Source organism: Galeopterus variegatus, unplaced genomic scaffold, assembly GCF_000696425.1.
Source record: "Galeopterus variegatus unplaced genomic scaffold, G_variegatus-3.0.2 Scaffold80, whole genome shotgun sequence".
NCBI classification, from domain to species: domain Eukaryota; kingdom Metazoa; phylum Chordata; class Mammalia; order Dermoptera; family Cynocephalidae; genus Galeopterus; species Galeopterus variegatus.
Window position 1 is genome coordinate 65,127 of NW_007726191.1, and position 111,413 is coordinate 176,539.

Here is a 111,413-nt window from a genome sequence, read left to right on the forward strand (position 1 = left end):
GGAGGGGGGGGGGGGGGGGGGGGGGGGGGCAGGCAGAGGGAAGCTGGGTTCTGCTGTGAAACCTAGGGCAAGTCTTCTGCCCTCTCTGAGCCTCGGTTTCCCCATCTCTAATATGGACAGTTGGACCGGATGGTCGTTCCTGCCCCTCACCTATCCTGGGAGCCAGTGCCAACCCTAAGGGTAAGAGGGAAGAGACATGACAGGAGTGATGTATGTGTGGGATGTTGGGAAGCCACCGTGGAGGCGGCCTTGCCCATCTGGTCAGCAGAGGGGGAGGCCGTCTGTCTCTCCAAGATGCTCCTGCAAAACCCCCCTGCTGATCACATGATCCCCAGAGCTGCAGAGACCTGGGCAAGAGACACACAGATGGGCCCCTTCCCCATGGCCCAGTAGTCAGAGCTAGGGGGTGGAGGGGACCCTGGAGACAGTACAGCCCTGAGGCCTTAGTGCTTTTATTGTGGGCTGGCCGGTACAGGGATCAAACCCTGGACCTTGATGTTATCAGCACCACGCTCCAACCAACAGAGCAACTGGCTAGCCCTTCCTTAGTGCTTTACATGGCACTCACGCATTCCCAGCACTTTACAGAGTACATGTCCCATTCCTGCCTCTTGTCTGTCACACATTTGCAGAACTCCTGCTCTCTGGCAGGCCGTGTGCTCTGGGCGGGGATTTCGGAGAACAACTAGGTTCCCCTCAGTAGACAATAGCTCCTGTCTACTGAGCCCCTGCCTTGTGTCCCACACCATGTTGAGGACTTCCCCACCCTAGAGATGAGGAAACTGAGACCCAAGAGATTCAATGCCTCGCTCAAGGTCACACATTCAGGAAGCACAGCATCTGTTAGACTCCAGAGCCTGGGCTCCTAGTCTTGAGAGCCAGGCCCTGCACCCATGCAGGTGTGTGGGCCTCCATCTCCCTCATCTGTGGGATGGGGACACTGACAGCTGCTGCCCTGCCTCCCAGAGAGGGTGGCTGTGGGGCTCCAGTGAGTTCATGGGTGTAAAAGCCCTTTTGTGAACACGTGGCAGGGAGGTGCTGACAGTCAGTTGGGCTACGGGGTCTGTGTGTGCCTGCCCCTGACCCCTTGGAGGTGTGACCTCTACCCAGGAGGCCTGGGCCCTCTCACTGCCCTCTGCATCCTGGTGCCCTTGGCCGTGTTCCCTGCAGGAGGATGTGCAGGGAGTCCAGATGCAGGCCCCAGGCAGAGGAGGAGGGCTTGGCCCGATGTGGAGGAGCGGGCAGGAAAGCATCATTGATCCACTGGAAGCTAGTGAGGAGGCCAGGGCTGAATATAGGCGGGGAAGCCAAGGCTCAGTGGGGTCCCCAGCCAGCCCTGCTTCAAGGGCTCCTGACCTTTCCACCTCGGGCTGGGTCCCCAGACCAGTGAGCATGGTAACAACCACTCTGTCTCCTGGGGCTTCCCGGGAGCCAACCCCCCACGGAGAGGAAGTGGAAATGCTTCAGAGGACGCAGAGGCTGCTCCAGGCCAGCCTGGGCTCCCAGGCACTCAGGAAGATCCTGCTGTCAGCTCTGCCTCAGAGGTGGCCCAGCAGCTGCCCAGGACCCTGCTAGCACTTGTCTGGGTCTGTGCTATTTCTTCACCACCTTTTAAAGAAGGGTAAACTGAGGCTGGATCATTCAGTCATTTAGCATACAGGCATGGAGGATCCACAGTGTCTGAGCACTGGGGATTCAGTGGTGGAAAAGACAAAGGCTCTGCGTTTCAGAGGCAGAAACTCAGAGAAACAACTGGAGAATGTGGTTAATGTCAGGGAAGGGAGCAGGGCTGCTTTCCACAAGGAGGTCAGAGGCCTCTAGGAAGGGGTGGCATCTGAGATGGGAACCGAAGGATGAGATGCCCTGTGACTAGCTAGGGAAGGAGAATTCCAGGCCAAAGAAACAGCACATGCAAAGGCCCTGGGGCAGGAAAGAATTTGGTGCACCTGAAGAACAGAAAGGAGCCATGCTGGCTGGTGTTTGGCCAGCAAGGGGGAGAGGGAATCAGAGGCAGGCAGGGGCTAGATCTATAAGGCCCTTAGACCATGGGCAGGAGTTTGGGTTCATTTTCATTATCGTTGGAAGCTTCTAAGTAGTGCAATGACTTGAGCTGATTCCGGCAAGTGCATAACTTGGGGAGGGGGCAAGAGAGAAGGCAGGAGACTGTGAGGAGCCTGCTTCAGTGGGCCAAGGTGGGGGAGCTGGACGAGGGCCTTAGCTGTGGTGAGGAGGGGAATGGTGGGGCTCAGGACATGTCTTGGAGGAGGTTGCACTGGTGGATGGATGTGGAGGGTTAGGAAAAGAAGTCAAGGATGACTTCAGGGCTTTTGATGCAAGCTCCTGGGTGCATGTTGGTGCCATTAACAGGGTCGGGAAGAGTACAGGGGGAGCAGATTTGGGGCACCCAGGGGAAGATCAGGATTTGGTTTTGAACACATTGAGCCCGAGGAGCCCATTAGACTTCCAAGTGGGATGTCAGGCGGCAGTTTGGTGATGCAAGTTGGGAGCTCAGGGGGAAGGTGGGCTGGAAAATGCATTCCAAAGTGGTCAGTGTAGAGATGAGATTTCAATCCATGAGAGTAGACAAGATCACATTGCAGTAAGTGTAGATGGACCCAGGACACTCCAGCATTTCATGAACACACGCCTGGCACTCTAGACCAAGGAGCCCTCCCCAATGTCCCTCTGGCTCCCTTTTGTCTGTCCCCCTTCCCAAAAACCCATTCCAGGGCCAGGAGTGGGGGACAGGCTTCCAGACTGCAGCTGCCCTGGCCTCACTCACTCTGGTGTCCAGGCAGGCTGACAAATGGGCAGTGCCCATCCTTTCCACCCTCTGGCCACTGGGGAGGCCAAGGTCGGTGGGAATGTGGCAGAGCAGCTGAGAGCTCGGCCTCCGGGGAGTCAGATCTGCTGGGTCTGAGCCAGAGCTGCTGGGTTCGAAGCTCGGCTTACAAGCTGAGCAGCCTTGGGCATGTTTCTTCAACCCTGACCAGCTGCTATTTCCTCGTCTGTAAAATGGGGGTAATAAGAGCACCTGCCTCATGAGATTGTGGCGAAGACGATGCCCGTGAAGCGTTCAGAGTAGGGCCTGGCACAGAGGACATGCCAGCTCTATTCCTGCTGGGGCATAGGGAGGCAAGCCCTTTGGGATGGTGCAGGTGGGGTTTGGGCCAGAGTGGGGGTGGGGGGGTCTTCTCCATCCAGGATGGGGTAGGAGGTCTGGGGAGTGAGCCTCAGCCCAGAGTCCAAGGGGTAGCCTGGGAGGCAGCGTTTTGGGTTTTCTCGGTGACTCTACCTACCCCCCACAGGCTCCCTGCCTCCCGCCAGCCCCCTTGCCCTTCCTCCACATTCTCATCTCAGCTGGGGCTTCCTACGGGTCTCTGGCCTCTGCTAGGCCCAGCTCCTCCACGGCAGACAGCTCATTCCCCACTATTAAGCTCTGCCTCGTCCTCTGAATGCTTTGGGATACATCATAGTGGTCCCATTTTTCAGATTTGGAGACTGAGGTCAAGAGGGAGGTAACAGAGACATCCTAGGCAGAGGGTCACTGACCTGGAGGGGGCAGAGGGAACTGGCATTTCCTTGGCACTTGCAGTGTGCCACGCTTTGGGGGTACAGCTGTTGAACAAGTCAGACCATTCCTGCTTCGAGAGGCTCACAGCTGACTGAGGCACACAGACATTAAATACACAAAGAGCTCATTTGTTGTGTGTTTTGAAGAAGGGTATGAGGAGCCTGATATCAAGAGGAGAGGAGTCGTCTGGGGGTCAGAGAAAGCCTCCTGAGGAGGTGGCCTTTAAGGCAGGACTGAGCAGGATCAGGACTTGGTCAGGCAAAGAGGGACCCACTCCAGGTGCAAGGCTCGGCCTGAGCAAAGGCCTAGGTGGGAAGGAACCCAGTGGGCTTGAGAACCCGGATGAAGGATGAAGTGAGGCTGGGTGAGGAGCAGAGGCTAGAGGTGAGACTGGGAAGGTCGGGAGGTTGGGCTTGATGGCTCATCAGGGATCTGTCAACAGTACCACCCCTCGCCCCCAGCAGCTGGCAGCCACTCTCTGACCATGCCTCTCTGTGCTCCACACCTGCCACATGCTAAGCACAGGCTGCCTGTGGACACACGTGGAGCACACACCTGGAGGCTGGACTTACCAAAATGTGCCGATCCCCACCACGTCCTCCCCAAACCCCCACCCCTCCTGGTGGCCCAGAGGAACTGGGAATGAAAGGTGACCCTGGCAGACAGCATCTGATCCTGGCGCCAGGAGAATCGAGTTTCCCAGGCCTTAGACAGGGTCAGGGGGTCGGAACCCTTGGGGGAGGGGACACAGGCGAGTGGGCAGGGAGGGCCGGGCAGGGTGAGAGTGGAGGAAGTCAGTCATGGGCACAGCATTGGCAGGCACGGGCAAGAGCAGAAGTGAGGCTCACGTGCCGTATGTCTAAGCCTTCCTGTTATCCATCAAGCTGAGGACTCACTCAATGCAGTGTGTCTGTCCTCCCACCTGACAAACACACTTTCACGATGACCTGGTAGGCTGGGTTTGAATTAGAATTTCAGACTCCTAGAAGTTCTGTGATGGGATGTGGAGGCGTGGGGACAAGTGGCCCCTCTCCCCAGGCTGCCCCATCTCTTCCCACACCATCTCTCCTGGGCTCACATGTGGACACCCCGGCCCTCATATCCCAGTCCCATGTATGGCCCCCAAAATGACCCCCTTGGGCCTGGGGCTTCCCACGGTAGTACAGTCAGCCCTCAGGAGGGCAGATCCTGGAGGTGGGCTTGGGACTGCTTGAGAGAGAATTCCGGGGCACCCGAGTGTAGACTAAGAGGGGTGCACACTCCAGACGGGCACCTTCCCTTGGCCGCTGGGGACTCCTGGCCCCATGGGAGGGTGATGCCAGAGGAGGTCCAGAGAGGGACCCCTAAAATGTGGGGCTCAGGGTCAGCGCCCCAATTCCCCAGGTCTAAGGGCAGCACTGATTCTTGCCTTCTTGAAACAAACAACCAGTTAGTAGGAGCAGCAGAGACTATCATCCCGGGTTTCCAGATGGTGAAATGACACAGAGAGGGTGAGAGATCTGCCTGAAGTCACACAGCAATTGAATCAGAACCAGAACAAGACTCGGCACAGATCCCCTGCCTCCAGGCCAGACCTTTCCATGAGTCCGTCCCCCTTGTCACCCCCCACCCATGTGCACACACACCCACACACCTCAGTTTCTCCTCCTTCCTCCCCGGGTGTCCCTCTGTCACCACTCTTACCCCCTCCCTGGACTGAAATCTGGCTAAGAAACAAGAATCGTTTGGAGAAGTCAGCTCTAGCAACTTGGAATTACTATAGGCAACAAGAAAAAAAGGAATATTGGGCTTGGAAGGTGTTCAAGACAGTCTCATTAATGGCATCTCGCCACTGCTCTGGCCAGATGCCCCGGGATCCACCTCCACCTCATCCGACTCAGCCCCCAAGCCCTGGGTTCTGCCCCCAGTCCACCCACCTCTCTCCACCTCGGCCACCATCACCTGTGCCTTGGCGGCTGGGGCAGCCTCGTCTCTTGACTCCCTAATGTGTGCTCCAGCCAACAGCATGGGACTCTCTATAGCCTCCCAATCTAACCTCCTCTGCGTGAAGCTTTCCTTGGCACCCCCATCCCCCAAACTGAACCCCAGCTCCTGAGTTGGGCCCCTGAGGCCTGCTTCCCCTTCAGCCACTTCCTCTTGGTCCACCTGAATATCTTGTGGATCATGGCAAAAGGGCTGTGGCCTCTGTCACTCTCCCAGGGTGCTGCTGCACATGCCGTTCTCTCTGCCTGGAAGGCTCTTCACCCCGCCCTTGTCTGCCTCCTTCCCTGGCTCATTCCCCCAAGTCTCACACCAGCCAACACCTCCTCCAGGAGGCCTTCCCTGACCACCCTCATCCCCCCGTGACCTGACCCTTTGTGTGTGGGTTAGGGCTCTGTTTTCTCCCAGGATGAGGAACTGTAGAGGAAGAAAAAGGCATATTGCCTTGGGCTGAGAGCTCCTGGCAGACAGCTGCTCTGACCATGGTTACTATTAACCTCTATCTGTTTATTTCCACGTTATTCTTTTATCACTCTGACTCAAATGCATCTGGTCACAGCACAGGGAAAGGAGGACACCAGCCAGGATGGGGAGAAAACTCTCAGATAGTGAATGCACGCTCACCTCAGACCTGAGTCCCCAATTCGAGGGAACACATTGCTCTGGCACACTCTGCACCCAGCACGTGGCGAGTGCTCAGGGACGGGGTGCCACCCGTGGGCACCCTCTGTTAGATCTTTCCACAGCCAGGATCTCAGGGTATCCCTTCAACAATCCTAGGAGGGAGCTGCTGGATTGATTGTGTCCCATTTCATTAATGGGGAAACTGAGGCTCGGAGCAGGCAAATCATTTCATGGTGGAGCTGGGGTTCCTTCTCATCAAGCTGCCGGTGATAAGAAGTGCGGATCCAGATGTAGCTCCCTATTGAATGACTTGGGAAATGTCGGTGATGTGCTGTTAGGCGAGTAGAGAAGCTACCAGAGTGCGAACAGGAGCCCAGTGCCTGTGTGGGCACCTGAGAGTCAGGCAACTTCATCTTTCTGAGCCTTAGTTTCTTCTCTTGTAAGGTGGGGAAACTGATCACACTGACCTCATGCAAGGATCAATCCAGAGTATGTGTATTTCTTAAACAGCTTTATTGAAGTATAATTTATGTGCCATAAAATTCACCCACTTTAAGTGTACAATGCAATGATTTTTATTATATTTACAGAGTTGTGCAACTATCATCACAATCTAATTTTTGAACATTTCCATCACCCTAAAAAGAAATCTCATGATGATGCAGAATCCCTGGCCCATAGTCAGCAATTCATCAGTGTTGGCCATGATTAGTATTATTAATAGAACGTTTACAATGGTTATCCTCAAGTGTTGGGATGATGGTCGGTTTTTATTTTTTAAATATTTTATGTATTTTCTGCACTTTTTTCAAGTGGAGAACATGAACATAGGATTTTTAAAATTAGAGCCAAAAGAGAAATTTATTTACATTTTGAAAATACAAAGTCATCAACACTAGAAAGGAAGGATGGAAGGAAGGAAGGAAGGAAGGAAGAAAGTAGGTTCTCTTTTTTTTTTTTCTTAAGATGACCAGTAAGGGGATCTTAACCCTTGACTCGGTGTTGTTAGCACCACGCTCTCCCAAGTGAGCTAACTGGCCATCCCTATATAGGGATCTGAACCCGTGGCCTTGGTGTTGTCAGCCCCACACTCCCCCGAGTGAGCCACCGGCTGGCCCGAAAGTAGGTTCTCTTTTTTTTTTTTCTTAAGATGACCCGTAAGGGGATCTTAACCCTTGACTCGGTGTTGTTAGCACCACGCTCTCCCAAGTGAGCTAACTGGCCATCCCTATATAGGGATCTGAACCCGTGGCCTTGGTGTTGTCAGCACCACACTCCCCCGAGTGAGCCACCGGCTGGCCCGAAAGTAGGTTCTCTTTAATAGGGAAAATGGTTGTTGTGGAGAGAGCACCGGGCTGGGAGTCCAGAGACCTGAGTACCAGTGCTACTCTGTCACCAACTTGGACCACGACCTTGGGCAAGACTCTTTCTCTTTTTGTGCCTCAGTTTCCACACCTGTACAGTGAGGCTGGTGGTGGGAAGACTGGAAGAGTTCATCTTCCGGTCATTCTTTCAGTCCACAGGAGTGTCCTGACTGCCTGTGACATACCAAGCTCCATGCTGGGTGCTGGGATAAGGTGGTAAACAGGTCTGGCACAGTCCCTACTCTTAGGACCATCAGAACATCAAGGACAGCCAAGACCAGAACTGCCCTGAAATGTTCAAACCTCAGCTTGAAATTCATGAGCTGTGATGTGGACCTGCCTAGGGCCTCCTGAGGTGGTGGGAACAGAGAGGGACTTGTTGCCTGGGCAGCCTCACCTCCTCCCAACTGTATTTCTTGGCCCCACCACTCCCTTGCCCCCGCCACAGCTCCCTGCTTCAGAGGGCACCTCAGAGCCTGCCCCGCCCCCTTGCCTTCCACTTCCAGGGGCAAGATTTGGCTGGAAATATTCTGGCCCACCCCTCACTCTTCCAGCCAGCTCCCACCTTCCAATTCCCTGCTGCATTGTCCAGTGACATGGTTGTGGGAGCCCAGCCTGTGTTCTCAGCATGTTCAATAAGTTATCATTATTTATGATCATAATAGCTACCATTTGTTCAGGCTTTAACTCAGAGAAGCCTCCCAGCAACCCATTTTTCTGATATGGAAACCGAGGCTCAGAGAGGTATGGTCATTTGTCTGCAGCCACACAGCTCCTAAGTGGCAGCTCTGACATTCAACACTGGGCCTGGGTGACATCAGAGCCCAAGAAACAGGAGGCCACCACTGAGTACACACCAAATCCCACTTCCTGGCTTCATTTGCATTCAGCGGGGCTTGGGAACCAGGTCTCTGAGCTCTGGCCCCAAATCTCAGGTCCTAGATAGAGTAAGGGTGGGGGTCACTTCAGCCCTTTGACACAGTTTCTCCAGAGCACTCTGGGGATGTCATTGCCAATTCAGACAGGAAGCGTGTGGCGTTTGGAGGTCCCAAGAGGTGTTTATTTTGTCTTCCCCGTGCTTCAGGCTTGAAGGTACCTCTGCAGATGGCCAGGCAAGGCCTCCCTGGGAAACCACCATCTGCTCAAAACGAGTGGGAGAACTGGCATGCCACCATCCGCCCCCAACATGGGCGCATGCATGGCCACTGAAGTGGGTGGGCCCGGCACACTTTCCTCTGGGCACCTGTTCTGTCCTCCCTCGGCCTAACTGGGAGCTGGGTGGGAGATGCAGGGGCGGCACTGGGTGGACGCTGGATTCAGCCCAAATCTTCACTGGGGAGGGCACCCAGGGGCCCTTTAACAGAGCACTAAGGTGGGATGGCGTGTCCAGGTGAGAGGAAAGGACTGTGGAGCTGCTGAGCTGTGCTCTTTCCCTCGAGCATTGTCTGAGCACCTACTATGTGCCAGGCCATGCTGGGTGTGGGAACCCAGCAGTGAGCAAGCAGCTAAGTGTCTGGACATGGGGACCTGCTAATCCAGGTCCAGTCTCCACTGTCTGTCCAGGTTTGGGGCTGGAAAGCAGGTCGTTTGTGTCCTGGTTCCATCTTGGCCACCTCTCCTACTGCTGTGTGGCCTCACAGCTCCCTGAGTTCTCTGGGCCTTGGTCCCACCCTCTGGACAATGACAGGGAATGAGATGGTTGCTGAAAGCTTCTCCTCCTCGATTTCCATCTAACATTTCATGGGCCAGAGAGTGAAGCAACTTGTCTAAGGGCACCAGGCTGGGGAAGGGCTGATGCAGGATTCAAACCCAGGGCCTCTGTTGGCACTGGTTCCTAACTTCTAAGCCAGTGATCCTTTTTCGTTTGTTTGTTTGTTTAAAAGATGACCAGTAAGGGGATCTTAACCCTTGACTTGGTGTTGTCAGCACCACACTCTCTCAAGTGAGCCATGGGTCGGCCCCTAAGCCAGTGATCCTTTTTCGTTTGTTTGTTTGTTTAAAAGATGACCAGTAAGGGGATCTTAACCCTTGACTTGGTGTTGTCAGCACCACACTCTCTCAAGTGAGCCATGGGTCGGCCCCTAAGCCAGTGATCCTTAAACTTGAAAGGGAACATGAAAATTACATAGAGATTAAGTAGGAAATCCAGATTCTGCCTTTTTCCTCCCTTGAGATTCTAACCCAGTATGTCCGAGGAATGTGCATTTTAAAAAGCTGCCCAGGGCCGGCCTGTGGCTCACTCGGGAGAGTGTGGTGCTGATAACACCAAGGCCCCGGGTTCGGATCCCATATAGGGATGGCCGGTTCGCTCACTGGCTGAGCGTTGTGCTGACAACACCAAGCCAAGGGTTAAGATCCCCTTACCGGTCATCTTTTTTTAAAAAAAAAGCTGCCCAGAATTCTGATGCAGGCTGTGCAAGGGCCTCACTTTGAGAGCTCGGCCAAGGCACAGATGGGGCACCTCCCCACCTGGGCACCCCAGGCAGGAGATCTTGGTCTGAGGAGGGAATCTACCCCCAGACATGGCCCTACCCTCTAAGCTCTAGTCCTTTTTTTTTTTTTTTTTTTTTAAAGATGACCGGTAAGGGGATCTTAACCCTTGACTTGGTGTTGTCAGCACCACGCTCACCCAGTGAGCGAACCGGCCATCCCTATATGGGATCCGAACCCATGGCCTTGGTGTTATCAGCAACGCACTCTACCGAGTGAGCCACGGGCCGGCCCCAAAGCTCTAGTCTTTTAAGCAGTCCTGGGGAGGCAGTGACTTGGAGCAGGCTAGCCCGGGCCCCCGACCACCTACCCTTCATAGCTGCGCCCTGGGCTCCCTGCATCCTCAATGTGGAGCCTTACAGGCCTCACCCCTCAGGCCCACCAGAGCTGGGTGGGCCCATCTGCTCAGGAGGAGACCTCTCAGGGAAGAACTCCAGGGAAAGTCCAGGTCTCTGCCTGGGGGGCTTTCTGTGAAGAGTCTCATCCTTCCCAGCCCCTCCTGCAGTTTCCATGGCAACTGTTGCCATGGTATTGCTGGGTGAGGAGTTGATGGGGAAGAGGGTGGACCTCAGGCCCACATCCACCCCAGCCTCTGTGAGAACAGATGTTCTATCTCCACAGCCCTGGGAGACCTCCAAAACTGGGGGATCACCCCCCAAAGGAATCATTGAGTAAAGGATGGGAGAGAGAGAGTCAGCAAACCCCCCCGCCCCCAGTGAACCCCACCCCCTGCTGCCTGGCACGCCTCTGTCCTAGCACACGCCACGTCGCATTGCATTATCTGTTTACTTGTCTGTCTCTCCCACCACAGTGTGAGCTCCTCGGGGTGGGAACTGTCTGACTCATTATCCTTCGTCCCCAGGGCCCAGCACAGGGCCTGGCACAGGCAGAACTGAATTGCATTACATAAAAAGCCAAGTCTGGCTCTGGGGGTTTAGTGGCAGCACCATTGGATGGGGAAGTTCCCAAGCTGGGGGTCTAACAGACACTGAGGTTTGAATCCCAGCTCTGCTGTGTGACCTTGGGTGAGATAATTCACCTCTCTGAACCTCAGTTGCTTCATCTGTACAATGATAGTTTCCATATTAGATCATTGTTTGGAGGACTTGGGGATTCAATCAGAATTTACTGGGCATTGGGCTGGCCTGTGGCTCACTCGGGAGAGTGCGGTGCTGATAACACCAAGGCCACAGGTTCGGATCCTATATAGGGATGGCCGGTTTGCTCAATGGCTGAGCGTGGTGCTGACAACCCCAAGCCAAGGGTTGAGATCCCCTCCCCGGTCATCTTCTAAAAAAAAAAAGAATTTACTGGGCATTGGGCTGGCCTGTGGCTCACTCGGGAGAGTGCGGTGCTGATAACACCAAGGCCACAGGTTCGGATCCTATATAGGGATGGCCGGTTTGCTCAATGGCTGAGCGTGGTGCTGACAACACCAAGCCAAGGGTTGAGATCCCCTCACCGGTCATCTTCTAAAAAAAAAAAAAAGAATTTACTGGGCACCTCTTGTGTGCCAAACCCTGTGCTAGGTGCTGGGATACAGTGGTGGACAGAAAGATGCTGGCCCTGACCTCCTGAAGTTCATGGTCTGGCAAGAATGAAAAGCACTTGCCTGGCACCTGGAAATGGTTAATAAATGCAGGATTTACCATTCTTCTCCTTCCCCATTACAGTGGCTGACTCCTCCCCAACAGCCTCTGCTCTCCCCAGAGGTGGGGCAGGGTGAGGGCCCCAAGAGAAGACCTTGAACCTGAGAGCCCTGGGACTAGTCTGTTGTCCCCAGGACCCTGGGGTGCAGGAAGCCTTTTGAGTGCGACTCAGGCTCTGGGCTGGGGGCAGGAGACTTGGGTTTTGCCTCTGGCTCTGAACCCCATACGAGCCTGAGTGTGTCTTTTCCCCTCCCCGGGCCTCCATGTGCCTCTCCATGAATGAGGTGGCTGGCCAGATCTCTATGGTCTCTTGGGCTCTGGCCTACTCCACCCTTTCCTGGGTCCTAGGTCCTGGGGATCCCATGACTGCCAAGTCTGGCAGCCTGATCCCTGGAGAGGCCCCCACCCTCATGCTTGTGCCAGCCTGGGGGTGGGACCAGAGACGGATGGGGAGATGAGAAGAGCTGACAGGACAGAGAGAACTGGCACCCTCAAGAGTCAGCCAAAAGGACAGCTGAGGTTGACATCAGCACAAGCAGATGTCTGAGGTATTGACTGTTAGGTCTGGGGACAGGAGATGACTTTGTAACCCCTCTGACTAGTCCTTCAAAGGGAGCTGGGTTCACACGGGTCTGAAGGGCAGGGAGTTTTCACTGCAGAGAAACTCAGAACAGATCTGAATCTATGGTCTGCTCTGCTAGATACTGGCTGTGCAACCTGAACATCTCCAAGCCTCGGTTTCCTCATCTGTAAAATGGGGATAATAATAGCACCTACCTTATGGGGCTACTCTATGGAGTCCATGAGACTCCCGCAAAGCACCTGGCATATGGTAGGCACTTAAGAAGCATGAATTCTTTTCCTTGCCTCCGCCCCTCCACCCCCCTGCCTTGTCCTCACCCCAGCCAGATGGGGCCTCAGGAAGGGGAAATGAGATGCTGCCCTTCCCCACAGCGGAAAGGAGGGGAGGAGGTACAGCTCCGTTTCCTGGGATCCACTCTGTGGCTACTGGACACAGGCATGTGGGGCATGCCTCAGTTTCTCTTGGGCTGAACAGCAGTGGCTGGGTTGGGGCAGGGACTTCCTGTTGGCTCAAAACCAACACAAGACATATAAGAGAGATCTCGGGTGTTGTTGGTCTAGTTTCTTGGCAGCTCAGATGCATGAATTGTGACCCAGGGGATTTGGGAGAGGGCCTTTTCCACCTTTCTGAGCTGCCATCTCCCCCTATTCACCTGAAGCCTTTGGACTAAGGTGCAGTGAGGCCAGCACTTTGGGGAGAAGTCTGGATCTCCCAGTGATAGGACAGGTACTCCTGGGAGCCCCTTAGATCTTGACCCTTCTCTGACTCCCACTCATTGCAGGGACTTCCTGCCACGAGGATCTGGCATTGTCACCCGGCGTCCCCTGGTTCTGCAGCTAGTCAATGCCACCACAGGTATGTGTCCTCCTCCACCAGCAGCAAGGCTTGGTCTCTCCAGCCCCTCACCCCATCCCCAAGGGGAGGTCCAGCCTAGTCGCTGACCTGGCTCACTGTGTGACTTTGGGCAGGACTTCCCCTCTTTGGGCCTCGATTCCCCATCTGCACAGTGGGGATAAAAATGCATAACGGAGACGTGAGTTGTTCTGTTTGGTGTGTGTGTGGCGGGGGGAAGCCTATTACCTGTGGGAGCTGGGACCCAGGTGGGGTTCCCGACTGTGACGCCTACGCTTCTGGGGCAGAATATGCTGAGTTCCTGCACTGCAAGGGGAAGAAATTCACCGACTTCGAGGAGGTGCGCCTGGAGATCGAGGCCGAGACCGACCGGGTCACCGGCACCAACAAGGGCATCTCGCCGGTGCCCATCAACCTCCGAGTCTACTCCCCGCACGGTGAGGAGACCCGGCCCCGCCCCACCCTCTTGGCTCCCTCGCGTAGCCACGCCCCCCGGGATTACCTCTCTGGGCCCCGCCCCTTTGGTGGAGCCTCCTTGCACAGGCCGCTCCTCCTGCAGACTCCGCCCCCACAGCGCCATCGTGCCAGGACTCCGCCCACCTCTGGCCACGCCTCCAGTGGGCGGGAGCTTTAGCGCTGCTGTCCCCAGCCCCGACCGCCACGACCGCGCTCCGAGCTCATCCTCTCTAAGCCCGGCCCCGTTCCTTACCTCCGCCCGCCCGCGGCCACGCCCCTAGCCTTGAGCCCGCCCTCTCGCCGCCCTGTCCAGTGCTGAACCTGACCCTGGTGGACTTGCCCGGAATGACCAAGGTTCCCGTGGGGGACCAACCTCCCGACATCGAGTTCCAGATCCGGGACATGCTCATGCAGTTCGTCACCAAGGAGAACTGCCTCATTCTGGCCGTGTCCCCTGCCAACTCCGACCTGGCCAACTCCGATGCCCTCAAGGTCGCCAAGGAGGTGGACCCCCAGGGTAAGTTCCTACCCAGCAGCGGATGCGCAGGGCCCCAGGTTCTTAGTGTGAAGGGTGCCCCTGGAGGGTCTAAGCAGAATAGAGGCGGGATCAGATTTATGCCTTTAATAATTATTTTGGACACTCGATGCGGGATGGAAGAGGGGGGAAGAGGGCATGCAGGGAGTGAGTGAGGCAGGGAGCAGGCAGGAGGCTGAGGGGAGCGGGGGGGGGGGGGGGGGGGGGGGGGGGGGGGGGGGGGGGGGGGGGGGGGGGGGGGGGGGGGGGGGGGGGGGGGGGGGGGGGGGGGGGGGGGGGGGGGGGGGGGGGGGGGGGGGGGGGGGGGGGGGGGGGGGGGGGGGGGGGGGGGGGGGGGGGCGTGGGAGTGCATGTGTGTGCAACTGGCGGATGCAGATGTATACAGCCCTCCTGCTGCCCCCCAGGTCAGCGCACCATCGGGGTCATCACCAAGCTGGACCTGATGGACGAGGGCACAGATGCCCGAGATGTGCTGGAAAACAAGCTGCTCCCCCTGCGCAGAGGTAAGCAGGCCACTCTCCTGACCTACTCCCCTCCCCTTCCCCTCACTTCCCATCCCTGCAAGGCTGATTGCCCGTGACCTTGACCCCACCCACAGGCTACATTGGGGTGGTGAACCGGAGCCAGAAGGACATTGATGGCAAGAAGGACATCACAGCTGCTTTGGCCGCTGAACGGAAGTTCTTTCTCTCCCATCCATCCTACCGCCACTTGGCTGACCGCATGGGCACACCCTACCTGCAGAAGGTCCTCAACCAGGTGGGGACCAGGCCAGGATGGGGCCTGGGGAAACCAGCATTAGAACAGAATAATTTAAGTGTGTTTTGAGGAGACCAGCAGAGGTTAGCATCCCCATCATGCAGATGAACAAACTGAGACCCAGAAAAGAAAAGCAACTTGCCCACAGTCTCACAGCCATTTAGCAGCTGAGCTTTCCTGACCTTTCCCTCTCTGGACCTGCAAGGGAGCCCTGGAACTCCCTAAGACATAGAGAAGACTCAGACTTTGTGTGGAGGGTGGCACTGACAACGGCCTGGGTTCGGGGGCCAGGATTGGAGTGTACTTGGCTGAAGACCTTAGTTCCCTCTGAAATGGGGAAAGGCTGATCTGGAGATGGTGATGGGTGATCCCAGGGGCTTCCCTACGATGTTTTTCCATCTGCAACGGGGCTTCCAGAACTGAGGCGTGCTTACGCGCGTGTGCGTGTGTGTGTGGGTGTGTGGGTGTTGATGAGAAAGGGGTAGTGGGGAGTGCCACAGACCTGGGTTCCAGTGCCAGCTTTGTCACTCCCCCACTAAGACATTCTCTCCAGCTCTCTGAGTCTCTATTTCTGTATCTGTAAAATGGGGCAATGGTTATCAGATCCTATTTAATAGGGTTGTTGCAAAAGTTCAGAGAGATACTGTGTGTGTTTGTGGGATGGGGGGAATCTAGCGAGAGTGAGTGCCAGAAGTTGGGAATTACCTTAAGATAGGCCTTAAATCCAGGAGGTGCAGGGGGCAGCCCTCCTGCCACTCCTGCCCCAGACACATTTGGGTTGGCCATGGTGTCTAAAAATATTAAATTAGTCCAAAATCAGGTAATTGCAAATTCAAATCCAGATTTCTGGCTTATATTGAAAATTGAATTATGCACTTGTTCATTCAATTAATACACACCTCTGTGAGCACCTACTAAGGGCCAGACCCTTCCCTCAGGCAGCTTTCATTCTGGTGACCAGGGCAGCAGTGGGCAGGACCGAGGCTGCCCGCTATAGCTCTGCCTCCACCTCACCACGTCCACACAGCCCCCTGGCATCCTGGGCCCTGTGAGCACTAACCTTTTCCTTGCCCCCACCCCCACCCCCAGCAACTGACCAACCACATCCGGGACACGCTGCCGGGGCTGCGGAACAAGCTGCAGAGCCAGCTGCTGTCCATTGAGAAGGAGGTGGAGGAGTACAAGAACTTCCGTCCTGATGACCCAGCACGCAAGACCAAGGCCCTGCTGCAGTGAGGCCCCCCCACTCCTGACCCCCCATCACTGAGCTGCCCCACCCCTCCCCTACCTCTCAGCACCATCCTCAGCACGGACTCCCCCAGGGCTCACTTCACTGGGCTGCTGCTGCCCCCTCAAGCCACTCCACTGTCCCCCCAGGATGGTCCAGCAGTTCGCCGTGGACTTTGAGAAGCGCATTGAGGGCTCAGGAGACCAGATCGACACCTATGAACTGTCAGGGGGAGCCCGCATTAATCGCATCTTCCATGAACGCTTCCCCTTTGAGCTGGTCAAGGTATGACAGGCAGCGCAGGGGCAGGAGGGCTCAGGACTTCCCCACCCCCACCCAGGACTCTCTCTGACATGTACCTTTGCTGAGTCCATCAGAGGCCTGGTGCCCAGCCCTGAGTGGGGGGTGGGCTCTGTCTTGACCTCCCACCTGATGGGGACAGGCCCTGACAATCCTTCTCTGCTCTCCTACACAGATGGAGTTTGATGAGAAGGAGCTCCGAAGGGAGATCAGCTATGCCATCAAGAATATCCACGGCATTAGGCATGTATTGGGACTGGGAAGGGGGGCTGAACCCCAGAAAGCAGGAGGGTCTAGCACAGAGGCACAGAGAGTGATGAAGTGGGCCTCCGTCGGGAAGTTTCTGAGAGCCTGGTCCCCACTCCCCTTAACCCCAACTCTGGCTACATCTGGGGGAGGTGGATGGGAGGCCTGGGTCACCCCCTTCCTTGCAGCCTGCTGGCCTCCTTTGCTGTCCTGGGGAGCAGGGCTTGGAGGTTGGGCCAGCAGGGCAGAGCCCAGAGTACAGGTGGCTGGGGAAGCACCCTCTAGGGCCGGGTTCCCTGCTCATCCCCAGGGTGAGACAGCTCCCCCCAAGTCCCATCCAGGTGGCTGAGCATAGGTGTCCAAACCACTGGGTAGGGCCCGGGGTGGAGTGGCTAGGTATGGGTCTGTGTTCCTTTATGCTGGGCTGGGGCTTCTCAACCCTCCAGACCCTTCCATATTCCCATTAGCCCAAAGTCAGTCCCACTCCACCCCACCTGCCTTCTTCTAGGCAACCCCAAGGACCAAGGAGCAGGAAGGAGGATTGGGAAGTAGTCTCTGTTCCCTAAAAGCTTAGACCCCCTTCCAGGATCCAGATCTACACTGTGTTGATTCATCAAATCCATCCTACAGAACATTTTAAAGCACCTACCATGTGCTGGGCAGTGAACAAGACTGAAATGTCCCTGCTTACATGCAGGTTCAATTCCTTACATGCAGGTTTGGCGGTGAATTTATATACTGATAACTATATTGGCGGAGATACAGAAAAAAATCCCTCCCCTGGTTTTAAAATAAAATGCTTTATTCCTGGAAAGGCTCTTGAGGAGAACCCAGTTTGGCACGCTTTAAAGAATTTGTGGCCATAGAACCTTCTGTACGAACAGACTCTTAAGAGAAAGGAGGACACTTACAACAGATATAAGCAGACTTTATTTTGCCCCAAAAAGCATCAATTGAAAGCCCCTCATTAGAATCCCTCCTGCCCATTTTATAGATGAGGACACTGAGGCCCAGAGAGAGGCAGTGGAAGGACCCCATGGACAGAGCTCAGTGGTTCAGGGAGGGGCCCTGGCCTGACACTCCTGGCAGGCACTGGCCTGTGACACTGTGCCCTTTTCCCACTCTGGGCATTCAGAACAGGGCTGTTTACCCCAGACATGGCCTTTGAGACCATTGTGAAAAAGCAGGTGAAGAAGATCCGAGAACCGTGTCTCAAGTGTGTGGACATGGTTATCTCGGAGCTAATCAGCACCGTTAGACAGTGCACCAAGAAGGTAACCTGGCAGCCTGGGCCAGCCCCCCGCCTCTGCCCCACGCTGCACTGCTGCCAGGCGCTCCTGCCCCACGTCCCCCACTGCCTCCTCGGTAGCATGTACAGACCTCAGCGGGGTGGGGGAGGCAGGCCACTACAGACCACGAGAGGGGGACTCTCTGAGGGGGCCTCACCCACCCCCTGGCCTCCAGGCCCTAGACTAAGCAATTGGATGGACATTGGCGAGGCAGGTATGATGGCTGGCTGTTTACTCAGAGAGCCTACCAGGAGCTCTTCCAGCTCAGAGAGAATAAGGCTTGGGGTTACCATGAGCCCTATCCCTGCCCTCAGAGGTGGGTCATCTTTGGGGGCTCCAGGGAGGGGTCTTGGGGAAACCTTAGCCCTGGAGACAGGTGAGGTATGGAGTTTTCTTGGGTGCTGCTCTCTACCAGAGGGGTGCAGAGAACCCAGGACTAGCAGGTACCCTGACTCCCACTATCCTTCATCCTCCCCATTCTCACCCCACCCTCACCCAGTAGCCTTGCTCAGGGCCTTCCCCTTCCCTTCCATCCACATCTAGCCTTCCAGGGACAGAGCCCTCCCCCATGTGCTCCATCACCTGAGCCTCACAGAACCATACAAGGAGGGCAGGGCAGGGAGGATGGTGCACATTTCACAGCAGGAAAAACTAAGGCTCAGGTGATCAAGTGACTTGCCCAAGGTCATATTAGCTAGGTGGTGACAAAGCTGTTACTCAAAGCTGGGGCTTTGGACTCCAAGTCCAGTGCTCCTTGATTCTACCTGCCCCCCCCCAGCATTCCTTCCTTTCCTCTCCCCACTACTGCCCTGGCCCCTCTATCACCACCTCCATTCTTTCTGTCTTTCCTCTTCTCTCTCTTTCTGTCTTTTGGAGCCAAGTTTCCCTAGACCCCTAGACCCCTTTGGAGGAAAGGCAAGGGATGCCCCTTGAGGAGAAAGGGGGGCAGGAGTAGAACATGGATCTGGAGAGTGGGGGTCAGGCTGCTATGCTGCAACTCCAGGAGGCATTATCTGCACCATGGTTTATGAGAATGGAGCCCCCTGGATTTGTGCAGTGCACAGCCTGAGCAACTGTATGCAGCAACCCAAGTGGAGGTAGGGAATGGTGCTGGGCTTTAGAGTCAGGATGAAGCAAAAACGGGGGGCATTGGGGAACCTAGAATTGAGCAGGATGGGTAGGTGGGGTCCCAGTCTTGTCCTGGCCTGGGTCAGCTCTTTAGGAGGATCCAAGGTGTGGACAAAGATGGCAAAGGGAAAGAGAGAAATGGCAGGCTTAGTGTTGCTGAGGAATGAAGGAGGGAGAGCAGCCCTGGGGAGAGGACCTGAGTTCAGTAGGGGTCTGTTCAGAGCGGGGCCTTGGTCCCTCAGACTGCCAGCTATACCCACAGAGCTCTGGAGAATGCTTGGCAGCAGCTGGGAGGTGCCAACCCTGGGTGGAGGTAGGGAGGGCCCGGTCCACACTCACATTGTCTTCTGTTCTCTCTCTCTCTCTCTCTGTGTCGATGTCTCTCTCTTCCCCCATGCCTGTGCCATCCTCCCCCACCCTTGGCCCCTGGCCCTGCTTGGCTGTCACTCTCCTCCCTGTCCGTGGCTGCTCTTCCTCCTGTCCCCTCCTCTTCCCCGGGTGCAGGACGGGCCTCTTCACACCTGACCTCGCTTTTGAAGCCACAGTGAAAAAGCAGGTGCAGAAGCTCAAAGAGCCCAGTATCAAATGTGTGGATATGGTAGTCAGTGAGCTCACGGCCACCATCAGAAAGTGTAGCGAAAAGGTATGATGGCCGCCTGGGTGGGGCTGGGCCTGGCCATCCTTTCCTGGTGGCCGTGGCCTCCTGTGGGCAGAACCATCTCCTGAGCAGGCCTAGCAGCCTCTCAGCTACCCACATGAACCCAGATGCACATGCCGGCCTGATGATTCCTGGCTTTAGTATTTCCTGCCAGCTTCTAACCCTGGGTCTACTTGTACTCACGATCCTTCCAGATCCCCATCTCTGCTAGAGGACTTTGCTCCAACCCAAGCATTCTCAGTAGCCCCTTTCCATCAATAATAATGTCTGTGATGAGGAGATGGCAGCTGTTTATTGAGCACCTACTGTTAAGCACTGATCTTACCATCTGATGTAATCCTCTCAACAACCCTGAGAAGCGGGTAGCATTATTATCCCCATTTTACAGATGACAAAACAGAGTCTCAGAAAGGAAAAGCAGAGTGGGATTCAGATTTAGGAAGATCAAGGGAAGGGATCTGAGGTCAGGGTCTCTTGGGGTGGGAAATCTATCCTAACTTAAAACCAATTTGCCTAAAAGCATATTGGATTACTCACTTTACAGTAATCCATATGTATTTGACAGGGTCTGCCTCTTTTAAGTTGTCTGTAACCTTTTAGATGCCTTTTTCCTATTTGTCTACTTTGGGGCATTTTGAGGATTTTTAGTCAGGTCGTCTAAAGCAGTTCTTCCCAAGGGAGTGCAAGAGAATTGAATGCCTGCAGGAGCTTTTCCAAAATTCACATGCCACCCACCTATCCCGAGCAGCCTGAATCAGAGTCGCTGAGGGTGAGCCCAGTCTCATCTATATCTGAAAAAGTTCCATATGCCAGGGGGTGGGGAGCATATCTGCCTTATCTTCAACTTTCAAATAAGTATCGTCTCCATTCTTTTCTACTGAACAGTGTGTTGTGGAATCCTTGCATGTTGCAAGAGAAAGATTGGTCTCACGCCTTTTAATTGCTTACTTGTATTCCACTGTTAGCAGTGTGGCATGATTTATATATTCAATATCCCAATATCCTATTGATGAACATTTAGGTTGTTTCAACTTTTTTCTTTTCCCTTTTTTTTCCTTTTTTTTCTTTTGCTTTTACTTCAGCGAACACCCTTATAGATGTATTTGTAGTACTTATCCTCTTGTTTCTTTAGAGCAAATTTCTAGATATAGAACTTCCTGGTCAGTAGATAGCATTCACAGTGTTAGTAACTTCTGTAAAATTACCCTCCAGAAAGTTTTCACCAATTTATATTCCTCCAGATCTTTTTTTCTATATGTTGTTTTGTTTATTTTGTTAGGTAATCACACTGTGAATATATTAGCATCATGCTTTTTCTCTTAATAACTTACATTTTTTGGAGTATTATTACACAGTTTATATATAAACATTTTTAATGGTTGCGTAAGATTTTATTGAATAGACTTATCATGGTTTATTTAACCACTCTCCTATTGGTGAACGCTTAGATAGTCTCCAGTTATTTAACATTATAAATAACCTGGCAATGAACATCTTTGTGGATAGAGAGTTTTATTTTTCTTTCTCTCAGATTATTTCCTTAGATTCCTAAAAGATTGGTTACTAGATATAAACATTTTAAAACCATGGGACACTTTGCTGAATTTTATTCCAAAAGGAAAGCAGTAATGTAAATGGTAAAATTTTGGGAACAGCCTAAAAGTTCATCGGGAGGGGATTGATAGTATGTAAAGCATCACACAGGCAATAGAATACTATAGCTGATAAAGGGACAAGATTATTTGTTTACATTCACATGTCCCTCCACAATGTACTGTGGGGGTGGGGGGAAGCAGATTTCAGAAAAGACCATATGGTATTTTTGAGAAAAAATAATATATATGAATGATAACATTCCAAAGGCATATTCACCAAATTGCTAACCATTATTTTGAAAGAGGGCAAGGAACGTAGGAATCTTTCCATTTCTCCTTCTTGAATTTTAGTCATATTCAAGTCTTTTAAAGTAAGTCTGTGTGATTTTTGTGAGCAGAAAAATTGGGCAACAAAAACTTTAAAAAGAAAAGCTTTGATCTAAAAGGAGGAAAATAATATTTTTGATGTATTTAATAAACAGTAATTATTTTTTCTTTATATGGCAAAACTCACCCACCTTTGCCTTTATTTTTTCCTCCCCAAGTTTTCTAAGCTTAGCAAGCTACTCCTGCCAGAGGTTTGATAAGAGTTCAACTCTAGTTACTCCTCGCCCTGCTGGGATTAGACTTTTTATTTTATTTTATTTTTTTAGGCAGCTGGCCAGTACAGGGATCGAACCCTGGACCTTGGTGTTATCAGCACCACGCTCTAAGCAACTGAGCTAACCGGCCAGCCCCTGAGATTAGACTTGTCACCTCTGAATGAAATTAGCGGTTAATGTTGGGCATGGGGTATGCTATTCAATCCTCTCAACAACCCTGAAAGGGAAGGCGCCATTACTACCCCATTTTACATGTGAAGAAACTGAGGCTCAGAGAGGTCCAGTTGCTTTTCTAAGGAGTGTTGGCAGGCAGGGGCTGGCTTTGAACCCAGGGCTGTGTGGGTCCAGGGGCTGTGTCCCTGACCACCAAACCAGAGGGCTCCAGTCTGACTGCCCCACTCAGCCAAGGACTGAGCAAGAAAAGTTCCATTTTAGAAATTGGCTAAAAGTCCTGGAAATGCTCAGAGACAGCCAGAATGGAAAAAGATGCTCAAAGGGAACAGAACTCAGAGGGGCTGGGGCTGCCCTGTCATGTGTGAAGAGTGGAAAACTTGAGAAACGTAACCGCCAGGCGGTTAGTGAGAGAGTTGGTCATGCTCTTTGGCAAACTGCTCCCTCTTCCTCCCTCCTTGCCTCCCCCCACACCCCCACCTGGGGGGGAGCACTTGGGACCACCTCGGAGGAGGCGTCATGGGGTGACTCAGTCCTGAATCTCTGCTCAGATTTGGAGACTATGAGGAGTGGGAGTCCATCCTGGAGCCTCGTGGCGCAGTGAGGTCCACTGGGCCCCTTCAGTCAGCAGTTTTAAGCCCCTGGTCTCAGGCCTCCCCTCCCCCATGTCCCACATCAGTGTGGTCACATCAGCCACACCCTTAGCCCAGCCACAGGATGGGTGGGATGTGGGCATTTCTCACGTCTGCCTGTCTTGGGCTGGCATCCAGGGCACCACTTTCCTCCCCCTCTTCCTGCCTCTCCTGATGTCCCCTCCCTATCTCTATGGCCTCCGTCTTGCCCTCAGAGTCACCACCTGTGACCCAGGCGCACCATACCCCGCTCTCTTCTCACACTGGGGAATCCACCTGATGAGCCTGACCCAGGTGTGGGAAGAGGAACAAGGAGCAGTCCTGGCTTTGCCTCCATTACCCCACCTGGGCCCCACATGGACCCCCAATGGGGAGGGCAGCCCAGCAAGACTGGACGTCCCTGCGGGTGGGCTCAGAAGCTCAGCGAGTTTCTCTCCCTGAGAAAAAGCTGTTCATGAACCAGAGGGCCGAGGATCCTGTGTCCACACACTCTGGCAGGGAGGGCAAAGACATCCATCCTTCATTCATTCCCTCCTTCCTTCAACGTGCCCTCTGAGCACTGGCAGGGAACCCAGCCCTGCTCCACCCCTACCTTTGGGGCAATTACTACCCAGTTGGTTGGGGGAGGTGGAGGGGGAGCCACAGGAAGGCCCCAGCTCAACTCTTTGGCAATGGGGGCAGGCTTTCTGGAGGAGGTGATGGCCAACAGAGCCTTGAAGTAGAGTGAGTCACCTGGGCTTTGTCCAGACCCCGCTTAGATGAAGGCAGATTCACAGGCCACAAGCAAAGAGGGAAGGGTTTGGAGCAACTTCTCATTCAGCCTCAGTTAATAAAAATTGAGAGGAAATAGGTGCTGCTGAGCTCCTATCCCAAGGGAGTGGGGTAGAGACCGCTTGGTTGGCCTGCTCGGAGCCGGGCATGGGGGCTGGGGCTGATGGTGCCAGGCAGGGGCATGCAAGGGGAAGCGGGACTGGGTGGAGTCCACCGAGAGGGTCCAGGGTCCAGCCAGGCCCCCCGCGGGGTACTGCTCATGCTGCTGCACCCCCGCCTGTGCCTGCTGCCCTGCGCCCCCGCATGCCTGTGCCTGTGGCTCCTGCTTGTGATCTGGTGTGACTGCTGGTCCCCCCGAAGCCCTCCGCCTCCTGCTCTGACCAGGAGCATTGCCTGTCCTCTGCCTGACTCAGGAGGCCAACTGGCACCTTGGGCCCCGCCCTCCCCTGATTCCTCCCGGGTAGGAATATGGAGGCCGTTCCCTGCCTGATTCTCTACCTGGCTGTCCCTCCCAGCTTTGGGGAAGGCCAGGGGTAGCTCTGAGGGTCAATTAAAGCCTTGGGAGCTCACAGTCCCCCAACAAAGGCCTCCATATTACAGCTCTGTTTCCAAGACAGCTGCTGTCAAGACAGCGGCAGGGACAGGCTGATCCCCAGGGTGTTTCTCCCCATGGGAACTGCCCCTTCCCACTGAGTTGCCCAGTTAGGCCAGTGGAGAGGGCCTGAAACCAGGAAGACCCTTGAATTGCCATTTGGAACCCACACCTGGGGGAAAGGGGTGGCCGTGGCTCGGTGCCATCAGCTTCCTGAGACCCCAGGTCTCTTCCCCACGTGGTTAGCATTCCGTGTGTGCTGCCCACCCCGCTCCCCTGGATCCCTGGACTCGGGTGGGGTTTGGGTGCTCCCTGCCCATGCCCCCAGTGTACGTGGCTCTCTCCCCTCCCGCCCTTCCCCAGCTCCAGCAGTACCCAAGACTACGGGAGGAGATGGAGCGCATCGTGACCACGCACATCCGGGAGCGCGAGGGTCGCACTAAGGAGCAGGTGGGCCTCCCGGCACTGCCCCCTCTTCCCGGTCTGCCGTGCTTGTCCTTGGGGTCTCTTCTGTCTCAGTCTCGGTCTCCCTGTTCTCATACTGACTGTCTGCATCTCTCTCTCGTTTTCATTAGGTTGGAACACACATAACGTGAAATGTACCATTTTAGCCAGTTTTGCATGCACAGTTAATGGCTCTAAGCACATTCACACTGTTGTGCAGCCATCACCACCATCCACCCCAGAACTGCCTTTATCTAGCAAAACTGAAATTCTGTCCTCATGAAACACTAGCTTAAACATTCCCTCCTCCCCAGCCCCTGGGAACCACCTTTTTTCTCTAGGAACGTGACTTCTCTGGTCCCTCCTAGAAATGGAATTATGCAGCATTTGACCTTTTGTGTCTGGCTTATTTCACTTAGCATATTGTTTTCAAGGTTCATCCATGTTGGATGTAGTGTGTGTCAGAATCTCCTTCCTTTTTAATGCTTGAGTAACATTCCACTGTATGGATATACATGGATTTTGTCTATCCATGTGGGTTGTGTCTACCTTTTTGCCACTGTGAATAACGCTGCTGTGAAGCATGTACAAATATCTGCTCCAGCCCCCACTTTCAGTTGTTCTGGGTATGCACTGAATTGTTAGGTATGTACGTGGGTACACGGGGTATGTACATGGAATTGTTAGGTATGTACGTGGAATTGTTAGGCCACATGGTAATTCTCTGTTCAATTTCTTGGGGACCACTGCACTGTTTTCCACAGTGGCTGTACCATTTTACATTCCCATCGTCTGCTTCCTTCTCAGTCTAGCTCTCTCAGCTTTCTGCAGTCTATCCTTCTGGTCATCTCTTTGAGCCTCTCTCTGTCTGTCTGTTTGCTATTTCTCTTACACCCCTCATGGCCGCCCCCCTCCTTTTATGTCAACACGCACCAAGTATTCCTTCCTTCATCATTCAGTCTCAAACATCGTCAGTGAATGCTGTGTCTGAGCTGTGAGAAGCTCAGAGGCGGGTCCTCTTTCCCGGCCCAGCTCTGCCATCCCTCTGCCTCCACCTGCCCGTGGCTCCCACTTCCCAGCTCCTATCCGCACACATCCCTTCTCCACATGGTGCTGTCTCAATCCGCTCACATTTTTGTTGTTGATGCCATGTTCTAAAATCCTTATTGGTCTATTTTTAATTGCAAAAGTGATAGGTACTCAATAAAACATTCAATCAGTGTAGAAGTGACTAAATTACAAGTAAGTGTCCCCCTCCATTCACTCTTCCCCACCTCCAGTCGCTCCTGCAAAATAACTGTTATTAACAGTTTTGTGTGACCCCTTCCAGGCATGTCCTAGCCATGTGCACTCACACACACACACACACACACACACATGCACACACACACACACTCTCCAGATTCCATCTTTATCGTAAAAAACCATAATCCTTTATCATAAAAAACCATAAACCAAAATCTTTGCCTTTCTCCTCTAAAGATAATTGCAGTAGCTAACATCTGTTGAGTACCTATTACATGTCAGACATGTGACCTGCCTCCTCTCATTGTGTCTTCACCAGTCCTGTGAGTTGTGGAACTTGAGGCTCAGCGAGGACAGATCACAGACCTGAGGCACACAGGAAGCAGCAGGGCTTGGCTCTGGACCCAGCAATCTGCATCCAGAAAGTCACTCCTATCACGATCCAATCACAAATCCCTTCACAATTAATAATTTGCAACGGGGTGCCTTCCATGACAGAACCTAGAAACTGTCCTTATTCTTTTGAACAGCTTCGGAGTACTTTATTGGTTGGAGGGACAATAATCTATTTCACCTTCTGATGGCCATTGGCTAGTCCCCAATTTTTCTCTGTTACAAACTACTCTACAGTGAAAACTCTGGTACATGAGGCCGGCCCGTGGCTCACTTGGGAGAGCGTGGTGCTGACAACACCAAGTCAAGGGTTAAGATCCCCTTACCAGTCATCTTTTTAAATTAAAAAAAAAAAAAGAATATATGCACACATTAATGTTGTTATTTTGCCAAATTGCCATCCGAGAAGGTGATAATAATTTACACTTCCACCGACAGTATGAGAGATCCATCTCCACTTATTTGTGCCCACATTGGTCATTATCAATATTTATTATCAATTTGATAGGTTTTAAAATGGTCTCATTGTTTTAACTTACATTTCTTTATAAGTGAGGGTGATCGTTTTTTACATATCCCTATTGACTGTATGCATTTCCTCTATGAATTACCCATTCATGTTCTTTGACTATTTTGAGTTGTGTTTCTTTTGTCTTTTACTTAGTGATTGTAGCGACTCTTTATTTATTATGGATACTAACCTCCTGTATGTGCTTCAAGTATTTTTTCTCCCAGCTTGTGATGCATTTTAAAACGCTGTCGTGTCTTTTCCATTTGCCCACTGACTTACGTATCCTTGAAGGTCATGCTTCTTATCGATATTGAGCTGGCTTACATGAATACCAACCATGAGGACTTCATAGGCTTTGCCAAGTGAGTGCTCCCTGGCCAGAGAAGGTGACACCTCTCATGTGCGTGGGTCTGTGTGTGTGGAGCCCAGGCCTGCTAGGTTAACCCTCTGGGTCCCGTGCCCACTGGGCAGTGGGCAGTGGAGCTGGGCCTCTTGAGAGGAGCTGTTCTGAGACTCCTCCCGTCTCTCATATTAGTGCTCAGCAGAGGAGTAACCAGATGAACAAGAAGAAGGCTTCAGGAAACCAGGTGAGCGGGCCCCAGGGCCCCAGCCCAAGGGATGGAGGGTGCCGGATGGACGCCATACTCTGAGATCCCCCTCCTCCAAGGGAAGGGTCCCACGGGGGCCAGGGAGCCTGTCAGCTGCCAGCCACAAGCCTCCCACTCTGCCTCAGTAACCCTCTCTCCTCTCTCCCCGATGCTTCTCGTGATTGCTATGGTTACCTCTTTGCAGGATGAGATTCTGGTGAGTACCAGGACTGGGGCTCTTGGATTGTGTAGTGAGGGGGAGGAGGGTGCCTATCGGCAGTGGGGATCTGCAGGGGGGCAAGAGGGCGCCCTTTGGCTTGAGCCGCTCACCCACACCAGCACGTGGGTGTCCCTCACCCACTCTCAGGCCACAGACAAGGCCTAGCCACATGCACAGTCCCAACCACAGTCCATTATTTTATTTTTTTTTTAAAGATGACCGGTCATGGGCCAGCCCAGTGGCGCACTGGAGAGTGCGCCACTTGGGAGGTCAGCGGTGCTCCCGCCAAGGGTTCGGATCCCACGTGGAGAACGGTTTCCGCTCACTGGCTGAGCGCGGTGCGGGCGCAACACCGAGGGTTGCGATCCCGTTGCCGGTCAGTAAAAAAGACAAAAAAAAGGAAAAAAAAAAAGACTATTGGGGCCGGCCTGTGGCTCACTCAGGAGAGTGCGGTGCTGATAACACCAAGGCCACGGGTTCGGATCCCATATAGGGATGGCCGGTTTGCTCACTGGGCGAGCGTGGTGCTGACAACACCAAGTCAAGGGTTAAGATCCCCTTACTGGTAAAATAAAGATGACCGGTAAGGGGATCTTAACCCTTGACTTGGTGTTGTCAGCACCACGCTCACCCAGTGAGCAAACCGGCCATCCCTATATGGGATCCGAACCCGTGGCCTTGGTGTTATCAGCACCGCACTCTCCTGAGTGAGCCACAGGCCGGCCCCAATAGTCTTTTTTTTTTTCCTTTTTTTTGTCTTTTTTACTGACCGGCAACGGGATCGCAACCCTCGGTGTTGCGCCCGCACCGCGCTCAGCCAGTGAGCAGGAACCGGTCTCCACATGGCACGGTCCATTATTATGTACGCTTCAAGCACCTACTTCAGGCAGAGCTAGCATGTGGGGTTGGGTGGGCAAAGTGCCTGGTAGGGGCCTGGCACTAAGAAGGTGCTCCTTAAACATCTGGTGGATGAATGGATGGATAGGTGGATGCTTATGAGAGAGACATGCTTGTAAGAAGTGGACAGCCATCTGCAGCAGAGAGTTGAGTAAAGAGATGAATGAAAAGTCAAGAGACAAGTCCCTCCTCACCCGGTGTCCTGCTCTCTGTCCTCCAGACATCTGCAGAAACATCACTCATCAGGAGCCCTTCCTCAGCCCCAGTTGTACACTTGAGCCCAGGGTCCTTGGGTTTTATTTCTGTAGGTTCCAGAGGCCGTAGTTTCTTTGTAAGAATCTAGGTGTTTGTGTGCTTATTGGCTTAATGTCTATTTCCCTCCCAGGCCCTATAAGGGAAGCCTGAGTCTGTCTTGTTTGTTGTTAAATCCTCAGCCCCAAGCTCAGTGCCTGTCATGCAGAAGGTGCTCAACAGAAGGAAGGAATGGAGGAATGTAATATCTCAGGCCAGTTCAGTTCAGCCAACACTCGCTGGTGCCTATACTGTGCTGGCACTGGGCAGGAGTCAGACCCTGCCCCTGCTCCATGGAGACCTGGGCCTGCAGGCAGGGCCCAGCTAAGGCCTGAGAGCCCCAGGGTGGGATTTGGGGGAGCAGGAGGTCCCTGGTGCAGATGCTCCAGAGGGAGGCTCTGGATGAGCAGGGATGAATCAGGGCTGGGAATGGCTGAGGGGAGGATGAAGGCTGCAAGTCAGGTCAGGGAACAGGGCTAGATCTCCTGGTCAGATCCTGGGACAGAGAGAGGACGCGTCCAAAGATGGTGACAAGACACTGAGGGGATCCTTGCCTGACCAGGACAGGATGGGGGAAGGATCTAGGGATTTTTGATTCTGTGTCCCTGTTAACTGGCGAAGGCAGCTGTAGTGTCCCCTCAGCTCAGCTGCTGATTAGCTGTGTGCCTTGGGTTCTCAGCAGGGTGCTCAGGGAAACCAGAAATGGGGAAGCGGGGCTTTGAGGGCCTCAGAAGCAAGCCTGGACCCAGAGGGCTTTGCAGCCAGCCCCTGCTTCCTTGGTCTTTTCTGGATGCTCAGAGAAGAAGCTGGGGATGGGAGCTGGGGGAGGGAGCAGACACAGTTCCCTTGTCCTCTCAGTCTGACCCACCACCGGGGCTGGGCAGTGACTCTGCCCTTGGAGTAGGATCCACAGGCCCTGGTCTGTGGTGATGGCTCAGGACAGTTCTGGAGACAGCTGCTTCCTGCTGTGAAAAGGGTCCTTTGCATATTACTCTGAGCTCTCCCCTGGAGGAAGGGCCTGGGTAATTCATGTCTCTGCCTCAGGGGGCCTGGGGCCAAAGACTCTTAGAATCATATTCATATAGTATTCATTTTCTCTTGCCACAAGTATTTATTGACTGCTCACTGTCTGCCAAGCACTCTGCAGGGTGAGGGGATGTATTAGTGAACAAAAGAGTTTACGGTTTAGCAGGGGAGAATGTATAATCACACACACACACACACACATACATACACAGAGAGAAATTGATTAAGAATCTGTCATTGTTACAGAAGAAGACTTAAGAGAATGATCAAAGATTATTATGGGGATCTTGATTTCTATTGGGGGCCAGGGAGGGCCTGCCTGAGAATGTGAATTCTGAGCTGATACCCAAGGGTGACTAGTATTTTCCAGGCAGAAAGGGAGGAAAAGCGCTTTCTAGGCAGAAGCAATGGCAGCAGGCACAAAGTCCCTGAGGTCAGAAACAAGTCTCAGAATAGATCAGACCTTAAACTGAAAAGACACCCCGACGTGTCTTGCCCAATCAGCCACATAAACTCTGCTTGCACACTTTTGGCAATGAGAAGCTCGCTCCCTACCAGGCTGCCAGTCCCTTACTCAGACAGCCCTGCCTGTCAAAGGACTCTTTAACCTGAGCTGACCTCTGCCTTCCTCTGTTTTCTACTCTTTCCACTTGTGGTTCAAACCAGGGCAGGTCTAGCCCCCACCATCCCCAACCTGCCAGGCCTCTGAGAGTTGGGGGAGGGGTGGGCTTTTGAATGCCTCTCTTTGCCCACCCCATCCTCCATAGGTACGCCTGGCCCCCACCCACTGACCCTGCCCCCTCACCCTCCAGGTCATCCGGAAGGGCTGGCTGACCATCAATAATATTGGCATCATGAAGGGGGGTTCCAAGGAGTACTGGTTTGTGCTGACTGCTGAGAACCTGTCCTGGTACAAGGATGACGAGGTGAGTAAAGGGACACTGGTTGTCAAGGGGCCGGTCTGGTGGCCAGAGTCAAGCTCAGACCCTTAGAGTGGCTTGGACCACAGAACAGGGGTTTTAGAAGTCCCATCAAAGATTCATGGATGGAGGTGGGTGGGATACAAGGATCAGAGGTAGGCAATCCTGAGTGCCCAGGGGGAGGTGCCCTCCCACCCAGGTTGGAAGGAGAAGGTGGCAGAACTGAGGGGCTTGGGGCTGAGTGCCCTGGAGAGGGTGGGCAGGGGTGCTAGTGCCCCTCCCTGACCCTGCCGGCCTGCAGCCTTCCTGTTTTCCTGCTCCAGGGCGTGCCGCCGCCTCCATGGCCCCACAGGCCCATGACACACACGAGTCCAGCTGCCAGACACCCGGTTAACCCCTGCACCCCAGTCCCCTAAACCCCTGCAGTCCAAGGGAGATACCTAGGGTGCCTCCAGGCCACAGAGCAAGGACTGATGGTGCCCTGCACAGCCACCACACAAAACCCTTCCCCGGCCACCAGGGTATGCGGAAGCCCGCTGCCACCTCCCTCCCCTGATGCTGGTCTCCTTTAAGAATGAGTCTGTTTGGCTTCCACATCTGGATTCCAGAGGTGACCAGAGAGAATGGGGAGGGTTGGGGGGGGCTTGTGGTAATGAACTCCAGCTGGCCAAAGAGTGGGGGAAGGGACTCTCTCCTTCTTGAGGGGGCTGTTGGAGGATAGGGGGCTCTCAAGGGGCAACGAGCTGAGCGTAGGGGCCAGTGACTATAGTCTCCAAGCCCCCTCCTTGGTCCCTGTCTCCTCCAACTCTGTCCTGGGCAGGGACCCCACCTCCTACCTTGGGCGGGGCCCTCTGTCGTCATTGGCAGGGGCGCCAAGCCATCTGGACCTCATTACCCAACGCTGGCTTCTCCCGAGCACGGGGGCCCCCTGGAAAGGATGGAGTGTGAGGTGGCATGGGGCAAAGGTGTGGGGGTTGCTTCCTGTGCTGTCACCCTGGCAGGCTCCCTAGATGCCCCCATGGGTCTGGTGGTCTTCTGTTGGGTTCATCACAGGACCAGGGGGCTGTGACCTAGGGCTGAGGGCCCAAAACTGACCATGCTGGGGGTGGGGGGCAGGACGAGTGTCCCCTTACTTGGGTGTGTGGGCCTTTAGTGAGCTTTGTGTGTACATTTGAGTTTAGTTGTGTGTGGAAACCAGCTCTGAGTCGTGTACGTGGTGGGGCGCATGCAGTGAGGGCTAGGAGGTGGGGGTACCTGTGTGCGTGTGAGTGTGGCTTGTGAGTGTTGTGTGTGGGTGTTTTGTAGGAGAGTGTGTTTGGAATGTAAGCATCTAGGTGTGCTTGGAATTTGAGGGTCTGCGTGTGTGTTTGGGGGCAGCATGTATGTGCTCGAGGTGTGATTCTCAGCGTGTGTGCCTACACTGGGGGTGTAAATGTAGGTGTGGGGGGAGCGGGCTGGAGGATGGAGGGCGAAGGTGGGATATTTGAGAATATGTGTATCTGTTAAGGATGTGAGGATGGGGGAGGGGAGTGCTCCATTGTGAGGGTGTATGTGTGTGCGTGCACACGTGTGCACTTGTAATGTGCATGTCTGTTTGGGGACATGGATATGAGATTTAAAATTTGGTATGTGTCGGAGTTGTGAGGGTGTGGGTGTCGGAGGTGCATGTGTGTTGGGTGAGTGGATTTTTGCACTAGGACTGCTGGGGACATGCAAGTGGTCTGGCTGGGGGGAGGGTGGTTTGTCCACCTCCTCCACCCAGCCGCCAGCCCTCTGGTCTTTGGGGTGAGGGAGGCCCTCTGCACAGACAGGCAGCTGCCCACAACCCCAGACCCCGATGATCCCCCCATCTTCTCAGTCTTCCTCTGCCGCCCTCCCCCCATCCCCACTGCTGTTGCCACCAGTCCCCCATCCCTCTGCGGCCTCCTCCCAGCCCACCCTGTGCCCCCCAAACCCCCTGCCCCAGCTCCAGGCTCCAGTTCTGGGTTGGCAGGTGGGGATCGGTCCAGCTCTCCAGCGGCGGTGCCGATGGTCTAACCCAGCCCAGCCTAACCAATGTGCAGACTACTGTACAATTTGGGAGTCCTGAACAGATAGTCTAAACACTGGGTAGACGGAGTGGAGGTGTCCTCTGGTCCATCCAGGCAGCAGTGTCCATCCGGTGGGAGTTTCGGCCCCATCCCCTTGAGATCCGAGGTCCCCCCAGCCCCAGTGTCCCCCCAGCCCCAGCCCAGCCAGCCCGTGGTCCCCTCTCTGCTCCCGACTCCCCTTCTGCCTTCTTTGACGTGGCAGGGGTGAGCAGGAGCCCGGGCTGGGAAGGAGGGGCCTGAGTAGGGGGCCGGCCAGCAGGAAGGGAGGGGTGGGGGGAGGAGGCTGCTCCTACCTAGTGTCCAACCCCGAAGCACAGGGCGGGTGGTGGCGGGGCCTCCCTCGAACGGTTCCAGATGTTCCCTGGCCGTGTGTGCAACTTCCTCCTCTCCTCCCCCTGCCGCCCTCTGAGGCTCCCGGCCACCCGCCTGGCATAAAGAAGGCTTTATGCAGCTGCATGGGCCAGGCGGGTGTGGGTGGGGGCAAGGAGAGTGGGCAGAGTGACTGCAGGATGGGGAAGCAAGGTCCCCCTAAACCTAGTCCCCTACGTAAGATCCTAGGCCAGGCACATGCCCAAGCTCTCTGAGTCCCTGAAACCCACACAGACCCCCTCATAGGTCCTGTGGTGTTGGGTGGCCAAGTGGGTCAACACAGCAGAAACGCCTCCCCTCCTCCCAGAGCCCCTGCCTGGGGTACCTCCTCCCCACATCCCTGGACCTCTCCCCTCAAACACAGCAGCCTACAGACACATCAGCCCACACCAAGCATACACATATGTGTACATGAGCCTACACCCCACATCCCTGTCCACAGATGTGTAGAACTTCTCCCAGACAACTATAGATAAACCAGACCTATACAGCCCATTGCACAGACTGTATGCAGGGAAATATATATACCCACAGTACAAGTCCTCCAGGCACGTTCATGCAAACACGCATGCATTCACAATTGCCACACACATCCACGAAGTGTGCACACATCTGCATTGACATACAAACATGCTCACACTAACACACAGTGGTGTTGGGCACCTCCCCAGACACAGGTGCACATACACACGTCTGTGCAATATAGTCACATGAGCACACACACGATGATAGGAGATATACTTGGGTTTGCATGTGTTTGCACAAAGACACAACCACACACATGTTGCACACACAGACACACCATCTCCAGGCTTGTGCTGTGTGCCTGATTGCTAACACATGGGCGGATGGGGGGAGTGGGCTGAACCAGCCCTTTGAAGCTGCTGGGCTGGTGGCCCCCCTTCCCTATCTCTGTAGTCAGGAAATGAAGTCAGAGGCGGCCAGGCCGGGGGCGAGAGGCTTGAGTGTGCGGTCCCTGCCTAGGCCCAACCTGGCTTGCATCCAGGACTTGCTTGGGGCAGGACTGTGGGACCCACACTCAGCCTCACCACCTCTTGCCAGCACTTTGGGCTCTGGCATATATGCAGAGGCAGTGGGACCAGCTTGAATGCCACTGGGGGCTGGCAGTGCCCAGCAGGCCCAGGACTCCATGGCCAGGCTTTTATTGGAGAGCACCTGTGCAGTGGGATGGGGCTGGTACCCAGAAGCCTGGGCCACTCTGGGACTCCACAGCCCCTGGCGCCCACCAGCACGGAGCATTCTTAGGGAGTGAGGCGTGGCAGAGAACAGTGCCAACCTCACCCATCACTCCTACCTCTACCCACAGGAGAAAGAGAAGAAATACATGCTGTCCGTGGACAACCTCAAGCTGCGGGACGTGGAGAAGGGCTTCATGTCAAGCAAGCACATCTTTGCCCTCTTTAACACTGAGCAGAGGTGCCTGCTGCCCTTGACCCCGCCAGCCTCAAATCACCCAGTAGAAAGTGGGTACACAGATCTAGAGAGGAGAGGGACCTGCCCCGAGTCCCGAGCCAGCCATTCATTTGACAAATATTTATTGAGTTCCTACTCTGTGCTAGACATTGTATCAAGATCTCCTTCCTTCCTTCCCTCCCCCCTACCCTTCCTCCTTCCTTTCCTTCTTCCCTCCCTCTCTCCCTCCCTCCCACAGTCACTTGTTTAGTGCCTGCTCTGCATGAGACACTCTGCCAGGCAGTGGGGACAAAGAAGAGCCCTAGTGAGTCCTGATCTCCTTCTGGTGTTGCTCAGGTTCCCATGGAGCCAGTGGCAGAACCAGGCTTCTCACTTCCCAGTTCAAGGCTGACCCTAGGAGGCTCCCTTCTACTAAGAGATGAGGGTTCAATACAGCTGTCATCGAGGGAGTCCCTGGAGCGCTGGGAGGGGAGCTCATGGGGATCTGAGACCCAAGCCAGGGGGCTGCACTGTCTTGTGGATGTCCCTTTTATTGAGGGCTCAGTCACTTTCTGAGCATTTTACTGCTCATTTCACCAAATCATCACAATAACCCTAGGCGGCAGGAATTATTCTTGACCCATCTTCTAGATTAGGAAACTGGGCCTTAAAGAGAGGAAGGGACTTGCCAGGTTCACACAGCTGGGAAATGAGAAAGCCAGGACTGGACCCCAAATGTGATGCCCCGAAGCCCATCCATGATGCCCTTAGCCCCTAAGGAGGGTGGGGCTTTGCCTCCTCTACCCTCACCGCCTGCCCCGTGTTGCAGGAACGTCTACAAGGATTATCGGCAGCTGGAACTGGCCTGTGAGACACAGGAGGAGGTGGACAGCTGGAAGGCCTCCTTCCTGAGGGCTGGCGTGTACCCCGAGCGCGTTGGGGTGAGTGGCAGGGCAAGGAGGGGAGGGGCGAGCTGCTTATACTAGCTGGCCCTGCAGCACCACCCTCAGTGATGCCAAGTCCTGACGTATTTCTGAGCCCTTATTTGGCTCAGAAATAATAGGAGTTCTCCCCACTACCTGCCCTGAGGTGGGATCAGAGTTAAGCCTTCTGGTCCTCCCATCCTTCTCCAACAGCAGTTTCGTGTGTCCCCTTCTCTGCCACGGATGGCATTTCCTGCACCCCCTTGACATGATGGTGGTTTCTTGTGACCGCCTTCTCTTTTCTCCCCTTTCACTGTGGCAATGTTTAGAGTTGCCTTAGAACTGAGGTGCAGCACCTGGATTCACTCAGTCCCTCCCTTTTTCCTCTCTGTGTGTGTCTGCTTCGGCTGTGCTCCCTGGTGGTGGCGACGGTGGTAATGCTGGTGTGGTGGCCTCTGTGGCTCTGGTGTGGGCCTCCCAGGACAAGGAGAAAGTGAGTGTGCCCCTCCCTTGCTTCCCAGGTGTTTCCAGCCCGGCACCAGCTCTGGCCAGGTCTTCAGGCAGGAAGCTTGGAGATGTTCTGTTCTAATTTCTGGATTGGGAAACTGAGGCAAATACTAAGCACTAGAGTTATAGCCTAGACAAGGCTGAATGAGGGAAGTCTAGGGTCCTCAGAAGAACAAGGGTGGGCAGAGTGCTGCATTCCTCTAGAGCATGTAGGGAACTGGTGTCTGTGTGCTCAGGCCAGTTGCTTCTCTCTGTGCCTCAGTTTCCAGGCACCCTTGGAGGGGCTGAGATCCTGGTGTGCCTGGAGCCTGGCTACGCAGGCCTGGCCACCCTGATGCCCTTCTATTCCTGACGGCAGGCCAGCGAGACCGAAGAGAATGGCTCAGACAACTTCATGCACTCCATGGACCCACAGCTGGAACGGCAGGTGGAGACCATCCGGAACCTGGTGGATTCGTATATGGCCATTGTCAACAAGACTGTGAGGGACCTCATGCCTAAGACCATCATGCACCTCATGATCAACAACGTGCGTGCACCGCTGCATGGGGGACAGGGTGCTCCTGTGGGACTAGGGAGGCAGGCAGCCGGGTGGGCCTGGGGGAGACGTGGCCAGCCCTATGGAACCAGGTCTAGGGAGGGAGGCATGGTCCAGACCAGAGCTGTCCAATAGAATAGAACATTTTCTGGTAACCATGTTAAGAGAAGGAAAAAGAAACAAAATTTAAACACCAAGGTCAAGAGTTCGGATCCGCATACCGGCCAGCTGCCAAAAAAAACTCAACTTATTTTAATAGTATATATTTTAAAACCGATATATCCAAAATGTTATCTTTTTGACATTTAATCAATCTAAAAAATATTAAGATATTTTACATACTTTTTTTCATACTGTTTTCCAAATCCAACTCAGACATTAAATTTTCACTGGAAATACTTAACCTGTTTTAGATTTTGTGAAATTTACAGTTGAAAATGTAGATTCTCATACTCAAGTTGTTCTAAACATGCCTAAATGTTTTCCAGGAGTGGCCAGGAATCTTCATCTTTTGAGAACCCCAAAACCATGCTTTGAAATATTTACCTCACAGCACCGCCAGAACTTGTGACTTAGTGAAAAAGCATGGCCACCCAGAAAGTAGACTGGGTTTGAATCTCGGCTTTGGTACCAATTCCCTGTGTGACTTTGAGCAAATGAACTACCCTCTCTGAGCCTGTTGCCTTATATATAAAATATGGATAATAATAGACTTGAGGATTAAATGCATGTATAGTGTGTGACAACATAGTGCCTGGCACATAGTAGGTGCTCATTTGAATAACAAATAAATGAGACTTGGGCCTAGGTTTTAAAAAAACCTCATCATCTCTGCATGAATCTCCCAGAGCTTGGGCAGGGTAATACCTGGGGACGTTAAGGAGAACGTTAACCCAGCCCTACAGACAGAGACACATTTCACCCATTACAGGCACACATTTACAGCTGTTACTCTCCTTTCTTAAGGGCTTAGAACATTTTAAACTGTCATCTTTCTTATTTCGGTCCATTAGAGCACGCAAGTCCTTGAAAAGGGTAGTTACCCATTTTACCAATATGAGGAAACCAAGTCTCAAAAAAACAATAGGCAGGTGTCCTGGTGACATGATGTCCTGGTGTCTGAGTCTCTTCCCAGATCTGTGACCTTGGACAGATGACTTTTCCTCTCTGGACCCAAATGTCCCCATGTGAGAAAAGGGTGCGAGTGTGAGGGACCTCCGAGTTCGGGCGATGGCGGAGCCACGTCTGAAACAAAGAACTCCAGACTCCCAGTCCAGCGCACACCCCCAGCAGGGCCAGGCGGGGTGGGCAGGGTGGCACAGGCGTCAGGTCCCAGCCCCTCCCCTCTTCGCCTGTCCGCAGACCAAGGAATTCATCTTCTCGGAGCTGCTGGCCAACCTGTACTCGTGCGGGGACCAGAACACACTGATGGAGGAATCGGCCGAGCAGGCGCAGCGGCGCGACGAGATGCTACGCATGTACCACGCGCTGAAGGAAGCGCTCAGCATCATTGGCGACATCAACACGACCACCGTCAGCACGCCCATGCCCCCGCCCGTGGACGACTCCTGGCTGCAGGTGCAGAGCGTACCGGCCGGACGCAGGTACCAGGGCAGGCCCCCACGGCCCCACAGCCCCCCAGCCCGGGGCCCGAGGGAGGAAAGCCGGGACCGGGCAGTGGCGCGCCCGCGTCACCGGGGCGGCTCCCACTTGGAGCGAGGGGCGGAGCTTAGAGAGGGGCGGGGCTTGTCGCGGGGCGGGGCTTGCCATGAAGCGCTGGCTGCGGGGCGGGTGGAGCTGGAACGTTGGCGCCGCTGGGGCGGGGCTTAAGCTCCAGCAATCACCAAGCGGCGCGGTGGGGCGGGGCTTGCGTGCATGGGCGGGGCCTGCACTGGACTGGGGGCGGAGCCTCTGGCTGGGGTGGAGCCGCTCAATCTCTCTCCTCTCCTCGCCCTCGGCTCTCTGTCTCCAGCAGGTCGCCCACGTCCAGCCCCACGCCGCAGCGCCGAGCCCCCGCCGTGCCCCCAGCCCGGCCCGGGTCGCGGGGCCCTGCTCCTGGGCCTCCGCCTGCTGGGTCCGCCCTGGGGGGGGCGCCCCCCGTGCCCTCCAGGCCGGGGGCTTCCCCTGACCCCTTCGGTCCTCCCCCCCAGGTGCCCTCGCGCCCCAACCGTGCTCCGCCCGGGGTCCCCAGGTGAGTGGGGGCTGAGTGCGGCGGGAGAGGCCGCCGGGCGGGCGTGGCCGGAAGGGAGGTGGGGCCGGATTCTAGAACTTCGGCCCTGGCAGCCAGAGCCTGCCATCTCCATCCCAGGACATGTGGCCGAGGGCTGGCAGAGCCTAACCCCCAGGGAGCGCTGAGTCCCGGAGGTGGTCGTTTCTGGGGAGGGGGATGTGGGGCTCATTCCACCTGCCCCCTTCTTTCTAGCACTTGCATGGCGCTTCCCTCTTTTCTCACTCTTGGCCGCCTTTCACTCATTGCTTTTTTCCTCCTTTCCCCTACATCCTTCATTCTTCATTCCCTCCTCAACTTCTCTCCCATCCCCTGGAGAGCCTACCTCAGGTCTGAGGGTCTGAACCCAGGTCCTCTCTGGATGTGTGGATTTTGTTCAGTTACACTCAGAGGCTGGCCGGTTAGCTCAGTTGGTAAAAGGGTGGTGTTGATGACACCAAAGTCCAGGGTTCGATGCCTGTACTGGCCAGCCACCAAAAACAAAAACAAACAGTTCCACTCAGGGCTACCCTAATGCCCCCATTTTCCAGTCCTAACTCTTAAGTTGTCCCACTGGAGTGTCCGGCCTCTGGCCCCCAGGAAGAGGCCAGGCTGTGACTGTGTGACCAGCAAGGTGTGTGATGTGCGTGTGGGCGTGCACACGGGTATGAGCGTGTAAGAGTGGCACCCAGGCATGGGGTAGGCCAGGCAAACAGCTGGGGAAGGGGTCTTGGAGGCTTGGGGCAATCTGATCGCTTTCTTCCTTCCCACTGCCTCTGGTCCTATCTGGCCTGGACCAGTGTGGTGGAGGTGGGGGCAGGGGCAGGAGGGCATGAAGGCTGCCCCATTCCCAGATATTTCCAGAGATAAGGATTCTACTTCATCCTTTGGCTTTGCCTTCTTTATCTATGATCCTCTTTCAAAGAAATTCACTCCAATATCTAACTCCCCTGTTTCCACTGGCCACTTTCTCTGAAGAACATATCAGAACAATAGCATCTGCTTATGTTTCCTGATGGCTGGAGGGCAGGGCTGTGGGTCTAGCCTCCATAAATCAAAATGAAGCAGGGATGGGGCTTGCTCTGTGGTCATCTGATGACCAAAGCAGATGGGGTAAAGGCAGCAGTACGGTATTGGGCAAGAGCACTGGACTGGGAGTCCAGAGATGCTGGTTCGCCCTGGGCCTTTAGGCAAGTCACTTTCCCTCCTAGGGCCCGTTTCCTTCTATCAAATGATAATTAACATTCTCTCCCAAGGTTGGTGTGGGGATCAAGGGAGACAGTGGCCATAGGGATGCTGCGTTAACTGCAAATGTGGCTATAGGACACTTTGTTAACTGCCAACATGAGTTCAGACTCTTAAGGGTATTTGACATTCCCAGGTCTATGCTGAGGAGTGACATATGGGACTGTAAGATTTGATACTTGCTCTAACTCCAGTCTTGCAAACACACGGGGAACATTTGGCAAGTCATGGCCCTGCCTCGGGGAAGAGAGCAGTCTGGGAGAGCTTCTTCAAGGCAGCCTGACTTCAGTGAGATCTGGGGCATAATTGGGATCAGGCTCAGATGGTGAGGAATCGGGAGGGCATTTAGATAGGGAGCAGCATTGTGGGCAGAGGTATAGTGTGGGATGCATTGAGGAGAGCCGCTGGCCAGAGCAGAGAGTAGTACAGCTAGAATGAGGAACAGTTCTATGGTTAGGGCGGGGCAGGTTGGAGAGCCTTCAGAGTTCACAGAACAGTTTGACTTTTTGGGGGGCTCAATGCTATAGATAGTAGGGAGCTATGGTAGGCTCTTGGGCAGAGAAATGAAAGCTGAACCCTAGAAAGCAAGCCCCGTCTCTTATGGAGCAGTGCGGTGGTCCTCTGAGCATGCCAGGCACGAGTATGCAGGGAGCTGGTGCAAATGCCTTCTGTGTGCGGGCGAGCTTCTGTATTGTGACTCAGCCCATGCGTGTGCTTCTGTGTGCCGAGTGGCTGCATGCCCGTGCTGCACGTGCCGGCCAATGAGGGTGCTGGGCACTGGGAGGTGGGGGGAAGGAGGTGTATGCGTGGTGTTTGTGGGCATGTGTGTTAGCGTGTGCACGCAAGGCCATGGGGCCTCACAGCATGTGTGTGCACGCCCGGGTGTGTGCGTGTGCGTGTCCCTTGCCCCCAGGCTTACCCCACCCGTGCGTGTGAACTGCCATGTTGATTTCGTGCTGTCTTTCAGAATCACTATCAGTGACCCCTGAGGAGCGTCAGCCACGGTAGGTACATGCCTCTCCGCCTGCTGCATGAACGGTGTGTCTGCCCCCTACTGCACCAGCTCCACACTGGGGGCGTACCTGGGACCTCAGAGCCAGGCTCCCCTCCTGCTCCCTCCTGCAGCTCCAGACTTCCTCTTTCCTCTTTCTGTCCTCGTGCCAACTGGCTCTCTCACCTCCCTTCCCAGTGAGCCTCGGGACTCAGTGCCACTGCCCAAGGCCTCCATGGCTGAGCCTGGGGGTTCTTGGGACAGGCTCCACACCCAAGCCAACGTGGGTGCTCTCTGGAGCCATCAGAAAGGGCAGAGAGCTCATGGTTTATGGTATAGGGGCTGGGAACTTGGAGTGGGTTGTGGGTGGGGCTGAACTCCAAGGCGGCCAGAGGCCTTCGAACTTCATCCTGAGTGCTCCACACCCATTCTCTGATTTGAGCCGTGCTGCTGGGCAGGGCATCCAGCTCCCAGCCTGGGAACTCTGGAAAGCAAATATGCAGCAGGGCAGGGGTGACAGTCAGGGTCCCACCTCCTCTATCATGCTGGCAAGTGAGTAGTGATCTGGGGCAAAGGCTCTGGTTGCTTGATGATTTCTGAAAACCTGGGAGTCCCATATACACTGTCAGCCCCTGACACATCTCAGATAAGGCAGAGACACACAGCCCCCTTCCCTACCTCCTTGGTATTGTCATCTGCTAGTGTGCAACTGAAGACAGCATGTTCAGCCCCAGATGAAGCACCGTAGTCAGCTTGTGGGCTCATGCACCTTGGCCTGTTTCTCCTAGGGATGACTGATGCTTTTCAGCCAAGGGGATGACAGCGTCTGCTGACCTGGGCACGTCAGCTTCTCTAGGTGCTGCCCAGTGAGCTTGCCTGTTGCTCTTCCCTGGCCATTGACTGTCGCTCTTCTGCTTTTCCCCAGCAGGAAAGGCCCAGCCTCACCTACGCGACCTGCAGCCCCCCGACCAGCTGAGGCTCCCCTCTTAGACTTATAAGTCTGTGGCCACTGGCATCTGGCTGCCTGCCTTCCCTGCCTCCCCCAGAGTCCCTTCAGAGGACTCCTGGGCTTTGACTGCCCAGAGGGGCCTCCAGTGCTCCCTCCAGCCATCCCTTCTAGCTTCACCCTCTTGGTTCAAGCAGTGTTCTTTCTCTTGTCTTTCTCCATCAGGCCTGGTGGCTGTTGTGTGGGGCTCCCCATGGCTTGGGGTGGCTCTGGGCCAGTGGGTTGGGAGACAGGGTGACCAGAGAAGAGGGAAGCGTGAGGGGGCCCGGCAGGTGTCTGGAACTGTGGGTGCACTGCCTGGGTGCTGTGTGAGAGGCCAGCGTGTGTGGCAGAGGGAGGGCCACCCCAGCCTCCACCCAGACTGCCCGTGAGGCTCCGGCCCCACCTAGCTCCAGCTCCTCCCTCCATCTTCCTTCCCTCGCCTGTCTGTCTCTTTTCCAGAAACCTCACCCACACCCACGCCTGCGTCTTCTTCCTGTGCCCGTCCCCTCCCACTGCTGCCACAGCATGGCGGCTCTGCCTTACCAGCTCTCTCCTTCTCTTTCTCTCTCCTCTTTTCTCTTTGCTTTCTCTCCAACTGCCAGCCGATCGGGTCAGGCAAGTCCATCCCGTCCTGAGAGCCCCAGGCCCCCCTTCGACCTCTAACCAGATCCCTCCTCTTCCTTGGAGACCTCCCTTTGCAAGCCTGCCTGGACGGCTGTTTTGTGACTTGACAGTGGCTCCCCCAGCCCCAAAGCGTCCCCCTTCACTTGTGACTTAGTCTGTCATAGTGGTGAGCTGACACATCCCAGCGTGATGTTGGTGAAAGCTTGTACCCCCTCTGTGGTATTGCTCCCACCCTGTTCTATAAATATCTATAAATACTTATATACATATATACATATATATGGCTGACCCGGCCTCACCTCTAGTGTTGGAAACCAATCAACGTGCCGTCTTTGTGGAGTCTTGTGGCCCTACAACAAGGGAACGCTATCACCCTGACATCCCCCTTCCAAAGCGTGCCACCTCCAGTGAGCCTCCCTGTCATGCCCGGCCTGTGGACAGCCAGCCTTCCTCTGCCACCTCTCCTGCCCCCCTTGAAGCATGGGGGTGCTGTACTGGCAGCTGTGTGGTTCTCTGCTACCAGTCTTGCTGTCTCTTGGCTGAGAATAAAACCTATTTCTGAACAACAGGGAACAATGTGTCCTCTGCTGGCTTGTGTTCTCTGTGGAGCTCAGGGGGAGTGTTTAAACTTAGGAGGGACCCAGCATCACCCTTTCCAAGGCCCATTTGGAAAGCACCCGAAACTTAGCTCGTCTTCATTCTGTGACCCCCGCTCTGGCCACTAGAGGGCAAGGCCAGGAATCCAGCCTGGAGGGAGGATGTGGGCCTGGGTCTGGTGCTTTGGAGGGGCTGACAGGAGTAACAGGCCACCAGATGCAGCCTGGCGAGGGGGGCAGGGCAGACAAAATGGAAAAGGCCTAGACCGGGAGTCAGCACTCTTGGATGCTGACCCCTGCATTCCCTCCCCACCATCTCCGGCTTCTGAGACTGCTGGCTGTTAGGGTCGGACCGCCCCCTACAACCCCCATTGTAGTCCACTAGGAATTCCCCAAGCTTCACCAAGCAGCATACAGGAGACAGGCCTGGAAGATCCCTAACAGCCCCATTGGACATGCTCAGACACTGGAGCTCAGACGTTCTGGGGTTCCACACAACGCAGAGTCCTGCCAGTTGGCAGGACCTGCTCCTGTTCAGTGGCACAAACCCCAGGACCCAGAGAGCGAAACGGGAACATGCAAGGCCAAGCAGTATGGCTAAATCCATTTATTCCGAAATAAAAAGGAAAATAAACAGGAGCCGCATCACCAGGGCACCACAGCCCTGTCCCCGCCTCCTTCCTCTGTCCTGTGCTATCAATAAATAAGTTTCCCAGCCCCAAATAATTATTAGAACCTCTTCCTCATGTGCTAGCTCCAACCTCTGCTATGATACAGGGGGCGGCCCTAGCCCCAGAATATACAAAATGTTACACAGATACAATATATACACTAAGGGAGGGGAAGCACACCCCCCAATAGCCTGTGCCCACACCTCGTTTACAGTTGGCCCCAACTGTCATCAGGCCAGAAAGAACGCTGCCTGGTGGTCCAGCCTCAGTGCCTTGGAGAGAGAGGATGGAAGCCACTTGAAGGAAGGACCGCCCGCACTGACAGTCCTCACTGGCTGACACCTAGCCCCAACTATTTGAAGGCCCAGGAAACTGCTGCATGGCTCTCTTGCCCCAAAGTGCCTCTCAGGAAGATGTGAGCCCCCAGAAGGAAGACTGACCTCACTTAGCCTGCCACTAAGGCCCCCTCTGGCCTGGCCTACCACTAGGGCCCCACCTCCCCAATGCCCTTGTCTTGGCCTGCCTTTAGAGCTGCCCTGTTGTCTTGCCTCATCAGACCTGGCCAGGGTGGTAAAGGGTTTGCACCTGTTCGTGTCCCCACATTAGACAAGGGTCTTTTTTTTTCTTTTTCTTTTTTTTTTCATTTTTAGACAGGGGTCTTAAATACTGTAAAGGGGTGACTGGGAAGAAGTGGCAGGAACTGCATGAGGAGAGAGCCCCTGGCCCCACTTCTTTGGGCTTTGTCTGACATGTCAGACAACCAATGATCTTGACCTAATCATTCTCATCCACCCAATAGACGAAAGGGTGCAGGGGTTGTTGCCCAAGCCTGGGCGCTCCTGGGAGTTCTGGATCTCACACAGCAGCTGCATGATCTTTTTTTTTTTTTTTTTTCTTTTTGTTTTTTAAACAGGGTCTTAATGTTCTAAGGATAAAGAGGTGACTGGGAAGGAGTGGCAGGGACAGGGTGGGGGCAGAGCCCCCGGCCCCACATGTCAGATAACCATGATCTTGACCTCATCATTTTCGTCTGCCCGATAGAAGAAGGGGATGCAGGGATTGTTGCCCAAGACTGGGCGCTCCTGGGGGTTCTGGATCTCACGCAGCAGCTGCATGATCTGCTGTGCAGTGGGATTCTCAGGCGGAGATCCCTCCCCAGCCTGTCCTTGTGCTGGCTCCACGTTGTCAGTGAGGCTCACCTCACAAAGATCTTTGGAGAGAAGGGGGCAGGGCTGAGTGTCGGACAAGCACTCCCCTGCTCCTGCCCACCTGCGTGCCCACCTCCCTAGGGTTCCACTCACCTCCCTGTTTTGTTTTGTTTTTTAAAGATGACCGGTAAGGGGATCTTAACCCTTGATTTGGTGTTGTCAGCACCATGCTCACCCAGTGAGCTAACCAACCATCCCTATATGGGATCTGAACCCATGGTCTTGGTGTTATCAGCACCATACTCTCCCGAGTGAGCCACAGGCCGGCCCCGACTCACCTCCCTGTTTGTTGGCAGATCCAAGTTCCTGAGGGGCTGGAGACACTGGAGTGGGCTCATCAGCAGGGCCCTGGGCAGCTGCCAAGAACTTGCCCTGCCACTGGTTGCGCTCGCCCACAAGCTGCAGCACCAGCTCCTGCAGCTCCAGCAGCTTCACCTGGAGAGAGAGGTGCTTAGCGCCTGAGCCCCGCCCGAGCCCCTCCCACAGAGATGTCCAGGGCCCCCACCTTCATTTCCTCCTTGTCCTGGGCCAGCCGGCTGATGTACTCCTCCTTCTCCCTGTGTCGTTCCTTCAGCACTGCCCTCTGGCTCTGGTACAGAGCAATGTACTCACCTGTGGGGAGGGTGCACAGGAGGACAGGGCTCAGATGCTGGGGCTCCCCGACCCACCGCGCAGCTCCCCTGCCATGGGCCCTGGCCTCTCCCACTCACCAATGGTGTCTGTCTCTCCAGAGAGCTGGATGCAGCGGTGTTCCAGTTCCTCTACCCGCTCCTTTAAATCTGCCTTCTCCTGCATGAGCTCCAGAAAGCGGCTCTAGAGCCAGAAGAACGGGGTCAGGTCTTGGCAGTAACCTGCTTCGCCCCGCCCCCACCCTTCTTGGCCCAGGTGAGAAGAGGCTCACTCACCTCCAGCTTTGCCATGGCCCCCTGCAAAGCTCGATGGGTCTCCCCAGACACACAGTCATCCCCGCTCCCAGGGACTGGGGCCTCCTTCCCCGGCTCATTCTGGAATGGGGCTGCCAGGTGAGCCAGGCGCTGGCACTGAGCCTTCTGCTCCCTCAGCTGCCCACGCAGCCGTGCCTGCTCTTCCTCGGCGCTGGCTAGGGCTGAGTTAAAGAATGCCACCTGTGGGCAAGAGGTGCATGTGTATTTGTGTGGGCATATGCAGGATGAACAGGGCAGGGAGGCAGAGAGGAGCCCATCCCCTCTTGGCCTCAGTGGGTGCACCTGTCAGCCCCAGGTGGCATGGCGTCTCACCACTGGCTCCCAGGGAAGGTGTGGGGTTCAAGAGAAATCACAGGGCAGGGAAACCAAGAGGAGTAAGGGTGCCTGGGAGTGCACAGAGGCAGGCAGGAAAGGGGGATGGAAAAGGAGCAGGCAAGAGCGAGGCTCACCATGGCTTCTCGGCTCTCTAGGTCCTCTGGGATGGTCAGCCTGGACCGAGCAACCTCCTCACCCTTCTCTTCCGATCCATCTCCTATTGGGGGCAGCCAGAGTGGTCCTCAGACAACCCAACAAGGGACACAGAATGGGCCTGGGAAGAAGGCTCTGGGCCCACCTCTGCTCCCACCTTCACTGTGTGACCCTGGCCAGCCACTCCCAGAGGAGACTGAGCAGCTCCTCTGACAGTTCCCACTCCTTGAGGCCATGCTGCTAAGGGCCCCTCTTCTTCCTCAGGCTCTCTCCTCTCCCTCTGGGCAGGCTCACTCACCTTCCCCAGACATAGCCATGAGGCTCAGCTGGACCTGCAGCTGCTGATTGTGCTGGCTGGCCACTTCCAGGCGCTCCTGGGGACCAGGACAGAGAGTGAGACGGCACAGAGGCTGCCAGGCCCTCCCACTTGGGGCCAGCACTCAGCAGCTCCCTCACCTGGGTCTCCTGCAACTCCTGGCGGACCACCTCAGCTGCCGCTTTGCCCTGAACCTCCTCATGCTGCAGCTGGTCCATGAGTTGGGTCTGCAGCAACAGCTGCTTGTGTAGCACCTCCTTCTCGGAGGTCAGCTGCTGGTAGGTGGCCACATGCTGCTGGTAGGCGGCCATGTACTGCTGCAGGTGGGCCAGGTATAGCTCTCGTTCCTGCTGCAGACTCTGAACCTCTTGGTTCTTCAGCTCCACCTGCAGGAAGACCCTGGGAGTGAGGACAGGTGGTGGCTTCCTTCCAGCATCTGTACCCATAAGTAGGGTAGAGGGGCACCATGGGCTCTGCTGCCTGCTCAGGCTCCTGACCCCCTCGCTCCAGGCCTCAGTGACTGCCTCCCTTGCCCAGAGCCCCAGGTCTCCTGCACCCAGCCCCACACTCAAAACCTTCTTTCCCACCATTTTAACTTCAGGCCACAGGCTGGTGGAGAAGCAGAGGGGACCAACAACCTCTGTTCAGGGCACACGAAATGACTAATACTTTACCTGCATTACCTCACTTAATACTCCATCCCTCAGTGAGACAATGCTAATCTCCTTTTAAGTTAAGGAAACTGAGGCTTAACAGTGCAACGTATGTGAATAGTGATTGGTGGCACCGAGATTAGAATCAAGTCTGAATCCAAGGAGCCTCCTGTCATACCACTATCTCTTTCCCTACTCAGCAGGGTTCAATGCTTCTGGCTGGGATGACCATGTCCAGACCTGGCAGGAGCCCAGGGCTACCCACTATAAAAATTAGAGGAAAGGGAGCAATGAATAGTCACAGGACTGCTGTGCAGAACTCTGGGGTTACCTGTTCCCCAGGCTGGAGCTGTCTCTGTCCTGGCCCTGGCACCTCCCCTCCCTACAGGCTGCTGCCTGTCTCCTAGCCCTTCCCAGATGGGGCAGGGATTACCGTCTCCTTCAGGTCTCCCAGCTTTTCCTGCAGCTGGCCCAACTTCTTGGCCAGCTCTGTCTTCACGTGCTGCTCCGACTGCAGTGCACTGGTGACCTCCATGTTCTCATTGGTCTGGACAGAGAGAAGCTATCAGTGGCCACCCGATACAGCTAGAGACCCAGGGTGCAGGGAGTGGGGCACAGGGCTCTGGCTCACAGGGTGTCTTCACAGGTACCATTTTGTGTGAGGTCTCCACCCCATTTTACAAGTGGGGAAACAAAGGCCCAGGGGGCGAGTGTGGAGGTTAGGCTGGCAGGGCAGGTGGCGCACCAGCCTGACAAAGCCGGACTGCAGCTCAGCCAGCTGCTCCTTGAGCTCGCGGTTCTGGGAGAGCGCGCGGCTGATGGTGGTGCGATCGCTCTGCATGCTGTCCAGCATCTGCTTGCGCTCCTCTGCCTGCTCGCCCCAGAGCTCCGCAGCCCGCTCCAGCTCCAGCAGCCGCTCCTCCTGCTCCCGATTCAGGCAGCTCAGACCCTCGTTGTCCTTAACCTGGGCATGGAGCTGACCTGCCAGGCTCTCCAGCTGCTTCTGCAGCTGTTCAACCTCCGCCTGCAGCCGCTGTTCTTCCTCAGAGGGCCCTACTTGGGGCTCCGGGGGTGGAGGCTCAGCTGAGAAAGGAAGCGGACAAAAGGGCCTCTGGCCTCTGGAGTTGCAAAAAACCCTCTTCTTGGCCCACAGCTCCTAATTCAGGCTCCTTGCCTCAAACCATGGCTTCCTGGCTAATAATTCCTCACACCTAGATGATGGTCAATCTTTCAAGCCACTTTCAAATAGATTTCTTCACTTTGTGCTCAAGACAACAGTGGGTGACTGACAATGGGCACTCCAACCCTCTTTGCAGATGGAGACACTGAGGCTCCGATGACAGGACTTGCTATCTGCTGGCACAGACCTCTTTCTCTTCCCCCTGCCTGCTCCCAGGCCACCCCAACCCCAGCTTACCTGTCTGCCTCCTCAGTTCAGCCAAGCAGGTCTCCAGCTCCTGGACCTGACTCAGGCCATGCTCCTTCTCCTCCCTCAATGTGCGCACCTGCTCAGAGTACAGGAGGAAGAGCCATGGAGGCAGGGGCTGCAGGAGGGACAGGCTGCAACCTCCCTCTTACCCCCACCCCCATAAAACCAAAACACACATGGCCTCTGGCCGCACTCCACAGCAAGTGATGCGATTCCCATTTTACAGATACCCGGAAAGATTAAGTGACCTTTCCAAAGTGGGGGGCTGAAGGAAGGGCCAGACCTCACCTGCTCTGCCATCTGCTGCATCCTCTGCTGCCAGACGGCACGCTCTCCTTCCAGGTGCCCCACGTACTGATCTCTCTCCAGCTGGAGTTGCTGAAGCGACTCCATCAGCTGCAAGAATGGGTGCAGAAGTTAGGAGGAGCTGTCACTGGTCCTCTCCTGCTCCTGGCCACCTGGGTCATCTTCCTTCCACATCCCTCCCTCTGCAAAGCCTCACCTGCCCCACGTGTGTCTCCAGCTTGGCCCGCTCTTCCATGGCCTGCTGTAACTGCTGGTTACTATCAGGGGCTTCAGACTGGCTAGAGAGCTGGATGGTTGACAAGTGAGAAGTTTAGATCTGAGGAGCTCAGACAATTCCGTGCAATGCACCCCACGAGGGTCTGAGCTAGGACCAAAGTACAACTCAGGGTCAATAAAGACCTCTATCCTCTATTATTACTATCCCAGTAATAATAAAGTGTTGCCTTGGCCCTCAGGAGGAAGTAAAGAGACTCATGGGCTAGCCATATAAATGTAATCTACATAACAATGGTTTTCAACCAGGATCCTTTCAAAACCAAAACATTTTTTTAAAGACCTATCTCTGAAAGTCTGATTCTACAGTTCTGGGCCAGGAATCAATTTGTGGATTTTTAGCAATCTCTGGAGGATCTTACGGCAGAACCAAAACCAGGACTCAAACTTTTCAGCTCTTGGCTAGAGGTCACCACTGATAAACCCTCGCAACCGCGGCCCCAGCTGGATGGGGCTCAGCCACTCACTTGTTGCAGCAGGAGCTCGGACATCTCCAGCTTCTTTTGTAGCTCTTCCATCCCAAGCTGCATGGCTGCCTTCTCAGTCACTAAAACTCGAAGCTTCTCCTCAAGTTCAGAGTTGTGCTGCTTCAGGTCCTCACTGTTTTTCCTATGGCCAGAAGCAGTGGAGGAAGAACAGAAAGGAACACGCTATCTTTGCCACACAACCACAGAACTGTGGCATGGGAAAGGGACCCCAGCAATCATCAGTCACAAGTGACAGTCCAGAGAGAAGACATGAATTGCCTGAGGCTACACCCAAGTCGCTGGCACAGCTGGAACCAGAGCTTGGCTCTACACACATCCAAACCTGTGCAACTACCTCGTCCTGCTCTCCTGTACCCCTCCCACCTCCCACCACATCACCCGTGTTGGGGCCCCCCAGACCTCCCATCCACCTTCCCCTCCTACTTGCTGTTGTACAAGTCCAGCTTGAGAGCATCTCGCTCTTTGGTTAACTCCTTATTGCACTGCAAATACAGAAGGGTGAAGTCAGGAGTTGGCAGGTAGAAGATGTAGTTGGGGCACACTATACCGAGAGCTACAGCAACTATTGGGCACTAACATTCCCTTGCCCTGAATCACACTTTACGTCTTTTTCAAGGCATTTCCAAGCCCATGTGCTTATTTGGTTTTAATAAGAACTCAGTAACGGGCTGGCCCATGGCTCACTCGGTAGAGTGCGGTGCTGATAACACCAAGGCCGCGGGTTCGGATCCTATATAGGGATGGCCAGTTTGCTCACTGGCTGAGCGTGGTGCTGACAACACCAAGCCAAGGGTTGAGATCCCCTTACCGGTCATCTTTTAAAAAAAAAAAAAAGAACTCAGTAAGGGTGGAAAAGGCAGGGTAAGAGATCTGATTTACAGCTGGCTGACACAGGCCCAGAGATATCAGGTAACATTGCTATTGTTACTACTATTATCACCACTGTTTGAACCTGTATTGAGTGCTTCACCGGGCACCATGCTAACAATCCCATCTAATCCTCACAACCACCATAGGAGGCAGTTACTATGATTATCTCCATTTTGTAGGTGAAAAATGCAAGAGTATTAGAGGTTAAGTGCTAAGATCACTTACAGCTGGGATTTGAACACCCAGGTCTATCTAATTCTTTAAGCTCATTTTTCCCCTGGGGGTGGAGGCACAAACGTGAGGGCAGATGGCTGGGCTCACCCTTTCGGCCTGCTTCTGCTGTGTGGAGACAGCAGACAGAGTCCGCTCCAGCTCTCCTATGCGCTGCCGAGATGACCGCAGGCGGCTGGCAAGATCCTCAGACTCTTCTAGAATGACAGAGATTGAGATGGAGCCCAAAAGACTCCCCCAAAGACCTGCCAAGGCACCAGGTTGAGGGAGGAAGGAGTGCCCAGATTCCCACCTGCTTTCTGTCTGGCTGCCTGGTGAGTGTGGGCCAAGGCTGTCTGTAATTCTGCCTTCTCAGACACTAGGATCCCTATGGTCTGAATGTGAACCTTTGGGAGAAACCCAAACAGGTGCTGAAAGAGAGGGAAGGAAGGTTTTCTAGGTGACATGAGGGAATACCATACAGTCCACTCACCTGCAGTTGTTCCCGGAGGGACCCCTGTTCCTTTGCCAACTTCTGCTGACATTCTTTCTTCTCCTATAAGAAGAGGAAAGAAATGTCTCTTACTGGGGGAGGCAGAAATACAATAACACGGAACATGACCCTAGAATGCCAATAATGGCCCAGGGACAGGTCCACCAATGAGACCAGATTCTCAGGGACCTTGTGGGGCTGGGGGTGGGGCACAGGGAATGAGTCTTCTCCAGGTTGGGAGTGGGCAAGACAAGACTGGGGCCTCTCCATCTGAGTCTTTCCCTAACCCATCAGCCGTAGAATGCGCAAACAAAGAAATCATGTTACTTTTTCCAGTTGATCCAGAGTTTCCTGGTGCTGCTGTTTCTGTGGGGAGAGTAAAAGGAAGGTGACTGAGGTTGTCCCCCTTGGCTCCATTCCCCAGACCAGGAAGGGGTGGGCAGGGGCCAGGAATGGATTTTGAAGGAAAAGCTCTCAGACCCTACGGGGACATGAACTGACAAACTCTTCTCAAGTTCCCAAGGAAACAGAATTTGGGTCTTTGTTGGTTTTCACTCACAGCTACAGAGCTGAACATCTGAATCTGGATTCTCTTTAAACAATAACAGAAACCTCTAGAAATGGAGTCTGAGAAAAGAAAGAGTACCCTTCTGCCAGCCTGTAATTCAGAAGGGTGCATTCATTCACCACTAACCACACACCATGGGACAGGGACTGTTTTTAATAGCAGGGATCTAGGAAAGAAAAGGACAGGAAAGCTCTCCTTCTCCCTGACATTTCAAGTGTGACTTGAAATCTTTGATTCTTAGAGCTGAAAAGGACCTTTGACACCCTTTAATTCTATCTCAGAACACTCAAGCCCAGGTAGGAGAGGTGGCTTGTCCAAAACCAAAGACAGAGCAAAGCAGGAACTAAGCCAGGGTGGGAACACAGGGCTCCTAACAACAGTCAGCCTAGTGTTTCCACCAGAGGGACAGCCAAGGGCAAGTGTGGCGAGGACTAAAGCAGGAGTGTCTGGAGAAGAGACAGTAGGCAGACAGGGCAGCAACAGAAAGAGCCATGCTGCATGCTCTGGGGTCCCTCCAGCTGAGACCTAGGCCCCCCAGCACCCCATTCTCCCTTGGCAACAGGGTTCCCCAGCCCCTTCAGAGCCCCAAGGGGAAATTGGAGCCCAGGATTGGCAGTGTGGGATTGGGGGACCCCACTGGACTCTTACCAATTCCTCTATCGTGCTACTGAGTTGTTTGTTTGCTAGATAGCTGGAGTCCAGGGCTACTGCTAGCTCTTGGTACCGGCTCTGAGGCGCATGCAGAGAGGAGGAGTTGGAGGAGGGTTGGGGGGAAAGGTAGAGAGAGCAATCATTAGGGGTGGGGGGAGGGGCTGTCTCAGCTGGCAGCGGGGCACCCAGCCCCCACTGTGGGAGTTGGTTGGGGGGCTGCCTGCAGGGGCACTCACCTCCAGATCCTTCATGTTAGCAGAAGACGCAAGGCCCTCCCCGTTGATGTAAGATGTGGACTAGAAGACATGAGAGCGCACATGGAGAGACTGTTGCCCTCGATGACAAAGCCCTCTGACTTCCTTTCTTCCCAGTCAACTGGCAAAATTTTCTTTCCTGCCTAATTTGGACCAGGCCCTCCTATGTAACCCCTTCGTGCTAACTTCTCAAGGTCTTTCCTCCCCCATCACCCCTCCCCTCCTGAGCACCTCTCATCCTGTACTTTTTTTTTTTTTTTTGGTGGTGTCCAGCACTGGGATTGAACCCTAGACCTTGATGTTATCAACATCATCCTGTGCTTTCTGCAGCAGGAACAAATGAGGAAGCCAAGCTCGTAGCCCATCCTTCATGAGTACAGCTTCAAGGGAGAAGACTCAGAGGAGAGGTGACGAATGCAACATTCTCCAACAAGTCAGCTGGTGCAGGATCTTCTCTCTTGTAAATCCCTGTCTCATTTTCCTTCTATCCTACTTTCCTCCCCACTCTCCCCCTCTGGGCCCCAATTTCTGGGGTACCTCAGACACAAGACCATTGAGCTGTTGAGAGAGTTGTCGCAGACTCTCAGTCGATGACAAAGTCCTAGGGATGGAGACATGGGTCAGGGGTGCAGGTGGCTCAGTGGGAAAAAGTGGCCTTCCCTGAGTCCCGGCCTAGGGACTGCTGCCCCGCTAGGAGACACTCACTTGGTCTCATCCATGTGGTTAGGGCCATTGTCAGCATCATGGTTCTGTTTGGGAAGAGACATATGAGGTCATCATTCAATTTCCAGTAAGAGTCACACAGGAAAGGCGAGCCAAGCTCATTCCAACAACCTTTCATCTCCCTGGACCTCAAGGAAAAGCCCTGTCTTGACCTCCCCCATCCCAGTCCCCAAGAAGGGCACTTGGCTCTAGGAATCAAGCCACCTGGAGAAAGGACAAGAGAATCCATAGTAGGTACAGTCCATTGGGAAGGAGGAAGGGGCGAACACACAGGAGGGCAGCGGACACCAACCTGAGGTGATGTCATGCTAGTGAGACTAGCACTGGGTGAAGGGACACTGCCAGATGACACGGTGTCATCAGTAGTTGGTGGCACAGGAGCAGTGCAGTCTTTGGATGCCTGTCACAGAACAGTGCAAGGGGTTAGGGGGCAATGCAGGAGAGAAGGCACTTCAGTTTCTTGGACACAAGGATGTGGAGGAGGCAGGACAGGCCTTGCTGCAGTCAGAGTGACAATCACACATGTTGGGAGCCACTGTGGAGACAGGGGGCTGTGGAGATGGCTCACTCAGGTCTTAGCACCTTGGCAGCATTCTAGACAGCCAAAGCTCAAAGCAAGGGCTGCAAGACCTCCTCCATGAACACACAAGCACCTTGTCTCCCTACAGTTTGGCAGAAGACAGTACCAGGCTCTGACCTGTGGCAGCCACAGCAGGCAGGAGGGAGGTGTGCCAAAGTCAGGGAGAAGAAGGGCCCTGTTCTTCCAGAAAGCCAGTGGTGTCACAGACTGCCTCCACCCCTGGGCCCCTGCTGGGTGGCGGATAGTGGTCTGAAGCAGGAGTCATGGTCAACATGGCTGTCTGCTTCTCTCTTCTCCCGCTCTCCTTTCCTCCCTGTCCTCCTCTCCGCAGCCCCCCCTCCCCACCAACCACTGGCTGCATGTCTCTGATTCAGGCCTTTTAGGGCAAAAAGCTGCCCAACTAGAAGCGTCTACCTGCTCTCTGGAGGCAGAAAGAAAATAAACCATAGCCAGTACCCCCACCCTAACTTCCCAGCTCCAGAAACAGATATCCACCAAGAGAAAACCTGAGAAACCAGGGGCAAGAGGTCTGCCCTTTGACTCTGGGCATCCTGGAGGTGGTGGGGCCTCTTTCTCAAAAATAGCAGCTAAGGAACAAACCTCAGATTTTGGACTTCAGAGCCATGTGGAAGCCTCTCCCTCTTCCCCAACTGGACCCACTTGCTTGACCAGACCTCCACCCAGCCTCTCTCCAGGCTCAGGCCTATCTCTTAGTCCAAGCCTCTGGCTCTAGAGATCGTCTAATGTCCAGTGGGCCAGATGGACACAGAACGGGAACGATGGACGACTAGCTGGAGCTTGACAAGGGAAGAGAACTAGGGACCCAAGGCCTGGCCAGGGAAGCTAGGCCTGGGGAGGAAGTGGCTGCACCTCTCTGTGGAAAGGGCTGCCTGCTCTCTGGACCTATCACCCTCACCTCTGAAAACCCAAATCCACTGCCCCCTTAGAGCAAGGAAGTACTGCAGATCCTGAGGGAACTGAGGATGAGCCAAGGTGTCTTTGCATGTTGACTATGACCATGGCCCCAGAACCTGGTGTCCATGGTGTGACTATTGACCCTGGAACCTGGAGTTGCCCTGGCAGTCTCTACAACTGAATCTAATAGGTAGAGCAGAGCTTCAGTAGCTGACCAGGCATGAGACTTTAGGAGAGGTTGGCACTCCCAGCCAGGGACTCTGACAGGCTCTGGGTCCCTCCTGGAATCTTGGGCTCCCACTCATTTCTAGGAATAGACATAGGAATGCTCAGAGGGGGAAAAGTATTTTTCTGAGGACTTTTAAATATATGTAACATGATTGTTTTGTGAGCAACCAAGTTATTTCATAATTTTAAGTCTTGTAGCTAATTATGGAGTTTTAAATGTCCACTCCCCTCAAAATGTCACATCCTATTTTTCTTTCTCCATTATTCCCCATTTCTAAAAATGTTATCAGTTCTACTCAGGAGACAGCAAACACAGGCCTGCATTCCTGGAGTAGAAAATTTACGTGGGAAAGGTACTGATGTAGAGAGGATTTTAAAACAAGAAGGGAATATGGGGATCTGGGTCTTCATTTCCACAGCAGAGGGACCTGTGCCAGGCATAGAGCACACTAATATTTTTCCCATGAGGAAACTGAGGCCCCCCAGATCCCCTACCCAACTGGACCACAGGCAGAGCAAAAGCCAAATTCATGGCTGAAGGACGCCTCTAGGCATGTGCTCCTCCCACCGTGCCACTCGGTGTCTCCTCTGAGCCCATGAGGTGAGTCATAGCACCTGGACAGGCCTGGACAGACCTACCTGACTGGATGGGAATGGTTATGATGATTGGAAAACATTCTAATACCAGCCAGCAGGGCCCTGTCCCAGTCCCTCCCCCGGGCCCATCTCCAACAGGATCTAGCCTATTTCAGCCCAGTTCCTGTGCCTTGGCAGATGTCTCCTGGGCAAGTTAGCTAAGGAGGTATTGCCAACATCACATCGGAGGAGGTCATCTCTTAGCTCTATGTACCCCAATCCCCTGTCCTGCCAGGCTCCTTGTGTCCCTGAAAGAAGGTCTGTGATAATGCTGGCCACGACCCTACCGCTCCCCCTGCCTCCTCCACTCTCCACATGGAGGCCCATTAGCTATCTTTAACCTTCAAACTGGTCTTAAATGCCACCCCCTCCAGCCTCCCCCCAGTTGTCACATCCTCCCTTGTCTCTTGTCTGCCTCCCTCGGTGTGCATCCTAGTTGTTCATCTATCTTCTCCACTGGTTAGCAAAGTGCCTTTGCTATCAAGAGCCCAATGAATATGGCAAATTGTCCATTTGATTTTTAAAAGAGATTAGGGGCAGAATGTCCTGGTCACTCATCTGTTTGGTTAATTTCACATCCTTTACAGTTAGTTCCTCTGAAAAAAATAAACTTACTCCTTGCAACTGTAATGCAAACTCACTTTCTCTCAACCCTATGGATCCTACTCTGAAATGAAAATGAATTAATCAATTCAATAAAATTACAACCTTCCATGTGGTCTACTAGTTTTTTGGGGACAGATGCCCAGAGGGAAAGACCTGAAGGTTTGTTTTTTTTTTTTTTCAATCTCTCCTAGTCTGATAGCACCACACTGGGCACTCAAAAGACCAAATCCCACACTTCTGCTCTGAAAGTTATTCCCAAATTACCTTTAACCTTCGAGGTATGTCTCATCTTCTCCAAGATGACAAAAGATGTAGGGGAAGGGGAAAAAACCCAACCAGCCAAGCAGGTGAAGAAGCAGACAAACAGGCCGAGGGTTAACGGCAGCAACATAAAATCAGCCAGAGGCAAACAGTCCCCCAAACCACAGAAGCCTTAGGGGCATGCACCGCCAGGAGAGAGCAAGACAGAAAGGGGGGCTCAGCACTGGCTCACCTTCCACTTGTCCAATGGGGGCAGCGCTACCCCATTGGAACGATTAAGGTCGGACACCAGCACCTTCAGAATGTCCTGAATCTACAGGAGGCGAAAAGGGGAAACAAGGGCAGGGGGAAGAAAGAAGTGGCTTAGAGAGAGGCAAGAGAGTCAGGGAAGGAGGAAGAGGTGGCTTCAGAGAAACGAATGTTGAAGAAAAGCAGAGGAAATCAATCCCATGGCCCGTGCCATCCTTCCCAAAGGCCACTTGCTGCCCTGCCAGAGGCAGAAACAAAGAGAAGGAAAAATCCCCTGAGTGACGCAGTCACGCAGAGTGGAGTCACTCAACCGATGCAGCTCTTCACACACACACTGGACGCTCTCCTCAGGCCCAGAATGTGGGGGATGAATCTGGTAGGGTTCCTCAACCCCATCTCCATTTTAAAAACCAGACTTCTAAGGAAGGGTTCACTTAAACAAAGGGGCTATAGCTAAAAAGTAAGTTTGAAAGACACTGATCTCATCCAACAATATCATCTTACAGAGGAGGAAACTGAGGCCAAGGGGAGGAAGTCACTTTTCTGAGGTCATCCAGCAAGCTGATGGCAAAGATGGACTCAAAACTCAGATCTTTACCTAATCCTAGTGCCTGGGGCTTTCCTCACCACAGCCTGGGGCTCATTCCATGCTTCCTAAAGGGAGAGCTTCATGGCAAGTGGCTGTCTCACTGGCCTGGCTTCCCCTTGCGGCTGGGGATGAGGAAAATCAAATAGCAACTACCATTTATTACATGTGCACTCTGTACCAGGTCCTTTACTAGGAATTGACATAAAAACAAATCTCCTTTAAACTTCCTAACTGTAAGTAAAACAATATTACCCTTATTTTACAGATGTGGAGAGGCCCAGAGAGCTTAAACAATTTGCCCTAAATCATATCCCTAGCAGAGGGAGAGGTAGTATTCAAACCCAGAATTCTTAACCAGTGCCTGACACTTACTCCACAATCTCAACCATTACCACCTACTGCCCCTTAAGCCCCCTGTTCCCAGGAGCCTAGCCAGCCAAGACTCACATCCTCAGGTGAGTGGCAATCACCAGAAGCGGTTGACTCAGGGCTACTGCCATTTTTTATTTTTTTCTTCTTCTTTGCTCCTGCAGGACTACCAGGGCTGTTCTTCTGCTGATATTCTCTCAACTGTGAAAAGGAAAAACAGAAATATTCATGAGAACTATACACCCCTATATTCACATCCTACTTTACTGTTTTTACAAAATATTCTTTTTTGTACCGTCTGATTTAATGCCACCAGCAACCCTACAAGGTGTTGTAGTGATCACTTAATGACTGAAGAAATGGACTGATAACATGACTAAAAAAGGCAATAATAGAATTTAAATTCAGTCTTCTGGAGCTTTGCCATGAATCAGCACCTGCCAGGAGGCAACACCAGAGGTAGAGGTGGAAAAGTAAACATTAAGCAGGAACCGTATATATTGTGTGGTTTAGAAATCAGACACTGGGGTCCTTTCTTACACAGCTGTTATTGCTGCACCCAGTACTTCTCAAACATTTACATCATGTATCCTAATGGCAGAAGGCAGTGAAGGCACACCCCTAGTGCATCTGGGAACCTAACAGAAAGAGGACAACCCAAGCATCATTTCAGAGAGAAGTCTATTATAATCTCACAATCTATGTGAATGTCACCCCTAAGTACATTAATACGTTTTTTTCTCAATGGAAACAAGCAAAAGTGATGCTTCAGAAAGATGCCCCATATTGATCCTGTGGCACCCCAGATTGAAATGATGTAGGCAAGATTCAAGCTGTGAAGTTTGGTTGCCGAGGATCTGTTCCACAGAAGATAAGCATATCTCACTCCAGAAAGCAATGATGGAAAGATACTCTGGTCCCACAATCATAGGGAATTCGAATGTGAGATAGAGACTCAGAAACAAATTGTAAAGTGTCTCTAGAGAGTAGAAACCCGGGAGAAAACCAAATCAAACCCGTTCTCCCAACTGTCACCCACAAATATTGTCAACATTTCAAGCTCACTGGTGAAGTGTAGGCTTTTCACGTTGTCAATGTCTAAGATAAGGGAATAAGGGAGCCAGAAACCTCTCGGTCCTAGGTCCCATACTCCTGAGTATCCTTCGAAATAGAAATTTGTGCCATGACCACACAAGCCGGAAAGGGGTGAAAACACTTAGGGAACTGGGTCGTCAGATCAAAGGCCGGGCTCCAGGCAGTAATGACAGTTCGCAGGGAGACTGTGACAGCCCCGAGGGGGGCAGTGACGTAACTACCTCCTACTCCTCGTCGAGGGGGAGGGGAGCTCAGGGATATGACCGAGGACCTTGGAGACGGGAACCTAGGGGACTCAGGAGCCCAGGAAGGTCCAGTTTGGGGTGGCAGGAGGCCAGGGACGAGCCCAGGGCGGGGAGCCCCGGGAGTCTCCGGCCCAATGTCACCCGGGGGCGCCGGGCGAGGGAGGGGGCTGGGCTGTTGAAGGGGCGGGGCAGGCTGAGAAGACTTTGGTGGGGGGAGTCAAGAGGCGCAGAGGGACAAGCCCGGTGTGCCTCAGGAGTGGCACAGACTCTGGCCAAGGTCCCACCGTCAGAGGGGCCTCGGGCTCGATTAGGGGGCCGCGACCCGGCGCGCTTTACCTTTTTCTTGGCCGCGGCCAATTTGCGCTGTCGGGTTTCTTCCGACATTCCGGGGCGGGGAGAGGGAAGGGGGGGCCACATCACCACGATCCCAGCAACCACTGCGAATTGTTTCCGGCAACGACCGAGCGGATGTGCCACTGAGCCAGAATAGGCGGAACCAGGGCGGTACTAGGCAGTATCAAAATGGGCGTGGCCCCAATGCTCGCAGCCCATTGGCGGATGAGCAAAATGAAGGGAAAGGGAGCGTAGCCAGACCGCCGCGGGACAGGAGGGACTGGTGGAGCCGCAATGAAAGCTGCGCGCGCAATCGCGGTTCCCGCCCTCCCGGGGAGGGGCGGGGCCCTCGCTGGGTGCGCGCGCAGCTTTCTGTGCGACCGTTGGTGGTGACCCTCACGGGATTCTAATCAGCTGGCAGACCTGAGAGGCCGCTCTCCAGCCCCCGTCCTGGACCCTCCTGTGTCACATAAACCCCTGACCCGGGGGGCTCGGACCCCAGGGCTCAGAAGGTGGGCGAGGAATGGACAGCAGGGGAAAGCGTCTCACTTCACAGCTCCTTTCCTGACTCCTCACAGTTCTGCCCCGACTCTCTGGTCCCACAAATCCCCTGCAAAGACCCCGCTCCAGACGCTTGCCCGCTCGCCCTCTTCCTGGAGGGTCCCTTCAGCGGCCCGGGGAGGGTGCCTGCCCCCTCCCAGCCGGGGCCCGTCGCTCGCTCCTGCTTCCCAGCTGCGGCTCCTATCGCACCCCACCCCACCCCTCCCCTCAGCGCCGGTCCTCGGCCCCATCAGCCTTTCCCCTCGGATTCCTCTCCAGGACGGAACCGGGCCTTCACCGAAGCTGCCGCGGGGCCTTCCGATCCCCTGTGAGTATGTCTGGGCCCCGCCCGTGAGTCCGTCTGCTGCCCCCGGCCCTTTTCTCCACCCCAGCCCTCTCCAGGGCTTCCCCCGGCAGGACCTGATCTGCCGAGAGCCTCCAGGTCTTTCCCAGCCCGTCCCCTTCCTTTCCTCCTGCCTCCAATCTTCAAAGAAGAAGGGGTGTCCTGTCCCGTGCGAGGTCACCTCCCTCCCACGTCTCCTCAGATGCCTTTACCCCTCTCCAGCACCTGTCATCGCCCCTGCTCACTGGTGTCGCCCGTCACCCAGCCCTGCCTCTGAATATACCCCCAACCCCTCAGTCAGGAAGACGCTTGGCGTTCACGCTGTCCGCTCCTTTAGCTGATGATAGTCTCTCCTTCTCCGGCAAGCTGCCCCAAAACCCTGCCTCCTTTTCCTTCTTCTCTCATCCCCCACGGCGGGGTTGCCCGAGTTAGATCGAGAAAGACTTTTATTGGTTTGTTTATTGACTAAGCAACTGCTCGGAGCCAGGTGCTTGGGCCGCAGGTGGGTGCCAGAAAGCCCCTGCCCTCCAGGAGCCACGGGCTGAGGGGGATGAAAAGGCAAAAAAAATTCCAGGACAGTATGACTACGATTCTGTGACGGGGAGAGGGGGAGTCCAGGCTTGGGGTTACAAGGAGGGCCCCCCAGAGGTGGTAAGGTCGCAGGCAAGGCCTGATAGATAAGCTGCAGTGAGCCCAGACGATGTGGGTGGGAAGCCACCAGTTTGCCAAAGGATCCAGTTGATTGAGCTTTGAACTGAAGTAGTCCCACTCCAGAGCCTGAGCTGTCACCCAGTACCCTGTGCTTTCTCCTCTTTGGGCCTCTTTGCAGGTGCCTCATCCCGATCGCCTGCCTCTGGTTTTCTTTGCCTCCTGCTGCTCCTACCATGTAAACAGTAGGTTTCTGGGGGGTTCTGCTCTCCTCTCTCTGCTGTTCTCTTTCTATACACTCCTCAAAGCTACAAAAAAAAAAAAGTCTCACTCCTATGCCTTCAACACCCCAGTGCCCACAACCTTCCCATCTCTCTCCAGCTTGACCTTTCTCTGGACACTCAGAGCTGCCTGCAGAATATCTTTGCCTTCCCACTTGCCAAGTCTGAAACCACACTCGGTGTCCTAAGCAGGACCACAAACCAACTCCTCACATCTGTCATACCTGGTACTCCAGGCTCTGGAATTGGGCTCTGCCTCCTCTCCTTTCTAATAAATAGCACCACAAGCACTTGCTTTCGTTCTTTTTCACACCACCATCCCCTCACCATTCCACCCACGTGGAAAGCACTCATTCCCCCCAAACATGTGCCCGCTTCTGGGTTAGGGCATTTGGGTATACTTACTGTCCCCTCTGTCTGCAATACTTTCCTCCAACGTTTTGCCAAATGCCTACTCATCCTTTAAAGTTCAGCTTCCTCAGAGAAGCTTTACCCCCACTCCAGTTGCTCAGTCCAGTTGCCCCATTAGACACTCCCTTAGCACACTATACTTCAATTTCAAAGCACTTTTCAGGTTTATAATGAGTTGATTAGTTATTAGTCACCCATTCATTTAGCAAATATTTATTTAGTGCCTACTATGTGCCAGGTACTGTCGTAGACACTGTGCAACCTGCAGTGAAAAAAACAGTTCCTGCTTCTGTGAAGTTTACCCTCCAGTGGTGAAAGGCAGACAATGAAAATAATAATGAAATATGTAACAGATCAGGTGGTGAGAAATGAGATAATACATTAGGACAAAGGGATAGAGGCGTTACTGTTTTAGACAGGGTGGTCAGGGAAGGCCTTTCTGATGAGGTGACACGTGAGTAGAGCTTTAAATGGAGATAGCTGGAGGAAGATCATAACTGTGGGGTGTTTTCTCTTTGAGGCCAGGCTTGATGTCTTGGCCATTCCTGTCCCCCAGAGTCTTTGCTAGTGCCTAGCAGATGGCGCTCACTCAGTATTTGTTACAAGCCACTGACCTAAGAACAAGAACCACATCTGCCTCAGTCTCTTCTTGTATCACATGTAGACAGTTCATCCAACATACATATCCTGAAGATTAGCTGTGTACTGGGCACAGGACTTTGCAGCTTTTAGAGGCAGAAAGCATGAAGATGAACTGTAGCCCCTGAGAAGGGTTTTATTATCCAGTGAGATTATAAACCCAGTGACATCGCAGCCTTGAGAGGAGAATGCAAGAAGGATACCTGGAGTGGATTCTCTGGGGTCAGACTGGGGGCCAGGGTGGGCCCATTAGTTAGGATTGGGTTTGGCTGGGAGTGAAAGAAAACCCCAAATAACAGTGTCTTAAATAGTCCTCAGGGACCCAGGCCTCCATCTTGTTCTACCACCTTCTCAGCATGTGGCTTATCATCACCTAAGAGAGCTGTTCAGCTCCAGCGTCACATCCACATTCCCGCCAGCAGAAAGTAGGAAGGCCAGAGAAAGGCATGCCCTGTCCCTGGAAGGACAGTTCCCACATGATGCATACACCATTTCTGACTAAGTTCCACTTGTCAGAACTTAATCCTAGGGCCACACCCATTCCAAGGGAAGCTGGGAATTGTAGTCTTATTTTGTGGGGTTGGGGGTCTATTACCAAGCAGAAGCAGGGAGTGGCTATTGGGGGCTCTGAATTGTGGATAATTCATCAGTCCAGCTGATGCCTTTTTCTGCCACTCAGCGTCCATCTCCCAACTCTGGCCAGGCTAATGGGACCAACGAGGAGTCTCTGCATGTTGACATTCAGAAACTGAAGGAGAAGAGCAACATGCTGGACAAAGAGATCTCTCAATTAATATCTGAGTAAGTTTCCTTGGGTTCATCAGCATGGTTAAAATGACATTTAACTAGTGCCCAGTAACTGAAACCCAGTGGCACTAGCTTACCATCAAAACAGGACTATGCCATTGGATTCAGGGTGTCTCAGGAGCCTGTCGGGTAGGCAGGTGGTCAGGCTGTGGAGGGCCTAGAACCAGAAACTGGAAAGCTGTGGGGAATGGATGCTGTCGCTGTCCCAGTCTCTCTCTGGAGCCACACTCTCTGCCTCTGCTTTCATCTCCACGTGGACTCCGTTCTCTCTCTGCAGATGGGGCATCAGTGTGTAGGGGAAGCTGGCTTTTCCACAACTCCTGGAGTTCCCCATGCTCCTCGTTCCAGCCATATGGCCAAGACTGAGCAGCCTTTGAATGTGCATTTCACACTTTAGGGAATCTGCCTGGCTGCTTGGATCATGTGCCCATCTCTCAGTCCCTTAACTGTGGCCAGAGCCACATAGTACCAATGTGGTTGGGGATCCCTCCCTAAGGGGACAGGGCACATTTGCCAGGAGTGAGGAGCTGGGCAGATCCCCTGCCCTGCTGTGATCTTCATGAGGACAGGGTCTATTTTGCCATCACTACATGCCCAGTTCCTAGCACCTAGTAGGCCCTTAGTGAACATTTGTTGAACAGATGCCACATTACTGTCTTTTTTTTTGGTGGCTGGCTGATTCAGGAATCTGAACACTTGACCTTGATGTTATCAGCACCATGCTGTAATCAAGTGAGCTAACCATCAGCCCAAGATGCCTCATTACTGTCTGAGCCTGGGATCCTCATCAGCTTTCTTTTTTTTTTTTTTTTTTAAAAAGATGACTGGTAAGGTGATCTTAACCCTCGACTTAGTGTTGTCAGCACCACGCTCACCTGGTGAGCTAACCGGCCATCCCTATATGGGATCCGAACCCATGGCCTTGGTATTATCAGCACCACACTCTCCCGAGTGAGCCACGGGCCAGCCCTCCTCATCCATCAGCTTTCTTAACTGGCTTTCTCTCCTTCTCTCTCCATCCTCACCCCAGAGGCTACAGTGTGGATGAATTGGAGGACCACATCTCCCAGCTCCACGAGTATAATGACATCAAGGATGTGGGGCAGATGCTACTGGGCAGACTAGGTGAGCAGCAGGACTCCAGAGAAGCGACCAGAGCTCTGAGAGTGTCCTCTCCCCTAGGGCTGTTGGATTTTGCTCCTGGGCCTCCTAACTTGTCAACCCTGCCTCCCTTCTCAGCTCACCAGCTCCGGGAATGCCCTAGCCCCTCTGCTCACAGCAAAGCAACTGTACAGCTCTTACCTGAGCTCCTGGGGTTTCTCCTCCAGTACTGAGCCTGCTTTCGAGCTACAGGCAGGTTTGAGTAGGGCATGTCCACCTGCTCGGCTGAGGACTAAGGGTTCCCAGTCTTATGGGGCATGCTGAAAGTGATATTCTTGCCTCAAATGGCTGAGTTGCTAAAGAGGCAGAAAGTGTAAGGGTGACCCTTTGTGGCTTAAAGGGGTATTTGTTCCTCCTTGAACAAAATCTCACTATCCAGAGGGCTTTAGCCAAGGCACGGACACCTGTGTATCTGGGCTGGTTAGAACAGCCCACCTTGGAGGTAAGGAAATGTGTAGATCGCTTTGTACAAACTTCATTTCCATCAGCTGGCTTGGAGTGGTGGGCACTGGGGTTCAGCAGCCAGTGACCACTGGGATAGTATGCAGAGCTGGGGCTGTCTGCCCAGCTGACACCTGAGTTTTAGCACATGTCGCAGAAGTGCCCGTCAGCCTGCAGGATTCCACAGCAGGGAGGGCTTCTCTGTGTTTCTTTGGAGAATGGGTCCCAGAGGAGGGGAAGGAGAAAACAGGAGAGAAATATAGACAGATAAAGAGACGAGGATGACCAGGGTCCAAGAAGAAAGGAATGTGAGGGAAGTGTAGCCTAGTGTTGAGGAGTATAAGCTCATATTAGATAGCTTGAGACCTGGAGCTGTGGCCTATCCATTTTTGTTCATTCAGTGAATATTTATTGAGCACCTACTGTGTGCCTGGCACTCAATAGGGTGCTGGGGACACTTGGGTGAACCAGACACTTGAAGGTCCCTGTTCTCCTATTGCTTAGGTTTTGGTGTTGGGGGTGGGGGAAATGGGCAATAAGTAAATGAACACAACAAATTAATTACAAAATGTGTTAAGTGCTACGAAGGAGACAGGGGGCAGAGATGGGGAGAATATTGAGGTATGAACCGGGTTGTGGGGGTGAGATAAGGTGGTCAGGAGAGACCTCTGAGGAGAACCCTTCCCAGGGGAGGAAATGATGAGTCTTTGTGGGCAAACAGAGGAGGGACAGCATCCTGGGGCTGCAGATGGGCAAGGGCCAGCATGCAGACCGTGCTGAGGAGTCGGGTTTTCAGCATGTGCGGAGATTGTCAGTTTACATTTGAAGCAGATGATTCCAGCTGCTGTGTATTGAGATCGGATTCTATGGAAGTTTCGCTTTACTCTGCAAGATGGGGTGAGGGTTCAGGGAGTCCTCACAGGTCAAGTGTTGAGTATACAATGCCTGGCATGTTGGGCAGCCAGGCAGGGCCCAGGGAATGAGGCCTAGAAGGAGGGAGGTGACCTTGGCTAATCAGGGGAGATGCACATGTGGGCACTGGCTTGGAGCCAGAGGTGCTGGTCCTGGGTGGGTCAGGGCCACGAGGCTAGCCCAGAGCTTTGGCCATGCTCTCCCCCACTTCTCCCCACTAGACATCCATCCTTCCTTCCTTTCAGCTGTGATCCGAAGTGTCACCACCAAAGAGTTATATCCAGAATTTGGTCTGGACATGAGTGACTGAGCAGAGGCTCGTTGCCCCTTGTCCACAGCCCACAGGGACAGGCAGATGTGGACATGAGAAGCAGTGAGAGCCCAGCCAACACACCTACAAGGTTTCCAGCAAGAAAATGCCAGAAACCCTTTTCTAGAGAGCCCACACTGAATCAGGAGGGAGCCTAGAAAAGAGGGGGGTAGGTTCTTGAAATGTCCCAGTGATACCTGTGTACAGGTATGTGTATCCTATTTTGTCAATAAACATTTAACTAATCTTGGTGTGAGTCTATGTGCTGATTCCCTCCCCTATGATAGCCCCTGAACACACCCAGGAGAAAGAGAGCCTGCCTTGGATTGTGCAGACTTACCCATGCCAGGCACTGTGCTGAGTGCTTCCATCTGTCGTCTCTGATGCCTAAAACCACCCTATAAGGAATTAGTATTTCTATCCCCATCTTACAGATGAAGAAATTGAGACTCGGATAGTTAAAGTGACTTGCCCAAGGTCACAGAGCCAGTAAGTAGCAGAAAAGGGATTTGAACCCAAGTCTGACTCTGAAGCTTGTGCTTTACAATCCTACCTTTCTGGGTGGGGGAGAAGCAGGTTAGAGCTGAGAGTGAGCAATGGCGACATTGAGAGAGTTCCTCCCTTGGGAGTCACTGTGCAGAACCCACTTGCAATTCTCTGCCAAGCAAGAGCGAGCCACTGTCACCTTCTTCATCGCATGTTGCTTATCATGAGTGATCATCACCAGCAACAGAGAAGCTGGAGCAAAGCACCTGCTTGGTGCAATCCAGAACAGCAGGATTTCACACCAGACTCGCTCAGTGTTCTGAGGCTCCAGCTGCTCCCTGTCCCTGTCCCTGCTGGATATTCCCATAAAATTTCAGATGGGAAAACAGAGCTTGGGGACAACCTGTCATGAGGTGGAGGAAGAATAGTTGCTAAAAACTGGCCATGAGAGTCAGGCCTGGGTATGAGTTCCAGCTCTGCCCACGTACAAGCTGTTTGACTGCAGGCAACTGACTGGGCTTCTATGAAGTAGAAATTGTAGTAGTACTGTAGTCATCAGGGCAATCAGCATTAGCTGCCTCTACAAACAATCCCCCGTCTCCGTGGCTGAACACTATAAGGGTCTATTTGTCTCACAAAGTCACGGAGTCAGGTTGCCCTCTTCCATTTTGTAGCTACATCACTGGAACATGTGGCACCAGAGACCATGGCAGGGGAAGAGAGGGATGAGGACACATCCACTCTGAACTGACTCACTCCAGAATTGGTAGACATCCCTTCCCCTCACAGCCCATTGTCCAGAATTTGTCGCATGGCCCAAACTGGCCATGAGGGAGGCTGGGAAATGGGGATGAGCACATGGATGTTTGATGGGGACTAGCTGTCTTGGCCATGATGACCCACCTCCAAACGGTTCTTTGAGTATTTATGAGCAACTGCACAGGACCTGGCACCTAGGGTTGTGCTAGACAGCAATCCGTCCCCCCAGCGACCCATGCCCGTGCTCTGATCCCGTTCCAAACTTCAGATGCTTGTCTGCATCTGTCCACCCTTCTAGATTCACCATGAAACCCCTGCGACGCTGGCCCCAGGCAGGAGGCATTCTCATTTCTGGGCTTTCCTTGCCATTTCTTATGCAAGGGTACTTCAAAAAGGTCATGGAAAAATGGAATTAAAACATAATATAAATTCTTCCGTGACCTTTTTGAAGTACTTTGCACCTTATACTTTCACATCATAATGTCAACAGGTTTTCACAACTACTTGATGAGACATTCCATTGTTGTCCCTGTTTTGCAGATGAGGAAACGGGTTCCAAAAGGGAAAGCAACCTGTCAAAGTCACGCAGTGAACCAGTGGCTGAGCCAGGACCAGAGCTTGGTCTGTCCCAGGCTCCTAACCTAGAGACCACCCCATGAGGCCTTATACCAGACTCTCTTACCATGCTGGATGCCCTTTGAGAACAAGACACTGTCAGATTCATGTCCAGTAACACCTTTCCCACCTGCATCTCACATGTGTTCAGTATTTGTCTAAATAATGGTCCTGTTCCCTTAGGTCTTGGATGAGAGCAGCCTAACAGGAGCTGGAACCAGGACTGGGATGAGCTTCTTAGACCCTACACAGCAGTCACCCCACCTGAGGCAGTGAGTGCTTTACTCGCTCCCCTCTCAACTTCCTGGCCCTCATCGTTTATGGCGATGGAGGAAGAGAGGTATGAGGCCAGGCTTGGAGTGGGTGGGAGCCCCAGAAGACGTGATCCCTTCCTTGAGGTCCACCACATCACCTCATTTTCTCCATGTGGAGAGCTGGCTTGTCTTGCCTCCGCCCACACAAAAAGTCTCTCAGTGTGAGGTGCTGGGGAGCCATGGTCTCTGGGGCTCTGCAACACCTGCCTGGCAGCAGGAAATCAGGGACCTAAGGAGCTGTAGAACTAGGGCTAGGGTCTGGAGCTCACAGACCCCTCGAGCCCCTTCACAAACCCTTCACACGCAGGTCTATGAGATAGGTAACTGGCAAAAAGGTCCTTGGAGCCTTGGTTGAAGAAAGAGGAGTCTTTATTCAGCACACATACATCTAACAGCTAAACAGTACAAAGAGAAACTCAGAAACTCAACTGCTACTGGCAAAGTCCAAAGAAAAACAGAGCAGCTGCCCAAGAGTAAACATGCTCTATTTTTAGACACGAGCTCTGCCTGCCAGCTTCTGCTTCACAAACTGCAGAACACACAATAGCAATAAACTAGAAAGATACATGGGTGTACATGCACACTAACTCCACCCACACAACTTGTTTACAAGGAATGTCGAGGGAGCCTGACTAAATTATCCTATTTTCCCCATAGGAACCATGACAAAATGCCATGATAAAGGACTGTCATGGGGTTGACCAGTTAGCTCATTCGGTTAGAGCATGGTACTGATAACACCAAGGTCAAGGATTTGGATCCCCATACCAGCCAGCCACCAAAAACAAAAGGCTGCCATGGGGTTACAGGAGCACGTCTGAGCGGCACCTAACCAATTTGTGACACTGGGGAAACTTCCCATGGGAAAAGACATCCATGTCTGTGCAGTAAAAGGACTCATCTAGACAAGAATGTGGGAGGGTATCCCAGACAGGGAACAGGAATTTGCAAAGGCCCAGAGGCAGAAAACTTAATGGGCCCAAGACCCAAAGGGATTCGTTCTGTTGAACAGTGATTAGGGAAAGTGATTTGCTTTCCATGTTCACTTGGATTCTTGCTGCGAGAGCCTCACCCAAATATAATTGTAACCCGGCTCTGCATTTCGGGCCAATCTTGAGCACCCAAGGAGGAAGCTTGGAAGGAAAGCAATCCTTTGGGTCCTTTCTCTTGTGCCAGGTAGGCTCTCCCATGTGTCATGGCGGGCATAGGCCTCAGAGGGGCAGTGTCTGCTCAAGGACGCGCCCAACAGACTCAGGAAGCAACCCCTGGGAGGGCTTTCTTGCTGCAGGCTAGAGCCTCAGAGTGCCCCACATAGAAGAGGGGTTCTCTCTGGTAGCACCCCTCCCAGGGGTCCGAAGCGACCAGGGGCAGGAAGGAGCCAACTAGTTGTGAGATGTGCATTTCTCAGGGCATGCCTTGACCGTGCTGGAAGGCAGGCAGCAGAGGTCAATTCTAAGGCAGTGTGTACAGATTCATTGTTTGATTTATCCATTGTAGACCCTACTCAAATATATTTATCATCCAGCACCTATGGAGTTCAAAACACTAAGGCAAGACAGTCCTCACTCCAGTCCCTGAGGACTGAAAAGGGTCATTTCTGGGCAGTCCAAACTCACAGAGGCAGAGTCACCAAATATCACCGCACTGCAGCTTTGCCTAGAAGAAGGGGACTGGAGAGAGAAGGAAGGGAGGAAGCCCAGGCCAGGGATCCAGTGCCCCTCTGTGGTGGGGGAAGGGGACTGGTGGAGCTCCCAACCCTGATGCCCTGCAGGCATTGTGAGGAAAGCTCCAGGTTCTGCAGCAGGTGGTCAGGGACTGAGAATGAGGGGAAAGGTGATAATCCCATACCCAAACCAGTTACAAGCTGAAGATTTCACCAGAGAAAGGGTTGATGGCCGCAATAACGATCATTTACACAACTCTGGGACAGACAAGGAGCCAATCCTGCAATATCTCGTTGACTCCGTTTAGCTACGGAGTGGAGTATCCCCATTTCCAGATGAGCAAACTGAGGCTCAGAGCAGTGCAGCACTTGCTCAAGGTCCCAGGTCCTACCAGTAGCTGAGCTGTCTAGCTGTAGAGCCTGGCTGAGTGACCACAGTGAGTCTCTCACCCAAGGTCATGCCTTACTAAGAGGAGTCAGAGCTTGAACCCAGAACTCTCTGAGCCCTTAAGCCCAAGGCCTTAACCACAAATCTCTGCTGTGCTTCTTGTAAATTGTACGTGCTCAAGTCCCTGACCGAGCAGCCAGGCAAGTGGCCAGAGGTGAACAGCCTCTGCCTTGTGCTGGGCCCTGGCCTCTCTGTCCTGATTCCTCTGAGCAGGAGGCTTTGCTCTCTTCCCAATGAGCCTCTCATTCCAAGCATCACAAACTCTGAGCCCCTCCTGACCTTTAATCCCTCAGCCTCTGCTCTTCATCCCAGAATCCCAAAGCATCCTGGCTGGAATAATAATTGTAGCAGCCAACACTTGGAGCACATCCTCTTGTACCAAGCCCTGAGCCTATCTGCCTGCCTGCCTATCATATGTATTCCTAGTGGCAGCCCTAAGAGGTAAGTGGAGTTATCCCCATTTTCTAATTGAGGCAAATGAAGCTCAGAAAGGTTAAGTCACTTTTCAGCAAAAACACAGCTAAGTAGCAGACTCAGAGGTTAAAGGGGTTCCAGAGACATGCTCTTTAAAGAGCAGATAATAATTTCCAAACCCCTAAGTATCAGGATTATCTGAGAGGGCTTTTAAAAACCAAGCTTTGGGTCCCCAGCCTCTAGGGATTCTGATTTTGCAGACCCAGAAATGTATTTTTTTACCAAGCTCCCTAAGTGTTCTTGATATTTTGCCTCTTTGCTGAAAGTTCCTTGATGGCTGACGAAATTGCTTCTAAGCACTAGTAATGATGTCCTATCAAATCCTGCCTCAGAACTAGCCCATCTCCAAACACATCTCTAAAGCCACCTAGAAGCCAGCTGTGGCCAGCTCTAGATCACACCCTAGTGTTATTTTATCTGGATTCTTCTCAGAGCCATCACGCCGCTCTTGGCATTGGTTGGCTCCATTAGTTCCCTAGAATCGACTTGCTCCTCCACGCTCCACCCTCTACATTGATATCAGCAAACCTGCTCAGCTGGATTGCCAGGGAGGAGCTAGACCTGTTTTGCCATCCTAGGGTTCTCCTTGCTTCTGATTTATTAGGAGCTCAAGAAGTACATGTAGGGGTTGGAGGTGGGGACCACATGGATAGGAGTGCTGGGCAGGTCGCTTTGACTGCAGCCTGCTTTGCAGATCCCAAGGGGGTCACAAGGCCCCAGGACAGACCCCCACCCCACCCATCACACCCCAGCCGCCCACCTGTGATGCTTGTCTCTCTTAGTCAACTGCCACCACCCACAGCAGCATCCTGAGCCAGTCACCTATAAAGGAACTCCTTTGGTGTGACTAATGTTGGTTCCTCCTGTTATCCAGCCCATCTCAGAGATAAGTCCTGAGCCTCCTGCCAAGGTGCTCAATGGATAGGGTTAGCCAGGGACTGACAGGATACTGTAGAGGAGATCAAGATGGTGATACGGTGGAGAATGTGGTTTTCTGTTTTTCTTTTCTTTTCTTTTTTGACCGGTAAGGAGATCGCAACCCTCAGCAACCCTTGGCACGGTGTGGTCCGCACCACATTCAGCCAGTGAGCGCACCAGCCATCCCTATATAGGATCCGAACCCGCGGCTTGGCGCTCTCAGCGCCGCACTCTCCTGAGTGAGCCACGGGGCTGGCCCTTCTGTTTGTTTTTAAATCTGAGGCCAAGCAGAGAAAGCTCAGCAGGCCATGGCAGGTATAAAGAGACCCAGGGGGCTGGCTGGTGGCTTCACCTCACCAGGCCTCAGTTTCATCTATAAAATAGATAAAATAATACATGCTGTGCCCACTTCACAAGTGATCTCCTGTATGGAGACTGACCTAATGATTGCACAGATGTGGGTAAATGTCAGCTCATTATGATGATGATGCTTTGTGTGTTCTAAGCATACTCCTGGCCCTGTGGGGAGGCAAGGTCCTTAAAGTTTAAAGTGGGACCTTAAGAAGCCAACACTCCAGGCCCTGGAAGTACTGTTGAGTGGGGTCTGAGGCAGTGGGTGGAGAGGAGGTCTGGGAAGGAGTAAGAGAGGGGACACTCAGGAGAAGGGAAAGGGGGAATGGGCCAGGGAGAGTATGAAGGGAAACTTACCTGGAAAACTGTAGCTACATAGATATCCACATTCATTCATTCACCAACACGTATTTCTTCAGGCACTGCTCTAAACTCTAGGGATGCAATAGTGAGCTAAACAGACAAACATCCCTGCCTTCTGGGAGCTGACATTCTAAGGGAAGGGGATGGACAATAAAGCAAATAAATAAAGAAATCTTTGTTCAGATGGTGGTAAGTGCTAGAGACACAAATAAATCAAGGAAGAGGGGTAGGACCTGAAGCTTACAAAATTTGGGCCTCCCCACCTCCCCTAAATTATATTGAATGAATTCAGGTCCAAAGCCTACAAAGGGGGGCATCAAGGGTAGTTTTAAATAGGGTGGGAAGGTATCAGTGGAGACCTGTAGGAGGTGAGCGAGGGAGCCTTGTGGCTACCTGGGGGAAGAGTGCTCCAGGAGGGACAACAGCAGGTGGCGACGGTCCTGAGGCAGGCGTGTTTGCTGAAGAAGCCAGTGTGGACTCATCAGGACCATTAAGGAGGAGAGGAGAGAGGAGATGAGATTAGAGAGGAAATGGGGGTGACAGATTGTGAGGGCTACTCAGGCCATTGTAAGGACTTGGGCTCTATTCTAAGTGAGATGGGAAGGGTTTTGAGCAGAAAAGTGACAAGATCAGATTGCATTTTTACAAGACCCTTCTACCCACTGAGTGGGGCTGCGCAAGCATGGAAGCAGGTGAATGGTGAGAAGTGGTTGGATTCTGGACCCAGCAGTATTTTGAAGGGAGAACCTGAAGGATTAAATATGGGGTGTGAGGAAAGGGGACCCTGCCTGGATTTTTGCCTTGAGCAACTAGAAGGGTGGAGTTGTGATGTATTGGAATGAGGAAGTTGTGGGAAGAGCAGGTTTCAGAGGAGGATGAGATCGACTTTAGATGAATTAAGTTTGAAGTGCCAACTCAGCATCTAAGTGGAAATGTCAAAGCGGTGGATAGTTGGGAATGGAGTTCACAGCAGAAGTCAGGCTAGAGGTACAATTGTGGGCACCACTGGTGCAGTGTACAGGTGGTATTGAAAACTGTGGCAATATGGAGCTGATGTCTCCAAGGGAGTGGGTGTGGACAGAGAAGAGGGCCAGGGCTGGAGCTTGAGGGTGCCAAGAAGGAGAGCTGGGGAGAGGAGGGGTACCCAGCAAAAGAGACTGAGGAGGAACCAGGGAGGGGGAGGAGACACAGCAGAGGCCTCCTGAAAACTGTGTTTTGGGAGGAGGTGACCAACTGTGTCAGATGCTGCTGAGAAGGGGCTGCGGATTTAACGAGGAGGTCACTTGACCTTGACAAGAACAGTTTCAGCAGTGAGGGAGAGTGACAGTCTGATTAGGTTGGGTTCAGGGACTATGGGGAGAGAGGACTTGGGGACAGCAACCAGAGACAACCTTTCCAATGGATTTGCTCTAAAGGAGGCAGAGGAATGCAGGAACCGGAGAGAAATGAGAGGTCAAGAGAGAGTTTATACTTTTTTCTGTTCGTGTGTGTGTGGTAATATATACAACACAAAATTTATGAATTTAGCCATTTCCGAGTGTACAGTTCAGTGGCATTAAGTACATGCACATGGTTGTGCAACCATCACTACTATCCACTCCAGAACTTCTTCATCTTCCCCAGCTGAAACCCTGTCCCCATGAATCACCAAAACTCCATTCCCCTCCTCCAGACCCTGGGAACCACCGTTCTACTTTCTGTCTCTTTGTTCAACTACTCTAGGGACTCATAGAAGTGGGATCATGCAGTATTTGTCCCTTTGTGTCTGGCTTATTTCACTTAGCATAATGTCTTCAAGTTTCACCTGGGTAGCATGTATCAGAATTTCCTCTTTAAGGCTGAATAATATTCCACAGCATGTATATTCCATATTTGGTTTATCCATTCATTTGTCGATGGACACTTGGGTTATGCCCACCTACTGCTACTGTGAATAGTGGTGCTATGAGGATGGATGTACACACATGAGGGTGCTTCAAAAAGTTCATGGAGGGGCCGGCCCGTGGCTCACTCGGGAGAGTGCGGTGCTGATAACACCAAGGCCCCGGGTTCGGATCCCATATAGGGATGGCCGGTTAGCTCACTGGGTGAGCGTGGTGCTGACAACACCAAGTCAAGGGTTAAGATCCCCTTACCGGTCATCTTTTTTAAAAAGAAAAAAAAGAAAAAAAAGTTCATGGAAAGTTTTGTATTATCTTTTAATTTTAATTTTAATTTTTTTTTTTTTTAAGATGACCGGTAAGGGGATCTTAACCCTTGACTTGGTGTTGTCAGCACCACGCTCACCCAGTGAGCTAACCGGCCATCCCTATATAGGGATCCAAACCCGTGGCCTTGGTGTTATTAGCCCCACACTCTCCCAAGTGAGCCACGGGCCAGCCGTTTCCATGAACTTTTTGAAGTACACTTTTATCTGTTTGAGTCCCTGCTTTCAATTCTTTTTGGTGTATACCCAGAAGTGGACTGGTGGGTCATGTGGTAATTCTGTTTAACTTTTTTTTTTTTTTGGTCACTGGCTGGTAAAGGGATCCAAACCCTTGACCTTGATGTTGTCAGCATATGTTTAACTTTTTCAGGAATGACAAACAATTTTGTTTGTTTGTTTTTAAGACAGGGGATATAATGCATGTTTCTATGCTGATAAGAGTGATCAAGTAAAAAGTAGGAAACTGATGAAGCCAGAGACGTGCCAGGATGATGAACTTGAGTTGAAGAGATAAGGGTTAGCAGCCTTGAAAGTTGATCCTTTATTACAGGAGGAAAGACAGATTTTATAGTCCTGGATGTGGGGAGGTGGGGATGTGGTAGAGAGAGCTTGTCCAAGCCCTCTTTCTTTCTTTCTTTTTTTTTAATTACAGTAAGCCCTCTTTCAATTGCTTCTATTTCCCCCGTGAAGTAGGAGGCAATAATACATATCAAAGAAAGAAAGAGCTCTCCAGCATTGTTCGTAGTCACTAAAAACTGTGTGGAGGAGCCCTGCAGCTGGTGAGCGAGCCAAGAAAGTGCAGCACGTCTATGCAATAGACTGCCACACAGCAAAAAAGGGCCACACCGCTCATGTGTCCAACAGGGGTAGATCTCAGATTCGTGACACTGAGGCCAATGTCGGAAGATTATATACTGTGCAATTCCATGTACAAAGACATTCTGGAAAAGAGAAACTCACAGAAACAGAAAGCAGAGACGGAGTTACCACAGGCTGGGGGTGAGGGAGGGGGTGACAGCATAAGGGACTTTTAGGGGTGACAGAACTGTTCTGTGTCCTGATTGTGGTAACTACATGCACTTGTCTACAACTGCACATGAGAAACAGTGAACCTGACTGTATGTAACTGAAAACAGTGTAAAAAAAACAACTAAAAAAGAATAGAGATTGATACTTTGGGGAAAAAGCACATTCTGCTCCTCTTTCTGAAAAACCTGATAGCACATACAGGGCAGAGGCAGGTCACCATGAAGCTATGTTCAAGCTTCATTCTTTCTCCTAGAGGGCCCCCAAATTGTTTAAGCTTCAGGCCCCAAGCCACCTGGGTCCACTCAGCTCAGGGCCCAAGGGGTTCTCTCCGGGGTTCTCATAGCCTTAAGTCCTTATCCACCCCACCCTTTCTCAATCCAGACTTCCCCACTTTGCCCACCCTGGGCAGGCCACACTACCTCAGGGCTTGATATCTGTGTTCCTCTGTGTAGAAAACTCTGCCCACAGACACCTACATGGGCTGCTCCTTCTGGCGTCCAGGTCCCATCTTTATATGTCACTGCCTCTAAAAGGCCCTCCTGGTTGCCTGGTATAGGAAAAGTGAAGGAAAATGGTAAAGCCCCTCATTCTTGCCACGGGAAGGCAGCTACTACTGCTGGAGGCTGTTGCTGCAAGCTGTTGCTGCCAGTGCCCCCAGGATGCCCTGAGAAGGCAGCCACCGCTGCCGCCGCCCGATCTGCTGTAAGCTGCTGCTGTTGCTGAGGAAGCTGAGGACTAAGCTCGTGTCATGTGCCAATGGCTCCCAGGATCTTTCCCAATTACCTAGTGTGGACCTACATGTGAAGGGTCTGGTGACCCATCCTGGCATGTGAGGGGTCTGTGACCCCCTCTGTACAACAGGTTTGAAGGGTCTGAGTCCTAGCCCTGACAATACAAATGGAAACTTTGGAGCCAGCCTGGTGGCGCACTGCTACAGTGCGCCGCTTGTGAGCACGGTGACGCTCCCGCCGAGGGTTCAGATCCCACATACAGACCGGTTCCCGCTCACTGGCTGAGCGAGGTGTGGGCGCAATGCCGAGGGTTGTGATCCCGTTGCCGGTCCCGGTCCGGTACGGGGGCAACACTGAGGGTTGCGATCCGTTGCCGGACACGAAAAAAGACAAAAAAAATAAATAAATAAATACAAATGGAAACTTAGTATAACTAAAATAATGAAACGTTTTGGCTTTAGTTATGAATGGCCCTAATCTAACACCTGGTCTAAAGCTCTGCTTCCTTCACTCACCCGGCTTGATTTCCTTCCAAGCACTCATCACTCCGTTATTTTCTTGACTGCTCCTACAGACACAAGCTCCATGAGACCAAGTCCCCAGCCTGCAGTGCAGAGGCTGGCCCATGGGAGTACACGACTAATGCATGTGGGAGGGATGAAGCAGGGAATGACCAAGTGGGTGTTGTTTTAATACCCATTTTACAGACAGGTGACCAGCCTCACAGAGGTCAAAGCGCCCCCTCAGTAAACAGGGCAAGTTGGGGCTCACCCCCACACTCTTTAAGCCCAGATGTGCAGCCCGGGCCACACCTCTCCTCCAGGGGCCCCCTCACTCAGGCCACTGGCAAATGTGGAGGCTGTGGGTGTGTCAACAAGGTTGCTGGTGTTCTTGAGAGTGGGTTTTGTATACAGAAAGGACTGTTAAAAGCAGTTTCTTTGGGCCGGCCCGGTGGCGCACTCGGTAGAGTGCGGTGCTTGAGAGCGCGGCGGCGCTCCCACCGAGGGCTCGGATCCCATATAGAGACCGGTCTGCTCACTGGTTGAGCGCGGTGAGGGCGCGACACCGAGGGTTGCGATCCCGTTACTGGTCACGAAAAAGACAAAAAGGAAAAAAAAAAAGCAGTTTCTTTGCTTCTAAAAATTGTCTCTATCTTGGGGGCCGGCCCATGGCTCAGTTGGAAGTGTGGTGCTGATGGCACCAGGGCCGCGGGTTCGGATCCCTATATAGGGATGGCCGGTTGGCTCACTCGGGAGAGCGTGGTGCTGACAATACCAAGTCAAGGGTTAAGATCCCCTTACCGGTCATCTTTATTAAAAAAAAAAAAAAAAATTGTATCTTGAAATAAAGTCAATAGCATAACATAAATTTGAAAGCTAATTAACAAATCTCATGCTGTTTACACATTTCGTACATTTAAAAAATAATTAAGTCCTAGCCTTTTCAGGGTTAAAGGCATCTGCAGAGGAAAACATTTTGCCATCACAAGTGATTTGGAGTGCTTTTCCCAGCAGACTGAAGCTGCAGGTAGATGAATATTTTGGCCAGGACTCAGGGTTCCCCCTCTTGAGGTCGCGACAAGCCACATTTGATAATCTCCTTGATAATCTCTGTGCCAGTAAGTGTTACCAAAACCCCAAAGGTCCGTTTGCTTGCTGGTCAATAGCCAATAATGGAGAGACAAGTGTTGGTGTAAGGAAAGGTAGCCTTTAGTCAGGAAGCCGGCAGCCTGGAGAAATGATGGACTCATGTCTCAAAGACCATCTCTGCCTCTTCCAGGTTTGCCAAAGGGTTTTATAGGGATCTGGGGTGGAAAGTTGATTTATGGTGACCATGTTGGGATGTGCAGACATGCTTCAGTGTTTCAGATAATCATCAAGGAGCTTCCCAGGTGGGAGTTGACCAGAATCATACTTCGTTCTCCATGAGCTCAGTTCCTGTTATTCTCAAGTAAAATGAGGTTAGTAAGCTAGTAAAGAATGGCCATCTGGGTTAATAATTTTCCCTCTATTTATTCGTCTGCAATGTGAGAGCAAGTCATTGTGTTTTGGCAATTAGCTGTAGGCTAAGTGGTTTGGGTTACAGGACAGAACAAGTTTTTAAATTCAAAGGCTTAACAAAATGGAGTCATTTCTGTTCAGGCTGTTACATAAGGACTCCAAATGGGGTGGTATGACAGCCCACCTACCCCAGTTTCCAGTTACCTAATTTTTCCAACTAATTGAGATTTGCAAACACCTTCCAATCCCACCTAGGTTTCCTCCCCATTAGACTGGATTTCACTGATGTAAGTACTGCTGATTTTATTCTGGATTTTCTATATTCAGAAACATATTAGGGTACTACAAAAAGTTTGTGGTAGGGCTGGCCAATTAGCTCAGTTGGTTAGAGCCTGGTGTTATAACACCAAGGTCAAAGGTTGTATTCCTATACTAGACCTCCCCCCCAAAATAAACATTCACGGAAAAATAGAATTGAGTGCTTTTCATCAGCACATATACTAGAATTGGACCACTCACACTAGCTCTTAACCCTGTGACATTAAATCAAACGCATGGATGGTGAACCTGAGGTTAGCAGGGTTGGTGGATTCCGAATCACAGGGCTGAGAGAAGGTGCCCAGCACACAGGTGCATGCATTTTAAGCTGGCTCCCCAGGCCCAATGCAAATGTCCAAGGCCCCACATTCTGGAATACAGGACACTTGCCCGTCAGATGTAAAAGCTCTCCAGGTGATCCTCATTCCCAGGTAATCAAGACAATCAGCAGACAATGCAGTTCCACCTGGGACATTATTTCCCCCTGATAAGTCAGATACCCTCCCAACTGCATTTCCCGCCTTGCTCCCTCATCTCCTTCACGTCTTTATTCAAATAACACTTTTCAGGCAGACCCATTTAACACTACCACCCTCCCTCTCCCCTGCTTCATGTTTGGGCTAACACTCGTGTACTCTGGTGCCTACAACGACACATGGTAGTTGCTAAATAAATATGTGTTGCGTGAATGTTAAATAAACTGGCTGGAGCCCGGGCCTTTGGAAAGTTCATCTCATCCCCGCTGCAACAGTTTGTTCAATGGGAATGAACGCAGAGCTAGGCCCTTCCTCGGAGTGAGCCCAGTCTCTTGGCCACTGCCACTGAGTCTGGAGAAGTGCCCATGTCTGACGAAAAGGTGTAGAGAAATGGCCACGCTCCGTTAAATGAAAGAAGCAAGTTGCAACGTGCTGCGTACATTACAATCCACTTTGTTAAAAAATTAACATTTTGGGCTAGCCGGTTAGCTCAATTGGTTAGACGATGATGCTATTAACACCAAGGTCCAGGGTTCGATCCCTGTGTCGGCTAGCCGCAAAAAAAAAAAAAAAAAAAAAAAAAATTAACCATTAGGGTTATTCATTCATTCAACACATATATACTGAACACTTTTATATAGAGGTATTCATTTCTTAAATATTTACTAAGCACCTACTATGTGCCTCGGACTGGGTCTGAGGATTTAACAAGATCCCACTGTTAGGGAAAATATAGGAAAATGGTCAGTATCCCTCAAATGTTCAGAATCTTGCTGAGCATGACCTAGCCTGTTTAATGTAAATATGCGCATGAGTACCCAGGTGTTCTTTGGTTATCTGACTTGCGAAGTATAAAGAACACACGGGGACCGGGGCCGGCCCCTTGGCTCACCCGGGAGAGTACGGCGCTGGTAGCACCAAGGCCGCAAGTTTGGATCCTATATAGGGATGGCCAGTGCGCTCACTGGCTGAGCGTGGTGCAGACCACACCATGGCGAGGGTTGCGATCCCCTTACCAGTCAAAAAAAAAAAAAAAACATGGCTCCGATCCACAGTGCCCTTGGGACACCCTGGGAGGCCACTAGGGCAGCTGCTGCTAGCTACCTGAGCTTGCATCTGAATAAAGCCTATCAATTTTTACCCACAGCTCCCAGGATCTTTTTCTTATTACCTAGCTTGTGGACCTGCATGTAAGGGCTTTGCCACCCAGTCTGCACAACAGGTTTGAAGGGTCTGTGGGCCCTAGCCTGACACCCACCCCTCATGGAATTTACAATCTACAAACATATAAGCATAGAGATATCTCTGGACGGTTACACACACACTCATTAACAGAAAACAGATTTTTTTTTTGGAGGGAACATGACTATATTATCAATACTAATATTAGTAACAACCACCAGGGAAGCGGCAATAGCTCCAGCAGAGGCAGGATGGTATGTAGGTCAGGAGTGCTGACTCTGGGGCGGGACAGCATAGATTTGATCCCTGGCTCTGAACTCCTTTGCTGGGTATCATAGTCCATTTGGGCTGCTATAAGAAAAGACCATAAACTGGGTACCTTATAAACATCACTTATTTCTCACAGGTCTAGGGGAAGAAGTCCAAGATCAAGGCACAAGCAGATGCAGTGTGGGTTAGGTAGGACCCACTTCTTTTCACTATGTCCTCACACGGTGGAAGGGGCACTAATCCCTCCACCCTCATGACCTGACCAGTCCCCAATTCCTAATACCATCATCTAGAGGGTTAGGATTTCAACATATGAATTGGGGAGGGGACACAAACATTGGGACCATAGCACTGAGTGTCCTTGGGCATGCCATTTGCCCTCATCATACTTCAGTCTCCTAATCTATAAAACAGGGATAACCACAATGCCTAAACCCTAGCCCCATTTGAGAATTAAATGAGATCAGGTACTTAACCACTGTTAGCCCAGGGCCTGGTACATGACAAGCTCTCTGTAAGCATTTGCCTTGTGGCCTTGGGCTCGTCCTGTCACCTATGTGGGACAGGCACTATTGCCATCACTTCCATATGACAGATGAGGAAACCCAGGTGTTCGATCCCACAGGCCCCTGACACAGGGAGAACACATCATGTTCCTAAATGAAAAAGATACATCCTGTGGTGAACAATTTTGTGTGTTAAATTGACTAGGCCACAGTACCCATATCCTTGGTCAAACACCAGTCTATATATTGCTGTGAAGGTATTATTTAAATGAGATTAACATTTAAATCAGTAGACTTTCAGTAAAGTAGATTATCCTCTATAACTTGGGCATGGCTCAACTAATCAACTGAAGGCCTTAAGAGAAAAAAGACAGAGGTCCCTGAGTAAGACAGAATTCTGCCTTTAGGTTTTGTTTTGTTTTGTAACACCGAACCCTTGGTGATGTTCTTTGGAAACAGGGTGGTCACGAATGTAATTAGTTAAGATGAGGTTACACTAGAGAGGAGTGGGCCCTTAATTTGACTGGTATCCTTATAAAAATGGGAAATTTGGACAAAGACACAAACACAGGGAGAATACCATGTGAAGATGAAGGTAGAGATGGGGTGAAGCTTGCTTCTATAAGCCAGGGAGCGCCAAAGACCGCCAGCGAACCACCAGAAGCTAGGGGAGAGGCCTGGAACAGATTCTGCCTCACAGCTTCTAGAAGGAACCACCCTGCCAACACCTGAACCTCAGACTTCTAGCCTCCAGAACTGCGATTCAATGCATTTCTATGGTTTCAATCACTCCATTTCTGGTACTTTCTTAGGGCATCCCGGGTAAACACACACCATGCCACACCACCCATGGTGGTTGGGTACTTCTTACATGGCCTCTCAGATAGCCATCAGTGTTATTCCTGAACACCAGGTGGGAAAGACAGCCCCTGTATGGCCTCTGTTTCTTAAAGCCCTGTTATCATATTCACTTAGGAAACTTGATAAAATGCAGATTTCTGGGCCCTACTCCAGACCTACCAAGTCAGAATCCAAGGGTTGGGACTAGAATCCAGATTTTCAAAGATCTCTCCAGGTGATCTTTATTTTTTTCAAATTTTTCTTTTTTAGAACAGTTATATACAGAAAAATTGAGAGGATATAGTAGAGAGAATTCCATATACTCAGCATCTAGTTTCTCATATTACAATATTAACATCTTACATAGGATGATACATTTGTTACACTAATGAACCAATATCTATACATTGTTAACCAAATTCAATAGTTTATTTAGATTTCCTTAGTCTTACCCTAATGTCCTTTTTCTGTTCCAAGATCCAATCCAGACCACATTACATATAGTCGTTATATCTCTTTAGGTTCCACTTGGATGTGGCAATTTTTCAGACTTTCCTTGCTTTTGATGACCTTGATAATTTTGAGTACTGATCAGGTATTTTGTATGAGATGTTTTTCTCAAGATAAGACTGGGGTTATGAGTTATTGGGAAAAAAATAACAGATGTAAAGGGCCAATTTAATCACATCATATGAAGTGTATAAACTATCAACATGATTTATGACTGCTGATACTGACTTTGAGATAGTGTGTGTCAGGTTCCCAAATGATTTTTTGTGGGGCGGGGAGCCTGGCCAGTACAGGAATCTAACCAGCTGAGTTAACTGGCCACTCCACCCTCCACCCCCAGCTGATTTTTATGCCAGAGAAACAAGAGGCGATGGAGAGGGGACCTAATTCTCTACCTATGACAGCACTGGCTTTTAAGTTGTTGCTTAGGACAAGCAGCCACAACGAGCAGGCAGCTCACAGACAGAGCATATCTGACGTGCCAGCTGCCATGATTGACACCTGACACATGATTTCCTCTGTCCCACAACAACCCTACAAGATGGGTGAAATCATTATTCCCATTTTATGGATAAGAAAGCTGAGCTTTTGAGGACTTACAGCCAGAAACCTAGAGCCAGACCTGCTCAACACTGCTCAGATCTGTGCGCTGTCCTGGAGGTAGGTGATTCTGTGAGCAGGTGAAGGAGCCATGGTGGCTGGGGCCTCCTTTTCAGGGGTGACAAGTGTGAACAAGAGATATTTCACTCCTTCCCCTCAGGGGCACACTAGAGCTCTAACAAGAGGCCAACTATCTCCTTCTAGCTCAAGTGTTCCAAGGGGGAAATACCCAAATGGATAACTGTAAAAAGACAACCAAGCAACACACAAACGAAAAAAACCATGTGGGGCCAAGGTGTCCAAAGCCTAAGGAAATAACATTGGCATAAAAAAAACCCCAAAAAACAAAAACAACTCCCTGTAACACCTATAACCATCTGTAAGCATGCTGCAAGCGAGATTACCAAAAGAGCAACTGCTGGTCATAGGGCAGGGATATTTTCAATTTTGATGCATACTACCAATGACTCCTACAGGGTGCAGTTTCACATTCCTACCAACAGTACAGACTGCCCATTTTCTCACCCCATCACCCATACTGCATATCATCTTCATCTTTCATTTACTGCTTTCTAGGAGCTTTTCATGTCCTAAGGATATTAGTTCTCAGTTAAAGATAGGACAAGTACTTTTACTGGTCCATCATTCCTTTATTGTCTTTTCCTCCATACAGGTTGTCCCTTTTTGGCTGAGTGAAGTCCATCGATCTTTTCTGTCACAGCTTCTCAGTTTTGTGTCACATGTAGGAAAGCTTCCTACTCTCACTTTGTGCGCAGCCATCAGTCCCAGCTCAGAAGTGGTTCTTACCTTTATCCACATGCTCTCTCGCCAGCTGCCTGGCCTGTCAATGCCCCGTGCAGCCCTCTAGCCCCAGAGCAGAGCTTGGGCCCTGGGAGTCCCAGGGCCGGCCTGCACTGGGGAGCTGCTGGGTGTCCAGCCCTGGACTCAAGTTTTTCTCCAGCTCTGCTGCCACTCGAGGGGCTGCAGCCCGGATGGCATCCTGAATGCTGTGTAAGTCCCACTGAGTCCTCAGGAGGGCATCGTCCAGTGTGAAGAAGCCGTCGCGAGTGCGCCGCACTTGGGAGCAGACAGCTGTGGTCTTTAGCTCCAGGCCAATCTCGTGCACCAGCTTTCGCAGCTGCTTCTGCGTCTCGTGCATGCACTGCACTTCTGCCAGGGATACACAATGCCGGACACAGTGGTCAGGAGCATAGCCACTGGTGTCTGCCTGATCTGGATCCATGTCCCTTGGACACCTCCTGACTGTGTAATAACCTTAGCTCTCTAGGCTCTGCTACTCTGAGGGCCAGCCCTGTGGGTGCCACCCAAAAGTGTGTTAGATATTTGGGATCTCAGACCCCACCTAGACCTGCTGAGTCAGCATCTGGTGATCTGTGGGTAGGTTAGAGTTTGAGACGTGCTACTCTAAGACTTGGTTTGCTCATCTGTAAAATGGGGTAAAGAGATCATTTATATAAGGTGCTTAGCTTTGGGAGAGTCTTGGTCAGTGCTCAACAAAAGGAGTCCTTGTTGATATCATCAACAGAGAAAAAGCAGTGGGGGGTGTGGAGCAGACAAAAGGAATAAAGATAATGGGGGCTGAGTTGGGCGGGACTGGGGAGATGACAGTGGTGTCTGATCTGCCCATGACAACTTGAAACACCCAGAGAGCTCTGGAAACAAGCAGCTAAAAAGAACCTTGCTTGTTAAGGTCTGGCTTCAAAGAGTCACTCAGCAGGAGGCAGGAGAGCTTTTGTTCTGTGTGCTCTATGATCAGCCAAGTTGGGCCAGGGCTGGGAAGGAAGCCGGCCCCTGATGCGTTGGCCAGCAGAGGTCAGGGCTGGCATATGCCAGCCTCGGCTGAGTTAGAGAAGAGCAGCCTTTGCAAGAGCATTTCACCGTGCCTCCCCAGACCAAGAGCCCCCATCTCACCACTCCAACTTCCTGGGGAAACTTACCTAAAAGGAATTCTGGAGGCGCAAAATGGAGGCATCGGATGCCAGTTATCAGCATCGGGGACTTGTTCATGGGGCGGATCAAGCCTCTCATGGCCATCTCATAGGCCTCCTGGGTCTTCAGGTCGACGTTGGAGTACCTGGGGACCAAGAGGGGCTACAGTTGCGTGGATGAGGAGGGGTGGGAAGCTGGGCTGCCACCCCGGCCCCTGCCCCACTGATTTGCATTCCGTGTTCCCTGCCATCCCCTGCTCCTCCAGCCACCTTTGCAGGAGGCTCTTTCTCTGTCCCCTCCAATCACCCAATGCAGCCTCTGCACATTCTTCACCACTTCTGAACCTCTGCTGTAGCCTGTGCTCCACGGTCTCTGCCTGGCCAGCCCACAGGAACCTCACTCTCAACCCAACCCAAAGAGAACTCAACATCTTCCCTCTACACAGGTTCCTCTTCTCTGTCCCAACACCCCCATGGCCCAGGGTGTCCCCCAGTCTCTTCTTCTCCCTGCCAACCACATCGTCCTGTCTTCATCCTTTTATTTATTTATTTATTTATTTATTTATTTTTTGAGACCGGCCGCACCGCACTCAGCCAGTGAGCGCACCGGTCATCCCTATATAAGATCCGAACCCGCGGCGGGAGCGCTGCTGCACTCCCAGCGCCGCTGCACTCCCAGCGCCGCTGCGCTCCCAGCGCCGCACTCTCCCGAGTGCGCCACAGGCTCGGCCCATGTCTTCATCCTTTAAATGATGCTCCTTAGGGCAGTTCCTCTGACCCTAGCAGCCTCCTCACCTCATATGGTGGTTTTGCTAGTGTCACCCAGTTCCTCGAAGTCACTGTGCTCAGGTACCTGCCTGATGCCCTTGAGTCCTCAGCAGATGTCCATAGGCCAGGGCACTTCTTGTCCCCAGTTTATAGACAAGGAAAGTGAGGCTCATAGCACTGACTCAAGGCCTCACCACTGGTGCCTGGCAGAATCAGGAGTCCCAGGTAGGCTTGCTCCAGAGCCCAACCTCTTAGCTACTAGGTAACCCTACCACCCGCTCCCGCTCTGTGCTATGATGATGGGATCACTGGTTTCCCTTCCATTAAATCATATACTCCCTCAATAGACAGCTGGGACCTCTTGTTCTCCTAGGTTTCCTCAGTAGCTGCCTGCAGACCTGGCACACAAAAACACTTTGGCATATCATGGAAGGAATGAGTAGTTCCCTCTGGATTTGGGTTCTGAAAACAGGATCTGTGGAATCTGTCCCAGGGTGGGCAGAGCCTATGCAAGCCCCATGGGCACTTCTCCTTACTCCCCCCAGAACCTCCTCGAGGGCCCCACTTACATCACCAAGGCCTTCTGATGCGAGCCTTGGATCACGGCCAGGATCCGGTCCAGCTTCTCTCTGGTCACATGGTCTGGAAAAGGCAGGGGGTCATCAATGCACAGGTACACCGTGAGGATGGGTGACAGCAAACTAGCAAACTCCTTTCCCCCAAACCAATCCCATCCTTGGAACCTGGAGGAGTGTCACAGCACCCATTTGGGGGGTTCCCATGGGATGGAAGTGTTCAGTGTCCTTTGAAAAAACTCTTTTTTTTTCTTTTTTTGTTCTTTTTGAGACGGGCCGCACCGTGCTCAGCCAGTGAGCAGACCAGCCATCCCTATACAGGATCCGAACCCGCGGCGGGAGTGCTGCTGCACTCCCAGCGCCGCACTCTCCCGAGTGTGCCATGGGCTCGGCCCTGAAAAAACCCTTTATGAAAGCTCTGGACTCTCTTCTCAGAAAAGATACACATGAACTTCGGGCCAGCCCGGTGGCACACTGCTACAGTGCGCCGCTTGGGAAGCGCAGCAGCGCTCCCGCCAAGGGTTCAGATCCCACATACAGACCAGCCACTCACTGGCTGAGCGAGGTGCAGGAGCAACACCGAGGGTTGCGATCCCGTTGCCGGTCCCGGTCCGGTACGGGTGCGACACTGAGGGTTGCGATCCGTTGCTGGTCACGAAAAAAGACAAAAAGGAAAAAAAAAAAAAAAAAAGAAAAGATACACATGAACTTAACATCTGCTCAGAGCCCCTGAAGCCATTCACACTCCCGGTTAAGAACATTTTCTTCTGGAAATGGAGGCCCAAAGATTTGACTTGCTCAATATTCTAAGCCAGATCTCTTAAGCCCCATTTTGGGGATTTCTGGGCCAGAGGCCCTGGGAGGGAGGGTGCCATCAGCCTAAATACAGAAACAGCTGCAAGAAGCGGGAGTGGCTCTGCCTGCTGCTCCCATGGAGTGATGGCAGCAGCAAAGCCAGGGGACTCTCACAAACTCTGCCAGGAGGCCCTGGTCCAGGGGCCCAGCTGGGGCGTGTATCAACTTCCAGTTCAAGTGACAGAGCTCTGGGAGCATATGTGAGGATCGAATGCTGGCTAGCCTGGAGGATCGAAGCCTCTGGCCCCTCTTGTCTGGCTCTACTCAGGCTATTGTCTTAGCTGGAATGTATCTGCCACTGTCTCCTCACCCCTCACTGGCAGCCCAGCCCAAGTGCTGCCTCCTCCAGGAAGCCCCTCCTGGATCACGTCACTTCCTCCTGGCTCCTGCCACTCTGCACCTGGGTCTCTTTCCAAGAATGTAATTTTCTTTGATTTTTACCTTATCTTTTAGTTGCATAATTGATACATCAATCTTCTTGTAAAAATTTAGATCAGCAGCAACAAACACCCCTCCCCAACCCCTCAAATTCTGGGCTTCCTCCCTCCCAGAAGTATCAACTTGGCAATTTTCCCTAGATGTTGTTGTGGATGTTGACACATACCTACATGCACAGATACACAGTGTTGCTTTGCCACATGTTTTCTATCCTCTACAGATGATGTGGGGTGTATGTGCTAGACAAAGAGCATGAGACTGGGGACCCCATCTCATTCACCACATGGCTCCCAGGCCTAGCACATGGTTGGTGCTCATGAAACATCTGTCAAGTGAGCAAATGCGACAGATCCCATAGAATGGCTTGGAATGTGGGGACAGTGAGCCATCCACCCCCACCCATCCATCCATCAGCATCTAACAGGCACCTCCCACATCCCAGGCCCTATGCCATGTGTGTGACCAGAGGAGTGAGTCCCTGCTCTCAAAGGTGACAGTCTGGTGGGGAGACATACTAAATTATCATGAATTATTAGTTGGCTACTATTCTGAGAGTCTATCCAGTCCAAGGGTGGAAGAGGCTTCTCCGGGGAGGTGGCATTTGAGACAGCTGAGGAGGTGAGCAAGGGTGTTCCTGGAAAACAGATGGTATGTCCAAAGCCCCAGCTTGAGCTTGCTGTGTCACAAGCAACTGAGAAGGACAAGCGAGGCCCAGGTGAGGGTGAGGAGTCCAGAGAAAGCAAACGTGAAGGCAGATGGCAGCAGCTGCCTCCACCTCCACCTGGCTGCCAGGGCTCTCACCATATGTGGTCTTCTCCACCAGCCGCCCGTCCTCACAGAAGTCATCCGTGGCTTTGCCCAGGAGGCCACGCACTGTGTAATCCTTTAAGGATAGAAAGGGGAAGATCTGGTCCATGTCCCCACTCTAGGCCACAGTGCTGAGGAGGGAGACCTGGCCCAGAAACTCATGCCCCAGAGGTACTAGATAGGCTGGTGGTGGGGTCCCTCGGGTCTCCCCTTAGGCAGCTCACAGCTCAGCCCCTACCCTGCAACTCTGCTGCCCCCCACCCCCGGGGAGGGGCTCTGGTTCTGTGTGGCTGTGGGCAGCTCTCCTGCTCTCTTTGTACCCAAGTTCTCTGTGACCTCAGGATGGTGACAGGGCCAATCTCACAGTGCTATTGCCTAGATTCAGTGAGACATGGTGCCTAGCTCCCAATCAGTGGGCTTCCTTGCAGATTGCTGGCTGGGTTCCCATGGCAATGAGCATCAGCAACTTGCAAAGGGCCATCCTGAGACCACTATACGTCTCCAAGTCTCTCCACTCCAGCTAACCTGGCAATTTATCACCGCAAGCACCTCCTAGTATGCCCCGTTGTGGCTCCATCCCTCTATATGTGGCTAAGGTTTCAAGGCCCAGATCAAGCCCTTCCTCCTCTCCATTCACAGGAACTCCCCTTAATCTAAATCTGTGTGGCTTACTGCCTCCGCCACAAATAAGAGTGATGATGATGATGATGATGGAGGTGGTAACAACGGTGACATTACATGAGCATTCACTATATGCCAGGGACTGTGCTAAGCACTTTACATGTCGTCATTAACTTAATCTTCAGAGTAACCTTATAGAGGAAATACTATTATCATTTCCATTTTAGAGATGAGGAAACTGAGGCACACAGATTTTAAGTAATCCACCCAAGAACACAGCTGGCAGAGTGGTAGAGGATAGGTTTGGAACTGAAGCCATCTGGCTCCTGAATTTGTGCTCTTAACCACTAACAACATGGTCCCCCCTAATGTGGCGCTCGTGCACACCCCCTGTGGTACCAGATTCCACAGCCCCACCTGGATGGCAGCTCCCTGAGGGCTGGATGGTGATGCCCACTTCTCAGTCTTGGGGAGAAAATGAAATAGTATCACGATCAAACTCTGGTGTCAGACAGATCCAGGTTCTAATCCCAGCTCTTAAAGCTCTAAAAACGGCGTGGCTCTGAGCAAGGAATGTCCCTTCTCTGAGCCTCACTTTTTGCATTTGTGAAATGGGTAACAACAAATTCCACTTTACGGGGAAGCTGTGAGGCTTCCATGAGGGAATCCACATACAGGGCTCACCACAGAGTAGTTGGCATGCAATAATGATAGTAGTTTTGTTTTTCATTTTTTGTTCAGGTGGCTGGCCGGTATGGCCCTTGACCTTGGTGTTACCAGCACTGCATTCTAATCAAGTATGCTAACCCGCCAGTACAATGCCAGTTGTTATTATTATCATTATTACTAAAGTCTCCCCTAGTACATGACTATAAAAAAATGCTTGCTGATGGCCTAGCTGTTCTCCATGGAATCCTCTAAGCTTCAGAATTCTGCTGGTGACTCCCAGGAAAAGACCAAAAGATAAGCAGGCTGTCCCGAGACCCCTGTACCTTGGTGAGATGAGCATCATACATGTCGGTGAGGAGGCTGCGTCCATGTCCCACGCCGAGCACTGAAAGACAGCCAGCATCATGTCACACCTGGCAGCCCTACCCGTTCCCTTGGGAACCCCCACCCCATCATCAGAATACTCCCTCCTCGGATGGTGATAAAGCCAGCAAGGGGACAAGGAGAACTTTTTTTAAAAAAATTTTGAAATTAAGAATTATTTTATTAAACTATATAAAATGTCTTGTGAATTTTTTATTTTATTTTATTTTATTTTGTCAATATACAATGTGGTTGATTATTGTGGACCCTTACTGAAACCTCCCTCCCAACAACCTCATATCTGTCCGCTTGTCGTATCAACTTCAAGGAATTGTAATTGTTGTGTCTTCTTCCTTCCCCCCCACCCCCAGTTTATTTGTGTATTTGGCAAGGAGAACTTCTAAGGGGAGCAAGCAAGTTCCTCTGGGTATATGTCAAAATGCAGATTTCGAGTTCCAGTCAAGATGGCAGAATAGACAGTCCCCAGTATCACTCTCTCCCACAAATCAACCAATTTACAACTATAAAAATGTAACATTAGCCAAGCTGGGGCCACTGGAGCTCAGGGGAAGAGGAGGAGAGACCTACAGAGTTCATGAAGGCAGGAGAAACCACGATAAGAGAAAGAAAAAACTGCTCTGAGTGTTTCAGGCTGCGGCTGCTTTAATGCTGGAACTGCTGAGCACACGGAGCAGGAGCTGGCAGAAGCCGCAGCTGTGCTCTTCAGATGGAGTTACTTGGAGGCTGCAGGGGAGAAGACTTTGGTGGCCCCCAGGACAGCAAGACCACTAATAGGGTTCACGTGGACCCACGCAGGAGAGAGAAGCCAGAGCAGATGAAAAAGGGGAGCCACTCAGAGGCTGGTGAGTCATCACAAGGGACCAGCACACGGCCCGTCCCATGGGAAGTGTTTGGAGCATGGGCAGTGGAGGAGAAGTGCCCACCAGGAGAACACAGGGACACAGCAAGGACAGCCAATCTGCCCCCCAATCAGCACAGGACCACTCAGAGGAGACTGGTTGGGAATGCAGAATTGCATGGGGTGCAGTTTGATGAAAAAACTCAGGCCCAGATCAGAGTTTCTACACAACCCAGGTGCACCAAATCTCTGGAGAGCCGGAAGTACCTATAAGGTCAATCATTAAATCCTGAGCTGCACAAAAAGCCTTCCCAGGGGAATCAGCAGCAAAGCAGCAATTTAGCCCAACCATAGAGCTCAAGTACTGGTTCCCACAGGAAGTTCCCCCATGTTAGAAGTAAGCAAAGGACAAAAAGTTAATTCCGGCCCAGGCATACCATCAGCAACTTGGGGCCCACCAGGGGACATGAAGCATGGAGCCAGGGACAAAACCCCCGCCCACAACCAGGCACACTGTGCCAGTGCCTCAGGGCCTGCCCAGGGACCCAAGGCATGGAACGGGGACCAGACACTCCCCACCAGCACCAAGGAGCATGCCAAAAACATCACCTCCATGTGGGTGGCCCACTTCAGCCACCACAATAACCATGGCTGCCACGAAAGCGGCTAGACACAACCACCATGCAGATGGTCCACCAGCTACTGGAGTGCATTGACACAAGGAGAGTCACCAGCAGAGATAAAGAAAAGAAGAGGATATCTCTCTCCACAAAGCCCATTTCAGAGTGACAGAAGAAGCATCTGCTCTATGATAATATTGGGAGACCTGATCATACCTCTCAGCATTGGATAGATCACCTAGGCAACAAGTCATCAGAGTAACTATTATTCTTTCAGGAGAGAAGAAATCTAGGGTAATTAGACAGAGAGCAGGGAGGGAGAGGGGGATGGGGAGAGATTAGAAAAGTGGCATAAAGAATAATTACGATTTAGGGCCAGCCCGGTGGCGCACTGGATAGTGCGCCGCTTGGAAAGCGCAGCGGCGCTCCCGCCCGAGGGTTCGGATCCCACATACAGACCGGTTCCCGCTCACTGGCTGAGCGAGGCGCGGGAGCAACGCCGAGGGTTGCGATCCCGTTGCCGGTCCCCGGTCCGGTACGGGGGCAACACTGAGGGTTGCGATCCGTTGCCAGACACGGAAAAAGACAAAAGACAAAGAATAATTACGATTTGTAACAACATATATGCTAGTAATATTGATTTAATCAACATAGCTCAATGTTGAACCTCAAAAATATGTATAATGAATTCTGATTCAACAAAAAATTTTTTTAAAATGCAGATTTCTGGGCCTCGCTCATATGTACTACATCTGCTCATGGTGGAGAGGGGGCTGGGGATTCTTAGCAAACTCCCTGCGGGATTCATTTTTTTCTTTTCTTTTTCTTAATTTTAATTTTTCAACATACAATGTAGTTGATTTTCGTATCCCTTTACCAATTTCCCTTTTTCACCCCTCCCTCTCCCCCCTCCCCTTCCCAGGGTATTGTGATACTCCCAAAAGTAAGACATTATTGGCCCAGTCAGACAGACCTACACTCAAATCTGGGATGGCTCTGAGTATAACCCATAACATCTTTGGGCCTCAAGCCCCTCTTCAGTAAAATGAGGTTGAAAATACTGTCTGATCCCTGTGAGTGTTGTGCATATTAAGGGAGGCAGTACACAGGAGGCAGTCAGCACAAAGGAAGGACCCAATAAATGGTGGCCACTGTGGCCACTTCCTGCCTTTCTTCCCTTCTGTTCCTCCCTCTGGCTAAAGGAGAGACTGACCCTCCATTCACTCTGAGAGAGGGAGAACAGGGAGGGGGTTATGAGATCATATCTGCCTGCCTGAGCCCCAGAAAGCAAGACAAGGGGATTGTGATTTTTGAGGCTGGAGGATGTAGCCACCACCTGACTCTGCGGACACAGATGGCTCATGATTCAGGGCTTTGTGTGTCTAGCTCCAGCAACATCCAGACCCTGGTCAGTAAAGCCAGAGTCATGTGCCTAGCTGCCCCATGACACAATAATGGTTTTCCCTCTCTGGACCAGGGGCTTTCACTAGCCATGTGACCCAGGACAAGTCACCTAAACTCCTGAAGCCTTACTTTTTTTTTTTTTTTTCCTTTTTGTCTTTTTTCGTGTCCGGCAACGGATCGCAACCCTCAGTGTCGCGCCCGTACCGGCCCGGGACCGGCAACGGGATCGCAACCCTCGGTGTTGCGCCCGCACCTCGCTCAGCCAGTGAGCGGAACCGGTCTGTATGTGGGATCCGAACCCTCGGTGGGAGCGCCGCCGCGCTCCCAAGTGGCGCACTGTAGCAGTGCGCCACCGGGCCGGCCCATGAAGCCTTACTTTCTTCATCCTTAAAATCAAATGGTATCTACCTAATAAAGCTGTTGTGCTGAATAAATGTGCACAAAAGGCCTCCAGCCACATGTCACATGCAGGAATCATTTGATAAAGGTGGGCAATTGTGATTATTATCCTGTGACACCCTCCCTTCCACCAATCATCTCCCCAGCTAATCAGAGACTTGGGCAGGAATCAGGGCAGGAGGGCAGTGGTAGGAAGTGGCTGTCAGATAAGAAGTGGGCCAGGCACCTGGGAACTCCCTGATTCTTACTCAGGCACATATCGTTGTACACCCCCAGGCTTACCACATCACCTACCAAGCACCCCAGAAGCCTGGGCATCCAGCCGGTGTCCCACACCAACCTTTAGGCTGGTGAATGCTGGTCCACGTACTGGAAAGAAACAAACAAGGTTCATTTCTTCAGCTAAAATCTAGCCTCTAGAATGGCTTTGGGCTGCATGATGACCTCATTCCTAGAACTGAGCCACAATGAGGCCCAACTAGGATCAGTTTAGACTCTCAGGCTTCCCCACCATGGAATCTGGGGCCCTGAACCATTTCTTCAGTTCCCCGAGGCTCCTGCTGAAGGAGAATCCTGGCCACTATCCCAGTGAGAAAATGGAGGCTGTTAGCTCCCTACGGCAGGAACTGGATGTCTCTTGAGTTTTACCCCCAGAGTTCAGAACTCACTAGCTGCTCAAGAAATAACTTCTGACTATTGAAAGAACGAATAAGGAATGAGCCACAAATATTTACACTTTTTTTTTTTTGGCGGCTGGTCAGTAAGAGAACTTGAACCCTTGACCTTGGTGTTACCAGCACCATGCTCCAACCAAAGTGTTCACACTTGTATAGATCAAGAGAATTTAGGGGAAAGAGTACACGTTAAGAACCTACTGAATCTAGGCTACATTAATTAATGTCAACATTGAGCCTCAGTTTCCTCATTTGTGAACTGGAAATAGGACCTATCCCATAGCATTATGGTGAAGATTCAATGACATCACAGTTTGGGGAAAGTTTAATATGATGCCAAGTGCAAAGCATTTCCTTTCTTTTTTTTTTTGGTTTCGGGGTTTTTTTTGGCAGCTGGCCAGCATGGGGATCTGAACCCATGACCTCAGTGTTACCAGCACCACTCTCACCAAAGTGTTTACACTTCTCTAGATCAAGAGGATCTAGGAGAAGAGTACCAGTTAAGAGACTACTGAATCTAGGCTATGTTAGTTAATGTCAACATTGAGCCTCAGTTTCCTCATTTGTGAAATGGGAGTAGGACCTATCTCATAGGACTGTGGTGAAAATTCAACGCCTAGTATAGAGCAAGTGTCAATACATTTCTTGGTATTGTTGTTATACTGTGGAGTCACTGAATATCACCTGTAGAAGGGGGACTAGACGTTTCTGGTCAAACCCCTTGGTTGACACATGTCTTAATCATATCTAGTGATGGGGAGCAATTTACCAGAACCAGTTCCACTGTTGGGCAGCTTTGTTGAATAAAAACTCACTCTTTCCCAGAAACCCCAAACCCCCTCCTTAGGACTTCTACCTGAGGGTTTCAGTTCCCACCTGGACTCCCAGAATAGTAAAAGGGTCAACAAACTATAATCCACAGGCCAAATCCTCAAGCCTGTTTTTTTTTTTTAATGGGTCATGAGTTAAGAATGGTTTTTCCATTTTTCAATGGTTCAAAATAAATCAAGAGAATAATACTTCATGATACATAGAAATTACATGAAACTTAAATGTCAGTGTTCCTGGGCTGGCCAGTTAGCTCACTTGGTTAGATCAAGGTGCTGATAACACCAAGGTCAAGAAATCAGATCCCCATACCAGCCGGCTGCCAAAAAAGAAAAACAAAGTCAGTGTTGCTAAATGAAGTTTTATTGGAACACAACCAGCCTCATTCCTTTAGGTACTGTCTATAGCTGTTTTGCACTACAATGGCAGAGTTCAGCAATTGCAACAGAAACCACATGGCCTGCAAAGCCTAAAATATTCAGTATCTGGCCCTTTCCAGGAAAGTTGCCAATCCCTGCTCTAACACTTCATCCCATCTACGGTCATTCAGGGTCTGGGACAGGAATCTGAGAACTGGGGCGCTGATTCTACTCAGGGATTTCCTGCGAAGTGACACCCTGGATCCTGCTCAAATTTGGCTTACCCAGAGGATGGTTGGTGAGGGTGGGCACACTGGTGGCTACGAGGGTCAGCGCCTTCTCTTCGCTGCCTTCCGTGGGACTGAGCAAGAAGCGAACACGCTGTTCAGGGGAAGGACGCCTCCCAGCATTGAGACCTGAACACATACAGGTAAAGAATATCTTGTCAATTCTGTCGGAACACCTGGGGGACACGAGGCGGGGATGTACGATGTAGAAGACAGACGAGAAGCCCACCGTGTAGAAAACAGAATAGAAATAGGAAACAAAGAGAGTTGGATTCACATTCTGACTCTACTAGTTATTAACCGTGTGACAACAGACGATACTGAGTCAGTTTCCCCACCTGAAAATAAGGGAAAGTGAGGAGTTACGAAGTGTATAGAACAGATGATTACGAAAGCGTTCTGCCCCGGCGACAAAGACACATAACGTTATTCTGAAAGAACGATCAGTAACGGAGATGGACTCCCAGGAGAACGGGAGCGGGATCGTGGGTCTGTTTCGCAGCACTCACCCTTCAGAAGCTGCAGCTCCACGGTATCCCGCAGGTGCATCCACTTTAGCCCTGGGGGCTTATAGGCTGCGAAGAGTCCATGCAGCCGCGCCAGGCCGGCAGACCCCATGCCAGAAGCCTGTGGCCCTGACTTCCGGAAGTCCTGGTTTCTAGACGGAAGTGCCCTGCGGCCCCGCCGCCAAATGCTGTCCTTACAACGGGCGCCTCCGCTTTCCGCAGCCGGAAGAGGTTTGCACCTAATTGTCCTCGGGGGAAACGTGAAGCAGAGAAGAAAGGAGGGTCCGGTGTTAAGCCTCAAAGAGGGCGGGATACGTTTCCTTGGGAGACCGGTTCCGGGGATGAGGTGAAATGAGGAGGGCCTCGTACTGGTCGCGTGGGTTTCCTTCTCGCGCTTGGCGATAGGACCTCTTCCTGTCCGTGCGACGATGTTTCCTCTCAAAAGTCCGTAGACAGCGCAGTCGGAGCCGAGTGAGTGTTACTTGACTCCGGCGCTGCTCCGTCGCCAGAGAAATTTGGGGCGTCGTCTTGCCCCGCCATCCTCCCGCGGACGCTCGCTGCCATGGCGACGCTGCTGCGCCGGGTCCTGCGCCCCCTCGGTCGGCTGCCTGGTCGCCCCGGGCCTGCTGCAGGCAAGTGGCACCGGGCCCCTGGCGCAGGCGGGAAGGGGACTGGGGCGCGCGGCTCCTCTGATCTCGGCCTTTTTCTTGCCCCGCAGATGTGCCCCTCCGGGCCCGGAGCCATGGCGCTGGCCTGCTGTACCCGGACCATATCCCCACCTCCCCGCTGCAGAAGGCACTGCTGGCCGCCGGCTCTGCAGGCATGGCGCTCTACAACCCCTATCGCCACGGTAGGGCCACCTGCACTCGGCGCTCCCGTGGGGACCCTTGCCTTGGAAACCTGGGCAGGTCACGAGCTCTGCCAAGGCCTCCGTTTCCTATGGGGTAACCGGAGAATAGACTAGGTCCGGGTACCCAAACCTGGCAGCACCTCACAATCACCAGAACGTTTCTAGAAATGCAGATGCCTGGGTCCCACCTCAACTCGCCGAATCCGAATCGGCAGGGCAGGAGGAGGGAGGGAGAAAGGGGCGTGGAATCTGAACGTCTGCCTTTGTCAACTACTTCCCTGGAGATTCTGTCATCTAGCCATATTGAGAACGTCTGGACTAAATCGATGATTTATAAGCACTCATCAGATTATAACATTCCATAAGAAAGTAACCTTATGAGGTCAAGGACCATGACTGCCCTGTTTCACTGTATCTGCTTCGTTTTGGATAGTGCCTCGCACATAGTAAATGCTCAGTAAATGTTTGCTGGATGTGTGACTAGAACCTTCTAGGATTCTACAATGCTTTTCTCATCTCTCCTAGGATTTTTAAGTTCTGGGAAGTACTATTACTCCTACTAATAAAAACACGGATCCTTGTACTGGCCAGCCGCCAAAAATAAAATCAAATAAAATAACGCTAACTGCTCATCGAACACTTATTTTGGCTGCTTAGTGTGCTGTTTTATTTGCATAATTTTCTTGATTTCTCACATTAACCCTATAAAAAGGGTGTTATCTGCCCTTCACAAATTAGGACATTGAGGTTTATAAATGTGAAGCAATTTGCCCAAGGTCACCTAGACTGTGATTGTGTCTGGCTCAAACCTGGCACTCTCTGATACCAGTGCTTGTACCAGTCAATGGAGACATGGTATTTTGTTGTGATAATGGATGGGGAAGTGATTTATAAATTCTTTGGAGCTTTGTGCTAACCATAGCCATCCCACCCCAGTAGATTAAAAACGTTAGGAATGATGGGCCGGCCTGTGGCTCACTCAGGACAGTGTGGTGCTGATAACACCAAGGCCACGGGTTTGGATCCCTATATAGGGATGGCTGGTTAGCTCACTTGGGAGAGCGTGATGTTGACAACACCAAGTCAAGGGCTAAGATACCCTTACCGGTCATCTTAAAAAAAAAAAAAAATTAGGAATGATAACTGTAGATATATTCAGCCCTTGCTGTGGACCAGGTGATTTGCTAAGCATTGAACAACATGAGTCCTTATTGTATAGGAAGCTAAGGCTCAGACCAGGTCAGGGAACTTACCTAAGATCACATTCCCCATTTGTGCTCCTTTCTGTCCTTTCAGACATGGTTGCAGTTCTAGGGGAGACCACAGGACACCGAACCCTGAAGATCCTCAGGGACCAGATGAGGAGGGATCCAGAGGGTGCCCAGATCCTACAGTACGTGCCAGCTCTGCGTGGGGGATTGGGGGAATTCTCTAGGGATCCTGACCTCTCTAGAGTTACAGTGTATCAGTCCTGTTCCTTCTTGTTACCCTGGCAATGGGTAGTTTCACAAGCTGGGCACCACCCAACTGTAGGGGTATCATTCACATATATGTGTATGCACTATGATGACCTCTGGGTTATGCAATGTGGCGGCCTCCTCCCAGTTCCAGCCAAAGAGCTCTGTGCCTTCATTAAGTTCCCATAATATGTGCTAGCTGTATCCTTCCCCTGCAGTACTTTTTGTGAGTACTCTGATCACATCCTGCAGGCAGGAATCATGTCCTTGGTTTGTAGTAGTCTCTTCAGTCCCTCACACTGGCCTGGCCTTTAGTAGGTGCTCCATTAAGGCTTGTGGCCACAGTGCTGCTCTGTGCACCCCTTCCCTCAAGCTTGCAGTAGTCGGCCTTTTACCTGCCTTTGCAGGTACCCTCCCAATACCCAAGTACTGCCTTCTGCCTTTCAGGGAGCGTCCCAGAATCTCTCTGTCCACCCTTGACCTGGGCAAGCTCCAGAGTCTGCCTGAAGGCTCCCTTGGCCGGGAGTATCTCCGTTTCCTGGACGTGAATGTGAGTTTCCAGCTTCTGTGCATCTGCCAGTCACTAGGAAGGGCAGAGGAATGGTACAGGAGTGACACCCTGAGCTGCTGCCATGGACAGGAGTACTTTTCAGTCTCATGCCAAGGCTTTGTCATTTTTTATCAGACAGGCATATGGGGTGGGAACATTGCTCCAAATTATAATACTGGTCAGTGTTTATTAACCGCTTACTGCATGCCAGGTGCCAGGCTCATATGTGATCTTGCTGAATCCTGTCACAAACCCTGTCAAGTATATTCTCTTATTATCCTCTTTTAGTAGATGAGGAAACGGAGGCTCAGAGCAGTTATGCAGCTTGCCAATTTCATACAGCCAGTATTAATGAAGTCAACATTCAACTCCAGATCATGCTTTAACTGCTGCACTGTGTCCCCTATTCTAGGGACATTTGCTTTTCCTAGGGTATGACTAGTGTGGCACTCTCCAGCCCCAAGCAGGGGGACAGAGGCAGTGGTGGGGTGGGGAAGGTGTGTTTCCAACAGTGAAGAACTCGTTCATTTATTCAGCATCTGCCATGTGTCCTCCACTGTCCCATGTGCTGGGGATATAATGGTGAACTAGCCAGCCAAGGTTCCTGCCCTCACGGAGTTTATACTCTAGTTGGAGAGGTAGACATAAAGTAGTAAAAAAAAATTTTCATATAAAAATTCAGGTAAAATATTTACTGAGTACTTAGAATGTACCAGGCACTGTTCTCAGTGACTGGGACACAGTGCACAAAACAAGTAAAAAGCCTGCCTTTATGGAGCTTATGTCCTAGCAGATGGGTCCTATGAAGAAAACAAGTTAGTGGGATAGAGGACAGCTTTGGTGGGGAGAGGGCACAACCACTTCTGATAGGGTGGTTGGGGTGGACCCTCCAAGGAGACTTGCAGGATGAGGAGGAGGCAGCCCTGTGGAGTGCTGGGGAAGAGCATTCCAGACAGAGGGAATAGTAGGTGCAAAAGCTCTGTGTGTTCAAGAAAAGGAAAATCAACCAGTGTGGCCACAAGGAGTGAGTGGGGCCACGTAGCAAGTGGGCTGGGAGGTCCGCCAGGGCCAGGCTCTGCAGACCACCCGAACGAGTCTTTTTTTTTTTTCTGGTGGCTGGTGGGTTTGGGGACTCAACCCATAACCTTGGTATTATAAGGCTGGACTTTAATCAACAGAGCTAACTGGCCAGTCCTGAGGAGTCTGTTTTGTAATAGGAGTAATAGGAAGACATTGGAAGGTTTTGAGCAGGATGACAACATGACCTGGTTTATAAAAAGACCTTAGGATCCAGGTGGCCCACCTTTCCTGTCCCTGCCCCAACCCTGTTCCTTCCAACACATACACAGTCCATCATAGCACCTCTGCCAGGTGGCTATCCACCCCTGCTGCAGGAGCCAGCTAGGCTGGAGGAGGTAAAGGACTGACCTAAGATTGCTCTAGAATAGAGTTTCTTAACCTTTTTTTTTTTTTTTTTTTTTTTTTTTTAAAAAAATGACCGGTAAGGGGATCTTAACCCTCGACTTGGTGTTGTCAGCACCACGCTCAGCCAGTGAGTGAACCGGCCATCCCTATATGGGATCCGAACCCGTGGCCTTGGTGTTATCAGCACCGCACTCTACCAAGTGAGCCACAGGCCGGCCCAGAGTTTCTTAACCTTTGCACTATTGATGTTTGGGGCTGGATAAGTCTTTGTTGTGGGGGACTGTCCTGCGCATTGTAGGATATTTAGCAGCATCCCTGGCCACTACCCACTAGATGCCAGTAGCACCCCCCAACAATCCCACAAATGTCTCCAGACATTGCAAATGTCCCCTGGTGGGAAGTTGAAAACCACTGCTGTAGAAGGTTATTGTCCCTGAGACTACAATCTGTTCCTTACACTCTCCCGACACTGTTGGCTTGTCAGGGCAATCATCTGCCCTGTATTATACCATTTCCCTCAGATTTCACCAGGATTCAAGTTATTTCATCAATGGGAAGCCTGCCAAGGGACCTGCCCCAAGTGCCACCCAGGGAGGAACAGCCTTCTGAATTTCCCCAGAGCCTTTAGTCATGTTGCTGTGGAGGGGAGGGGGTAAAGGGATGGGCCACCCTGGGCACTTTGCCCAGCCACAATCCTAGTTGTGGTAACAGCCCTGGAGATTGTGACACTTCTAGAACAAGGAAATTAGCAGTCCACAGAGTTTAAAGGAGTACCTTTGTCCCACCAGAGATAAAGAGTCAAGGTGAGGCCACCAGAGATAAAGAGTCAAGGCTGAGGCTGGCATTGGTAAGGAAGTGATCATCATGTGGCATGAAGATTACAGGCATGGGCTCTGGAATTAAGAGGGGCCTGAGTTAGAATCCTGCCTCTCTTCCCAGCTTTATCACCCTGGACAAATCCTTCAACCTCTCTGAGCCTCAGAATCCTCATCTGAAGTAAGGGGAACTAATATTTATGTTTCCACGTATCAGCCAACCACAAAAACAAAACAAAGTTTATATTTCAGGGTACTATACAACTTATTGATAATGGATGTTAAGGCTACTGGCTTTGGGATCCTGCAGACTTTGTTTCAAATCATGACTCAGCCACTTTAGTAGCTGTGGATCTTTGGCAAATTACTGTACCTTTCTGAGCCTTGCTGTTCTTATCTATATTTAAGTCTAATAATGGTATCTACCTCCTAGATTGATGTGAGAAAAAAAAATAAAGATCGTTTTTAGGATAAAATATAATAAGGGCTGGCCGGTTAGCTCAGTTTGTTAGAGCCTGTTATTGTAATATCAAGGTCAAGGGTTCTGATCCCTATAGCAGCCAGCCAAAGAGAAAGAAGTACGATAATACATGCAAGGACATTGTACCATGCTGGCACCTAGTAGGTACTCCAAAAAAAGTAGCTGCTATGGCTATGATCACCTTCAGCTTTCCACAGCAAGTAGAACTGCCAAGGAAATTAAATTCTGAGAGCCAGTGAGGCCACAGAGGCAGATCCACTGTGGCCCCAAGCCAACATCCCCAAAGCAATGAAGACATTAAATCCCTGGGCCTCTGGACAGACTAAGGCCATGCTTTTGGAATAGGAACACCAGCCTCTTCCCACTCTGTATGGGTGCTGCTAAAGAGTCAGAGAGGCAGTGGGTAGGTTGGTCAGAGGATAGTGGACATCCTGCCTGGGGTCAGAAAAGTACTCAGGGCAGGGCCGGCCTGTGGCTCACTCAGGAGAGTGCGGTGCTGATAACACCAAGGTCGCGGGTTCAGATCCCTATATAGGGATGGCCGGTTCGCTCACTGGGTGAGCATGGTGCTGACAACACCAAGCCAAGGGTTAAAATCCCCTTACTGGTCATCTTCTAAAAAAAATAATAATAGGGCCGGCCCGTGGCTCACTCGGGAGAGTGCGGTGCTGATAACACCAAGGTCGCGGGTTCAGATCCCTATATAGGGATGGCCGGTTCGCTCACTGGGTGAGCATGGTGCTGACGACACCAAGTCAAGGGTTAAGATCCCCTTACCGGTCATCTTTAAAAAAAAAAAATAATAATAATAATAATAATAATAATAATAAATAAATAAAAATAAAAAAAGAAAAGTACCCAGGGCAGGCCTTTTACTTGTGCATTCAAGAGCTGTTTGTTTATCTGGGCCTCGGACTAGGCACTGGGGATACAATAGTGAGCAAAACAATGCCAGCTCTGCACTGGTGCGCCGGAAGTTTGCCACAATACTGTTCACAGAAACAGAATGCGAGCCACATGGGGAATTTAAGATTTTCTACTGGCCTTTTTAATAAAAGCAAAACAAAACAAGTGATTTTTCTTTTTTTTTTTTTTGACAGCTGGCCAGTACAGGGATGGAACCCTGGACCTTGCTGTTATCAGCACCACGCTCCAACCAACTGAGCTAACCGGCCAGCCTGGAGTTAATTTTTATAATACATTTTGTTTAGCCTAATATATCTAAAAATTACCATTTCAACAAGTAACCAATATTTTTAAATTATTGAGATTTCACATTCTTTTTTTCATACTAAATCTTTGAAATCCTGTGTGTATTTTCCACGTACAGCACATCTCAATTGGAACTTGTCACATTTCCAAGCTTAATGGCTACATGTGGTGAGTGGCTGCCATACTGGACAGTGCAGGTCTAGGAGACATTAACAGTCACATGCAGTAAACATCAAGGTGCAGTCCTTTCAAGTGCCACAAAGAGGTGCAGCATGCTTCAAGAGACCATAACTTGGACCCGATCAGTCTGAAAGTTAGGAACAACCTCCCTACGGGGCGGGGGTTAGGGGTGAGGAACACATAAATCAGGTCATGAAAGATAAGTAGGAATTGTCAAGGTAAAGATGGGGGTGGTGGGAGAAAGCACCACAGGCTGGAAGCAGCTGGTGCTAAGGATCAGGAGCCTTAAGCCTTCTTTTTTTAACTTTATTTTTGTTTTGTTTTGTTTTGGTGGCTAGCCAGTAAAGGGATTGAACTCTGGACCTTGGTGTTATCAGCACCACACACTAACCAACTGAGCTAACCGGCCAGCCCTCTTTTTTTATTATTTATTTATTTATTTTTAATTGTTAAAAAAGGGCAGGGGAGGGCTGGCCGGTTAGCTCAGTTGGTGAGAATGCAGTGTTAGAATAGCAAGGTTGTGGGTTTGGATCCCTGCATGACAGCTGCCAAAAAAAAAAAAAGCACATAACATGCAATTTACCATCTTAATCATTTTAAGTGTACAGTTTAATAGTGTTAATTACATTCACATTGTTGTACAACCAATCTCCAGAACTTTTTCACCTTGCAAAATTGAAACTCTGTACCTATTAAATAACTCCCCATTCCCCCTCCCCACTAGGGGCTTCTTCTTCGCCATAGGTTCCAACAGGCTACATACATGTGTGAGTTGGGGTAAACCAAGGGGGGCTGCCAATCCCATGTATTCCCTGCTTGGGCCTCTCCTGTTGGCAGACGTGAACAGAAACAAAGTCCCCAGGGTTTTCTGGTGAGGTATGGGTTTGGGAGTGGTTAACAGAGTCAAAGAGAGGCTGGCAAGTTGGGCCCTGGGAACTGTTGGGGAGGGGTCTAGGGGAGGCTCATGGTTGTCAGAGGGTCTCTCCAGACACCCGAGTGCCCACCCGCTTTGTGGACGATGAGGAGCTAGCGTACGTGATCCAGCGGTACCGGGAGGTACACGACATGCTCCACACCCTGCTGGGGATGCCCACCAACATCCTGGGTGAGTGCCACCAAGCCAGATGCCTCCAGAGTAGGGGATGGGTGGGGCATGCCAGCCACCCATCAGTGGGCTCGATGCCTCATTTTCTGCTGTACCTGAACACCCTGAGAGCATCTCTACCACACCTCTCCTCTTCTCCATCCCCACTGCTCCTTTATGGATTTTACACTGATGTAGCAGTGTCCAAACACCAGGGCTCCCTGCCTCATTCTGGCCTTTAGGTGCCTCCCTGCTCTGAATCCTTCAGCAACTCCCTAAGGCCTGTCGGAACCATCCTGGACTTGTCAGACTGGCTCTTGGGGTCCTCTGTATTCTTCCCCCAAGCTTTCTTTCCAGCTCTTATTTCCTCTGCTCGCTCCTGGACCCTCTCCTCCACCTCAATCTGAGTGTCCCAGGGCCCAGCTGACCCCTGGTAGAGATTAGAGAGGACCAGATGGCCTTCTGTGCCCTACGGTGAGCACTACTGGCCTCTCCCTCTGGCACTTGTTCACCTCCCACTCCATTTCTCATCCCCTCAGGGGAGATCGTGGTGAAATGGTTTGAGGCTGTCCAGACGGGCCTGCCCATGTGCATCCTGGGTGCACTATTTGGACCGATCCGACTCAGTGTTCAGTAAGTTTTCAAGTGGTAGGGGATCAGGAGAGATCTCAGAGGAGTCAGGGCTCCAGGAAACAGGAAGGGCAAGCAGGCCCCTGAGTAGCCCCAGATGGCTCTCCAGGAAGCAAGCATAGAAAGAATGGAGCAGAAAGGTGACAGTGGCCTGTGGCAGGTGTCTCTAGGGCAATGAATAAAGCCTGGATGGTTCACAGGACCCTAGGGACCCTCTGTGCTGGTTCAGAATGATTGCAGTCAGTGGGAAAGCAAGTTAGCATTAGTTTCTAGAGTTAGGTAGCCCTTGGTTTACATCTGGGCTTTGGCACTTTCAAGAGAAATGGCTTTGAGCATGAAATTTTACCTCACTGAGCTTCTGTTCTCTCATCTGAACAGTGGGGATAATAACTACCTCCATCTTAGGTCTGTGTGAGGATTAACTGAGAAAACATATTGCAACTGCTGAGCCCATAGAGTGCCTGGCCTTTGGGGACCTGTGTTTTCTTATCCTCTGCTGCCCACAGGAGCCTGCACGTGCTGGTCTCAGAGCTGATCCCATGGGCAGTTCAGAACGGGCGCCAAGCCCCATGTGTCCTCAACCTGTACTACGAGCGGCGCTGGGAGCAGCCCCTGAGGGCTCTGCGGGAGGAGCTGGGCATCACGGTGCCCCCTATTCATGTCCAGGGCCTGGCCTAGGCCGTGTGCTGCTGAGCCAAGAGGGCTAGGCCTGCCTCCCCCACCCTCTGCTTCTCCCGAGACCAGAGGGTTGCTGCACTGCTATCTTTGTTCCTTTTCTTTGAACATTGACCCCAGGACTTTGTTATCATAATTTGTCATAACCACTGCCAAGTGGCCTTGAGACCCAGCCCAGGATGGAGCTGCCCAAAGACAACAACATGTGAACAAGGGATCAGTGGTCTGGGCTTGTGCTGGGAAGTCTCAGGTCTGCAACCGCTGTTCTGGATTCCCCCTACCAGTCAGGGTTTTCTGGGGGTCAGATTGGGTGTCCTCACAGGAATGAGGGCTGCACCCAATTCCAAAGGCCTGAGAAGAGGGACATGGAGGGGGAGACAAGCCCGCTGTCTGAATAAAAGTTCCCATAAGGTCAAGTATCTGCTTGTCCTCCTTGGCCCAGTGCTACCCATGACTCCGGCAGCTTTGGGTCTTCCAGCGCTGAGGGCAGAAATTCCCCACCCAGCCTGAGCTGCAGCTGCCTATCCCTTCTCCTCTGGCCTGAAGTTGGGCAGACTGGGATTCAAATTCCCAGCTCCTCCATCATTTTCTCGCAGTGTACTTAAGGTAAGTCCCTTCCCCTTTCTCAGCCCTAGTTTTATCATCAATGAAAGGGGAATAATAACAGCACCCACCTCCTAGGGTTACCGAGGTGATGCTCAGAAGAAGGGCTTCCGAGAAAGGGCCTGAGAAGCAGGAGCTGTTTTGTCCTTACTGTATGAAAAGGTGCAAGACTGCAGTTCATTTTGGAGTGGCAAACAGGCATTTTGCTTGGGTCAGCGCCAAGGAGTGGGGACAGGCAAGATGAAAAGTATCATTGGAAGAATGGATGGCCCTGTCTTGGGGTTTATTTATTTATTAAGAAGATGACCGGTAAGGGGATCTTAACCCTTGACTTGGTGTTGTCAACACCACGCTCTCCCAAGTGAGCTAACCAGCCATCCCTATGTAGGGATCTGAACCCGTGACCTTGGTGTTATCAGCACCGCACTCTCCCAAGTGAGCCACGGGTTGGCCCTTTGTCTTGGGATTTAGAACCAGAAAAACTCCCAAGATGGCAGAGCCTTTAAGTTTTTCAGGGCCAACTCCTCATTGTGTGGATAGGTTAATTGAAGCCAGAGGTAAGCAAGGAATTGCCTTGAGTAGAACATGGGCTGCAGTCCTCCTGGTTGGTTTTCCTATGCCTCAGTTTCCCTATCTATAATTATGGCTACAGTTCATTTACAACCATACTATGTGCCAGGCAATGCCAAGCACGTGAGAAGCATTATTGCATTGACACCTCAAGGCCACCACCCAAGGAGAGAGGTGGTACTCTTGCTTGTGTTTTACTAATGAGGCAATAGAAACAGCTGGGGCTGGAACCGGGGGTTGTCCAAAGACCTGCCCAGAAAGCCCTATGATGACCTGCCCAGACCTGCCACACCAGGGCCCCAGCCTTCCCTATGCCCACCACATCCAGTTCAGGGATTCCAGGGGCAGAGGGAAGGTTTGGGAGGCTGAAGGCCCACCTCGGAACCATGGGCTTTTCGAGAGGGAATCTCCATCCTGAGCTCCTTGAATTTCTGCAGAAAGGGGAGACAATGGGGGTCAGTTCCCTGTACCTCATCAATCTGTACTCTAGGCCACCTTTCCAGACCTGCCAGCTGTTTCCACATCTTCCCGGGATCCCACGCATCCCCACCACAGCTCAGTAAGTCAATGGTGCCAGGCAGCAAGGGGAGGTCAGACTCAGGTGCCCAGCTGGGTAGCTCACCTGCTCCAGCCTGTTGGTGCCTAGATGACCCTGGGCCTTTACAGCACTTGTGGGATGGGTACTGGGCATGAGGATTAGCTGGGAATAGGGTCTTGTCTCCTGCTCATAGAGTGGCATTTGTGTCACAATTGAAGAAAAATTATACTGGCAATAGTTACCACTTACTGAGTTCTTACCAAAGCCTGTGATGCCCTGCCGACTTCTGCCTAGAGACTTACATTCTCCTATCTCAATACACTAAACTTGCCTTCATCCTGCTTTTTTTCTGACAGCTACCTTTACCTTGGTATTATACCACACTCTGACCAACCGAACTAACCATCCATCCATCCTGCCTTCTGAATATACCAGGCTTCTTCCTGCATTTGGCAACAGCATTCTGTCCCCAGATCATTACATGGTCAGCTCCTTGTCATTCACATCTCTGCTTCAATGTCACTTCCTTCAAGAGGCCTTCCCTGACCACACCATCTGAAGCAGTCCCTCACCCCTCACTCCATGCCATCACCTTCTTTTTTTTTTTCAGCTGGCCAGTATAGGGATCTCAGCCTGTGACCTTAGGGTTATGAGGCTGCACTCCAGTTGAGCTAACTAGCCAGTCCCACCTTATTTTCTTTTGAGCCCTTACCAACTCTGAAATGATGTTATTTCATTACTTATGAGTTCCGTGTCTGCCCCAGGAGGGCAGGTACCTTGCCCTTTTCCTTTCCTGTTGTGAACAGTGCTTGACACATAATAGGGGTTTGGTATTTCATTGTTGAAGAAATGGATACCAAACCCTGTGCTGAACACCCTACATGTGAGATTTCATTCGGTCCCCAATGGTAGCCTCACCTTATGATGAAGACCCCGGGTCTTGGGTTCAATGAGTCTCCTAGGATCACAGCTGAGCTGTGGTAGATCCCAGTGTGGGACAGCCAGGTCTTGAGTTCTCTCCTAATAGCCAAGAGAAAGCCCCCTTTCCCTTTGCTTGATAAAAACCATATATAGCTGACCTCAGAACAGTGTTTGAGGGCCCGGGCTCTGAAGGCAGACAGACCTGGCCCTGCCACTGACCAGCTTTGTGCACTTGCAGTAGTCACATCACCCCTTTCAGCCTGTTTTCTCATCTGTAAAATGGGGACATAGTATACCTACTTCAGAGCAGGGCCGTTGTGAGGCTTAGTAAAATGATGCATAGTTAGTGCTTTATTAGTACACCATAAGCACTTAGGAAATGGAAGGTGTTATTTGCCAGGAAGGCCTTTCAAGGCCTCTGAAGTCACCATGTACAGAGTCAAGCCATGTATTATATGTGGCAATACAGTCATCATGGCTCCTGCCTTCTGGGACTGAGCAAGGATTGAGGGAGGTGATGCACATGCCCAGAGTGGGAGGACTTCTAGAGCTCAGAGGTTCTAATGCCAACTGGAACTGGCATATCTACAGGGTAGACACCTACTCTGTGACAGTGGCCAAACCACTTTAGTGCCCTGGGGTGCCTAAACTCTTTCATGTGTGTCCAAATGCCAGCTTCTAGTAAGTCTGGAGATTTCAGCACTGACACTCATTTCCTAATGCAGTGGAGATGGGGGACAGGTCAGTGGCAGGGATCCCACTGTGAAATCAGCCTAAGCTAGGCCTGTCCCACAAACAACAGTACTCAGCCCCTGCCCTTCTTAGAGACCCTTGATGGTTCTCCTGATGAGAACCCCCTTGATGGTTGCCCTGGGATAAACTCCTCAGTTTGGCAGACAAAGGCCTTTCCAATCACTTTTATCACCATATGGCCCTCCCCTCCCCATGTATCCTAATGTAATGCACAAGCCCACTAGTCTTCAATCATTTCACTGATATCTTCTGAGCCTTTGCTGAAGGCAGATGCTGGAGGTTCAGCAATGATCAAGACAGCTCCATCCCTGCCCTCCTGGAGTTGAGCAGTTATGCCAGCTGAGGGCCTTTCTTGTGCCAGCCCTGAGCTGATAGCTTGATGTGCATCACCTCCCTGAATCCTTGCTCAGTCCCAGAAGGCAGGTGCCGTTGATGACTGTATTGCCATTCAGCAGGTGAGGACACCGAGGCTCCATGGGGAGAGGTGACTTGCTCAAAGTCTTACAGCGGGCCTGAGAGTGCACCCCAGCTGTTTCTGACTAGAAAGCTAAAACGGTTAAATAAATAATCACAATTCTGTGCAGTGAGTGTTACGCCAGAAGTACATGAGCACTTGGTGAGGGACAACCTATTCTAGTCTCATCTCCTTCCGCCCTCTCTGTCCAGCTAGACAGTAAGTAAGTTGAAGGCAGACTGTTTTGTTCCCTCTATGTCCTTTTGCTTCTCCCCCAGGCCTGGCCCAGTGTCTGGTGGGTTACTGCCTTGGCTCACCAGTGTAACAAGCCTGGGTGGAAGAGAGCAGATGGCTGGTCACCAGCACCCTCCCCCAAACTCTCACCTGGCCCATTTTGCATACAACTTCAGCAGTCGATGTGGAAATAATCATGTTTATACCTATGGATCCTGGTGTGGATGAAGTCAGATCCTGCAATTCACTCTCCCTTTCATTCATTCAACAAACATTTATTGAGCTTCTATTAGCCCTGTGGACACAATCAGACATAATCTTCATGTCTAGATTCTGATCTTGTATGTGCTTTGTGCTCAATGAGCCTATAAGCTACAATAATAAATATGTCAAGCACTACTTCAAATGCTCCCTATGAATCTCCATACCAACCCTATGAGGTAAGCACTATGAGTGTGTCCCGATTTTTATATATAAGAAACTGAGACTTGGAACTGTCAACGAGAAGTTGAACCCAAGTCTATTGAATGCCAATGCCCATGCCCATAACCACTGCACTATTGCCCCCTGAATGTGATACCCATGGAGGAGGTGTTAATTGAATTTGCCCAGGTTTCACAAAAGGAGGCACTCCATACTCCAGAAGATATAGGTCCAAATCCTTATCAGGCTAAAATTTCATCTTTATTTTTTTATTTTTATTATTTTTTGGTGGCTGGCTGGTTCCGGGATCTGAATAAAATTTCATCTTTAAAACCTATAAATAGACCCTGAAAACTGCCCTTCCCCCCTTTTAAAGATTTCTACTGGACTAAGGGATTAAGAGATCTATTTAAGGAGCAGCGGCAACTGTGGATGCCCAACATGTTTGGTTATCAAGGAACCAAGCTTTCAGAGGCCCAGAGCCCCCAAGGGGCTGGGAATCTGGCCGATTGCCTCTGGCTCGCCAGGTGGCATGACAAATAAGGCCATAGGTTTATAGGTTGACTGATTTACAGCAAGGTTCAGAGTGATCAGAGGAGGAAGTTAACTAAGGGCCTCCAAATCCGTGCCCTTTGTACCAACAGATGTGCTGGGCTGCTTACAAGATACCATGGATGAGAAAGATTTCTACGTAGTAACCCAGACGCCAAGTTTAAGTTTATTGCTGTAGAGAAGCAGGGTGGGGTGCAGAGATGTCAAGCCTGCTGGATGCAACAGCTTCAGGTCTGCAGGAGCTGCGGTTCTTCGTTCTGAACCTTATAAAGGTACTGGAGGCCGTAAAATATCCCAATGGGAAGTGAGGGAGGGAGCTGTCAAAACTCGACTCTAGTGGGACTCGAACCCACAACCTTTGAATGACCACACCAGGCTCGGCTAGAAGTCCAATGCGCTATCCATTGCGCCACAGAGCCGGCTAATGGGACCTGCCTCCCAGCTCACCTCGCTGCCTGAAACCGCCCTTTTAGCGCTCTTCTAGGCGTGGCGCTGGGCCTTTGTTAAACTCTTCCCGGCGTGGGCGCGAGCTCCGGATTCTCGGCTGACGGTGCAGATGGGGGTGCTCTCCCCCACGTCCGGACGCCCGGGGGAAGGGAGGGCCCAGGCAGAGCCCACCAGTCTCCTCCGGGGCCGCGCGGCACGGACTACAACTCCCAGCGTGCTGCACGGCGGCGCCGCCCGAGACCGTCGCGCGCGCAGGGCGGCCTGGGGCCGGGCGGTGTCGGGTGCTGGGGGCT

At 52.0% G+C, this 111,413-nt stretch overlaps 5 protein-coding genes and 2 non-coding genes across 15 annotated transcripts; 3 read left to right on the forward strand and 4 right to left on the reverse strand.

The window, feature by feature from the left end:
- Nucleotides 1-13,047: 13,047 nt before the first annotated feature.
- DNM1 (dynamin 1) lies at nt 13,048-43,079 on the forward strand. Of its 6 annotated transcripts, none has more exons than XM_008579170.1 (22): nt 13,048-13,119; nt 13,404-13,553; nt 13,886-14,089; nt 14,512-14,610; nt 14,706-14,866; nt 15,956-16,098; nt 16,244-16,379; nt 16,570-16,637; nt 19,562-19,700; nt 24,442-24,528; nt 26,963-27,033; nt 27,207-27,258; nt 27,464-27,475; nt 30,505-30,618; nt 34,399-34,508; nt 35,314-35,425; nt 35,889-35,900; nt 36,273-36,443; nt 37,815-38,056; nt 38,425-38,643; nt 40,871-40,907; nt 42,485-42,566. In XM_008579170.1, exons 3-21 carry the CDS (start codon nt 13,918-13,920, stop codon nt 40,890-40,892), a joined length of 2,142 nt encoding a protein of 713 aa, XP_008577392.1. In that variant the 5' UTR covers nt 13,048-13,119; nt 13,404-13,553; nt 13,886-13,917; the 3' UTR covers nt 40,893-40,907; nt 42,485-42,566. The 6 variants fall into 6 exon arrangements, 4 of the variants coding, with proteins under 4 accessions (XP_008577392.1, XP_008577400.1, XP_008577382.1 ...); XM_008579178.1 differs by lacking the exon at nt 42,485-42,566 and adding an exon at nt 41,820-41,890; XR_550972.1 differs by lacking the exon at nt 40,871-40,907 and having other exon boundaries at nt 37,815-38,030; nt 42,481-42,564.
- TRNAI-GAU lies at nt 21,969-22,042 on the reverse strand. Its single transcript has one exon. It is a non-coding gene; the product is annotated as a tRNA-Ile (tRNA).
- Nucleotides 43,080-43,694: 615 nt separating the features above from the next.
- GOLGA2 (golgin A2) lies at nt 43,695-59,817 on the reverse strand. Of its 3 annotated transcripts, XM_008579132.1 has the most exons (27): nt 59,737-59,817; nt 58,139-58,261; nt 57,086-57,166; nt 53,920-54,027; nt 53,610-53,653; nt 53,442-53,505; nt 52,887-52,946; nt 52,648-52,728; nt 51,759-51,797; nt 51,432-51,494; nt 51,252-51,345; nt 51,050-51,156; nt 50,282-50,340; nt 49,838-49,979; nt 49,294-49,383; nt 49,080-49,187; nt 48,780-48,867; nt 48,108-48,445; nt 47,796-47,909; nt 46,850-47,095; nt 46,692-46,767; nt 46,375-46,457; nt 45,887-46,105; nt 45,692-45,794; nt 45,487-45,593; nt 45,260-45,416; nt 43,695-44,983 (listed from the first exon to the last, which is right to left on the reverse strand). In XM_008579132.1, the coding sequence occupies exons 1-27, from the start codon at nt 59,815-59,817 to the stop codon at nt 44,769-44,771; spliced, it is 3,090 nt and encodes a 1,029-aa protein (XP_008577354.1). In that variant the 3' UTR covers nt 43,695-44,768. The 3 variants fall into 3 exon arrangements, with proteins under 3 accessions (XP_008577354.1, XP_008577360.1, XP_008577366.1); XM_008579138.1 differs by lacking the exon at nt 57,086-57,166; XM_008579144.1 differs by lacking the exon at nt 52,648-52,728.
- Nucleotides 59,818-60,129: 312 nt separating this feature from the next.
- SWI5 (SWI5 recombination repair homolog (yeast)) lies at nt 60,130-66,475 on the forward strand (the record flags this gene model as incomplete). Its single annotated transcript, XM_008579194.1, has 5 exons — nt 60,130-60,245; nt 60,553-60,601; nt 63,275-63,396; nt 64,433-64,527; nt 66,162-66,475. Coding segments are annotated over 5 exons (447 nt in total), but the record flags the coding sequence as incomplete, so codon positions are not given.
- A 15,926-nt stretch (nt 66,476-82,401) lies between these two features.
- TRUB2 (TruB pseudouridine (psi) synthase family member 2) lies at nt 82,402-96,426 on the reverse strand. 2 transcript variants are annotated; one of them, XM_008579203.1, is made up of 8 exons: nt 96,270-96,426; nt 95,758-95,889; nt 93,907-93,981; nt 90,291-90,352; nt 88,672-88,753; nt 86,572-86,644; nt 85,244-85,380; nt 82,402-84,455 (listed from the first exon to the last, which is right to left on the reverse strand). In XM_008579203.1, exons 1-8 carry the CDS (start codon nt 96,376-96,378, stop codon nt 84,130-84,132), a joined length of 996 nt encoding a protein of 331 aa, XP_008577425.1. In that variant the 5' UTR covers nt 96,379-96,426; the 3' UTR covers nt 82,402-84,129. The 2 variants fall into 2 exon arrangements, with proteins under 2 accessions (XP_008577425.1, XP_008577433.1); XM_008579211.1 differs by lacking the exon at nt 93,907-93,981.
- Nucleotides 96,427-96,496: 70 nt separating this feature from the next.
- Nucleotides 96,497-106,044, forward strand: COQ4 (coenzyme Q4). The gene is made up of 7 exons (XM_008579221.1): nt 96,497-96,898; nt 96,985-97,116; nt 98,413-98,509; nt 99,021-99,123; nt 104,212-104,341; nt 104,860-104,953; nt 105,457-106,044. Exons 1-7 carry the CDS (start codon nt 96,829-96,831, stop codon nt 105,626-105,628), a joined length of 798 nt encoding a protein of 265 aa, XP_008577443.1. The 5' UTR covers nt 96,497-96,828; the 3' UTR covers nt 105,629-106,044.
- A 4,957-nt stretch (nt 106,045-111,001) lies between these two features.
- On the reverse strand, nt 111,002-111,092 carry TRNAR-UCU. The gene is given in 2 exon segments: nt 111,002-111,037; nt 111,056-111,092. It is a non-coding gene; the product is annotated as a tRNA-Arg (tRNA).
- Nucleotides 111,093-111,413: the final 321 nt, after the last annotated feature.

What these genes read in the sequence shown, in the direction of transcription:
- DNM1 (XM_008579154.1), top strand. Translation starts at nt 13,918, where the DNA reads ATGACCAAGGTTCCCGTGGGGGACCAACCTCCCGACATCGAGTTCCAG. An exon ending in AGCGTACCGGCCGGACGCAG is followed by an intron (nt 38,057 to 38,424) that starts GTACCAGGGCAG and finishes CTCTGTCTCCAG; the next exon opens with CAGGTCGCCCACGTCCAGCC. An exon ending in GCTCCGCCCGGGGTCCCCAG is followed by an intron (nt 38,644 to 42,484) that starts GTGAGTGGGGGC and finishes TCCAACTGCCAG; the next exon opens with CCGATCGGGTCAGGCAAGTC.
- COQ4 (XM_008579221.1), top strand. Translation starts at nt 96,829, where the DNA reads ATGGCGACGCTGCTGCGCCGGGTCCTGCGCCCCCTCGGTCGGCTGCCT. An exon ending in GAGGGTGCCCAGATCCTACA is followed by an intron (nt 98,510 to 99,020) that starts GTACGTGCCAGC and finishes TCTGCCTTTCAG; the next exon opens with GGAGCGTCCCAGAATCTCTC. An exon ending in CCGATCCGACTCAGTGTTCA is followed by an intron (nt 104,954 to 105,456) that starts GTAAGTTTTCAA and finishes TGCTGCCCACAG; the next exon opens with GAGCCTGCACGTGCTGGTCT.
- GOLGA2 (XM_008579132.1), bottom strand. Translation starts at nt 59,817, where the DNA reads ATGTGGCCCCCCCTTCCCTCTCCCCGCCCCGGAATGTCGGAAGAAACC. An exon ending in AACCACATGGATGAGACCAA is followed by an intron (nt 53,506 to 53,609) that starts GTGAGTGTCTCC and finishes CTCCATCCCTAG; the next exon opens with GACTTTGTCATCGACTGAGA. An exon ending in AGGAGTTGCAGGAGACCCAG is followed by an intron (nt 46,768 to 46,849) that starts GTGAGGGAGCTG and finishes CCTGGTCCCCAG; the next exon opens with GAGCGCCTGGAAGTGGCCAG.
- TRUB2 (XM_008579203.1), bottom strand. Translation starts at nt 96,378, where the DNA reads ATGGGGTCTGCCGGCCTGGCGCGGCTGCATGGACTCTTCGCAGCCTAT. An exon ending in ATGATGCTCATCTCACCAAG is followed by an intron (nt 88,754 to 90,290) that starts GTACAGGGGTCT and finishes CTATCCTTAAAG; the next exon opens with GATTACACAGTGCGTGGCCT. An exon ending in GGTGGAGAAGACCACATATG is followed by an intron (nt 86,645 to 88,671) that starts GTGAGAGCCCTG and finishes TGCCTTTTCCAG; the next exon opens with ACCATGTGACCAGAGAGAAG.